Source organism: Tiliqua scincoides, chromosome 1, assembly GCF_035046505.1.
Source record: "Tiliqua scincoides isolate rTilSci1 chromosome 1, rTilSci1.hap2, whole genome shotgun sequence".
Taxonomy (NCBI): Eukaryota; Metazoa; Chordata; class Lepidosauria; order Squamata; family Scincidae; genus Tiliqua; species Tiliqua scincoides.
The window spans coordinates 111,459,204-111,588,441 of record NC_089821.1 but is presented as its reverse complement, the minus strand read 5'-3'; the positions used below and the strand labels follow the sequence as shown (position 1 = coordinate 111,588,441).

The 129,238-nt window shown below is 42.0% G+C and overlaps 2 protein-coding genes across 2 annotated transcripts; one reads left to right on the top strand and one right to left on the bottom strand.

Annotated features, from left to right (window-relative positions):
* The first annotated feature begins 7,813 nt into the window (after positions 1-7,813).
* CERKL (ceramide kinase like) lies at positions 7,814-62,755 on the top strand. The gene is made up of 13 exons (XM_066638855.1): positions 7,814-8,117; positions 25,376-25,618; positions 33,341-33,472; positions 41,212-41,275; positions 43,171-43,313; positions 47,397-47,471; positions 48,589-48,766; positions 49,554-49,622; positions 50,921-50,946; positions 51,023-51,131; positions 56,980-57,076; positions 60,049-60,212; positions 62,674-62,755. Exons 1-13 carry the CDS (start codon positions 7,814-7,816, stop codon positions 62,753-62,755), a joined length of 1,686 nt encoding a protein of 561 aa, XP_066494952.1.
* Positions 62,756-69,131: 6,376 nt separating this feature from the next.
* ITGA4 (integrin subunit alpha 4) lies at positions 69,132-124,216 on the bottom strand. The gene is made up of 28 exons (XM_066635138.1): positions 124,161-124,216; positions 123,088-123,209; positions 110,812-110,918; positions 110,600-110,726; positions 108,250-108,317; positions 106,159-106,285; positions 105,273-105,358; positions 104,065-104,136; positions 103,836-103,973; positions 101,771-101,882; positions 96,247-96,341; positions 94,550-94,640; positions 91,759-91,804; positions 91,274-91,428; positions 89,790-89,944; positions 87,521-87,670; positions 86,496-86,572; positions 83,143-83,293; positions 80,808-80,897; positions 78,816-78,895; positions 77,539-77,628; positions 76,958-77,048; positions 76,040-76,147; positions 75,054-75,173; positions 73,799-73,918; positions 72,867-72,965; positions 72,082-72,201; positions 69,132-69,555 (listed from the first exon to the last, which is right to left on the bottom strand). The coding sequence occupies exons 6-28, from the start codon at positions 106,271-106,273 to the stop codon at positions 69,451-69,453; spliced, it is 2,466 nt and encodes an 821-aa protein (XP_066491235.1). The 5' UTR covers positions 106,274-106,285; positions 108,250-108,317; positions 110,600-110,726; positions 110,812-110,918; positions 123,088-123,209; positions 124,161-124,216; the 3' UTR covers positions 69,132-69,450.
* Between the last annotated feature and the right edge of the window lie 5,022 nt (positions 124,217-129,238).

The window sequence follows — 129,238 nt, the reverse complement described above, 5'->3', positions numbered from 1 at the left end:
TTTAATTTATGAAAATTATATTGTTTATGCATGAATGCACTCCACATAATGCACAATACTTCCATTTGATGAGAGGAATACTGCAGAATCAGTGCCAGTGTGTGGAACATATTCTGCAAATTTAGTTGCTTAAATGTTTAATGAATATTTGGAAGGCATTTGCAAACCACAAGGAAGTTTTTCAATTATCTCTTTTCGCAGCTTATAATAATTTTCACCTCCTCTAGCCAATGCAATTGACTTTAGAGGTTTGACAAATGTTTGCTGCTTTAGTACTTCAAAAGAAATGATAATTAAGAGAACACTCAAGCTGAATAGAATATTGGTGAAATATTTGGGTGAACAGATTATCAATGATGTTATGCGTTTTCTGGACATCTAAAAAGAAATGTGATCAGTATTTTTCCACCATGAAGAGTAACATATTGGGAATGGCCTTTTTAGATAGCAAAAGAAATGAATAAGAATTGTTTTCAAGTAGTGCTGTCAATTACGCACAACTTCATCAATTTTTGAAAACAAGTGTGGATACAGCTGGATAAATAAGCACTCAATCCTACAGAACACTGGTTCCCAACCTGTCATCCAGAGACCACAGGTGGCCTGCGAGCCTCTGAGAAGTTGTCTGCAAAGTCTCAGGGAAAAAAAAAGATGTCCTTTGATCACTTCCAGCATGCTCCCCCATGGACCACGAGAGAGGGCGGAGAATGAACTGCCCACAGCCAGCAACAAAAGCAGCAACCCACAAATCTTCACTGTAATTAATACAACAAATAAATCTTTTAAAAATTCCTAATTATTACAAATTTAATTGTATTTTTGTGTGAAGGGGTTGGGGGTTGCATGCAAGGCCTATGAGAGTAGTACAGGGGTAATTTGTACCTGGGCCCTGGGTCAAAAAGGGGGCCCAGGATAAAAAATGGAATCCAAGAGCCAAAGGAGGACCCCCAGAAATTTCCGAGGAGCTTATATTTTCCAGTCCCACCCAGACTTGCTGCCCGTGTGGGATGCTGGTTGTACGGTGGCTGTGGCTGCCTCAAGTCCTGTGTGCTGGGCCAAGGAATGGATACATGACACTCCTGCACACTGTTAAATCTGGGAGGAAACCAGCCTGCTATAGTAGCCCTTTGGCTTGTGGATCTGCTTACCATGAAGGAGTGTATCAAGGAACTGCAGTTGCTGCATAAGTACATTTTGGTATACACAGGACACTTTCCTTTCTAGTGTGAGCCTAAATATGATGGTCTAATTTTCTGCAGTGGTTTTCTATATTTTAAAAATTTTAGAGACTTAGGAGTGTGTTTGATTTTCTGTATTACTATATCTAGCTGCTGCCAGTTCCACATGCCTACCTACCTACCACCTACCACCTACCTACCACCTAGGTAGGTACCTACCTAGGTAGGTACCTACCACATGCAGGTAGACCTAGGCTCCACATTGGGAAGCACAGTAGACCAGGGCTCCAAAGACTCTTCCTGCTGTTTCACCCCCTCCCCACCTCTGACACCCCTTTCGGAAGGGGCCCAAAAGAAACATTGTACCCACTGATAAATTCCGCTTGGAGGCCCTGGTTGCATGTGGTCCACACCAATTCCAATTTTTGTCTCAGTGGTCCATGGGCTCCTAAAGGTTGGGAACCACTGCTATAAGGCATACCACCAGTGCTGCAGCTCCACCACCAGCTCCAGGCATTGTAAAAGTGCAGTAGGGCACTCTGGCGCCGGTGGTGAGCCTGCTGTGCCAGTAGAATGGCCAGCACAAGTTGATGCTGGGCTTCAGCACCAGGAAGATGGGTCACTGGAGTGGCAGAGAGTGAGGTTTTTCGATGTGGGAGAGGAAAGGTGGGGAGGAGGTGGAACTGGGTGGATGGAGGGTGGACCAAGGGGAGTATTGGACCCAGGAGGAAGGTGAGGACAGCAGCAGAGTCTGCTGCCAAGTTCAATGCCCCTCCTGCGCCTGAAAACCCATCATAGGCCTCCTTGGTTCTGCTCCCACTTAACAGTGGGTGCAGATTTGAGGATATCCACTGCTGCCAAATGTAAGGGACATTTGTTTCCTTATCCTGAGAAGGCTCCGGCATCTGTTCCAGCCCCGCAGGATACAGTGCTGCTGTTCCATGTGACTCGGGGCAATATAGTATTCAGCTGCCTGTTCCCCAAACTAAATCTTCTGGTAGCTTTCTTCAAGCCAATATCCTCAGGTAATCTCATTTCTAAAAAAGGCAAAGTATTTTTTTCAGATTTTAAAAAATCTGCTTTAGGCCTTCTTTATTAAACTTGCTTAGTGCTTAATAATATTTAGCACTCATACAACATCTACAACAACTGGTCATTGTATGTGGATAGTAGTCGTTGAAGTGTCCTAACACTTGGTCTAAAGCTAGTTTCAACTATATATAAATAGCTGTGCCTCCCAAACTCCATGTGTCAGAGTGCCTGGATTTATGCAACTTAACATGTTCTAAGTATTCCATTTAGCTTCAAGATCACTTCTGCAGTTGGTTCCCCCCCTTCGGTATAAAAAATACAAATGCATAGTAGAGTGATTGGTTGAAAAACTGCAAATGAGCTGTTGTTTAGATGTGTACATAAGTATTTTCCCTTAAAAATATTTAAATATGCATTTAATGGGCTGTCACAAGGAAGTGAACCCCAAATTAAGTTTGATGTTGCTCTTAATGCATTTACTTATACTGTTAAATTGCCCACAGGGTATGTTAGGCACTGAATAGTTGCCTTTCATTTTCAGTTTCCAGGCTTGTGACACTCTGGAGCACAGGCTGAATGATACTGAATATGAAAAGCATAAAATTAATAGCTATGATAGTCAGTATGCAGCATGATTCTGCTGAAACATCATGTAAAGTAGAATCAAGTGACACTGGGTATAGTCTTTAGGAGAACTGCAGCTGGATTATCTCCTATCATTTCAATGAGTTACAGTCCAATCCTATGCCTGTCTATTCAGAAGTAAGTCCCATTAGAGTCAATGGGGCTTACTCCCAGGTAAGTGAGGATAGGATTGGGCTGTTAAAAGTACCAGCACTTGTTGGATTACATTAAAATGTAATTAAAAATTACATTTAGGACATAGTAAAAATGAAAAACGTTTTGTGACTGCCTGGAACAAGATTCATTGACTGCAACTGACTCATTTGATGAGCATTTTCTTTCTGTGAAACCCATGAGGTAGGCTACCTCCCTATGTTCCTTGTTGTCCCACCTTTTTATGGACTCAATTGAAATGATGCCCTAAAGGGTATTTATTAACATCTTGCCTTTCTTCAATGTAACTCCAGGTGGCATTTAGGAGTTATCAAATAGTCTCCCTTCCAAGCATTGACTAGTTCCAGATCTGCTCAGTCTCAGCAAAGTTTCTGCTACACATACCTTCAGATCATGCGATGGAATCTAAGAAGTAACTTTTGCACAAAAGGAAAAACCTAAGAAGAAAAAATTGAGTGAGTACAGTAACCTCCCTGTAGCTGTGGGTATACATTCTTATCCAGGGTGACCAGATGTCATAACAACCAAAGAGGACAAGGCACCCCAAAATGTAGGGCATCCAAGAAAAATGTAGGACATGACAAAATAAAAGCTAAAAACACTCATGTACTGATTTCATGTGGTTAATTTAAACACTATACTATTTATTATTAAACTTAAAAATATATCAGTGGTTCCCAACCTTTAGGAGCTGACGGACCACTGAGGCAAACATTGGAAGTGTCGCGGATCACGTGCAACCCCCTCCATCCCCACCACACACACACAAAATATTCAGCTTGGTAAGCCGTTTGGGAGCACTCAGCAAGTTACTGGAAATGCCAGCTACAGGGGAGGTCCATTCTCTGCCCTCTCTGATGGTCAATGAGGAAGCATCTCACTGAGCGAGTGCTCCTCCACAGACTACCAGAAAGGGTGAAGAATGGACCCTCTCACAGCTGGTACTTCGGTAAGCTTTGGACCACCAGAGAGGGCAGAGAACAGACTACCTACAACCACAGCTGACACTTCAGTGATCTGTAAGGCAGTACTCACTTGTTGAGACACTGGAAGTGATCAAAGGTGATCATCTTTCTTTCCTGAGACCTTGGGGAACACTTCTCAGGGTCTCACAAACCACCTGTGGTCCCGGACCACAGGTTGGGAACCACTGTTAAATATAATAAGAAGACTCTGTGCTGCCTGCAGGGGCCGCTCACAGGGAAAAGGAGGACATTTAAGTTCTTTTCCAGGATACAAGGCTAAACAAGAGGACATGTTCTGGAAAAGAGGACATCTGGTCACCCTGTTCTTTTCATTACTGCCAAGATTTAAAACCGTGGATAGCAGCGAACCCTATGCTTACTTTTGCACAGAAAGTAAAGAGCAAGATCTCTGTGTTGTTCTTCCCTAACTGTTGTGAGAGTTTAACAGCAAACTGTTAATGGCTGTGGCTCCAAAGCATTCCGGAGCACTAAATTGTCTGCTGGCATTCTGGAGGCTACCAGTACTTCACTGTCTGCAGAACGGCTTCAGAATGGCTGTGGATAGCTTCAGGATAGCTTCAAAATGGCCATGCAAATTCAGAATTGTTGCCGTGAATGCAGAGAATAGCTTGCTAGTTGAATGTACAACCCAGCGAGAGGAGGGCAAACAAAACAAAAAAAAATGGGTCACGAGTGTGACCTGGGGGAAGGGGGATTTGTGAACCGCAGATAACTGAAAAAATGGAAACTGAGTCCATGGATAAATGGGGGGGGGTGTTACTGTACTTAGCCAATGTCCAGGCAATGGAGAGTGGCAATGATAAATATATCCCCAAGTTGTATGTTTTTATACCCTGGTACTCTTTATATGGAGTCTGTTGTTACACAAGCTTATGTTACATTCATTATATTACTTACAGATGGAAAACTGCCAGTTAGATGTGATTCTTTTTTAAAACACTGACATAGATATTGACATGGGGTGAAACCAGGAGTCCATTAATGTCAGCTACTAATTTCCAACTGACTTTTATGGAAACAGGATTTATCCTACTGTGAAGGTAAATGTCATTTATAATCCTCCTGAAAAAAGGGAGCATATCCCTCTTCAGGTTTTTAATATGAAAGGTTTATTGTGTCTTTGAATAACATAGTAGCTTTTATCAGAATGACATTTTAAGAAAATGTACTCATCCATTGCAGTGTTCACCGGCATATTTTAACCATGAGACCAAGGAAAAAGCCACTAGAATGCTAGATTTCAGTAAAGCAGTGGTTCTCAAACTTTTGGCATCGGGGCCCACTTTTTAGAATGAGAATCTGCCAGGACCCACCGGAAGTGATGTCATGACCAGAAGTGACATCATGAAGCAGGAAAATTTCTAACAATCCTAGGCTGCAATCCTAGCCACACTTACCCAGGAGTAAGTTCCATTTACTATCATTGTTAAAAGCATATACATAGTAACCTGTTAAAAGTACAGATCTGTAATATTTCCCCAATCAAAGTCCCATAACCATGGTAGCATGGCAGCAAGTCTAATATATTAAAAATAAAATATTGAAATGAATGGGGACTCACCTGAAATTGGCTCATGACCTACCTAGTGGGTCCCGATTCACAGTTTGAGAAACACTGCATTTAACTGTAATGCCAGTCTTGGGTTGGCCTATCTTGGGTTGTGGCTAACACAGACACTGGCACAGGAGCTCAGGTGCCCAAGGTAATGACATGTTTATATAGTACAATCTTCCCTTTTTATAAGTAGTTTTGCTATTCAACTTAACCATACTGCACATATTATGACCATCTCTCCTTATCCATTCCAAGATTTTCCATATACTGTCTGGGAACGGTGAGAAAATTTTACCCAATGGGTACATCTTCCCTCTGCTTTGAGTCTGGAGACAGAGAAGGGGATAAATTTGCCTCACATGACCAAGGAGTTCCAGTATTTATACACCACTTTTCAACAGGAGTAGTTCATAAAGTGGTTTACTGTACATTGTAAAATAAATCAATAAACACACACACACACAGATACAAAAAAAAAAATAAATCCATAAAGCTGTTCAAAGGTTCAGTGTAGAAAAGTACAGCTGTCTGTGCCATGCTTTCAGCCAACAGATGCTGTGCATTTGGCTAGTGCTGTACCAGTGAGCGTAGTGTATTCTGAGTAGTATGGGGCCAATCATTTGCTACCAGGAAATGCTTCAGTAGAGGAAACAGTGGGCAAGGCAACCTACCCTAGATGCCTACTTCAAAAAGGAACTTGTAGTTCCCAAGGTAGAGCTACAATCTGGCCCATCCTCTTCCTCCTAACATCTTCCACTACCGCCAGGGAGTGATAGTCGCCATAGTCAATTTTGCAGCAAGCTCTGATCTAACACACTGGTAAATATGGTACTGTGAACACATCTACTGTACTTTAGAATGATGTTATAGTTACTTCCTATAGTGCGGTTTCAGGGCCCCATTCTATCCAACTTTTCAGCTCCGATGCAACCACAATACAGCCCTGAGATAAGGGAATAAATGTTCTCTCACCTTGTGGACGCCTCTGTGACTGCCTCCCCACCACAGGATGCAGCGCATGCCCCATTGGCACAGCTGCACCAGCACTGGGAAACTGGATAGCATGGGGCCCTTAATCAGTGGTTATCACTTTCATGTATACGTGTGTTTGCTCACAACAACTTGTGTTAGTGAGTGTGAAAAATCACAAGCTGCACCTGCTGAAATTCCCTCTTCAGAACTGTTAAGGGCCTTGGAGCCCTCAAGCTGAAAAGTTGGCCACCCCTAGAAGAAGAGGTCATGGGTTTTCCATGTGACATGCTGGAAAGGGATCCTTTGGCACTTGACCTCCTGATTTGATAGCTTGTCTCTCTCTCTCTCTCCCCCACCCCACCCCAAAGCATTTCCAGTCATTGATAGTTCTCCATGAAGGAGAATAGTTCAGCCTAGAAAAGAGACGCCTGAGGGGGGACATGATTGAGACATACAAAATTATGCAGGGGATGGACAGAGTGGATAGGGAAATGCTCTTTACCCTCTCACATAACACCAGAACCAGGGGACATCCACTAAAATTGAGTGTTGGGAGAGTTAGAACAGACAAAAGAAAATATTTCTTTACTCAGCGTGTGGTTGGTCTGTGGAACCCCTTGCCACAGGATGTGGTGATGGCATCTAGCCTGGACGCCTTTAAAAGGGGATTGGACAAGTTTCTGGAGGAAAAATCCATTACAGGGTACAAGCCATGATGTGTATGCACAACCTCCTGATTTTAGAAATGGGTTATGTCAGAATGCCAGATGCAAGGGAGGGCACCAGGATGAGGTCTCTTGTTATCTGGTGTGCTCCCTGGGGCATTTGGTGGGCTGCTGTGAGATACAGGAAGCTGGACTAGATGGGCCTATGGCCTGATCCAGTGGGGCTGTTTTTGTTCTTAAGGAACCCTTTGCAAGAACTGCTCTGGCAGTGCAACCCTATCCAGGTCTACTCAAGTAGCCAGCCTCACTGACTTCCAGGCAACCTACTCCCAGGTAAATGCGTTGAGGGTTGCAGCCCTGAGTCCAGGCTAGGGCCATTTCCCGCCTTTTTGAGGACACACAGGGAGAGGCTTTCCCTGCGGCCGCGCGCAAGTGGCATTAACAGCCCGGCTGCGAAGGCTGGAAGGGGAGGTCGCGCGCCTCAGCCCGGGCCCAGGGCCAGGTGCGCGCGCTGGCCCGCGCACCTCTCCCTCCCTCCAGAGTCTTTGGCTGCCTTGGCAGCAGCCGGGACGCGCTGCTGGGAGCGTCTCCGCCTTCTTGGTTGCGGGAAGGCGAGAAGGACCCCCAATGCTGCGCCCCGCAAGGACGGCGTGGGCTGAGCGCGCAGGGGACCCCCGGGAGGGGAGCAGAGAGGGCGAGAGGCGCCAGGGCAGCGGCGCCCCTGCTTGGTCCTCTGCCACGCAGGGGGAGCCTCCTCTGCAAAGCGGCGCCCAGGTGTGCGAGGAGGAGGAGGATGAACAGGCGGCGGAGGAAGGCAAAGACGGCCAGCCGCTCCTGAGGGGGATCTTCGAGATCGCAAAGAAGAGTTGCGACGTGGTGCTGAGCGGCCAGAGGCTCAGCTGGAGCCCCATCCAGCCCGAGAGCCCCTTAGGTGAGGGCTGTGCGTGCGCGCGCCTCCGTCCTGCCCCCCCCCGCTCCCGCAGCGTGCTTACTCGGAAGTAAGTCCCACTGGCTGCTCTCTGGGCCCTCCTTGCTGCAGAAGGCGGCCTCCCCCTTCCTCTCCCAAACTCCCTCCCAGAGGCCTTGCAAGTTTTCCAGGCTCCTCCTCCTGCAAGCCGATCCGCACTTTCCTGGGAGTAAGCGCCATCGACTATAACGGGGCTGACTTCTGAGTAGGCAGGCATAGGCTTGAGCGGACGCCCGGCTCTCCCATCCCCCCTTCGTTCCCAGATCATCTCACAGTGTGTTTGTGGGGGGAGGGGCGACGCTAACTTCTGGAAGCGTTGGGGTCGCCTGCCTGCTTGCAGCGACGGGTTGCCTAGGCTGCGATCCTCTGCACGCTTTCCTGTGAGTCAGTTCCACTGAGGACAGTGGAGCGGACTTCTGAGCAAACATGCAGAGGCTTGAGCTGCAAATGGGTGAGGAAGAAGCTGTTGCCTCTCATTTGCAAGCTGACTAATGATTGTTCTTGGCCATCCACCCCTGCCCCTTCTCCACTGCCCCCCCATGCCTAGTGCTGCACAAAAAGGGGACAACCCAAATATAATCAAATACTCTGATCAGCTCTTGTTATGTATTAACTACCATTCAGGGCCCAGGAGAGGGGGTAAAGGGGGTAATTTGTACCCAGGCCCAGGGTCAGAAAGGGGACCCAAGAGCCAAATGAGGGGGCCCAGAAAGTTCCTGGAACCTGACATTTTCCTATCTCACCTGAACTAACTGCCAGTGCATAATGCCGGGGCACAACCATGTGCATGCAGTGTTAACTGCTGCCGCCAGCCATACACACCAGGCCCAGGAAAGCATCCATGACCCTCCTTAACACAGTGTCAAATCTGGGAGGAAACTGGCCTGCCACAGTAGCTCTTTGGCTTGTGGATCCCATAACCATAAAGGAGTGTATAGAAGCTCAGGGACCCAGCTGTGGGGCTACAGCTGCTGCAGAAGTTCATTTTGATCCATTCTAGTGTGACCCTGGATACGATAATGGTAATATTCTGCAATCCATTTTCTATATTTCAAAAATTTTAGAGAGACTTGGGAGTGTGTTTGGTTTTCCATATTACTTTATCTAGCTGCCAATGCTGCAAGATCAGGTAGATGGGGGGGGGGGGGGCTCTGTATCAAGAAGCCTAGTAGACCTGAGCTCCAAAGACTGTTGTGGCTGTCAGCACCCTTCCCTACCCTAATTCCCCCCCCCCCATTCTGCCTGCCCCCATTGCCCACCTTCCTCTTTGGGAAGGGGCTCTAAAGAAGCTTTGTATCCCCTGCTAAAATTCCTCTCATAGGCCCTGCTACCATTGATGATCACAATGTCTTTTACTGGAGGAACAAGCAAGGATATACTGTTGCAGGGGTTCACAATCATTGTAAACCTAGGGGAAAAAGTCATATGACTTGGCAGTCTGAACAATGCCTTAGAGAATTCTAATAGTCACAGTGTAACAAGAATTCAATGGTTCTTGTGTTTCTGAGTCACTGTGCCCTGAGGCTGTGATATGTTGGAGTAGGGTTTTGGGTTTTTTTTGCAGCTTTCTTACAAAGCCATTGTTGTAAATGTTCTGTGACTTGGTTGCTGTAGAAACCAGTGAGAAACACAACTACAGGTAATTACCCCTTATGTGGACATCCAAAATCCAGGCATATTTGTCCAAGGCTTTTTTTTTTTTTTTTTAACTTTCTGTAGTTTAAACTAGAAGGTCTTGTGTTCATTCCCACACACAGTGCAGGTACATGCTACAAGTTTTATTCTCTGCTCTGTGGTGTGTACCTGTACAGATGAAAAATGTCAAAGAAGCCAGCAGACCTCTTTGGGAAACAGTGGAAAAAACAAGAGGAAGCATTTCTCATTATATTAATGTAATTTTCCAAAACCTAAACACCTTCCTATCCAAGCAGTCCGAATAAGAGAGCCTGTACAACCACACAGCAATATCTGCTGCTAAAGATGCAACTTTCTCTGTGTGACTCCTTGCACCTTTCTACCTGGAATGACTTACAAAAAAACTAGAGTCCAGTCTGGTACGACTGCAATCTCTTTCCTTGATGTATCTATAATCCTTTTCACATAGGTATGATTTAACAGTATCTGAAAGGTTAGTAGGATAATAGAAAAAGTTATTTTTCACTATTGGAGAAAATAGTTTATAAACTAATTGTGTGTCTGCAGTATTAAATGACAAAAGGAAAGTGTAGAATCGCATTATTGATCCATAGTACTAACAGTTTCACTTCCAGTGTCGTTTTCTCTTTCTGCTTAAGGCTTAAAGGGGCTGTGGAACTTATTTACTGCCTAACTGCAAGCAAGTGAGAAAGAGGCACATGTATACTGTTTAAAAACTTGGGGTGGTGTTTTTACCCTAATTCTTTACTTTCCTAACTTTCATGACAGTGCATTCTACTGTGGTTAGCAAAGAACAGAACTGAAGCAGAACAGGAAATATATTTGCTGTAGCCAGATTATACTGTACAGGTGGACCCTCGTTATCTGAGAGGGTTCCATTTCTGGACCCCTTGTGGATACCAAATTCCACGTGATATCAAATTACATGGATTTCAGGGTCTACTGAGATCTGTGAACGCAAGGCTCACATCTGGAGGCTCTTGAGGTGTGTGAATGCTGCATGTCGCCTCCATGGGCCTCAGAATGACCTCTGGAGGTCCTAAAAAGGCACTTCTGGTTTTTGACTAAAAACTAGAAGTGCCCTTTTAGGACTTCTGGAGGCCATTCTGAGGCCGTGGAGTCTGTGCTCAACCTCCACGGGTCTCAGAAGAATCTCTGGACGTGACCGGAGCGCATCTCTGGTCGCCTCCGGAGGCTTCAGGTTGGGCCAAATATGGCTCAACAGTGGTCCAGAGGATCTGCCTTTAGCCAAATTTGTGGATCAAAAATCTGCAGATAAGTAGGCTCAATCTTTAGTGAACATGGCCTTTTTGCTTTGGATCATGGGAAGACTACTCATTAGCATGTAGATGTATTTCTTATAGATGCTTATGAATAATCACATGATAGATCTTGATTATTAACACCACTTCATAAATTTTGGCTGGCCTTTTAGCCAGTTGAAAATTTGTGGTTGTCACAACAACAACAACAACAACAACAACAGTATTTATATACCGCTTTTCAACAAAAAGTTCACAAAGCGGTTTACAGAGAAAATCAAATATCTAATGGCTCCCTGTCCCAAAAGGGCTCACAATCTAAAAATATGCAAAAGAACACCAGCAGACAGCCACTAGAAAAGACATTGCTGGGATGAGGCGGGCCAGTTACTCTCCCCCTGCTAAATAAAAGAGGAGCACCCACTTGAAAAAGTGCCTCTTAACCAGTTAGCAGGGGTTAACAACCCTGCTTATGCTACACCTCCAAAACTTAGTACAAGGCTAGGGATAATTTCTTATTCCTGTTCCAGCTCCCTCCTTGGGAGGGGGCCTGGAACTCATTTCTGTCACATTATATTTTTGAGGCACTCCCACATTTGGAACAATTCGGTAGAGCCCCAGGCCTTCTCCCAAGCCTGGAACCAGTTTGGAAGATTATCCTCACAGCTACAGTGTGTTTGCTCTAAGTGCATCACAAGTGTAACAAGTCAAGTCCAAGTTCTCCTCCAGAGGGTGAAGGGTGGGAGTTAGTTTTGTGCTTCAGAGGGACTTACGGCCAAATCCTATCCAATTTCCCAGTATCTCTGCAGCCATGCCAATGGGGCATGTACTTCATTGTGCAGTGGAGGGGGCAAGCATGAAGGCCTCCTCCAGGTAAGGGAACATTTATTCCCTTTCCTCAAGGGTGCATTGTGGCTGCACTGACACTGGATAGATTGGCCCTTTGGGTGCCTTGCTACCAGTAAGATCCAGTCTTCTTTCAAGTTTGGGAGATGAGGAAAGGGGTGGGAAATAATTGTTTCAGTTGTGCTGTGCTTCTGAGACCTTCCAAGCACCTTCAATTTCCCATTGTCTCTCCATTCCCAATCTTGAAGAAGAGTTAGGACTTTTCCTTATTGCAGTGGCTCCCTGGGGAAACCAGGGAAGCTGTGGAATCATTATGAAAAACCTGCCACCCTAAACAATATATAGGATTCTAGCCCTAATGGGGAGCTGTGGCCACTGGCCCATTAGGCCAAGGGAGCCACCAGTTGAAAAAGTTTGGGAACCACTGCCTTATTGGGTTGCGTTTCTGAGGCACTTGGAGTGCTTTAGAAGTGCTGTCTGTATGAAGATGATACTCTGCCTTCTTCCTGGCTGAAGGGTGGGGGAAGGATAAGACTCAACATATTGCAGAGGGAGGTGCAGGGATGACAAAAGCTGATCTGATGCCACCTCCGCCATTTTGAAGGCAGGGAGCTTCTTATCCCTTTGTCTTTCTCCTTCTTTGATCATGTGAAGAAGTGATCACTTCATACAGGGAAGCTTGAACACTGTAAACAGAACAGGCAGTGCCGAACACATTGGTAATATATGTCACACATTTCCTGTTTAAATGAAGGAGAAAGGTAAAGGAGTAGGAGGGAGACTCACTATCATCCAATTCGCTTTCATAACTTCTCTTTGTTTTGTGTAGTCCTATCAAAAATACTGAAGTGTGAAAGAATTTTAGTTTATGTGTCTTGAAACATGTTAATACAATAATAAAGTTACTTTCATTATTTTTGCTTGATTCCTTGTTCATCTTACCAAGTCTTTTTTGTTTGTGTGATTTCATGAAGTTCTATTCAGGTTAATGACACATATCATCATCTCTAAAGCATTTCCAAATTCAGTTTGGATATGTGTGATTGCAAGCAATATGAATTTGCATGCTTTAACTTATTGTTAAAATGTTGATGTATATGCTTATTACAAAAAGGTATTAATTTCTGCTACTTATGCTTCCTTATCTGAACATTCTGTTCAGACATAATGTGTTGTGTATTTGATACATATATATTTCTATTCCACCATAAGGGTCTGCTTTTATTTTGGACATCAACTGATTTTAAGATAGTATTAGGTTTCTTTCACATATGCTTATGTTTTTGTCCAGATGTACCCAAAGCACATCTGTTACTTTTGTGATGGTATCTATTATTTCAATTTAGAATTTGACTTTTTAAAAATTACAGCTACAATTCTGCAAAGCGTTTTACATCTGTAGTCTTTCTTTAAAAATTAGTACAGTGGTTCCCAAACTTTTTAGCATCAGAACACACTTTTTAAAATGACACTCTTATTAGGACCCACCTAAACCCACCAGGTTTATGAGACTTTTTATTTTTTACTTACAAGTAATAACATTTTTATTTATTTACAAAAAAAACTCAATCCATTTTTCATAATGAAACAACCGCAATGAACTTCCTTTTCCACATTCCTTCCCAGAAAAAAATAAACATAAAATCTTCTGGCTTTTTTTTGGAATTCTCCCTATATTTACACATACAGTCGTACGCCACTTAACAATAGGGATTGGGACTGCGATCTCTGTCATCAAGCAGTACTTGACGCAATCCGAACCTTCTGCAGGGAGGGGGATGCTTCCCAGAGGCAGCGCGTCCACTCGCTGCCTCTGTGGAGCTCAGACTGAGGGAAATCATGTCTTTCTATCAACTTCCGGTTTCATGGAGGAAGCTGGAAATCGCGCGAGAGATGCGGTTTCCCTTAGTCTGAGCCTTGCAAGGGCAGTGCATGGACATGCGGTGCCTCTGGGAGGCTCAGAAACCATCTGGAAGGGAGGGGAGGCTCCCCTTTTGGAAGGTTGGGGTGTGCATCCCTGATGACCACATGACCACACATGGTCATTGGTTATGTGACCATAAGCTGGAATGTCTCAAAGTGGCACACACCTGTACTTGCAAACTGAAGGAACTCAGCTCCTTGCAAACCCCAGCAGTTGATCTCTGGCAGCTATCTTGCAAACTCCAGGAGCTAAGCTGTTTGCAGGGTAATTAGCAATTTTTGAACAGCCTCAGAATTTGAGGCAATTAGTTATCTGATCTTGCCATTATCTGTGTTTACATTAGAGGCACTGTCCAGCCCTTCATGGCCCACCAAAAATCAGGTCATGGCCCACCAGTGGGGTCCTGACCCACAGTTTAGGAACCACTGAATTAGTATATTTGGCAGTAACCACATGTCAGTACTTTGAGTTTGTTGTGTTCTGTCATATATTGCCATATCTAAACAGATATATACCCACCTATATAGATGATTTAGGCATACATGCACCATATAGTACAATACATGATATGGACTTTGTTTATTTACTCCAATTCAGTAAGGTTAATCCATGTACAGAAACTGTTTGCTATCCCTATAGGTGCATCCACTTATGAAAATGTCTCTGACAGTGGAAAAAAAATCACCTTTGACACTCAGAATTGCATTCTAATAGATAACTGGTCCTTGCATGCTCTCTGTATCTCTTGATTTGCACCATTAATTGGCTCATTATCTGCCTCTACTTCAAAAAATGTGGAATTTTTGTTGGGGAAGGATAGGAAAGAGAATGTTGTGAAAGAGGAAAATGAACTGAGGGAAGTGATTTTTCCTAAATTTCAGAATTCAGTGTTTTGTCAGCAATTACTCAGAAAATTCCTATGGAACTATTGTTATACAGTCCATTCCTAACTAACTTTTTGTGCTGCAGTGCAGTAACACTGAAACATTCTCCACTGTATCCAGTGCAGAAAGAGAGGCAGCTGTAAGTATCTTTCCTGTAAGTTTACATCCATTAGTGAGATATAGGAAAGTATGCTTAGCTAGCAAACCTTTCAATTTCAGAAGCAACAGATGTTACACTCTACAGAGTAGCATGTATCCTGGAAACAGAGTGATGCTTAGAAAAACAAAAATTTTGACATACCGTAATTACTGATATCAGCAATGAATTGTTGCCATTGAGTGGCACCAATGTGATTTTAAAAGTGTTTTTTGAAACACAGGATTTTGTAAGAAACCCTAAAAACAGTAGTGAAAACAAAGTGTTATAACGGTATTATAACAAATAGATGTTTCTGGTCTTTTTTTAAAAACTGTTCTAAAAAGGGTTCTTTTGTTAAAATGAACATGATCCTGTACTTTGTAAACAGATGGATAGTTGCTGCAGGAGGGTGCAATGCAAGACCCCATTACTAGTTACAGCGGTGTGGTGTGGGCAGGTCATGTTGGTTTAATAAGAATATGTGCTGTAATGGAGGGAGATGGGCAAACTGATCTGCAGTGCCAGCCCAGTGTTGTCAGTGTGGCTCGGCAAATAGCTGGGGACTGTGGCACGGCTAATACCCTACTACCCAGTGTGATTACGCTTCTGTTCCTGCTTCCCATACAATCAGCCACAGGTACCCATCCCTGTTCCCCACTTGTGTGAATTACAACCAGATAGTTGTACTAATTGTATTGCTGTTATTTTGTCCATTAAGGAGGTACATGAGAATCTTCCTATGTATTCTTAGCAGGAATAGGCTGTGCAGGTAGCCCCAACAGCTGAATATTCCAGTAGATGAAACCTTCTTTCCCTGCCAGGCCAAACTGAGAAGGGGGGGGGAGGAGTTGTTAAAAAGAGTGAGTTGGTTGTTTCTCCAACGTGTGTCACATTGAGTCTCAATTTCAGTTGGAAATTGGTATTTCTAGCCCATATCTCTTCAAGGCAGCATATCTTTCCTTCCATCTTTCCTTCCGCAATGATCTGAATGTGCATGTCTTTCATTATTTGAAAGCAGTTGGTATGAGTAAGACAGAAATAAAGAGAAGGGGAGAGTATCGTTGTGGAGGATGGTAGGATTAAGTGTGATGGTTACAATGAGTAAAGACTGCACACTCATAATGAAACCTACATACAGGATTAGCTGTACTCTATGTAACTGACACATCTGTTACAAATAAGAGCACAGGTAAATCTCTTTTCAATATAATCTAGTTTTCTGTTCTGCTATGCTAGGTTAATATTAATGCACTTTCACTTATGTAGTACCTTCTATGTCTCTACCTATTATTCGAAATAGAAGTTACTTAGGCCCAAATCCTAACCAACTTTCCAGTGCTGGCATAGCGGTGCCAGTGGGACATGTTCTGCATCTTGCAGTTGGGTGTCACTCACGGAGGCCTCCTCAAAGTAAGGGAATGTTTGTATTCTGCATTGCCCTTAAGTCAGTGCTGCATTGCCCTTAAGTCAGTGCTGGAAAGTGGGTTAGGATTGCGCCCTTACTGTATTTAATCACACTTCTGATTCATAAACTTTCTTCTTGAAACCTGATTGACAAATCTGATTCATAGGTGGATATAATGATTACAACCACCATGAGGTACAACACAGGACACAAAACAACATGTAGAAAGAGCACACAGTCATTTAACAGCCTGAGTGCTGTGAACATTTGCTTTGCATTTAGTATCTGCTACATAAGAAGCACAAACAATCTTGATAGAGCATACTATAGTATATAAAAATCCCATTCCTATCTAACTTTCCAGTGCCAATGCAACCCCAAGGTCAGGGAATAAATGTTCCCTTACCTTGAAAAGGCCTCCATCATTACTCCTCTGCTGGAGGATGCAGTGCATGCCCTGTTGGCATGGCTGCCAGTGCTGGAAAGTTGGATAGGATTGGGCTCAAACTCTCCTTAAGCTTGTTTTCATTCAGTGGAATGATTCTATATTTCTATATGTGCACTTTGGTAAAGTAGATGATCTATATAAATAATTTTTTTTATTTGCTGTCTGATAACTACTTGGTTTTGATTATCTTTAGTTGTTTAAACTAATGAAGGTCACTTTGAGTGACTACAAGGGCATGATACAAATACTGAAACAGAGAAATGTATGCTTAAAATACTCTACACACTTTGTAATTATGGTAGATCAGTGGTTCTCAAACTTTCAGGGAGCTTTACTCCCTCAGTAAGGCTTTGTGGGGGAGGGGCTAGGGCAGCGACTGATCCCCATGTTCGCATCCATATGGGGGGGGAAGGGGGTGCTTTTGACTCACGTTATGTAGGCAGGGCTGCAGCAGGCTGCAGAAGGTGTGGGAAGCCCTGCGCAGCCCTCTGCAGTGCTCCCTAAGGCTCGGAACTTTCAGAAACAGCAGGAGTAAAGCACCTCCTGCAAAACGGAAGTGCTTTGTGCCCACTTTTTCTGAACGTTCTAAGCCTCAGGGAGGGCTGCACAGGGCTCCCTGCATCTCCTGCAGCAGCCCTACCTACCTAACGTAAGTCAAAAGCACCCCCCTCGCTCCCCATATGAACGCGATCCTGGTGGTCGCTTTCCTGCCACTCCCCTTCCCCTTAAAGGGATGGGGGAACCTTTACACAAACTGGTGGGTCGCGACCCACCAGTTTGAGAACCACTGTGTTAGATTATTATATAATAATCTTACATTCTGCAAGCATAGTTACTGAAAGTGCCTGTTTGCAATTGTGATCCTGGCCCCTGTGCCACCCATGGCCAGAACCACAAGATGCCGTCCCATGCTGCCCTAGCCCCACCTCCACTGGGGATGTCTGGAGGCCTTCTGAGGGCCAGAGAGGCCACCTGTAGCTTCCCGGCTCCCAGAAGGCCTTTTGAACCTCCAGAGGGCCTAAAAACGTAACTTCTGGTTTTCACTGAAAACCGGAAGTGATGTTTTTAGGCCTTTCTGGGGGCTGGTGAGAACATGGGCAGCCTCTCTGGCCCACAGAAGGCCTTGGAAAGGCCTGTAAAAGAAAAGACGGGTGGCAGGGGGTTGCACTGCTGCCGTCCTGGTGGCGTCCCGGGGCATTTGCCCACTTCCTACCCTAGGTATGCTAGTGCCTTTTTGCTACTATCAATCTTCTTCCTATGAGGATTACTAGTGAACTTTCTTGAGGTGCTAAAGCAGTTATTCATATCTCCCAACAACCCAACTTACACTCTACATGTATCCTGATTTTGTAAAATCAACATTTTTTCTTTACTTGGCCTGCACGGACCTTTCTGCAAACTGAACACAAATTTTTCTTTGCTTCAGCCTGCTACATTTTAGCAAGATAGAATTCAAGCTAACTAAACACAAAGCTAACTGATTTAACGCCAATTAAGGTTGAATCCTTAGTGCTTCTAAGGGAGCTCAAAATGTAACAGCAGATTCATTATCCTATTTTATATATAGCACATCTAAAATTACTAACAGTTTAATACAGTGGTTTTCAACCCATTTCATCTCATGGCACACTGACAAGGCACTAAAATTGTTAAGGCACATCATCAGGTTTTTGACAACTGACAAGGCACACCATGCTGCCAGTGGGGGGCTCACATCCCCCTTTGGCCCTTGTAATAAGTGACCTTCCCCCAAATTCTTGTGGCACACCTGTGGACCACTCATGGCACACCAATGTGCCACAGCACAGTGGTTGAAAAAGCCTGGTTTAATAAAATGAATACACCTTTAAAAAAACTCTTACCTATAAATCCAGAACCTAAAATTGACTAAGATAACAGAAAGGGCAGTGGAATGCAGGGGAAGCAAAGGAAATGTGAGAGAATGGGCTTTGTCCTAGAAGTGAAATAGCCATGTAATGCAGTAGAACAAATAGGTATTTAAAAACTTTGAAAAAGAAGAAAGATTAAAGGAAAAATGGATGTGGAGAGTTGCATGCTTAGCAGAAAAACAGAGCAAATGACCAAGGCTTAGGGGCCAGTGTGGAGGAAACTTGGACATCTCACCAGTATGTTAGGCAGAGAAGAGCAGAGCATAAAGAATGAGAGGGCACAGAGTGTGAAAGGAGCAAGACAATAGAAATCCTTAAAAATAAGAAGCAGCAATTCATAACAAATATGGACTGGAAAAAGGAGCCAGTGAAGACACATTATAAGTTATAAGAATGAAATACCATACAACGAGCAACTGAAGATTGAAATAAAGAGAACCGTAATGTCAGAAGACCAGAAAGACAAATCTTAGCATAATGGATATGACTTGTACTAGAACCTTGTTAATATCAAAATAAAGAGCTTCATACAAGCAAGTTGCAGTAATAACTGAAAGTTGGATCCTTTGTATATTATTTCATTTTTTCCACAGGATTTGAATGTGTTATCACAGCCACTATGTTTAGACACTCATTATAAAGGGAATCCATGATGTGGTGAGCTAGCTCTGACTAAATGTAAATAGACAGAAAATTCGAAGTAATAATTACCATATGAAAAAATAACCCTGTTGTGGATGCAAACTCAGTTATTTTTTTTTTTTTTGAAAAAAATGTTCTTTCTAAAAATAGAATGCAATAAAATATAACTTTACAAATGTGTGGATAAGTCAACAACATAGTCTAATAAACAAATAGAGCATAACTTTACAATGCATAGCCTGAGAAGAGAAATCTACATCAGTTCTTTCATTAGCTTTTTTTCACCACCTCTGTTAACACTTCAGTATCTGAATGCAGCAGAGATGAGTACCTGAAATGCATTGAATGGCTATTAGCAGAGCAGCCATCACAGCTTAAATGCCATAGGAAAAAACCCATATCTTCCCATGTTGTCACAAAGAAAATGTGAGCAGTTCAGACATGCAGTTTTGTGTCACCCAGTGAGAACTCACCTCTTTGTGATTTATCAAGGAATGAGCATGCATAAGCCCTGAAGCCAGCCTTAGCTATGCTGCTATTAGTGCCATTTGCCACTGAAGTTGTTGAGTCTGAGATAATCTGATCCTTTGACTATATCCACAGGATATACAGCAGCGCCACCAATACAGGTTGTATTCAGTGATGCTTCACAATATATAGAAAATACTTCTGAAAGGAATCATGCATTCATCTGGAAGCAAAAGACTTTTCTAAGAGATTGCATAGTATTTTTTAATACTGTGACTTTTTTTGCTGTGAGTGAATTGGACATTTACTTTAGATGTGCCGCATCTTGCAATTGATTTACTGACATTGTCCCATATTGCATTCCTCCTTGTTTTGTACATTAAGCATGCTTCCCTGTCCTGCCAAGTTGTGCAAATAAGCACAACTCTGACTATACACTTACAGCCCACTCCAATGCAAGTTCCTGTGTGGCAATGTAGCTGCGCCAATGTGGCACTTGCTGCATCTCACAGTTTTGGCCTTTGGAGGCCTTTTCAGGGCAAGGGAGGACTTGTTCCATTATGTCAGGGTAAGGACATGCAGGGTCTACTTGGGACTACTTGGACCTGTACCAGCTATATTGCTGGTGTCAAGCCACATGGACCCAGCTTGAGGGATCGAGGCCTGAAAGGGGGTTAGGATATTGGTGTACGCTGTGCTGCAGATGTTGCCCAGTTCCTGGTGCCAATCTGCCCTCCTCCCTGCCCCATGGCTTCCCCATTCCATCCCCCACCTCTATCCCTGTACTACTTACTGGCACTGATGGGTGTCTTCCGCCCACTGGTGTGCAGAGTTGGTCATTTCCCTCTTTCGGCAGTAACTAGGCCACACATTCTGGTGTGTTGCATTTTGTGACAACCAGAAAGCGTCTTATGCCTCCATAATGCTTGTTCCAGTGGTGTAAAGCCCAAATAGGATCAAGGCACTAGTGTGCATATATTATTGGTCTAGAATTTAGAAGTAGAAATTCAAGCCATATGACTGTTAAATGGATTGTGCAAATTGTGTTTTATTTTGGCTTATGTTTGTAAGACCCGCACTAGGCCACATTGCTACTCAAACCCTTTTTGGGCACAATCCTAACCAACTTTCCAGCACTGGCATAGCTGTGGCAATGGGCATGTGCTGCATCCTGCAGTTGGGGGGGGGCAGTCATGGAGGCCTCCTCAAAGTGGAGCAATATTTGTTCCCTTACCTCAAAGTTGCATTGCCCTTATGTCAGTGCTGGAAAGTTGGTTAGGATTGCAGCCTTTATGCCACAAGTCTGCAGTATAAAAATGTTTAGCACATATGTAAATGTATAAAAACCTCCAGTATTAATGCAATTAATATGAACGTACGTCAGTACCATTATGTGAAAAGTTCTCTTTCTGAACAGAGCACTTTAAGTTCTGACAAAGATTATCACCTGTGGGGAAAGTGGTTGGTTGCGATGGTTCATCCTTTGCAAACAAATTGGCATTGTCAGACTTAACTTCGAACAGTTTTGTCCAGTGCTATACGTGGGCTAGTGAAGCATCTCACGTAAACACATCCAGCATACAAAAATATTTATTGTTCTTCTGTGCAGAGCTTGGTTCGGAAGAAGGTTAAGCTATGCAGTGAAGCTTGTCTTTCTTCATTGTCAGATTGTCCTCATAGGATCCAATCACACAACAAGCATCCTTTTTCTGCAAATATAATTCACACGCATAAATTTTTCTGATCAGGTCATTGTTATAACCTGATAAGTTTATAAAAGGGTTACAACAGGTGATTGGAGTTGGACCCATGTTTCCTGCTAAGCTGTTCTGCTTGCAGCTTGGCAATCCAGAAGCAACAGAGAACGTAGTTTGGACCAAAAAGTTGTTGACTTTTTGGGAGGCATAATTCTTCCGGGCATAATTCTAAGTGCCGTGTACGATCTGTAAAGCCCTCGGTTTGGGACCCATATGCTTTTCTGATGTCTCTATGAATTGAAGGGAGCAGCTGTGCCCTTGAAGCTCAGGTCACAGCTGCCACCTGGCAAAGACTTCCTAGAACCATTAAGCAAGAAGGTCTAGCGGTGCCATGCTGGTCGAGACTTAGCAGTCTAAAGTCCCAGTCCTGAACTGTCTGGCACCTGGGGCTGCCATGGCACCAAAATTGCTCTCACGGCATCCTGAGCATGCCGGACAGCTACTGGTGGCTCCTCAGGAGAAGGGGACATTTGTCCCCTTCGCCCAAGTAAGGGAAGTAGTCCTGCAATGGGGCTACTCGATTCTGTGGCGAATCCTGACATGGATTAGCCAGCCTGACATGGGGCTCTGGATCTGGTGGCGCTGAGCTCCATCAGTCCCGCCCTGCTCCCTCCGCTGCCCTGTCTTATCTCTCTGCTGCCCGGCGCTTCGCATGGAGTGCCAGGAAGCAGACAGTGTCTTAGCTGGGCCACCACGGGCTTGCGCTGGGCCCACAGTAAGGCCCGCAAACATGCCTTATGGCATGTTTGCAACAGTGCACAGTGGCAGTGAGTCAGCATATGAAGATCTGGATCAGGCCCTGAGGCCCCAATCCTATCTCTCACCACCAGCGCTGATGTATGCATGCCAAATGCTGCATCCTATGATGGGGGAACTCATGCAACCTGCAAGAGATAAGTAGCTGTACACACCTCCTGATAGACTGCACAGGTGGTAATGGGTTTCCTTGGACATAAACCACTTCTTTTAGTGGCATATGTCTGAGGAGAGGAAAGGGAGGGGAGATTTGGAAAAGGAGGGGATAGGATCCAACTTGCACCATTGTTACTGGATCTGTCTCCTCCACATCTCCAGTCACTCTTCCCTCCCCACCCAGAAATACCCCACGTCCTTCCATTCCCCCCTCCCCACACCAACTCACCTGTCCTTGGCAGGTAGAGGCCTTGTTGCTCTTGCTGGTAGCACTTTCTCTTGGATCCTGCCAGCTGCGCTGGTGAAACATATGTTCCACCAGTGGAGCCCAATGGATAGGATTGGACTGAACATCTGATATGAAGCTCCTCTTCACTTTACAATGCAAATGAACACTGGGCTTTGCAGTTTAAAAGGTCCAGTGTGGAGGGGAATTGGGATCAGATGACCTGGTTCTAATGGTCCATGTCTTTGAGCCAACACTTTTTCTCCCACTTTGCACTATTGGTTGAAGAGGTGCAAAGCACAAGGAATTCCCTCTGCCCTTTTGAGTCCCAGATGGAAAAGATGTTTCAGCAGAATGTGAGGAATTTTCAAAGATAATTTCACATACTAATTAAGATAAATTCTGATTTGAAACAGTTTGAGCAGGGCTTCAATACCACCACTGCAGTCCTATGAACACTTACTTTGGAGTAAGTATCCTTTAACATAGTACAGCTTACTTCTGAGTAAACATGCATAGGATTGCGTTGTTAAGAATATAGTACACCCTAAGTAGATTCATAACAAATTCTGGTCGAGATTAATATCTCTGGCATACTTATTTTTTTATGAAAAAGTGGACATGTGCAGCAACTGTGGGTACAATTAGCGTCAAGGAGATTAAGTCCACCTCTAATCCTGTTTATGCTCTGCATCAGGCAGATGTGCCAAAATTGATTTAGACAAGCTCCTGGCTTATAATGATATTTTTAAAGTGCCATGTAGTATTGTTTTTGTTAAGACCTTTCTTAATGTTAAGTGTTGTTAAAAAGAGAAGCAAACCTAAGAAGTGTAACCTATTTTATGAAGATGCCTGCTCTGCTCTTATGATGATGAAACAACCTGGTAGGAAAGATTATCTTTATTCCTTGTAATTAAATTGACTTTAAAAAATACAATGGGAAGTGGGTGCTGAATTAAATAAATAGCATGATATCTCATGTATACTTAAATCCCTTGTAGGAACAGATGGTACCCTGTATCCTTCTAGGTAATATGAGAGGATAGTTAATGTTTTGAAACAGCTAGCAAGAATCATTATGATCCTAATGAACCAATAGTTCTTAAATGGAAAAAAAATTCACCAACAATGTAAATGTTTAACAAGTTTAGCTAATTTAGAATGTTTTGAATATGGAAAACAAACAGAATTAGTGTTGACATTTCATTGACCTAGAGTCAAATGAAGGATGTGTTGTGGTGCATTTCCCCCCAAAAATTTCTAGTTAAAGACTTGGAAGTCAAACACTTTGAATGTTAATGATGTATAGTTGTTGTACATTACCTTGAGCAACATTCAGGTGGAAATATGGTCTAATCACAGAAAAAAAAAAATCACACCTTGATTTTCCTACTGTGAAGGAGAGACACTGCAGTACCATTCCAGTTAGTTTTCTCCATGCATCTTATTTGAGCTTGAAACAAGATCTGTGAATTTAGAGGTGAAAGGTATGTTTATAACATGCTAATCAATGGCCTTCTAAGACCAGCATTAAAACCATATACTAGCCTATTTTATAGTGAGATGTTAGGAAAGGAAAAGATGCAGAAATTTTTTTCCCCGCTTCACTCATTTTTGTCTTGTAATATATATAAAGTGGCATATGACTGGGAGGATTTGTCAAAAGGTTCCTTTCCTGTCTTGATTTTGTTGGCCCTTGGTTGTGGACCTCACCAGTTGCACGACCAGCTGACAGCTGAAAAGATGCATGGAAACTGTCTTACTTGAGATCTGATGGCTTCCCTGCTTTATGGGTATCGTGTAGCCTCTTCTGCAATGTAGGTTGTAACTTAAGATATAAGTGAAAATAAAAAGTGTATGGAATAGCTTTCTTTCCATCAAAACTTCACAAAGAGATGCATGACCATCTTGGTAGCCTGTTGCAACAGTGATAGTACAGTGCTGTATATATTTTTCCCCCAGGTATATATTTCATGACCTGCAGTGTGATGCTGACAGATAAGGATGGTGAGAGGCTCTCTCACTCTTCTCTTTTGCTCAATAACTTCATCCTGAAGGAGGACAACTGAAAAAATGGCTTCCTATTGTTGGAACTATTCATGTTGTAGGCTAGCATTTCCCAAACTGTGGATCATGACCTAATGTGGGGTGGGTTGTGATCCAATGCTCAAATCTGCCCTCAAAGCCTTATTTGGAGTCTGCTTTGGGGTTGTGCGAGCCCATGACCCATTAAATTGGCCACTGTGTGCCTCAGAATGTCAGACATGACTGGAAGCTACTTCCAGTTCACTTCCATAACTTCCTACCACATCCAGGAGGCATTGTGAAGCCTCCTGCATCCAGGAGTAACTTCCTATTGCATCCAGGAGGCATTGTGAAGCCTGCAGAGGGCAATGGAGTGGGTTGCAGAATTCGTAGAGGTCCCCCCTCTTTTTATTTAAGTATAACCTTTTAAAGGATAGTGGGCAGTGCTGGCATGTCAGGTAGATCACCTGTGTGATCAGGCTCCTTCAAACATTAGCCAATGTGGGGAGAACCTGTACCGTCACAATTGCTTGTGTGAGGTACTATCCTGTCTTCACAAGTTGTCAACAACTCTTGTATGTCGCTAAAACTACTTTAAAAGAAAAAAAGGATGCATTAAAAAAAACACAATATTAGTAGGTAATAGGTTTTAGTTTTAGATGGAGCCATAATTGTTTAAATTGTGACTTATTATGAGGCTTAATTCTCTCTCTCTCTCTCTCTCTCTCTCTCTCTGCAGGTGGTTCTAGTGCGGGCTTGCAGTTTAAAGAGGAATACGTTGAAATGAAAGATGTATTTTCTGTGAAACTGAAACGCCGTCGTTTTCTTGGACAGCAAAAAGGTGGCTTATTATTGGGTATCACAATATTTGTGTGCCTAAAAGAAGATAGAAATAAACTTAAAGATTCCATCATTAATCTAAGTAACTTAAGTGAAGACCATTGCCATCTATGGTTTAGCTATCTAAAGGAAATTTTGAATGGTAAGTACTTTTTAGGAGTACTTTATTTTCATATTTCCTAAAGGTTATTATGTTAAAGAATTGCAGCATATGTCTAATCATGTAACTGAGAAATGTTCCATTGATTTCAATAAAGCTTATTTGAAATAAAACATACAATTCAATCTAATTCTGTTAGCTGCATGGCACATTTTAAATTAAACTGATGGTGCCATCTTGTGCTGAAATTGCGCTGATGTTGCTGCTATATCAGTGCAACATCTGTCATAACTTAACCCCATCCAGCACAAAGAGGGAGGGAAAAACAAAAACTCAGGCAACTCCATGTTGGTGCAACACATCCAGCATCCATGGAAACCCCAGCATGGCCCACCAGTGATGGAGTGGCGGTCCAATATCTGATTCATGTTGGCCAGATGGCCTGATGTTGGTCTGTTGTGCAAGGAGCTAATCACTTGCACCTATCCAGTCCCAAAGCCAGTGACCAGAGAAAAGGGGTGGGGTGGGGTGAGAAAAGGTAGATGCATGTCCTAAGAATGGCTACTGCTGGGTTGATGCCCCCTCCACCAGCCCCATACCACCATGGAGAAAAGCACCAATGACACCCCCCTCCCCCCCACATATGACACAAGGATGCCACAGTGCAATCATCACCTCAGGAGTTCTTGTGGCACAGGGAGTGAGGAGGCAAAAGCAGAAAATTGCTAGGAATTTCAGCACATAGAGCCAAAGTTCCCTTATGCTACTCATGCAGACCCTCAATTGTAAGAAATACCTTTTTGACTATTGCAGATCAAGGGAATTAGCTCCCTTGGGAGAGGGCAGCCATGTGAAATATATGCAGGTCTCTCTTCAGCAAGGGCTCAAGTCTGTATGGTTGGGGTGAGCAGCTGGAAAGAACCTTTTTGCCAGGGGAGGGACTGGGACAAGTCACAGTACTATATGCTATATCTTCATCATTCTTGCACTTTCTTGAGGTCCTATTTCCATTTTAGTAATACAGCTAATCTGTCAGGAATATTTGCATGCAAATCATTCTGTATTGTTGCAGAGGGCTGAACTTCACATACTGAGCTTACTTTTATGTTGGATACGTCTTGTACCTTTTGTTTTCAGTAATCAGTGAGAACAAGAGTCTTAAGAAGGTCTTGCTTCCTGCTAGTCTCTCTGTAGTGTGCAGGCTTGTTGCCTGCACATTTGTTTCTTCAGTTAAGCAAGAAGAACCCATGCTGCAAGTGCTACTACAGTAAAACAAACATACCTATATAGTGTTACCCCTTACTGGGGGGGCACAGAACAGAACCTCCACAGATCCAGGGGCAGGGTAGGGACTGGAAGGAGGGATGTGCCTCAGCAGCACCACAGCGATTGCAGCTCCACGGGCACTCAGAGGCTTGTTGCTTTACCGGGGGGGGGGGGTGTCAGCAAGCCTCAGAGAGGGTCCAGGAGGCCCACAGCCCAATCTGCGGGTCTCCCCCAATTTTCGTTTTGCTCCGATCTGCAGGTTGGAGTGACTTCTGGTGTACCAGGAGACACTTGGAGTAAACCGGAAGTCACTCTGACCTGCAGATCAGAGCAAAACAAAGCTTAGGGGAGACCTGCAGAGGCAGCTGCGGGGCTCCTGGACCCTCTCTGAGGCTTGCTGATCCCCCCAGATAGGGCGACAAGTCTCTGGGTGCCCACTGAGTTGCAATCGTTACAGCCCCTCTGAGACACCTATTCCTGGGTCACTCCCTTTAACGGGAAATGACCCGTTTTTTGCTCCTATGGTGGGTCGTGATCCACCACTTTGAGCACCAGTGGTTTAGAGGGAATAAATTCCACATTTGTAGAGGCTCACACACATATTACTTCTTTGCTGACATTTTTATGAGGAAGAACATTAAAGTACCAGAGATGAACTTGATTTCTGGTATTGTACATATTTGATGTAATGCTCATTATTAAATCTAGGTTTACTATAATGCTTATTAATAAATCTTAAATTTTAGGGGTTAAAACATTTCAAAAAAGGAAAAATTAGTATTATTCAAAAGAGTGCCATTTTTAGGATTTCACAGAGTTGGTTTTGTGAAATATTAACATACAACATTGAAAAACAGAATATTGATATCAACACAGCCATATTTTCCTTTCTTACTTGCAGTACTTTTAATTTTACTTTAAGCTAGAACTCTTGACTTTTACCCACCTGTTTACCTACCATACTTGCATTTTTGAATTTGAAATTTTATTTGATTTTAACAGTGGGTAATATAAAGTCATGGCTGGTCTAGCCATGAGGTGACCTGATGTGGCTTGTATCAGCAGCAAATGGTGTTGGGGGAGGGCATTGGCTTGCAGATTTGGGGTGTGCTTCACCCTAAGTCTTCCACTGCCTCCCTTCAGTCCACTGTGGATACAGGCTACAGTGATCCTGCTCACTTGAGCAGGAAGTGAATAATCTACCTCCTTACAATGCATGGTTTTTCAAACCCATTTGCCGTCTGTGTTAATAAAACCAGAAGTCCTGCCAGGTTTGTAAAAACCACACAAGGAGGACGGTAAGTGGCTTTTTTCAGGGTCAGGCAGCATTCCAGATTGTGACAGCCCTGAAATAAAACCATGTTTTCAGAATAAAAACCAGAATGGCTATTTATAAAAGAGATATTATAGATTCTACTTTACAACATGCCTCCCACACCAAATTTTAATGTGAATGTCTAAAGCTTCATGCGTGAAGGTTTAATTATCCCATTAACGCTATATATACGTTATCACGGTAGCACCAACAGTGGTATATCTCTAGTTAGCATGAAATATGTTTATTCACATCATTACTTCTGTCTCTACATAGCAATTTTCTTATAGCTTCTTGTATAAAATATTAATGTATATGACAGTGACATCATTTCAAGCTTTTAACTTTTGTAAGCATAAGCCTGCTGCCATAAAACTCAACACTGAAAACAGCACAGATGTGTGTCTGAGGGTAGCGTCTCTGCTGCCCTATCAGCCTTTGTTTTTGGAACACCCTGATTAACCTCTCTCTTTCATGGTTCATTGATTCACTGATCAAGTTTAAACTAGTGCATATTAGCACATTTGTTACTACTGGAAGAACAGTTGGCTATTCTGTTTTAGACTGCTGTTTCGGTCTAAGGAAGGAAGCAACAATAGATCATTCCAAAGGCTCTAGCTTGTATATGTTGATCTGTATAAGTTGTTGTTGTTGAGGGGGGACGACCCACTGAATAATATTATATATTTTGTAGAAAGTATGATGTCAAATAATACTTGGCCACAGACAGGCGTTAAAGCAAATTCTGTAACCATTGGTATAGATTTGGAAATGTTTAGGTTTCTTTATATATCAGCAAACCATTTTGCTGGCATGAAATCTTTCATCTGGTTTTTAGACTGCATTGGATTTGAATTACTTAAAAGTATTCTCAGTATTGTTTATTTGTAGGTTGTTGTTATTGTTAGAGCGATTGAGTTATTTGACTTTGTAAACCACATTGTGGACTTTGTTGAAAAGTACTATAAATACTGTTAATATTAAAAAAAACAGGTTGTGATCAACTTCTTCACATGTGTACATGTGTGCACAGAACAGGATCTATATAAGGGTCTGTGAAGCCCTTTTGACTGTTGGCCAGTGACTGTGCACTTATAGGGTTGAGCACATTGCAATGCACTTGGCCTTAATTTGGAATGGGATTATCACAGCCACCTCTCATACTGAGCTTTGTGTATGCCAGCTAGTTGTGTTTGGAGTAAGACTACTCTCCATCTACACTCAGAACATCAACAATTGGATTGCTATTTGAGGTACACATAGGTCTTCTTTCTAGGTGACTGAGCGTATTGTGGAGTGTTCAGTATTATAGTACAGTATTATAGTATATGCAGTGCATCAAGATGTTAGGAAGAATTAATGGGCAGCATTGAGACCTATGAAGAGTTCTTCTTGCAAGGAAGAGTGCATGGTTTCTCCCAGTTATTTTCCAAATCTGTTACATAAACGATATAATCTGATGTATGGAGAAAGCTCTGTATAACATCTGGGATATAATTCCTTATTGTGTTTTAAACAATTGTATAATTTTTAAATTACAGGATATTAGACTTTTGCAATGTCTTATAGCACCATAAGAGCTATAGGAACAAATTAACATTACATATGATGAACTTCATGTGGTTTAGGTACTTTGAAGTCCTATTGATGTTGTTTGGAAAAAGTGAAAGTTCAACACATGCTTATATTTTCCCATTAAATAAGTGCAGTTTATTATTTGACATATCCTTACTTATAACAACGTTCCACTTAACAACAGATCTAATATACGACAGTGGTCAAAATACAACAAAGAGGCTCTTAATTAGGCAGTCATGTCTGCTGCATAACCTGCAGCAGAGTGTCTGTTTACACAACAAAGAGGCTTTTAATGCAAAGAAGAGGAAATCTATCTCTAGTAGCCTGTGCAGCCAGCAAGTGTCTGGCAGGGAGTGTCTGTTCACACCACAGAGCCACTAGATTAGGCTGAATGTTCTCTTAGGGTGCAATCCTAACCCCTTTTGTCGGTGCTTTTCAGTGCTTACATAAGGGCAACACAGCTCTGAGGTAACGGAATAAACATTCCCTTACTTTGAGGAGGCCTCCGTGAGTGACACCCAACTGCAGGATGCAGCACACTTCCCATTGGCACCGCTATGCCAGTGCTGGAAAGTACTAACATAAGGGGTTAGGATTGCACCCTATATGACGTGATCGCAATACAGCAGGAATTGGAGAATATTTCCCAGTCGTTAAGTGAGGCACACCTGTATTTGACATCTATATAACTTTTTAATAGATTGAAGATAAACCAAAATATTGTTTTTCCAAATAGGTCAGAACAATGGCTTGGGACAACAAATTGTATGAAACTTTGACTACTTAAAATGTTGTTAGTATCACCATAAAAATATAGAATTGTGCCCCAAATAGCATGAGTATGGTGTTACTTGCACAAATGACCTTCCCCTCCATTCTAGAGCATCTTTCTGAAAAGCCAATCCTGGAGGTCAACGAATCCTTGGGAATGATGTGAGATGCCGCACAGGGGGCTACAGGGATGTCTGAACCAATGCTGTTGTCTAATGTGCCTGATGCTAGCACCCCAACCAAGAAAACAAAGCAGCTACTTAACTGCAGTTCCCTCCCACACAATCCTCTTGATCAGGGGTGCCCAAACCCCGGCCCTGGGGCCACTTGTGGCCCTCGAGGACTCCCAATGCGGCCCTCAGGAAGCCCCCAGTCTCCAATGAGCCTCTGGCCCTCCGGAGACTTGCTAGAGCCCGCACTGGCCCGATGCAACTGTTTGACCTCTTGTGAGAGCTGTGGGATGAGGGTTCCCTCCACTGCTTACTGTTTCACGTCTGTGATGTAGTAGCAGCAGCGAAGGTAAGGCCAGCCTTGCTTTGTGCAAGGCCTTTTATAGGCCTTGAGCTATTGCAAGACCTTCATTCATTCATATAAGTCCATCTTTAATATATTCATTTATGTAAACTTATGTACATTTATTCAAATTTTAAATGTAAATTTATTCTTTTTTTCCCCGGCCCCCAGAACAGTGTCAGAGAGATGATGTGGCCCTCCTGCCAAGAACTTTGGACACCCTTGCTCTTGAGGAACAGGAAGTGCAGGTCATGCTGAAGACTTCCACCATGCACTGTGCTTCCTGTTTTACTTAACGGAAGGAGTCATGTAAGTGCCTGATTCCCTTCACTTCTTCCAGGGCGGTGATGGGGACTGAGAGGAAGGCAAATCAGGCACAGGCAGCAGGTGCGATTGGTGGTAGCACATATTTGATCCTGACCCCCTTCCTAGGCCAGATCTGCCTTCCCAAGCCAGTGTGGGCTTGCACCAGTGATTGAACTGGCACAGGTATGAGTTGACCCATAGCAGCTGCTGGGGCTTACCCCAGAGCAAATGAATACCTGTCCCCTTACTCTGAAGTGACCTCTAGCAGCCAAAAATATCCTGGAGGACACAGCAGAAGCTGCACCAGTGACACTGCATTCCTGCGCTGGAATTTAGTTAGAATTTGGTTGTAAGTTATGCTTCCCAGATGTATCTTGGTTTTAGAGAGGCAGACATTGAAGAATGTAATTGTCTAAGGCTTTACCTGTATGAAGAAGAGTTTTCTTCTGAAACTGTATATCAGATGCCTTTCAAGCTTGTAGTATACTTTCCAGTCTTCTGACAAGTCTTGCGCTTTTGGCATTTATAATGTGCTTAAGGCTTTTGTCTGTTTAGCAGATCTGTATGAAAGTATAAATTTGATATAAAATATCTTACACAAAATATGTTTTAATGGTTTGTAATTTGCAGTTGTCTGCTTGAACAATCTTTCTTATTTTATAACTGTTCACAACTGTTGCTCTTTGCACATGTTATACTTGTCTTTTCTGCCAACTTCTTTCTCCCAACAGCCCAACTGACAAAAAGGTCTTTTTTCTTCTTCTTTTTAAATACTACTAATTGGCACAGTGGAACAACACAATTTTTCATTCAGTTTTGACTGATAGCAGAGAGCCAATAAGATAACCATGTAATTATTTGCATTTAGCACTGAAGCTTTTGAGAGGATAATTCAGTGTTTGTGTGTGTGTGTGTGTGGGGGGGGGGGGATCTGTATTTTCATTTAATGAAAGAAATTGTGCAAGTTCTTTGCCGCTATGAAAACCTAGTTCTATGAAAACAATAGTTTGTGTATCACTATAACATAAAATAATATAAAGAATACGGAATTTTGGCAAGCAGTTTTTTTGTGGTGCCTGCTGCCAAAGCTTCAGATAAGTGATGCATGTATTGTACACAAGCACAAAAGCAACAAAAGAAAGAAATCGGGACATCTTGGAGGGATTTTTTCCCCAGGATCATTGTTGTCCTGGCCAAATTGTGACAGTTTCTGACAGGATAAGTTAGTAAGAATGAGTGTACTACTAAAGAAATGTTGTTTTTTCTCTCTGAAGTCTCATCTGATATAAGCATTTTGAGCATCAGTGATGTATAAGGGTGTTTGAAAGATTATTACTAATTCATCTTGTAAAATGTAAACATTATATCGTATGTGCTTTTATTTACTACAACATGTAAAATAAGTTACGTTTTTGAGTTTATTTTTTCTTCTCATATCCCTGCTTTTGATCCTTTAATCAGGAATAGATCTCTTTTGCACCTGCTCCTTCTGTGTGGCATGATACATAATCTGTAAGTCCTGAAAATTGTAGTATCAAATCTCGGCACCAACTGTGAAGGAGTACTATTATCAGATCCTGGCTGAGAGGCATTTCCTTTTGAATTCTCAGGAGAATATTCTCTTCCCTCTCCTCTTTATCTCTCTGTTTCTCCCTCCCTAATTCAGTTGAACCATGACCTAAAACCTCTTTCGTTGTAGCTGTCACATATGCTCCCAATGATCCTGACTGACTTATTTTGGACTGGTTATTCTTAGCTGTAGACTCACAAACACGTCAGTGCTTCAGTTCTTCCAGGATTACGTAGGTGTCAGATATTAGCAACAAGTACCTTCATTCAAAAGGGAGGCCACCTAGGTTTGTATACTTATTGTCATATTTTATACAAACCAGATGTGTTCAACTTAAAATTGTGTTTCTTACTGTTTTCAGGTGGACTGTCAAAGTTGTTTGATTTAGACTGTGCTGTGTAAATTGATTCAATCAGAAAATGCTGATGCTCTGTTTGTTTTCTAGGCTTTTCCAGTCGGCCAAAGTCATTAAAACTGTTTGTTAATCCAAGTAGTCATAGAAGAGAGGCCACTCACATTTATTATGAACAAGTTGCACCCCTCTTCAAGCTTGCTGATATCAAAACTGACGTTATAGGTAAGATGCTTTGGAGAACGGGATTTAATCCATTTTTTAAAAGATATGTGAGCAATCAAGCCAAGTATGTATGATATATTTCAGCATTTCCCAAACTGTGGGTTGTGATCCACTGGTAGGTCATGACCTGATCCTTGGTGGATTGTGGGCCCAATGTGACCAGAAGCCATTTCTGGGTCGTGCCAGCCTGTGACCTGCATCACTGGCTGCATTGTGCCATGTTATACTCCAGAATGCCTTGCTGCTTGTGAGGCATTCTGGGGCATGATGCGATGTGACATGGCCAATAATGTGAGTTATGGGCTGGCACGACTCAGAAGCAGCTTCCGGTTTGCACTCCTTATTGCCTTGCAGCTTCCTGGTTGCAGCAGACTCAGGACATACTGTAGATGCTGAAGTGGGTTGCAAAGGTAAGAAGTTTGGCAACTGCTGATATATTCTATATATTGGTACTATTTTATTGTTATTGTTTTGAACAAATGTACATGTTTAAATATTTTCTTGTTAGAGAAGTTATTGTACGTATATTAAACATACATTACCCATATATATATTTTTTTAAATAATGAAATATTTTGGCATTTTTGAAATATCTTTTATAGATTGTTAAAAAAATCATGCATTGCATGATTCATTTTGACCAAAATCTTATAACACTTTCCTGGAAGTATGTCTCATTGAACACAATGAGGCTTACTTCTAAGTAGACATGCATAGGCTTGTACTGTTAGTAGAAGAATAAAAATAGGCTGGTTAATCCAGAGAGCCTCTTTTTCCAACTCTTTTCATCTGTTTACTTACCAAACTGATTTTTGGAGTCAGAGGAGAGGTTGGTGCTCTGGGTCTGTACCATTCTGAGGTGAGTGGTAGTTTCAGAGTGGTATAATCTGCTCATTTGTGCATGCATGGTATGTGATCATTGGACATGCACTCCTGGGAAGTATATATAGACACAGTGCATCCTTCTACATGCAGAGAAATCTATAACATTATTCCATGCATTGGTCATTCTTGCTGAAGAATCAATGGTTAGAATCCAATGAAGTGTAAGAATAACTTAGCCCACTGTGTCCCAGGAGGCTTTCCCCTGGGGGCTGGGGATAAGAATAGGCCCTCAATTTGGCTATACTTGTTGTAAGAGGTGACTAAACAGCCACCGGGTAAATGGGACTCGTTAGCCTGGGAAGGCAGCTCATCTGAGAGAAGGAAAACTCTTATCCCAAACCTCCACTACCTTGTGGCTACATCCAGTTATGGAAGAGGCTTTAGGAGTCAACCTCGAGGCAAAATCCAGAGCCGGAGTGTTACCAATGTTACCAAAAGGGCTGTTTTGTATAGAGGAATTATTACACTACCCTTATTAGAACCTCAGGATCGCAGGCTGGATAACAAGACAGTGTAATGCAGAAAAATTCCCTCTAGCTTAAAGAGGAGACTGGGAGAAGGATAACTTTTAATAAAAGATTATAGCTTTATTACAAAGCACAAAGGTAAACATAATGCACATGGAAAAATGATGTATATTGTTTCTTGGTCCTAGTACTTGAATCCAGTGTACCTAGCTTTCATGGTGCTTGCATGTGGAGAGTATTTGGTGCATTAAAACAATACAATGAATACAGTAATGTAGGAGACTGGGTTAAAACAATACAATGAATAGGAGACACTTAAACAATGATTTACTATGCCAGACTTCTTCCTATAATATGTGAATCATAGGGAGGTGGATTTTGTAACCATGAGCTTGTGACTTGACCAGAGTTTTGGGAAAAATGTGCTGGGAGAAGTGTGGCCTGCATGATGTTTTAGTAACATAACCAGATATAGAGAAAAAAGTACAACTAAAAGGAAAAAGGGGATTTTCACGTAACAGGAGTCCCTAAGGCAGTTCATGGCTGAACACAGTCACGTTCTGCAACTCCTGCGACACCACTGGAACCAACCGTACTGGCTTCTGCCTTTCCATTGGACCATTTCAGAGACGTGGAGAGGGGGGATTTGCTGCATGGGTAATAGTCTATCCTCCATATCTACCTTTCCCAGGCTTCGCGCATTGGAGAGGACACTGTTCCGGAACCACTACTCAGAGTGCGATACCATAGTCTTCCGAGACTGAAGGATGCCAACTGACTGACTGTGTCCCAGGAAAAGTCAGGGGGCTCTCTGGATTGGCATGTGATTTTATGCAAGACATTTGCACTATGAGGGGAGAAGCACCCTAAGAAACTGGGCAAGCTACAAGTGAAAATGACTTTTTGCTTATTGGGTCCAAGCAACCTTTGTTTTTAAATCCCAACTGTTATTGAATAAATAAAGAAATACTGAATGCAAAATATAAGGAGAAGGCAAACACTGAACTAATAATTCAACATATTCCAGTAAGACTAATTCTGTCTCATGGCTGTTTTGTAACTTAGTTTTCAGTGACCAAAATACAAGATATATCTCTTTATGAAGCTGTGTTTCAGCTGCAAAAATAAACAGGCCTACAAACACTGCTGTCTTAAAAGTTAGACCTATTCTTGGGTATATTTGGGATGCTGAATTCAAAGATGGCATCGGTTTTGCCCAATTGACTCTAGTTTTAGGGGTACGGCATAGCCACCTTGTATGCTGATTCAAGCCACTTCCTCGTGAGGAAGGCATGGTGTTGGTTTTCTCACGAAGAAGCAGCTTGAATCAGCATATATGGTTGCTGTGCCACACCCCCAAAACTAAAGCAAATTGGGCAAAACCAATGCAATTTTTGTATTCAGCACCCCAAAAATACCCTATGTTTGTTCAGATATCCTTGGCAACTAAAAAAGTGTGTGTGTGTGTGTGTGTGTGTGTGTGTGTGTGTGTGTGTGTTTGTTTGTTTGTTTTTGGTAGGTCAGTGTTATTATTAGATAAAATAATTTTAGCAGCTCGGTATCTGGTTAAACACTTAAAAGTTCGTGAAACTCTCCTTTTGCCTTGCTTTCAGTCCAGGATCAAAAGGGTCATGTAAGGCATTATGCATAGAGAGCACCAGGGTTTTTCAGTCTCCCATGCACACCCTCCACCCCAAAAGCTAGCTCCTGAGAACAGCATTTGAAGAAATGGAAAGAGCTACAGCCTACAAAACTATGTATGTACGTATGCATGCATACATGCAAGTGTTTAGGGTTTGTACTTGGGGTTCTTTAGGTTTTGGCCCTGGTTTTCTTTGTCTTCATGAGATGGTGGCCTTTAAGGAAGCTTGGAAACCTGGTATCGATTTTCACTAATTATTTCATTCAATTCAGTTAAACTTCAGGGCACTGAATTATTTTACAAACTAATAATAATAATTATTAATTTGTCAATTAAAAGGAAACTACCAAGGACTATAGTTATATTAGTTATAAAACAAATCTGTTATGGCAGGCAACACCGACACGACTCCTAGTTTAAATAAAGCTAAATGATTTACCTTTAAAAGTTTGTTTTTGGGTGGTTTTGAATAAAATTAAAGATGTGTTAGATATAAAAATATACAGCGTTTTATAATGTACAGTATGCTGCTATGTTTATTAGCTAACACTCCTCCTACAGGTTAATTTGGCAAATTACATGCAGTGTAATTTCAGTTCAGGCGAGCATATTTTTATTAACTCAAGTTCTTTTCTGTGACAACAGAATCATGATAACAAGTGAATCGCTAAAAATGTTTTCCAGTTTTTATTAAAAAATATATGGCAATATGTACACTAGAAATGTTGTTGAGTCTGGACACTTGCTTCCTCCTTGCTCTTGATCCACCCACCTGAAAAATGGTTGGCAATGGTAGGATTAATATCACTTAGACTGAGTGAGTATGTAAGCAGTTTAAGAACCTAGACGTGTGTCTATTTCCACCGTCCGTAATTGTGATTTAAGGGCTAAGTATACTCTTGCCTGATTCATATTTTTAAATGTATGCCACACTATATAGCTGCAGGAGATGTTCTGACTGGCTTACAAGATTAAATTTGAACAACTTAAAAATATATCTTAAAAGTGACAATTCACTCAATTTACTGCATACTAAAACTTCAGACCAAAACAGAGTAGCAAGCCAATAAAAATGTTTAGTTTAAAATAGCAGTGCTCCTCACCCTCTGGATGTGTGGTTGAATATGTTAAATGCGTTAAAATTCTTTACGTATGGTAGTGTTGTATCACTTATGCAAAATTAATAGAAGTTACATTGCTCAGCCAGTAGGAGCAATGTAACAGGTTTTTGTTTTTTTTCCCCTGAAAGCTGACCTATGGTCTCTACACCATCTTACAGAAACCCAGATGTTCTCCAGCAGAGCCGGGAGGCTTTAATTAGTGGATTGCTAGAAGTTCCTTTTCTGTGATAAACTTTCATTATGCCTTTGTAACAAGAATCTATCCCCTACAAATTAGAGATGTTGGGGCTGTGTAAATGCTTCACTAAAATTAAAATTCTGTACTATAACTTGAGTTTTGTGAGCTATATGAATGATGCAAATTAAGTATTTGCATATACAAGTTGAGCCTCGTGGGTTCCGTTCCAAACACTCAGGTAGATAGCAAAAAATGCACTATAGCAAATCAATTTAAAAAACAAAGTTTCTTTGCTCTGGTGATTTAAAAACAGCCTTGCTGACCTTTGTGATAAGAGTCCTTAAGAAGACAATCCATCAATCAGTTGTCCTCCAAGAGCTTAGAAAGGCGCTCCACTCAGCCCCTCCCTTTACCAATGCAAAGTGATCACCTTTCACGTGCTCAGGGGGAAGGGAGGGGTCACCTGGAGATAGAAGGATTGATGGATTGTCAGCCAGCTGCCCTCTCTCTCTCTCTCTCTCTCATTAAGGAAGCTATTGTTAAAGGACTGTTGAGTTTTTTAAACTGATTTTAAAGGGATGTATTTTTCCCCTTCTCCAGGAATCAGCACATTCCTTCTCATTTGCAGGGGCCATTCATGTTGAGTCAAATTCCTGTATAAAAAAATCTGTGTATAAATAGGCTGGACCTGTAGTCTTATTTTGAGATGGGTTTGCTGAGGCATTTCAGGGATGTTTTTTTTTTTTCCATTCTGAGCAGAATAGTGCTCTTTGTTCCTCATCACCTCTGTGTCTTTACTCAACATCCAGTTCAGTTTCATGTTAACCTATCATGCTGCCAGGAATGGGAGTCAATGAAGCAAAAGGATGCATATAGGACAATATCATGTTGTTAACCAGTGAGAGCATACCTCTGAGCATGTGTGGTTTGCGTAATTCTTTATTTTTTCTAAAAAGGCAGCCCTGAAGCTGGGATGGCTAGGACTAGATGAGAGCTTCCCAAACCTGCGTCCCAAAAGTTTCAAAAATATTGCACACTGGGATATTAAGATTGTTCTGCAGGTGTGTTTTATAAGATTGTCCTTCCTTCTACACATCTCTGGGAGGCTAGTTTTACATTAGCGAAATTGGCACAATGCTGCTTCTGGGTAACACACACTGGGGCTCAATCCTATCCTCCCCTCCACTGATGCAGCTGTGCCAAAAAGGCTTGTGCTGCATCCTGCAGGGGAGGGGCAGTTTGGGAGGCTTGGGAGAGGTAAGGGAAACTATTTTTCCCTTATATTCCTGTAAGCATCTTGCTTTCCAGTGGATTTCCTCAGAGCTCCACTTTAGCTGATGCAAATCCAAGGAGAGAGGGGGTGTGCTGGGAGGTGAGGAAGGGGATAGTATCCATCACAAGTTGCCCATACCCAGTACTACTTCTTCCCAATGTGCCTTTTGCCCTGCCCCGCCCCATTCTGCCCCGTTCCTCCCTTACCACCAACTCATTGTCGGTGAGTGCTGCTCTGTCCTCCCATGCATGGTGGGCCTTTCTGTCCTTTCTGCTGGCACTCTGGCAGTATGCAGCCTTGTGTGCTGCCAGAGCAGCTTTTATGATTGTTGTTAGGCAGTATCTGCTGCTGGAATGCTGGTTCCAGCAGTGGACAAGCACTGTAGGTTTTTTTGGCCCTTGAAGTTTAAGGATGGGGTACTGCATAAAGGATAATGGCACTGTTTTGTGGCTGGAGTTCCTTACTTGCCATAGAATCAGTGCTACGGTGTTCTGCACATTACTTTACTACTGGCTTATTCACCTAAAGAACACCTAAAGAACACCTAAAAGTATTCTAATGAATCAAGTGAATGACTAATTGTAAGGGTGCTTAATTATTACGTAGAAATAATGTTCTGTGTGTTTTTAGATAACCACCCAATGAATTTTAACTGTATTGAAAACCACTTGAAAGAGAGCGTGTACTACTACCAAAGACAGACAAGCATGAAACATTAATGTAATCTTGCATATAATAATGCACATTCTTACACTAAAAATCCATCTGGTAGTGTCATGTCAGTCAGCAGAAATCTTTGATGAGTGGATGCAGCTGGGCTGTCTCTTCTGGCAAAGATGCCCTAGAAAATGCTCAATGTGGTTACGATGATTTATACCATCTGCAACATGCCAGTTTATTCTTTCTTTGCTGGCATTTACTATACTGCATAGGGTATCAACAAACAGAGAAAGCAATGTAGAGTGACAGATCTATTTTCTCCAGAGGCTACATACTCTGGTGTATACTTGTACTGCCACCCTCCCTCTGTTATGTTCTTTTGTTACTGGTATCTGGCTTTATTTCTTCTTTTCATGTCCAAGGTAGAAATGTGCATATAATGCTGATGAAAAGCATTCTTATAAAACCTTTTTATACACAGATTTGACTCAACACAAATGGCCACTGCAAATGAGAAGGAATGTGCTGATCCTGGAGATGGGATCCCTTTAAAATCACAGTTTTTTTTTTTTTTTAAAAAACTGCTTTTCTTACTGTTGTAGAGAGACAGTCATACAAGTGATCATTCCATTCTTCAGCTGAGCCAGGCAAAGGCAGGGGGTCCTTTGCAATTCTAATTGCTGTTAACCTCTCTACAACAGTAAGAAAAGCTGTTTCTAAACCACAATTGTAAAGGGATGTATTTTTTAAACTATTTTTAAAATTTATTTATTTTATTTTAAACTGTTTTTATGGTATCAACAGGGAGTCCCAAAATCAAATCCCTGAGGATGTTGAGGCACATCCTTATTCCATTAGGAGCAACAAAGGGGCAAGAAACCTGGAAGTGGGTCACTAAATCTATTTTTCCATTTTTTTTTTATCCACTGATTTTTTTTTTTTATCCACAACGGGTTCTGGAACAGAACCCCAGTGGATAATGAGGGATGACCTGCATTTGTATTTTCAGGTATTTTAGTTCTGTTTGCTAATATTGTACCTAGTAGAAGACATTGTGGTTGCATAGACATAACCAAAGTCTCAGTAAGTATTCTAGAAATGAAATATATACATGGTCCTACTCAGAAAGCAACAAATAATTTGGTTAACTAGGTATACTTCTCCTTGTTTGCAAATTTTTAAATGAGTCATTGTATATAATATACCCTTTTTCTCATGCTCAAAATATAATGGAGAAATAATTACCATAATGACAATCCAAGAACCGCCTAATTAGTTCTGTTTGCCCACATGTTTCTGGAAGTGCAACTTCCCACATTTCATGGCAATGTGCTTTTGAAAGTCAAGAGAACTTGCTATTGGGCAAGGAGTGTCTCCTCCAAAGGGACAGGCCAAAAGTCCTACAGAACACACCTCTAAGGTAAACTCCTTGGATCATGAAATCATAATTTGGATTTTGTTTGAACATTCCATACTTGTTTATGTGTTATAACAAATGATGTATCTTTTGTAGTTACTGAATATGAAGGACACGCTCTTACATTGCTTAAGGATTGTGACCTCAACTCATTTCATGGGTATGAATACCTTTTACTATTTTCTTTCTTATTATGTTGTTAACTTAAGGGAAAGATCATAAGTGACATGACAGCACAGGCCCCTTAAATGATGAGTGTTATTTTCTCTTTCATCACAAGAGTTTCTCAAATTTTTGCCCTAATTCAGCCACCTGATATAGGAGCTCCAGGGTGCACTAATAATTCTCTCACCAGTAAGAGCTTCCCATTGAATATGTTCTATGCCACCAAAATCTCTGAGCATTAGAGATCACAAGGCTTTACCAAGTTGTAACATTTCATATCTGCATAAAACAAACAAGTAAACATACATTATTTAGAACACTAATAGTGCTCTTAGCACAGGCCACCTGTACTGGTACCCGAGTCTTGCAAACATGCCGTGAAGCATGTTTATGCCAACTAGGTAATCAACACAGAGGTCTGCAGCAGCCCGGGGCGGGGCAGATCTGGACCCTGCACTAGTCCAACAAGGTAATATGCACTGAGTAGTGCAGGAGGTAGGAGGTGGTGGTTGGAGGGCATTCCGGAGGTAGGGAGGGGACATTTTGGGGTGGGGGAGAGTGGAACAGTGGGAGGATCTGTTCTGGGAGGCGGTGGGATTGGCAGTGGCAACACAAGCTGAATCCTAATCCCCACGCCCGGCCTGAGTAGCTTTACATGGGCTGCTTGAATTTGTGCCAGCTAAATAGCTGGCGAAGATCCTAGAAGCCCCATATTGCAGACTGGGGCTCAACACAGGGTATGGGGAAACGTACCCCCTTACCTCAAGGTGACCTCCAGCCTGCACCTAACCTTGAGCCATAGCTAGGTAGGAAGGGGGAGGAACTGGGGGACAGGTTGAGGGCATGAATGTCTAGATCCACAGTAACAACTTTTCCAGGTTCTTTTCCTCAGTTTGCAACCTGACACACGCCCTGGCTCTCTTAAGACTTGTGCAAGCAAAATGGCTGGCACAAGTCCAAAGAGCTCATAGACAAGTAGCCAGCCTACCTGGAGGTAAGTAAAAAATGCCTCATGCAGGCTATCTGATCCTCCCCCACCAACCATAGCATGCCATATGCACTTCATTGGCACAGCTGCATGCTGTAGTATGGCGGGGGATAGGACTGGGTTGTTGGATCATGCTGTAATGTTAATTTTGTTTTAAAAATATTTTAACTGAGTATTTTGTAACCTTAATGAATGTTTCCATTTTCACACATCTATTCATATGACATATATTTCACACATCTATTCATATATAAGTTGGACAGATGCCTCTTTACTATTGCAAGCATATTGAAATTAACCATGTATAATTTAATGATTTAAGGCCATCTGCTCCAGTTGATTTTTGACGAGACACACAGGCAGCCCAATCCTAATCTGTGCTGGCACAGCCAGGCCACATGCCAGTGCTGTATCCAGCACAGGTTAGGAGAAGGCTGAAGGTCTACTCAGAGTAAGGGATTTCCCCCCCCCTCCTTACACAGGGTAAAGTCCTAGCCTGCCCTATGGGGCTCCTCAAATCTGTGTCAGCGGCTTAGCACTAAATAGTGCTAACAGATAAGCTACCACCTACTTGGTGGAAGTCTTACCTTCATAAAATATTTGACCACAGCAGTAAGCAGTCAATTTACCAGAATGCCAATCCTTATATGCCTGCATGGTAACCTTTAGTATGTTTAAATTTCTGTTCTCATTCAACTTAACTGATTCAGCAATACCAATCTGAAAATTACCCCGTTTTAAAGATTAAAGAAGTCAAAACTAAGTGGATAATTGTGTTGGAAAAAAATTCATTCAGGAAGCTGGCAGAAAAAGATTAGAGCAATCAGTTTGGTCTTGTGCATATATAATGATGCTATGTTGCTTTCTTGCAATGAAGGGACCTATCATTTGTTTTATTTTAGGGTGGTTTGCATAGGTGGAGATGGGACTGCCCAAGAGGTGGCTCATGGTCTTTTGCTTAGAGCCCAAATGGATGCTGGAAGGGACAGCAATGATATACTCGCACCAGTCAGAGCACAAGTTTCTCTTGGAATAATACCAGCAGGTAATAAAGGTGACTCTTCTGCATGCTACTAATAGTCTGTGTTGCTGTAACATAGAACCCCTTCCACATTTTACATTGTGTAACAGTCTAACAGCCTAATCCTCTTGGGTACTTTCATCGCTGGATCAGCTGCCGTAAGTGCTACTGTGGCACTGCAAATGGCTGGAAACTCTGTATGCCCACCAGAGGTGAATCCAGCCCATACTAGAGTAGGTAAGGTGCTGGCAGAGGCAGGTTGTGGGCAATTCAGGTGAATATCAGAGCAGAGGTGGTTTGGGGGCGGGGATGGGTGGATCTCAGTTGTAGTAGTGCATGCCATATCTTATCCCCTATTTTCCTGGACTAACATATCCCCTGGTTCTTGGACTTAATCTGGCAGAATAGCTGGCATAGGTCTGAGGATACCCATTGATGGCGAGGCAGCCTAGAGAGAGATAAGTAAAAAATATTTTTACTTAGCTCTCTATCTCCTTCCAAACCCAACATAGCATGCAGTGCATGCTCAGTGCAATTGCATAGTGCCAAATGGTATGGGAAAGGATTGGACTGTCAAATTCTATAATTAAAATTAAATTATTGCATTATTGTCTACTGGCACTCTGGGTTGTTTTTTTCCCCCCACAAAATCCTAATGCAGCTGTTTTCAGCCAGTGTGTTGTGACATGCTGGTATACCATGAATGGTCCATAGGTTTACCATGTGAGTTTGGGGCAGGGTAATTTATTAATAGTGCCATTGGGGATGTGAGCCCCCTGCCAGCTGCATGGTGCACCTTGTCAATTATCAAAAATTGGATGGTGTGCTCTGAAAATTTTAGTGTCTTATCAGTGTGCCATGAGATGAAAAAGATTGAAAATCACTGAAAATTTTAGGCTAACAGTATGACCTTAACTTGCTATGGAAGTATTGTAGGCAATATGAGATGGAATCTCTCTAGCAACTGGTGGTCGCCATGCCGCTGGGGGTGGGGGGAACAATTGCCGCCCCTCACCCAGAAGTGATTGTTGTGATGTCATCGACTCACCACGATTGCTTCCCAAACTGTGCCAAGAGTTGCTGTGAACTTGCAGCCATTCTCAGCACGGTTCCACGCCGCTCTGGACCACCCCCACTTTTTCAAAGGGCGATGAAGTGGGAGTCTGGAGCATTGTAGAAAGGCTCCAAGAATGACTGCGAGATTGCATCCACCCTTGGAACCTTTTTGCACCGCTCCAAGGGCTGCCCCCACCTCCACCATTTTTTTAAAGTGGAAGAGGGCAAACAGTAGCACTGGCAATGGGGGCGTGCAACTGGGCAAGGAGAGAGATTTTGCTGCCCTTCCAACGTGGCGCATTGGGGCTTCACCTCCACCCCCTAGGAACGCCATTCTCTGCAGTATCTTTTTCTGCATAGTTCAGAAGTGATTAGTTCTCTTTAATAGTAAGAACTTGTGTGTCTCAAGTGAGAGAGAACATTATGTCAAACTGCAGGGTAATGAAACTAATTTAAATTTAACAAACATCTCAGATTCACTTCTTTAATTTTTTGTAAGCATGTTTTAATAAGGCTTTACTAGCAGACTTTTTAAATTCTGTCATGAATTAAGTAAACATTTTGTGTCCCTAAAGAGTGTGTACAGAATGACCCAGCACAATCCCATGCCTATTTACTCAGAAGCAAGTTCACTGTGCCCAGCGAGACTTCTAGTAAGTGTGTTTAGGATTTCATCCCAACAGCTGAATTCTCCCCTTTCTCCTACCATAGCAGGCATTCATGCCAAAACAGGCTGTGTTGCATTCTATGTTGGGGGCAGGTTACCAATCGGGAGGCTAAGGAGAAAAAAGGGAAAATATTTTCCGATACCCCTTCGTAAATCCCTTGACCTCCAAAAGATCTCCTTGGACCCATGTCAGCTCTTTAGGTGGCACAAGTCCAAGGAGATAGGGGCTGCCAGTTCACTCCGGAGGTACAGGATCCAGCGCAAGTTGATCACATTGCGTGTCACCCCTTCCACCTCCAACATGTCCCTGGCAATTCCCCTGCCTCTATCCACCCACCCTGCCAAGGTACTGGTGTTGGCAGGGCTCCAATTTGCACCTGAGCGTGTGAGGCCTTCCCATCTTCTGTGGTGGTGACCTGGAAGCATGCGGCTCATTGTGCTTCTACAAGGCATTTTGGGACACCATAGTTAACCGCTGCCAGAATGTTGATTCCAGTGGCTGTACAGCCACATAAAATTGGACCATTAATTTTTAAAGCAGGAGATTTTGCAAAAACATGACTTTGAGCATTGTTGACTAACTGTATAAAATTCAGTGTCAAACACCAACACATAGTCAGTCTGTGTGTGCTAAGCTGTAGTTAAGTTTTAATATACTTGGGAATATCTGTTTTTGGAAGTGTCTGTGATCTAGCAAAAACTCCCTTCCTGTCTGCCAGCACACCAAGCTGTTATGTTGTGACTAAAATCAAATTGATCAGATGGAGGAAGCCTATGGTGGTAGTGCTGGCCATTTCGGAATAGTGCTTGTTGCTATGGGAACTACTGCTGAAGAACAGTACAGAGAGATTTGGATAAAGAGAAGAAAAACTGGAAATTCTGGGGGGAAAGCAGTTTAATTGCTATAAAACAAAGGCAAATGTATATACTGACTATAAATCTTACTGTCCTAAATAATTCATTTCTATTGGTTCCTGCTTCCAATTAATTTGTGTTATTGTTGTGAGACTTTTAATTTCCAAGATATTTTGGGCAAAGAACCATAGTGTTGGTGCAATGTTCATGAGACTCTTAGATATGCTTGACTAGGAAGTCATTACATCACATTTATTTGTTTGGATGTGGGAGACATTAACAGACTTATGAATATTCATGTTGCCTGGTTAATTAAGTTAATTGTTCTGCAGGAGTGCTAGCACTTCCAAGGACATTTCCCCACACCAATTTCTGTCTGGTGCTTTCATCAGTCATGCTTTACTTGAGCTGCTGATACTTTTGTCCTTACTCCTGTTCTTTGGCATCTTTTGGAAGGTGGATTGCTTAATAGTTATGTTAGCAAAAGTCAACATTTGAAGAAAATCTTAATTTTATAGATAGTGTAGTTTATGAAAAAAATATTTTTGCAATAAGATAACAAATGCCATGACTTGAACAGCCTTAAGATACCCATTGATAAGCAGCTTTGGAATTATGGCCATATTATGCAGTCACTGGAAAAACATGTAATTCACTGTCAGCAATTTTATTTGTTGTTTGTTAGTGCCAAATAAAAGTTTTGTATCAGAATATTACTATTGTGATGGAAGTGCAGGGATAAACAAAAGAATGAGTTACCCAGGATCTTTCTTTTGAGGAAGTGAAATGTATAATATCAATGATTCGTTTAGAATCTTCAGTACAAACCCTGTTTAGATTTGAACATTTTAATTTCTGGTCTTTATGTAGCAAATCTTCCTGAGACAAGACACAAATAGTTGCAGCCTCTCCAGATGCAGTAATGCTGCAGATCCTAAGCATGCTTACTGGGATATAAATCTCATGCAATTTAGTGGATTAGCTGCTAAGGAAACATGTTTAGGACCTATCTGCAGGTTGTTTAGCTGTGAGAGCTCACTCTCGTTCTTGTGGCCTGGCTGAAAAATGGAGAAGAGTTGAATCATGGCTTGTTTTAAAGATTCCAAGGGGGAAAAGTCCCCTACAGAATAGGGGCAACAGTTGGAAGGGCGCACTATTAAACAACTATTACAGTAGTGGAGGAAAAAGGCTTTGCTCCTTCCCAAACCAAGATAGATATAAAGAATGAAATATGTAACCAAGTTGAATTGAATATTGGCCACTGATAGAAAGTATGTTCAATGGACAATATTTGATTGTTCTTTTGATCACCAAGTTTTCCTAGCACCTGATCTTTTCACAGGGAGGGACATCGAAATGTGAAATTGTTTTCAAATTCTTTTATTAAAGGAGTTCCACTACAACCAAGTTAGAGAACTTTGTTTGTTTGCTTGTTTGTTTTGTTTGTTTAAACAAACAAACCCAGATGAATTAGTCATTTTTAGCCATTTTGGTCTCATGGTTTGCCATTCTCTGTTTAACATTTACAGGTTCAACAAATATTTTGGCACATAGTGTGAATGGAGTCCAACACACACTAACTGCAACATTGCATATAATAATGGGCAAGTACTCTGTATCATACAATCTGAAAATTGTAGAACATGAACTGAACTCTTATTAACAGTGCAATCCTATGTATGTCTTCTCAGAAGTAAATCCCATTAAGTTCATTGGGACTTGTACCCAAGCGTGTACAGGATCGCGGCCCAAATATGTTACGTTATGCCACAACAGAGTGGAGCACATGTTATTGTAGTGTTATACACAATGATAAAAAAGACTGCAGTTCACGTTTTTTAGTGAAATTGTAAGATAAATAGAAAGCAACTTAGATACTTGTGAGAAGTATATGATTCAGGCTGCAATCCTAACCTCACTTTCCTGGGAGTAAGTCCCATTGAACACAATAGGACTTACTTCTGAGTAGACCTGCTTAGGCTTGTGCCCTCAAATTAATACTAATCAGTGTAACATAAAGAACTATAAGTGAGGTATACTGTTCTTTAGACTCTACATTTGCTTCTGTGCTTGTACGTGATTAAACCTGAACTAATGAGAGCCATAGTACAATATCCAGTTGGGAATTTCAGCATCTCATCTACTCCTCCTGTCTTCTATTGCAAGACAAGGGGATAGATTAAAGGAAGCCAATTGCTGAACTGAACAAACTTTTTCGCTATAACCTTTGATAGAACACAAATAATTAAACACTTTATTTCATTACATTCTGCATTAAATTACCTATCAAATGATATATAAATTGATAGTATTATTCATATATATCAAGGTTTCCACAGTTTTGGCCACTAGTGGTGTCACCACCCTGAGGTTGTCATGCTGTGCAATCTGCTCCCCTTCAGCTACTTCACTGGGTACTGGATTAAACCCATTTTTGCCCAGCCCATAGGTGTACACATTTGATCCCTGTTGCATATGTGCAACATTGGGCAGAAATGGTTTGAAAAGGGGTCACTTTCAGTAAAAGTCCCTTTCACTTCTAGTAGTCAAACTTTTTTACTCTGATATGGGCCTGTAATATTAAGATATAACTATATAGGGGCATTGTTGCTGGTTTTAAAAAAGTGACTGCTGTTTTATTATTAATGCCATTATAAGCCACATTGAGCCCTATGAGGAAAATGAATAATGAATATATTTCTGTTAATGTTACCATTTCAGGACATCTACAAGCAGTGGATGTGTGTACTTTCAGGAGTCCAACAAAACTACTTCGCTTTGGGTTCTCTTCTATGTTTGGCTTTTGGTCAAGGACACTAGCTTTGGCTGAAAAGCATCGTTGGATGCCATCAAATCAGCGGAAAGACTTTGCTGTGATCAAGACACTGGCAACGCTGAAGTATGACTCTTTTCTGTTTTCTTTTATTTCTAGGATAAAAAATTGTATCACTTATGCCAGAAACATAGACTGACAAAGTCTGGTTCTGGTCAAATATTATCCACATAATCTAAATAATAATCTAAATCCACATAATCTAAATAATAATGATAACTAGCAACTAATGTTACAGCACAATCCTAAACTTACTGGTACAGTAGCCACTGCATTGGCCCAGGATATTGCAAACATGCTATAAAGCACTTTTGTGGCACATGGTGAGTGAGTTGCGCCTGCCGGAAGGCCTGAGCCTTCTAGCAAGTACCAGATCCAGATCAATGCCCAATGGAGCGGGTAGGTGCTGTGGTACATGGGTGGCGGAGGGCAGGGAGGAGATGTAATGGATGGGGAGGGTAGAGAAGGGGGGTGGATCAAAGCCAGAAGGAAGTTGGGATCAGTAGTGATGGCTAACTCCATATCCTATTCTCCCTTCTGACCCTTCCCCCCAGCACGGGGCTTCTCAGACTTTCTGAGATTTAGCTAGCACCAATTCAAGTAGCCTCACTGGGTGGGTTGGGGCTTTACCCAGGGTAAGGGAACACATGTTCCCTTACTCCAAGGAAACCTCCAGCCTGCTCCTTACTAGCATAAGCTGCTCAGCCCTGCTGCTCCAATGCTAGTTAGGATTGGGCTACCTGTCTTGTAACATATCAGGATGAGGATAATACTGAAAGCTTTTCAAGCTAGATGTATGAACACTTAATATTCGGAGTGCTAGCTATAGTAACTAATCTTGTTCTGCTCTTAGGCCAGAAAATTGTGAAGTATCATTTCTGCTGTTGAAGCCCTCACACAAATGTGCCCAGGAGACTGTGAGGTAAATAAGAATCCACTACAAGATAAGTCTGTGTCTTCCAAACCTAATTTATCCCATAATCTTCTCAGTCCAGCAAGAGCCAATCCTGACTAATTTAGGTTGCAGTTCTGTACAGATTCACCTGGAAGTAAGTCTTAATTTAATTTAAGGAGCATGTACATGAGTAGACATGCATAGGATTGTGCTGAGAGGCTACAGTCATATGAACACTTTCCTGGAAGTATACCTTATAGTGGTATTGTCTGAATAAACATGCATGGGGTGCATTGCTAAGCCACATTAATTTCAGTAGGATTTAAGTGTGACCATATTAATTGGATCAGGGCCATTGTACTAAATACACTCAGTGGGTTTACAAACACTCAGTGGGTTTGTAAATGTGATATTAACTGTGTCTAAAGGACATACAGGCAGAGCCTGTGTATCTGCAGATTTTATATCTGCAAATCTGGCTCAATGCAGGTCCCCTGGATTCACGATGAGCCAGACTTGGCTCCATCTGAACCTTCTGAAGGGTACTGGTCACCTCTGAAGGGTTTTCTGAAGCCCGCAGAGCCTGCACATGTCTGCCTGTGGCCTCTGCGGGCTTCGGAATGGCCAAAAAGGCCAAAAAATGCTATTTCTGGTTCCCAAAGGGAAACGGGAAGTGATTATTTTAACGGCATTAGGTGACACAGGAAGCCCTCTGGGGCTTTCCAGGCCTCCCAATGCTTTATAAGGCATTAAAAAGTCACTTGTGGTTTCCCTCCAGAAACTGGAAGTAGTGTTTTTTTTTTTTTTTGCCTCTTCGGCCATTCTGAAACCTGCAGACACTGCAGGCAGACACGTGTGGCTTCTGAGCATTTCAGAAAACCCTCCAGTGTGACCATAGCAGAGCTCCAGTTCCCTTCTGAGGGTTTAAGGCCCTTGAAAACCACAGATTTGCTTATCCTTGATTTTCAGTATCCGCTGAGCGTCTGAGAATGAATCCCTCACGGTTTTCAAGGCCCTACCTGTATTTACATGTTTTTTTTGTTTTGGATTTTGATAAGCAGTTTTAAGTTGTCACTAGTATGCTTCTAAATTTCCTAAACGGAACTGATTCCTAATGATTTCAAATCAATGTTTGTTTTCAAATATTTAATCAAATAATTAAAAAAACCTGTCTGTCTTTCATATTAGACTTGTTTATATTCTTTTACTTTGTGTTAAATCTTTATTTTGTTTCCATTAATCAGAAACATGTTGCATTTTCTTACTGGTTTGTGCTTTTGCATGCTTTTCCTTTTAATTATTTTATCCAACACATTTACTTTTAGAAAGAAGCAAGAGAGTTTTGAATCTGGTAAGTTTTCATGTTTAATCACTTACAAAGGAGAAATAGGTTTACTTGAAGTAATACAGTATGATGTTATATTTAGACAGCAAGGATCAGTGGCACAAGATCCAGGGTCACTTCCTGAATGTGAGCATTATGGCAATCCCTTGTCTCTGTTCAATGGCACCAAGAGGCTTGGCACCTAATACCAGGTCAGTAAGGATTTAGAGAATTAGAGCAATGTCTTTAAATTCCAACATCTTACTCTAAAACCATGGCTTCTCCCAGAATACTTGCCTCTGTCATAAACAGTCTAGACTCTAGGCCCCCTGAGGTGGGGGGGGATGGGATGAAGAGTGTTGACTTGGACTACAATTGACTCTCTAATCTCAGGAATTGTAATCAGTTTTTAGATCAGGCAGATAAGGTGAAGTCATCTAACTAGAATAATCATTGGCTAATTACTGTGGTTAAATTAGTTTAGAAGTCTGACTTAAGACATAGTCATCAAGTAATAATCTCCTGTGGGACTTTGTTAATAGGAAATCTAGTTCTTTGGATGTAATTGATTGATTTCAGTTTATTATTAAGACCTAGTAGTATTTTGACTAATAATAATAAAAATTAGAAATAGAAAAATGCTTGAACTGCATTCAAAACATCTGAACATTGACAAAATCACTAGCAGTCAGATTCAAAAAGCTACCCTGCTTGGTTCAGTACACATTATCCATAAATACATTATGATGTCCTAGGCCCCTGGGTGGGAACCGACTAGTAATTAACACTAAGTTCAGCTAAAGAACTGTTAGCTGTGATATGCAAAATAACAACAACAACAAAAATTATAAAGGTTACTTCTAAAAACTGCACAAAAAGAAAAGGAACTGCAGCACAGTGCAGGACCATATATTCACCTTAAAATGATCAGCTATAATGCAAGATTTACTTGTTTGATTGCAGCATTTCAAAACCAGGATTTGGTTAAACTTGTAGTACCCTGAATCCAATTCAAGATTTTCTACAGTAGATAGTTCATCTTCACTGAACGCATTTCACATCCTTTCCTACTCTCCTTTACCAATTGGGATTATTAATTCTATACAAAATCCTCACATGTATAGTAAAGTATATACATTTTTACTCTGATTATTTGACACAAATGTGCCAAGTATGTTTTTTTAAAGACTATGATTATGAATTCCAGGGAAAGTTTATGGTGCAGAAAACATGTGATTTTCAGCTGTAGGACACTAAATATAGATATTTGTAATTATAATGCCATATTTTAAACCAGAATTGTAAAACAGAAGACTTGAGGCCCTTTATGGGGGGGGGGGGTCCCTTGTAGAGCTGATTGTGCTCCTTCCACAAAATTCCTGAATCTTATTTATTTTTCACACCGATCTTCCTCCAGAGAGCTCAGGGAGGTGCACACAGCTTCTCCCCTCCTTTTGCCCTCACAACAACCCTGTGAGGTAGGTGAGGCTGAGAGACTGGGCCAAGGTCACCCAGGAAGCTTCATGGCTGAGGAGGTATTTGAACCTGGATCTTCCAGGTCTAAGTCCACCTCCCAAACCACAATACCACCCTGGCTTTCTTCTTAAGTGCTAGTTAGTTGAAACCCTTAAGTCAGTCTCTGTGCTCTTCAGTGGCTACTACTTATCATAAGTATCTCATTCCTCATGTGAATATCCAGGAATGAAGTGAATAAAGGAGAGTAATGCAGAGTACATGTGCAGAGAAACTGTCATTTCAGTAAAAGTTTATGGGTGTTGCCCTTTGTCATCTACTGAGTAGGGAATTTGGCCCTTCAACTTTTTTTTGAGTTTAATATCACGTTTTCACTGAATCCTTTGGAGAGGAAATAACATCTCAAAGAGCCCAGCCCTATCCAACTTTCCAGTGCCGATGCAGCTACAATGCCACCCTTAGGTAAGGGAACAAATGTTCACTTATTTTGAGGAGACCTCCATGACTGCCCCACCACCATAGGATACAGTGTGTGCCCTGTTAGCACAGGTGAATTAGTGCTAGAAGAACTGGATAGGATTAGGCTATCATACATAGTTCAGTCTCTTCTGCCTGAACAGGTTATTCTTAATATATATATTCAAACATTTCGAATGATTGGCTGACTGTTTTCCAGTTGCAACACAGCATTTAAATACCAGTGGCTAGTATCCAAAGAGGTGCTTGATTTGTGTACAAGGGTACTTGTACTGACGCAGTAGAATTATTTTTTCCTTTGGATGCTGAAGGAAACATCTAAATCCCGTAATATATCACAAATAGCTTAATGCAATCCCCTGAGTTGCAAAAGTTGTATAGTACTAGGAGTTGCTATGAAAGAAAGAACTACTGATGTAGTTTGTTAGATCCTCGGAGTGGAAGTAGCAGCATATTATGTCATAATTTGATGAACTTTACCAGTAATAGCCTTTGCTGTTCCCTGCATAACTGAAACTCCTTTTGTTTGCTACCTATACTGGGAGATTTTCTTCATAACTAATCATCTTTATTTGTCATCAAATTATATTAGAAATCACTTACAGCAAATAATGGAAGTAGCATATAGTTTGTAGCTAGATTCTCTTTCTTTATGAAATATAATTAAAGGCCTAGGGCCCAATCCTATCCAGTTTTCCAGTGCCGGTGCTGCTGTACCAATGGGGTATGCACTGCTTCCTGTGTTGGGGAGGCAGTCACAAAGGCCTCCTCAAAGTATGGGAACATTTGTTCCCTTATATTGGGGCTGTGACCTTAGCCACGGTGCATTGTGGCTGCACCAGTGCTGGAAAGTTGGATAGGATTGGGCCCCTAGCCCTATCACCACCACAGCTGGCATTGTGCTAGCACAGGCTGCTTTACAGCAGTCACAAAGCAAACTCTTGTAACATGCACAGCAGGCCCACTAGTGGGGAGAGGCCCCAGAGCTGCCTCCTGCGCACTGGAGATCCATGGAGAGTGGCTGGAGCAGGTAAGCCCACACAGAGAGTTGGAGGCAGGTAGGGATGTGATTGAATAAGATGAGGGGTGGGTGGGCTGAACGGGATGATGACTGGGGCGGGGAGGAGGGTGAATCAGGCCCAGGAGGGGGGGCAAGATTGGTGGTGGTGCTGAATCCCTTCGTGAGCCTGATCCGCCTTCCCCAGTCAATGTAGACTTGCGCTTGAGACTCCTTTTAGGAGTGTAAAGGGCTTCAGAGAATGAAAAGTTTGTGATCCACTGCCCTAGCATTACTGGAACATAAATCCATAGCATTGCCAGATCTTTAAATATCACCTACCAGGTGCAGCATCGTATGGCTGAATAAATAGAATATTCAGGCCAAACTATACATTATGTAGAAAGTACGTTGGCATGACTGTACTTTATTTTATTTTTCCTTAAACAGTGTGTAGGTGCAGGTGGCTGAACAGTTCATAACTGGGTGGGAGCTTTATCACTTTATCCCTTCCATGTACCCATGTGCTTTTTATACAAAAAACATGCTGCCTGTTATCCCTATATAAACTTTACCATATTCATAGGGGATCCTATAGACCCCTGACATGGATGCCTCAGATGTTTTTGGCATCAAGGCCCTATTTATCACATTTTTGGTGTAACCTTTTCACTTTAAAAGCTTGTATGATATGATCCCCTTCATCTGCAGATGTTGAGGTTCAGAAGCATGTTCTGCTGTTTTCATTAATGTGTTAATTAAGCCCAGTTGCTGATTAGAAGAGAAGTGTAAATACCTGTCAATGTAGGTTGGTTTATGGTATACCCGGGAGCCTAAGGTACTGTTCCTTTCATGAAGGAACATGAAAGATACTGTCGCCTGAGTCAAATGGAGAAGTTGACGGTTCTGACCAGTGTTTCTGTCATTGAGAACAGGAGGAGTATTCCTTCTAGAGCTGTTGTGTGAACAGAATGCTTCTTTTGTTCAAAGGCTGGTCATCTGGTTCCCATCAGAAATGTTACTCGGGATGCTACTCAATGTTTTCTTATTTTAGACCTTGGCTTATCAGTGCTAGCAGCCTAATTTTACCCATGTGGTGATGCAGCGGTGTGAATGTGATGTCCACTTATCCCGCAGGGGAGTTTTGACATGTTTGAAGTCTCTTTGGGGAAGAGAACAAATGTTCCCTTCCCCTGGGGTAAGCCCTTGCTGCCACCATGGGTCAACTCAGATATCGTTGGCACAAGTGCATGTTGACCCATGAAGGCAGATCAGGTCCAGGAAGTGGGTTAGGATTTGGTGGCCACTGCTGGAGCCATACCCATTCCCTTCCCTTCCCAGGCCTGATCTGCCCTCCTCCCTGCAGCTGTCACTCTTTATTCTGCCTAACTTCCTCTGGCCCCATGCAAGCTTACCTTCAGCTGAGGTGTCCACTGTCCATCACCAGGCAGGCCAGGCTGCACTCACTGGTGCTGTTGCATTTGCATCCATAAGATTGGGCTGTAAGAAACTGAGATATGAAATTGGAAGTCCCCGATTCACATTTTGTATTGTGAGGAGCAAACTGAGGGTTAAAGTAGGCATGTGCCTAACGGCACAATGTGGCATGATGTGGGGCATATAAGCTTACTATATAATTAGTACACAGAGAGGAGTGAAACCATGGTGTGAGGATAAGGGGGCTTTAGTACTTTGCCCTACTGTGGTTCTGATCTTGATTGTAGCTACTCCTGCGTGATATTTTTAAGTTAAAAAAAAAAAGCCTCTGTTGAAACCAATAGGAGATTAAGAAAGAAAGAGAGAAAGCGTAAAGATAATGTCACATTTAGAATCAAAACTGTGACTGGGGCAAAGTAATAAAGCTCTCCTACCCCCTCCTCATTTTCCTAGATTCTGCTGTCCCTATGTGGTATTTGAAAGAACTCTTACCTTCACCCCTGTTTGGTCACATTGTGCATTTAGGCAAATGTCTAGTTTTGCCTTAAGTTACATTAGTCAAGAAACTGTCTTGTAGCCTCAGTTCTCATCTGCAATATGAGGATAAAAATCTGTTTTTACAGGGTTGTTTTACATCAGGGGTGTCAGAGCTAAGGCCTGAGAGCTGGATACAACCTTCCAAAACTCTTTATCCAGCCTCTGTGAGAGTTGGACTGTCCCAGCATCACCATCAGTTGCTTTCTGCTGCTGAAGTTTGAAGTGAGCCATCAGGAGACGTGAGACTGCTGAAAGGTGCTGGGTGAGCTCAGTTACCATGCAGGACTACCCTTTCAGCAGTGCTGCTTCTGCTGTCACTGCTGAAAAGGTGACCTGCATGATAATTGCACCCTCCCAGCACTGCTCTTTCAGCAGCTCCATTTCTGCCAAGGCATTGGGAGGGAGAGAGATGAAAGTAGGCCTCAGAAGGCGAGGGATGGTATGGGGGAAGAGGCAGACCAAGGGAGGTGGTGCCAGGCTGTTGGAAGAACCCCATTATCATGCAAGCCAATCTTTCAAGCAGCTCCTGATTCTGCTGAGGTGTCTCTTTGCAGAGCTTTTCAGTTTCTGTGCTGGAAAATGATGCCTTGGCAGAAGCAGTACCTGTGGCCTGTGTGATAATTGGGTTCTCATATATCTTGAAAATGTGATCCAGATTTGCATATTTTCTCTTTTGTCATTTGCAGCTAATGAATTCCTAAGTGAGAAAAAGGTGCTTTTTTCTGATCATCACTTGCTTAATGATGCCAGCTCCTGCTTAATGACATCACTTTCACCCCTCTGCAGGTGTCATGAATGCTGTTCGGCCTGCTGTTTGAAACGGGTTTGACACCCCTGATTTACATTATCTCAGTACCACTTACATGAAGTAGTTTTGAATATTTTAAAGCACTATATAGTGTTGTTTACATTTGTTGAATAATTATTTTGTTTTAATGGAATATTGACATAGATGAAGTTTCTAGGGAATGAAGTTCATTTAGGTAGGCTCCTAAATTTATCTGTTTTGATTAATGTTGAAAATAAAGACAATTTAGAATGACACTAATGATAAAAAAAAAATGGTGGTTGTAAATTAGTTAATAAGGTGAAAATTATATGTATATTGCCCTGCTTTAACTGAACTATGTACTTTTCAGATTGAATGATGGAAGTATATCTCTTACTGTTGTGAGAAATACTTCTCGTCCAGAGTTTGTTAAACACCTGAAAAGATATGCCACTGTAAAAAACCAGGTAAAGGCTTACCCTTGTACTTTGTAACTAAATATTATTTAGATTATATTTTAACAATTACATGATCCAAAGCCATAACAGAAAGGGAGAATACATAAGATTTAACAAAACACTGTATCTAAAACTTGGCATGACAAAAACCGACAAAACAAAAGGTAAAGTAGAAGTCAATGCACTGCAAGAGATATTAGCGCCTTTGGGAGGAGACTTAGTTTCCTGTCAGGATTCATTAGCCCACTTTTATCTGATTTTTGAAAATCACCAATCAGACTAATACCGATTAGCCTATTTCCGTCCATCTGTTGTGGTTTAGTTGTATGTTTCTTCTGTATAGGAGTTACAAGAATGTAAAGCTTCTAAACTGATTTTAAAGACCAGAAATGCTGTCAGTGTAGACTGCAGTTAGATGAAGGACAAATCAAATGCATGACATTTTATGGACATAATTTTTTAAATTTTTTACCTGTATATAGTCTCAACACACTGGCAAATATGCAGCAGACTCACCTTTGCTCTAATCCAGTGCTTCTCACACTTTTTGTGCCGGGACCCACTTTTTAGAAACAGTATCTGTCAGAACCCACCAGAAGTGATGTCATGAAAGGAAGTGACATCATCGAGCAAGAAAATTTTTAACAATCCTAGGCTGCAATCCTACCCACACATTCCCAGGAGTAAGCCCCATTGATTATCATGGTTAAAAGCATATACAGAGTAGCCTATTAAAAGTATAGATCTGTAACATTTCCCCAAATGCAGTCACATACCATGGGAGCATTAAGTCTAATAAATTAAAAATAAAATACTGAAATGAATGGGGACCCACCTGAAATTGGTTTGCGACCCACCAAGTGGGTCCTGACCCACAGTTTGAGAACCACTGCTCTAATCACTTCTGTACACACAGAACACTCATCTCATGCAACAGAACTCTTACCTGGGTGTGTGTGTGTGTGTCTGTGTGGGAGGGGGAACTATCCACTCATATGCCATGGATTTTTCTCTAGCAAGTGTCTTCTCACAAAGAATACTGAAGCAAGTCCGCCTTAAAGGTGCATTCCCTTGGGTGTCTAGCAAGCAGTCTTTGCTGTTTCTCATTCTTCAAGGCTAACAGCTATAGGAAGCAGAGTATTTTTTTTCTGATTTCTTACTTTTGGTTATATCTTAACTGGCCTTTCCAAAAATGGAGGGCACCTCTTGTTTTACATGGGGGGAGGGGGATTTTTGTCAATTGCCTTTATATCTTGGCGCTGACTTACAGTCCACACAGTCCTATTCTGGAGTGTCCACTGACCCCTCCAGGGCAAATTTGCAGGAAGAGAGGGAGGGACATGCCATTGCTACACCGAGGAATTGGCTTGTATGCATCTTGTGTTTCTTTATATTTCTTTAATTTATAGTGGGGCAAAGCCTTTGATTTCCCTTTTCCAGCTTTGAGGTGAGAATAAACAGAGCTGTCAGGCCAAGGTTGCACTTAAGAAGATACCCTCTGGAGGTTACTGTTGGCAGGCAGGAACCTTGCTTGCTAATTTTAAACACTGGGGGGGCTTGATGTGCTGACTCAGGCAGGCTATATGCATCCTGACATGAATCCAGAAGAAATGAGGCTTTCCTGTAGATTATTGAAGAGCTGAGGGAGGTGCCTTCAGGAGTTGGTGGTCGATTGCAAACACAAGAGTATTGAGATCAGGCTTGCTCTATTCTTCTACCCATAAAGTTAACTTTTAAGTGTTCCTGTTTAATATTTGAGTTGAAGCCCCCACCTGCCCTTTCCTAGTATAGAGAATGCCCTAAACCTTTTTGAGAGAAACAGGAGGATACCACTCAAAATGGTATTCCTGTGATACAGTCTCCTTCTTGCTCTCCTTAACATATAGCAAAAGTTATCCTGACAGCATCATGTTCTGCTTTCCCTGCCCTTCCTAACAGCAGCACCAGTGATGTGGTGGGAGTGGGAAACACAGCATGATGACATCAGGGCTTGAAGAGTCCACCATTCCGACTGCTTCTCTACATTGTACTTTTATTCTTACATATATGAATAACGTTGATAAAATGTTGACTGCAGTTATAAAGTAAAGATGGGGAAATGCAAAAAAAAAAAAAAAATGCCAACATGGAAAGGGTAATTCATTTTTCACATTACAGGTGAGAACTGGAGTTTGGGATCCCATGTTATATTACACTTTCTAGATACCATTTATTTCAAGGGATTTGAATAATGAGTGAATTATTTGATTCACTCATAGAAAACCGTAACTTAGTTATGGGAGTTAGTAGTAGTCCCATAACTTAGGGCTCAATCTGAACCCACTTTCCATCACTGACAGAAGGGCAATGCATCTCTGAGGTAAGGGAGCAAGCATTCCCTTACTTTGAGGAGGACTCTGTGAGTGCCACCCAACTGCAGGATGCTGCACACGTCCCATTGGTACCGCTATGCCAGTGCTGGAAAGTGAGTTAGGATTTGGGCCTGAATTTCTTGGATTCTTGAAATTATGCTTGACCAACCATAATATTTTCATCTTACTTTGAATGTCTTAAGGCAAACAAAGATCTTGTGCTGCTGTTAAAAAGAGATGCTGGTCATTGGGTCTTTCTGTAGTTGTTTGTTCTTATGCTGACAAGAGAGTTAGGGAAGAAATTTACAGATAAATAAAAAAGGTAATAGCATTTTTAATTCCCAGTCAGATTTTTTAGTACCATGTAGATTTCCTTTTAGGCATTCATAGTGTCATCAGAAAAAAGACAGCTCCTGCTGCTGAGCCAATTGTCACTTGTCTAAGTAGCTAATTTTTTAAGATCCCTTGAGATGGTTAATGTATGTTTTCTTATATAAATTAGAAAAAAAACAAACAAGCTAATATTTATTCTATGGCTGCAGAAGTGAAATAGCAAGCCTTTAGCAAATGTTGGAATTGTCTTTTAACTGTTAACTTTTTGTAAAATGTACTTTCTTTCTTGTGTCTTAGTTTGACTTTCCCTTTGTTGAGACCTACATTGTAAAGGAAGTAAAAATCCTACCAAAAACTAGAAAGGAATGCATTGCTGAAGACAACTTGAATTCTGCAGAACTGAGATACCCTTGGAATATAGATGGAGATTTAATGGAATGGGCATCAGAAATCCATGTCCGGTAGGGCAAAATAATAATAATAATAATAATAATAATAATAATAATAATAATAATAATAATAAAACTTTATTTTTATCCCGCCCTTCTCCCCAAAGGGACCCAGGGCGGCTATATAGTATAGTAGCGTGAGATGTTTAATAGTCACTGACAGGTCTGCTAATTTGCAGGGATGGGAACTTGGCACAGTGGCAAGACCCAAGTCAAGTCCTGAGTCTCTGGCCCCCCTTAACTTGGGTATGAGTCCTGGTGGGTGCCCTTTGCTGACCCCCCCCCCCCAAATTCCCAAGTCATTTTGACTCAAGTCAGTGTCTTTTGGGTCAGGCACACCAGGGTCAGGCATGCCACGGCATGAACCAAAAGGGACTGGGAAGTTTCCAAGCTTGGCAGGGCAGACAGTGGGAGGGGACAGAAACAGCAAGTGGGAGAAGGGTCACGCAGAAGCTGCTGGAAGACTTATGTTAAGAGTGCGACCTAATTCTTTCAGCTCTACTCAGAAGTAGCCCCATTGCCTATCATTCAATGAGGCAGCTTCTTCCCAGCTAATGGCCAGAGCCATGAGGATCTGCTTCCTGGCTTCCCCATCTCCCTTTCCCCCCTCCAGCCAATCCTAAGGCAAGAACGGCTTTAGGCTTAACATTAGGCTTAACATTAACCCTACCTTGCCTCCTAGCTGGAATTTTCCTGCCTCTGCTTGCCTGGCCTGAGTTATGGCTCCATGAGGTGTTTGATGCACTGAAAAGAAATAAGTAAGCACACCCAGACGCAGACAGACTTGAGTTTGCACATGTGAGGACTCATTTCTGAGTCAGTGGCTCGAGTTGGTGCCCAAGTCAGTGACACACCTGACTTGAGTGTACACAAGTCAGCAAAACACACGTTTTTGCAACTCAGACTCTAGTCATGTGACTTGCGTTCCCATCCCTGCTAATTTGTGTTAGTGGTTTCTTTTGATTTTTATGTAAATATTTCACATATCTGAACTCTGCATCTGAGAACCAGCAAGCTTAAGTAAAACCTTGCTCAGGTTTACCTAAACCCTGCACTTCTGCTCCAAGTTCTATACAGACCTGAGAATCTTGGAAAGTGCATGCAGAATGTCACAGCATAATTCCCTGCTGGGCTCCTACACAATTCTTTCTTCAGCTAGTACGTATTATGATGAATAGCAAATAGCAGAAGAGAACACACCAGATAGCAACCTGCCCAGCAGACTCCACCAAGGAAACAACTCTGGAATTCTTCCTCATTTCTCTGTAATGGAACAATGACAGTACTAGAGTGCTTGAGGAGGTTCTCTGTTTCTAAACCCATAATGATACAAGTAGCTGGATACTTCTGCATGGCTATACGCTACCTTTTCTGCTTTATTTCTGCCTTTCAGTCACATTTGTATATAGGCCAACACATTTTCTTTAATCAGAAGATATAAATCATGTAGGGTAGGGGTGCCAAACTCATTTCATACAGCAGGCCAAATAGCATTCATGATGCCTGCTGAGAGCCAGAAGTGATGCCATTAAGCAGGAACTGGTGTCATTAACCTGGTCATGACCATACACAAGTTCTTTTTTCAATTAGGAACTTATTGGCTGCAAATGACAGAAGAGAAAATATGCACCTTGATAATATGGGAAAGCCCAATTATCAGGTGGGCCACTCTTTTCGCAGTGACACTTCAGTACAGCTCAGCAGCAGAGAGCAGCTGATGGTGGTGCTGGGAGAGTCTTCCACACCCCTCTGAGACCCACCTCCATTCCTCTTCACCCCATTCTATTCATGTTCTGCCCACATTGCTGGCTTACTAGCTGCAGTGGGAGCAGTGAGCATTTGGCTACAGAACCGCCTCCTCTTGCAATGGTGCTCACAAAATGCTGTCATCGACAGTATTTTACACATGCCATCAACAACCATTTTATGACAGCAAAACCCTGTTCTACTGTTGTAAACCACTGGACTAGTCATAGTTAGGATTGGGCTCTTAAGTTTCTTTCTAGTTGTACTGTGATTGCCAACCCTTTAAGCTTAATTTAAGGAACCCAACAAATCCAAAATGAGATTGATTCCAAATTGTCAGGGAAATGTTAAGGAAACCAGACCAATTCTAACTAATCCATGTTCATTAATACCTTATGAAGAACAAACACCATTGTTCTCAAATTCTCAACAGTTGCCTTTTCACATTCAGAATTTAGTATCTGTGTTACAGCTCAGCTCATTTGACTCACCTTGCTTTTCGCAGGATCAAAACATTCATTTTACATTGCTTCACATGTATTTACCACAAGAAATTTAAAGACATGCCATCTAGGAAGGTTATAAGATAACTATTATAATATAGTTCAGAAACTTTCTGTTAAGAATTTGTTTAATTGATCTTTCCTGACTAGCTGTGTTCAGAAAAAATGTCACAGTAATACTACAAAAGTGGTAATTCTTCTCCCCCCCCCCCTCTCAATTTCAGGGTACATTCTCAATTGATCAATTTATATGGAGTGAGTGTTGATATAGTGGATAATCCGAAAGGATCATGCAGCTGTCGTTAGAAGCAATTTATGAAGAAAAGTTCTGTATTTTGCAACAAAATCATGTTTGTATCTTTTTATTCAGTTGCATACCGTAAAATTTTGTAGGGTGAAAATTGAGCATGGATTAGATAAATCCCTGTCAGTGTCAGCCTCTCCAGTGTGTCAACCCTGCACAATGGTTTAATATTTTGGACTCTTTCTTTTGATAAACAGTCTTCATTAATATTGAGGAATGGCTAAGTAGATATTTTACATTCAAAAAATCTAGGAATCCAATGTGTATTCCCTGTTAAATTGATAAAGAAGCTGTTCTAAGAGATTAAAGAAAAGCTAAACAAAAATCTACTTTAAGTTTAAACCTACTAGATTTTGGTTAAACTTAAATCTACTTCAGGTGCTAAAAAAAAAGGCTTGTAGCAAACCAAACTAGGATATTTTTAATATTGGATTTAAAAGGTGTTATCAAATTCCATTGTTAATCAAGACTCATTTTATAATTTATCTTGTGTATATTTCCAATAAAGATGTAATAGACATTGTGTGGTGTTATGCAATAACTTTTTCAACAGGAAGTGTTTCAACAACATAGTTAGAAAATTACAGGAACCAATTCCATCTCTTTTTGCTGTTTTATTTCACTTGACTAACATACTTACATTTTTAGAATTATTCAGCCTTAATGTACAAAAAATATACAAAAAGCTCTAATGTTGCATTAAGAACTTCCATTTACATTCATTGTAGAATCATAATCAAATAGCTTAAAAAATATAAACAATATTGTGAATAAGTTGTTCACAAGTGCAACATAGTTTAAAAAAAAAAACAGTATTAACAAGAGTGGCTGGGAAGAGACTAAAACCAGCCTATCACTCCTCTTTCAAAACAGCTGATGGGCTCCATTCTTACAAAATGCTGGATTGGAAAGAGGAACTGCAAATGTAGCACCCATTTGCTTATATAGATCCCTATACAGCTAAGGCTACTTGCTCAGATGCCTGCAGTTGCATATGCATATGCAGTTGCATATGCATATGCATATGCATATGCATATGCATATATATATATATATATATATATATATATATATATATATATATATATATATATATATATATGGCTAGATGGATCAAAGCAAAATGTTAAATTATACCATATTGCTTTGCCACCACCACACCTGAGATTATTATCATGGCACACTTTGGGCTGGAGCTTGGAGACTCCTGCCATATTATAAGAAAAGCATATGTCCTTGCCTTAAATATGTTTAATATTGCATCATCAAGAAATGATGATCCATTTACAGGAAAACATTCTTATAGTTTCTGCAACTGCAAAGGAACTGCAGATGCGATTATTGTGCTCTGACTCTCTCCTTCACTGAACTGGGGGCAGCTATGTACAAAGCTCTCAGTGGAAGAAGTGAGTAGTGGAGAATAGCTGTGCTGACATGCCCTTTCCCCTTCCAACAAGGCCAATGGGAGGTGGCATATTTAAGCTGGAATACCCTCCTTCTGGGCACACATAGGTGGAGCAGGTCCTGGTCAAGAATTGCAAGACAGGTCCAGCTGGTCACATTTTTGATAGATAACTGGGACATTTTTCTCCCTTTCAGTCTTGGAAACAAAAGTCTCTTTTGCCCACTCTGATTTACAGTGCAGAATGTTACTGTTTTATGTGCTGGGTCAGATTTACATGCAAAGATGGTGTAGTTTAAGGGGGGAAGAGTAGAATTTGAAACATCGGCTAGCATACTGATGCAGCTGTTGGGAGGGTGAGGGGAATTACTCAGATTAATCTCCAAAGTAATGGGTCTAGGAGAAACTGGAACCTGCATGTTGTGGCATGGTGACCTGAAAGGTGATGGGGGCACTACTTAACAAGTGACATGGCTAAGATGTTGCCTGGTGGAACCATTAACATTTATTAATAAAAATATTTATGTTTTTTCAACCAAAAAATTTACAAAGCTGTTTACTTATCAAACTAAATGAAAGATGTTTCCATGTCTCAAAAGGACTCACAAATCATAAAAAAAACACACCAGCCTAGCAACTGTTCACTGGAAAAAATGCTATGTTGAGACAAATTACACGTGGGGGCTTGGTATCCATGAGGGATCTGCTCTCGGACCCCTCTCTGATACCAAAAATTGTGGATAATCAAATCTGCGATTTCCCACCTTTCTCCCTCCAAGGGGACCGGAACTGTGCTTTGGAGGGCTCTCCAGGCCTCAGAATGCCTTATATGGTGAAAAACATCACTTCCTGTCTTGTTTGTTAATCCGGAAGTGGTGTTTTTGTGCCTCTCTGAGACAGGTACGGCCTCTGCAGGCTTCAGAAAGCCCTCGGGAGGGAATCAGAGCACAGTGCCTGGCCCCTTCAGAGGGCTCAGGTGGAGCCCAGTCAGGCTCAGTGTGGGTCCAGGGGACCTGTGTTGAGACAGATCCGTGAATGAAAATCCAGAGAAACAGGCTCCACCTGTAGAACTGCCACTTTCAGCTTGCCTCTTTACCTAGTTGCCATCAGCATGGATGATGTTCAGAGGCTCACAGCCAAGGTGGAATTGTGCCATGCAGCGATAGAAGCAGGCTGGTTTAACTCCACCTCATTCCCAATAGTGACCTTTCTGTACTGTAATGGATTTTAGAAATTTACAGAGTTCTCATCCCTTTTAATCTGTTGTGGTCTGGTTTATCCAGTGTTTTGTGTACATCTTCATTCCATGGAAACTTCGTTCAGCACCCAGCATTATATGAGCTAAGCTACACTCACACCATCTCATTCAGTGTTTCTTAAACTGAAAAAAACCTGGGCCCCTTCCAAAACTTACTATACCTGCTGCCTCCCTTCCCATAGTTCAAACTTGTCTTTTCCATGGATGATCATGCATGCAGACTGCTCCTGCAGAGAATAATCTGTGCACTGGGACACAGTTCCAACAATGCCATTAGAAGAGGGATAGAACAAGATCTTTGTCTTCCTAAAATTCTGCTCAGTTCAGCCACTCCTTCATTCCTGCCAAAAGGTAACAAGTCCTGCTGGAATGCTGACCACTCCTAGCATAAGGCTCTGTGAGTGCTGCAACAGGTACACAGCCTTCTGCTGCAACTGTGATCACATCAATTGTTTACTCTCATAGAAACAAAGGAAGGCCAAGTAAATGCCAAATACTAGGTTGAAATACTACCTGAAATGTTTGCAGTGGGACAGCATGATGGGCACAGAACCATTTCCGAAGACATCATCCCTTTCTTAAGGTGATTAAGGGCCCAATCCTATGCACTGCATGCCAGCTCACCACTGGTGTGCACTGTCACAAATGTGCCATAAGGCATGTTTGCGGGGGTTAGCATCAGCCCAGTGCGATCTCCACTGGCACAGCGCTGGTTGGAGGCCAGCAATCTGCTGCCAGGCACTCCATGGGAAGCGCCTGGTGGTGGAGAGGTAAGTCGGAGTGTGGGGGTAGGAGCAGGCAGAGGGTGGGGGGAAGGTGTGGCAGGGGAAGGGATTGGGGTGGGAGGGGGGTGGGATCTGGAGCCCTATGTTGGGCTGAGGCTGCTTGACCCTCCACTGGCTAAATAGCCAATGCAGAGTTAAGGAGCCTCATTGTGGGGCTGCTTCCCTTACTAAGGGGACAAGTATCCCCTTCCTCTGAGGAGCTGCTGCCTGGTTACACTCAGGATGCCATGGTAGCTATTTTGGTGCCGCGGCAGCCCCGTGCAGCTCAGGATTGGGCTGTAACTCACTGAACAATACTTTCACAGTGATTTCTCAAGTTGACAAATTGCAAGATTAATTAATGTGAGGGGTATAGGACAAAATGCAACAAGAGCAGTCAACCAATGTTTAGTAGATTAAACATCAGTCTTTTAGGGCACAATCCTAACCCTTTATGTCGGTGCTTTCCAGCACTGGCATAGCGGTGCCAATGGGACATGTGCTGCATCCTGCAGTTGGGTGGCACTCATGGAGGCCTCCTCAAAGTAAGGGAATGTTTGTTCCCTTACCTCAGAGATGCACTGTCATGACAGTGCTGGAAAGCACTGACATAAGGGGTTAGGATTGTGCCCTTAGTGAAACAAGTGTGCACTATTACCAAAACCTCAAAATGTGTATTTAGATAAGTGTTTCTCGAAGTGTGCTCCTAGGAACCCCGATACCTCTTCAGGGGCTCAATGAGAATACCACAAGTAGCTGCCACTGCTCAGTGATACACCACTTCACCCATGCACTGGCCCTCAGGCATCCCCGAGATGCTGCTCATGGGCTGGTGGGGGTCCCTAAGACTTCCATTTAGAAATGCAAAGGACTCCAAAGACCGAAAGGTTTGAGAACTGCTGATTTAAACATTTAAGAACATACTTATTTAAACCCTTTACACTCTTCCCATTTGAATCAAGGACTGAGAAGTGCTAACCTTTCTACCTGTTTGGATTGTGCCCCAATGAGACCAAATGAAATTTACAACTAAAATTTGCATCATAATTGAAGTTATATACATTTAACTTAAAAAAATTTCAATATAATTGTCATTGGTAATATAATATTGTGCCAATATTTCAAAAAACAAAATGAAATGATTTGTGTTTTATTCAACTGGTCCCTGGACAATCACCATTAATAGTATGTGAAAATTTTGTAACTACTAGTAGTTAGTAATAGAACTCAATCACCACAGCTTCTGCTGCATTCCACAGGGGAGTTTTGGCCACTGGAGATCTCTGGGGTAAGGGGATGTTTGTTTATGTAGTAAGGGTGGAACTTGCAGTTTACCAGATACTTATTCATGCATTGATTTGCATGGTAAACATAGATGAGGCTTGTATCCTAAGCAATGCACAAGGGGAAAAAGTGGCATTTTGCACTATATTGCATGCAATCATACTAGCACACGTTGATAAAATGCAGACGCACCAACAATTTTGTGTGACACCTTGTGCAACACGTTACAAAGACAAGTCAGGATTCTATTTGAATTTCTGTGCACAAGAACCTTGTGTAATTTTTTCTCTCTGCACAAAGCTTCCTTATGAAAGCAGAAGGCTAACTTAAGATGCAACGATTTCTACCAGGTATCACAGTCTTCAATGCTTTGAAGTATTGTCTATGACAACATAAACAATTTCTGCTCAAATATGGACTGGGGTTAAAGTGCAATAATTCACCATCTCCTTGAACCCTACTCCTAAAAATATGTCTTTTAAACTGTATGTGTAAAACAAAATGTTTTGTTCTAAAAACATGTTCATTTTTCTTCCTATACACGTGTTCTTAATTCCCTTTGGACATTGTTTATTTTGAACCATTTTGACTACAGTGTATCCCTGGTCACAAAAGGTAATATTGAAGTGTCTCTATAACACATCTAAAGGGGTTTTTTGCATGGGAATGAAATAGATGCAGTTTCATTGTGGTGCATAGATTAACTTTATATGGAGGTGTGTAGGAGGAAAGGGGTATGGTGTGTGCAAGTAAGCTGTGGTTCCAAGGCACTTTGGTTGTACCTCGTGCACACATAGCCTTCTTAATTGCCACCACAAGCCCCAATCCAGAGGAATAAAAGGGGAGGAGAAGACTGAACATTCATTGCAAGAAATGACCACATTTGTTTAGTCTAGAGCAGGGGTGTCTAAACTTTTTGGCAGAAGGGCCACATCATCTCTCTGGCACTGTGCTGGGGGCCAGGAAAAAAAAATTAATTTACATTTCAAATTTGAATAAATTTACATAAATGAATATATTCAAGATGGAACTTATGAATGAACAAAGGTCTTGCAATAGCTCAAGGTCTATGAAAAGCCTTTCCTTTGCTGCCGCTGCCGCATCACAGATGTGAAACAGCAAGCAGTGGAGGGAGCCCTCATCCCACAGCTCACGCGAGAGGTCAAATAGTTGGCTGTCACACTGAGAGAAGCTGCATCAAGCCAGCACGGGCTCCAGCAACTCTCCAGAAGGCCAGAGGCTCATTGGAGACTGGGGGTTCTCTGAGGGCCAGATTGGGAGTCCTTGAGGGCCGCAAGTGGCCCCAGGGCTGGGGTTTGGGCACCCCTGGTCTAGAGGTAAAGGTATATATGAAATATATAAGGACATGCCAATTCTCTTGAATGTAGAATGTGGCAAATATTGAAAAATAAGATCTTATTGTATTTTTGAAGGGAAAAAAATAACGGAAGGTACTATTTATTATTGTGTCCCAAAACTCTTGTGTATAAGGGCTTTACTTTTTTGCATTTGTAACTTGATTAGCTAATTCTCTGCACAGTGACGCTCAACAGAATGTGAATAAGGAGCATGGAATGGTTGCTTCATGGCTACGTACTCCAATTCAAGTATGTTTAGTACTATACTGCTTGTAAAAATTCTTTTGAACAAGTAGTAGTTCTTCCCTAGTGTTGTGTTTTCTAGTTTTATTTATTTGTTTTTGCCTTTGAGGCCAGAGACTAGTGGCCTTGATGATTCTTATAGTTTTTCTTCAAAGATTCTATCATTTGTATTTTAGGAAGCAGATCAAGGTGTAATCTTTCTTCCACTCACATCTCCGTTACAAGGATTTGCATTTTGTTGATTCTTGCAATCAGTGCTGTTGATCAGTCTGATCCTTGTGGTGCCAGGCAGAAAAACTCTTAGAGCCCAATCCATGTCTATTCAGAAGTAAGTCCCATTATAGTCAATTGGGCTTACTCCCACATAAGTGTGGCTGGGATTGTCGCCTTAATCATCCATGGTACCATTTTGGTGGCTGCTGATAAAGCTCCAGCTTTCTCTTCCATCCTGCGCTTGAGGGATATGTTTATATTTTCTTTTAAAGAAGCCAACCTGGAATACATAATTTCAGAAACTTGTTAAAATGTCGGCAAATTTTTGATATTTTGGTGGACAGGTCGATGAAATTTTGGTGGACAGGTCGATGAAAGTGTCGACCCAATGTGCGGCAGCAGTGAAGAAGGCCAATTCTATGCTTGGGATCATTAGGAAGGGTATTGAGAACAAAACGGCTAATATTATAATGCCGTTGTACAAATCTATGGTAAGGCCACACCTGGAGTATTGTGTCCAGTTCTGGTCGCCGCATCTCAAAAAAGACATAGTGGAAATGGAAAAGGTGCAAAAGAGAGCGACTAAGATGATTACGGGGCTGGGGCACCTTCCTTATGAGGAAAGGCTACGGCGTTTGGGCCTCTTCAGCCTAGAAAAGAGATGCCTGAGGGGGGACATGATTGAGACATACAAAATTATGCAGGTGATGGACAGAGTGGATAGGGAGATGCTCTTTACACTCTCACATAATACCAGAACCAGGGGACATCCACTAAAATTGAGCGTTGGGCGGGTTAGGACAGACAAAAAAAAATATTTCTTTACTCAGCATGTGGTCGGTCTGTGGAACTCCTTGCCACAGGATGTGGTGCTGGCGTCTAGCCTAGACGCCTTTAAAAGGGGATTGGACAAGTTTCTGGAGGAAAAATCCATTACGGGGTACAAGCCATGATGTGTATGCGCAACCTCCTGATTTTAGAAATGGGTTATGTCAGAATGCCAGATGCAAGGGAGGGCACCAGGATGAGGTCTCTTGTTATCTGGTGTGCTCCCTAGGGCATTTGGTGGGCCGCTGTGAGATACAGGAAGCTGGACTAGATGGGCCTATGGCCTGATCCAGTGGGGCTGTTCTTATGTTCTTATGATACTAAATTGTAATATTTCTCAAATGAATTATCATGAACCATCCAGAGGAAGAACTTCTAAAGTTCCATTTTTTTCCGTAAGATATTTAAGCAGGAGCTTAGATCAATTTGATGCAAATTTGCTAGATTAGCTGCAGTAATTTTTAAGAATAAGTATATACCTCAGTGTGGTGTTTTTCTTCCCAAGCTTATATTGAACATCTTTGAAAAAAATATTTATAGAAATCAGATGGCATTGTTTAAAGAGAAAGTTCAACTAGATGCAAAAGGGCAGACATACAAACAGCTGTCCTGGCCTTGGTGTAGGCCCAAAGCTCTCTTCAAAAAGCAATACACTGAGCATCAGTTCAGACTGACTGAATTTAGTACTCCTTCCCTTTACAACTTTTTGACAAGGGTGCCAACATGCACAGCTCTAGCAACAGGATCAAGGCTTCTCATGTCTTCTTCCATATCTGGATTACCCCTACTTCAACGGAGACACTTGGATTTAGTTCTTTGTTGTTGAAGAAGGACTTTTAGGTTTGTTGCTGACCTTAATCTTTCATGCTGAATCTTAAGTCTTGCTTATCCCAAGTCTGCTATCATGGGAAGACCTAAAAAATGCAGACTAAGTGCCTAATCTATGGGGCTTGAGCTCTGGTGCTGAGCTCTAGTGCCAGCACTAGGAGTCATAAATGTGTCATAAAGCACGTTTATGGCACCATGGGAGGAGGGAGCACCAGGCCAGCACCAGTTGGTGCTGCCCGGAGCAAGTGCTCTAAGCGGAGGTGCGGGCATTTGGGGTGGAGGTGGAAGCATTCCAGGGCAGGGGAGGAAGAGGCCTGGGAGGGGTGTAGGACCAGTGGAGTCCTTCTCCACTGGATCCTATCCTTCATGTCAGTCTGAAAAGTCCAACATGGAGGTTCTCTCGTCTGCACTGGCAAAATATCTGGTATAGACGTGTAAAGCTCCATTGTGGGGCTTAGGGCTTTCCTTTGGTTGCTTCTCAGTGCATACATCTCAGTGCAACGGAATACAGCAGTTACCATTTTGGCTCTGCTGTTCTACTGGGCACTGGGAAACTCAGGACTGGGCTGCCCACCGTATTATATTGAATAAAATGAAGATTTGTGCAGAGGGATAATTAACGGCCCAACTCTATCCAGGCTGACAGAACTATCAATAGAAGGCCCAGGCTGCTGGTGTTGCAGCCACAGCGACAATGCCCAGAATGGGGTCACCAACATGAATAGCTGGCAACCACATACTGCTGGAGCACCCAGTAACCACCAGTGCCAGTAAGTTGATGGTAGGGGTGGGCTGTGGGCAGGGAGGAGGAGGATCAAAGCCAGCTGGGGATGTGTCAGGAGGGTGGATATCGGTGGCTGTAGCACTTTTTTTTTTTTTTTTTTAAGAAAAAAGCCAGTTCTCTCCATTTTCCATGATGCCAAACTGCATACAGATTAACCCCACCCCCAACACACTCACTACTTAAAGACAAAGGATTATGAACAGGGTTACTGTTAAGTTAAATTGCTTTATGTAAAGTAGACATGTTTTAGAATCAATTTATCATGAGTCATGGCTTGTTTGCCTTTGAAAAAAGAACTTTTTCATTTGTATGAGGGATGGAAAAGGCACAAAGCATATGAATGTGAAGTAAAATTGAAGTACCTACCTTCCATAAAATAAAACTAAGAATTAGAAGAACTACAATTCCAGCTACTGAACCGGTTCCAAATAATAACATTAAAACACTAGATTGTGTCTTTTGGTTATGCAGTCCGTGTAGATGTATCTGCACAAAACAAGTATACAGTAAGTATACAGTAAATATCCATGAATTTAAAACTACTCTTACAATGGTTGTGCCCTTTTTCTCTCACACCTATACATATGACTTGCATCTTTGTAGGCAACCATACCATATGACACACATCAATGGATGGTAATTCTCATTGCTTTCAGTGAAACTTTTTTCCAGGTAAAGACTGTATACTGGAGGAAGGGAGAAATACCAGGATACTTACGTTATCAATGTAAATGTATATTAAATAACAATCACACAATAAAGAACTTTAGTTTACGACATGTCAAATTGGATTTCATTACAACACTCATGATGTCTTCACATACTTGGAAGTAAGTTCTGCTGAAATCCATGGAACTCACTTTCTTGTAATGTCAAGAATCCAGAGATATTCTACTACAACAGAAGGATGCTCACTTGGTTGATGTCAAGCACTTCACTACAAACTCTAATGATTCAAATGTTGCCTGATCGCTAAGTCTAGTGGTAATTGCCAAACTAAAGCATAACTTGGATAATTTGTCATGCGTATGGCATGACAAACATAAAAGAAACTAGAAATAAAATTTTTGGTTTTGCTCTGAAACTCAGATCTTCAACTTGCAGTTCCAAACAATATCCTTTGCTAAACAATGTAGTCTAACACTACTTACATGTACAGCTTGCTTGTCCTTGTGTAGTTCAATGACTTTTGGATTTTTATCTGCTGAAACTTTCCCTGTTATCTGAAGTACAAGTCCTGAAGCTACATCCTGTTTTTAAATAGATATGTCACACTTTAAACAACAAATATTGCACAAGGGATCAAATGAAAGAACGTATAGTATTAAATTGGGGTTAAAAATGCATGTGAGTGAGAGTTGGAAATCTCACTTCAGGCATGACACAACCACTGCTAAGCACTTTTAGGTCCCCATTGATTTGTGAGAAAAGATAACTGTGTGATGAACAGCCCAATCCTACTGAAATGCCCCCCCCCCACACCGATGCAGTTGCACCAACAGAGCATGCTGCATCCATGGAAGGGGAGGCAGTTAGAAAAGTCTCCTTGGGTAAGCCAATTTTTGTTTACTTACTCTGGGCAAAGCACTCACAACCAATCAGGGGACTCCTCGGACTTACACCTGCTGTTTAGCAGGCATAAATCCAAAGTGTGTAACAGCAGCGGTGAGGGAGATGAACAGGAATAGGATATTGGAGCACACAAGTGCAGCTGATACTGCACCCGATTATTCTCCCTCCCCACCCTCTGCCCTGCCTGTAACCTCCTTTGTTCCTTCCCCTCCCCACTCCACTCTCCTCCATCATACCTACCTTTGCTGGGCCAATGGCAGGCGTTCTGCAATACTATTGGTTGAGGCAGTACAAGCAAAATAGCATGCAAAACTATTCTGCCATTATAAACTTTTTTTCCTGTGTGTGCAAGCCCAATCCTCGATAGTACTGGGCCGTAAATCTCCACCACTTAAATCAGCGGGACTTACAAGCACTTAACTAGTTGGAGTATGCTACAAATTAGGTCACCAAGTCTGATGCATGTAGTTATAACCTTAATAGGATTGTTCAAAGATTAAATATTATTTACCGCCTTTAATAGCACAGGGGTTGCTTCTAGATGGATGTGAACAGCAGCTTCTTTTCCACTTTCTATATCTCCAAAGTTGCAGAGTATTCGCAAACACAGTGGATCATCTTTCATACAGTACTTCAGGAGACAGAGCAAATATACATAATGCAGAACTATTAATTTTCATTCAGATACAGTATTTGAAAAAATTGATCCTCTTTATGCAGGATGTATCAGATTTCCATAACCAATCACTACAATTTCAGAGTCTTAAAGGTCAGGCATTATTAGGGAAGTTCCATGAACTCGATATATTGTTCTTTCTATTTTGGTTATTAGCATTTAAAGGCGGACAATGTTAGAAATCAAACACACAATTGTGCTACTGTATACCATGAGTGCAGGGCAGCATTAGAATATGTCTGACCTGCTTTTAAAGTCTTCCTTCTTATTTTTACAACAGATTTTGAAAAGAACTCTGTGGTTCTCAATTTTTAGTCCCTCTGTAGCTCATTTTCCAGACTTGAAAGGAAAACATGACATAATTTTACTACTTTCTCTTATCTGCTCAAACTCATGCATCCAAATCTTGCCTTACATGTAAAATTCTTTATCATGCAGTTGTTTGGGACTGAAAAATCTGCTTATCTAATGATCAAGTGAACTTTCATTTACAATATTACTGCAGCAAGATTTGGAACAGCATAACTGATTGTATGAGAGATTGAAGGCAGAAAGATGGGAGGAAGATTTGAAGCAGAGAGCAAGTTCAAGAGTGATAAGAAGGTAAGGCCGCCTGCTAAGTACTGGATTCTGCAACACACTTCCTATAACAGTAATTATACAGTACTTATATATCACCTTTCTCACCGACACCCAACTAAGTACTGTTTACTCTGAAGTAAGCCCCACTGTGTCCAAAAGGACTTAACATCCAGGAACATGTGCATATTGCAGCATTTTGTAGCAACACCCCACTTCTGAAAATCTAGTTTGGAAGTGTGAAATCAAGGATAACAGGAGGTGACATCCCAGCTAGCACTTCTGCCCCAGGAACGCCCTCTGCAGAGTGGACGTTTTTCCTGTGATCAGAAGGAACAATCTGTTCATGCAAGGACCCATTCTACAAGTAAAGACACTCCTTTGGTTCACAGAAGTAGTTTGTGGAGGGAGCATCTAACAGCAGAAGCACTATTTAGGATGCCACACTAGGTCTTTAGTAGAAATCATTTAAATAACATTTGCAAACAAAGTAATTGAATAGAGAAATTACCAATAGTCTCTTGTCAATCCTAGTAAGGAATGAAAATAAATCCTGCAGTATATTTTCATCTTTTTCTGGCAGAGTACAGTCTCTTGTATAATTCTTGTAGATACATTCTCCATCATTTGTCTGAAATATGTAAAAGCAAAATTATACTTGATTTTCAGTTACTAAAGAAAGCTGGAGTTTCTAATGCTTGATGATCATAATTATAGACATATTTAGTTACACTATTTCATTATTTTAATAACACTTAACAGAACTAATGTTAAATAGAATTCTCCGGACTGGAGTATTATATCCTTAAAGTTTAGCCAACATTAATTAATATGGATCGATTTGAAAAAAGAGGGAACAGATCTAGCATTTAAGATTTATCTATGGCTAAACTTAGCTGATTACTTTGTCTTTCACTTCCAACAATGCCTAGAATGAGCCAGGTTTGAAAAGCACAATGGGTTTGATTTAGCTTTTATGAGTAGGTGTCTTGTGCCAGAAAATAAAAAAGGGGAAATCCCAGAGTACAGAGAGGTTGTTACTTGGTAGTTTGGAAGAAGAGGCTGGAAGTAGTGAGGCACATTGGCCACTTGTATTCTTGCAACCACAACAGAACCTAAAATGTCCACTAAAGGGTGGTTGTCATGCCACACCTGACAAGTGAAAGATTATGCATGGCATAACTGCTCTATCCTGAACAGCTGGACAGCCTTGCTGTCCATCAGGTTCTGTGATATCCAGTTTATTGCTTGTCTCTTTGCCCATAGGCACTATTCTTTCCGGTCTTTTGATTGCCATAGATATCAAATGCTTGCTCCCACCTATCTCTGCCAACAGAACCTTCTACCACTGATGGAGCCTGCCTTTGAAAAATCACACAAATATAACATGTAGATTAGAAGAGACTGCAGCTTTAGGTCTGTAATATATTTGGGGAAGCTGAAGCACAGTGTTAAGTGCTGAACTCTGCATGAATACAGAAACAAGAATAGGCATACCTTGATATCAAGAACATTGAACAACTTGAAGTCTCTTGGTGCGAAAGAATTGGGTATCCTTATCTCCAGTTCAACATCAGGAGCCAGACTTAGTCCAGGATTACTAACCTTCAGGAGCAAAGTAATCAACAGTTCATTCTAAATTTTGATTCAAATTCAGTATATATGAAATCTTCAACATTATCCCTTCAAAATGCTGAACTCTAAAAAGTACAGAATTTTGATATTTTATTATTATGGAACTCAAAAATCTGGTACAGTGGGCCCTCAGTGTCCACGGGGATCAATTCCTGGACCCCCCACAGATACTGATTTCCACGAGTAACAGAATCCACAGGGCCCAAAAAAACCTTTTGAGTGCCTTTCAGAAGGCTCCAGGAGGCTTTCAGAGGCATCCTCTTGCCTCAGACCACCTCCCAGACATGACTATTTCTAAATTCTAATTCTAAATTGCCTGTTATGCTAATTCATGGAAGTTTCATTATAAGTTTAGACATTTTTGTTCCTTATTTTGAAATACCTCTTTTCTCAAAATGATTCACTGATTGCAAGTATAGCTTCCACTGCTATGGAAGAGGTGCATAAAAAAACTTTACGTGGCCGTTCTGTTTCACCTAACCTTACAAAGCAACTGTGCCAAAGCAAGTAACTTTACATGTAGGAAAATATTCAGGAAATTGTGTGCCATGAATCTTTTAAAGCACTTCATCTGCAATAATCACAGCGGGTAAAGCCTCACTGGTACAGAATGCATGTATCATTTCTTGAAATCACATTAACTTCCTAGGAGGGAAAAATATTTCCTATGAAGTAATAAAGTGAGGAGTAATGATTGCTAATTTCAAATAATTTTCATTTAATTAAGTTTCAAAAAAGCAGTGGGAATAGAAGATGGTGTCTGTAACAAATGACTCTTACATAGAAAGTGAAGTTGATTGTCTCCTTCATACAAGTATCTGGTGGACTTTCCTCATCAGGTCCATAAACAAATGACACTGGTGATACAGACCTATAGATAGTGTTGTCCAAAGGGAAAGATGTAAAATGCAGCTTGATTAAAATCATTAGCATCAATGTATCTGCTGCCACTGAGCTTCCTTATTTGTCTGTGGTGCTATTTGCTACAGTTCTCAGGACTGGATATTTAGCACAGCACTTCAACATAAAGGAAGGTGGAACTAAGTTTAGTAGGCAACCTACTCCTATAACAACCATTTATTGATTTATTTTACTAAGTAAACAGTTGTGTGAACTACTCCTGTTGAAAAGTGGTATATAAATATTCATCATCATCAGTCAGGACAAGGCAAGTGCAAACAAAATTCTCCTGCTCTCTCTCTCCTGCCTTTGAAGAGTCCTCTAATAGCTCCTTACTTTATAACTATTTGCTGGTTCAACTATACAAAAGCATCAATCTTTGTTTCCTAAGTAGCGCCACCTGCATGTCACTTTGCTGTTCATAAACACCTTTGTGTACATTTAAAGAAGAATTTGCTTACCCATGAGTAATCAGCTCAACCTCATGCTTTTGAGGCAGAGTTAAAATTAAGCTGTTATCTAGTAGCATGTCCGTGTCCTGTTCATTTTCACTGCCGAAAGAAACAAAGCATCACAAGCATTAAGCTATATACATAGGTGAACAGATAAAACATTTCTGAACTGCACATCTGGTACTAAAGTATGGTATGAGCAGGCCAATGTTTAAATCTCTTTAGCATGTACATGCAGCACCTTTCAATAAATCATCAAGATGGCTAAGAATGCACATCTAAATTTTAATCTGGCACCTAAATTCCACCATACTTGGCAGCTAGCAAACTGATAAGAAAGTTCCAGAGTGAAAGTGCTGCTACTGAAAAAGTCTAATCTCTAATACAGGTTGAGTCTGTATTAAATCGAAGTAAAACAAATCAATTTAAAAAACAATGTCCTTTTGCTAGGTGATATGAAAACAGCTTTGCTGACCTTTGTGATGTAAGATAGAGTTATCAAGAAGACAATCCATCCATCAGTCTCTCTCCAGGGGCTTAGAAAGAAAAGCTTCACTACGCCTCTGTTCACCAATGCAAAGTGAACCTCTTTCTTTCATGTGCTCAGGGGGAAGGGAGGGGTCTTAGAGTGAAGCTGAAGCTGCCTGAAGAGAGAATAAATGATGGATTGTCAAGCCTGCTGTCCTCTCTTGCTATTGTTAAACAACTGTTTTCCTTTAATTTAAAGGGCCCTTGTCCATGGGTGACAAAATCCATGGATAATTAGGTTATACCTATAATTGCTTGCATGACTGTCTCTCTACAACAGTAAGAAAAGCAGTTTTTTAAAAACTGATTTTAAAGGGATGTACTTTTCCCCTTCTTCAGGGATCAGGACATTCCTTCTCATTTGCAGTGACCATTCGTGTTGAGCCAAATCCGTGTATAAAAAACTCAGTGTATAACAAAGATTGGACCTGTAGTCACCAATCTCATCTAGGAAGGTAGGGAACTCAGAGCTGGATCTTTTAACAGTGATCTTAATAGCCAAGCAGGTTCAAGTGGGAGTGCCAGTCCATTGGTTTTGGCACAATAATTAAACACATCTGGACCTAGTGTTTGTTTTGTTTGCAAAAACAGACTCCCTTAAAAGCACCTTTTATTTGATCTATGCTAGACTTCACAAAGTATATCATATGCTTTCCTGCAACTGCACTAGTAACTCCTAATACACTTTGCTGTTCTGTTTTTCAGATGCAAAAGACAACATTAGTCCAAGACAGCAATCTGTAGTAAACATTATTTACCAAGTTGCATTAATGCTGATGCTGATATCATCTCCTGCCCTGATAAATGAGCTTGCATCCAAGAGAAAATTAAAATCCATCTGCAGAATAATGAAATATTTTTGGGTTAAATGAATGCATCTCTGCTCTGTCAACAAGAATATGATATACATTGCTAGTTTCTCTTGAAATTAGTATGTGTGTTTGAACCGTGTACTGCTTCTGTAGCTTCTTAATTATCGGTCTAATCCTCATCATACCAATTCAAAGCAGGTAACACTGAGTTCCACTTCCTAATAACTTCCCGGGTTCCATTAGGGCAGCCATTTTCAACCTTTTTCAGCTCACAGCACATTGACGAGGCACTAAAATTGTCAAGGCACACTACCAGTTTTTTACTTACATTAAATTACTACATTACAATTAATCTTGAATTAATAAAATTAATACAATTAATCATTACATGACAAAAAAATTGACAAGAAGCATGGAGAGGGAAGTATATGTGGTTTCTGAAAAGGAAGAAAAATCCTATGTTCAAATTCTTATTGAAAGTGCCAGAAAGTGTTGGCAAAGACAGGGCAGGTTGATCACACAGTGGAGAAATGCAGGTGAGGGGCAGTGAGGAGACATGATTGAAACAAGAGCAGGATTAAACTGGGGGTGGGGGGGAAAGAGAATGTGAGGCAGTGATTCTGTATCTGGAAGGTGCGGACAAGTGAGGGGAGGGACAGTAAGAGAGTTGCTAACTGTGATTGTGAGATCGGGGGGGGGGAATATGCCTGGGGAAGGGGGTGGGGGAGGAGAGGAGAGAGAAGTGCCAATTGCCTCCTTGTGTATTTGAGAAAAAAGAGTGCAACCAAAAGCCCAGTCCTGGGATTGCAGCCCCAGAGCCCAAGCCTATGCATGCCTACTCAGAAGTAAGCCCCATAATAGCCAATGGTGCTTACTCCCAGGAAAGTGAGGATCAGGTTGCAGCCTGAGTCATGCTCAGTAGCAGGAGCAAGCTCTTAGCGGACTCTTCCGCTGCTGTGTGGGATGCAAAGCAGCCGAGACCAGCCCCTTCTCTGGCTGCTCGCTTGCTTGTGCTGCTTGCCGCTTCTCCTGCACGTGGGCGCGCGGCTGCTGCCTGCCTCCTCTGATCCTGCACCACACCTGAGGCAGCCTCATGGCACACCAGTGTGCCATGGCACAGCGGTTGAAAACCGCTGCCTTAGGGGGAGAAAGTTGGAATAAATACGGTAAATAAATATAAGGAAATAATAAACATGCTTAGAATTGCCACCTATCTTCTCTCCTACAAGTTGTCTAGGCATTTTTGTGCTTGCAGCTATTCCAAATACAGTTTGGACATCCCTTATCTGAAGTGCTAGGGACCAGATGCATTTTGATTTTTCTGTATTTCATAAAACTTGCATATATAGAATGAAACATCTTGGGATGTGGCCCAAGTCTAAACACTAAATTCATGTATGTTTCATATACCCCTTGTATACATAGCCTGAAGTTAATTTCATACAATATTTTAAACAATTTTGTGCATGAAGCAAGGTTTGTGCATGAAACAGTTTGTGATTTTATTTCTTTAGGCAAAAAAAGTGAAAACGTTCATGTTGGCATTCAAGAAAGTTCTGTATTTTGGAATTATTTCAGAATTACAAATAAGGAATGCCCAACCCATACTCATTTGACAACATACACAGCATTTTGTAAATAACCCCAACAAGGATGACATATTCCGTCACCCTCATCACCAGCATGTGACACCATTACATGTTGTTCTGCTTTTATTTCTCCTACAAGTTCTACAAGTACAAGTATTTTGTGTGCTGAGTGAACACAACTGGATCTGCAATGCTTTTTGTGAATCGTAAGATGCAGAAAGGTAGCTCTTTCAGGAAAAGCACATATTTAAGGCTATTCAACACATGGTGTATCATGGTATAAATGATGCAGATAGCAGAAAAGGGAAAACACTGTTTTTAAAAAATAACTTTTTGATTTTTTTTTTACCTTTGACAGGTGATCCACATATAAATCCCCAACACTGCAGTCAAGTCTCACAGCTTTTTCTGAAACTTCACAATGTATCTGGTTTTCTTCCTGTGATGACAACAAACCATGTATAAAAGTAGCTGATTTGAAGGACATTTGGTAGAAGTGTGAGCCCAATACTATGCATGTCTACTCAGAAGTAAGTCTCATTATAGTCAATGGGGCTTACTCCCAGGTAAGTTTGGCTAGAACTGCAGCCTGTGTGTGCATACACACACTTCTAGCTGACTCCCCAGTGTACTTCAGTGCTGTGATTTCAGTGCACCTTTTGCATTAGTACATTTACTCCTGAAATTCTGCTTAATGGTGGTTTATTTAAAATTATTTACATACCAAAGTATGCATTTTCTCCTTGCTAAGGGAATAATAGGCTTTGAGCTACAAGTTCACTTTCAATCTGCTTGAGTCATATAAATGTTTTTGTGGTCTCAGATATACAAGTGCTTTTTTGTCCAAGCGAAGGGAAGGCTGTCCCTCAGACTGGAGTGTTCAGATACTATGCCATTTCAGCATAATTTTAAAGGTGGCTATGGCTTTGCAGGGACTGGGGAGCTAGCGACAGAAGGAAAGAGGTGGCAGCTACTCATCCAAGAGGCATGTGACAGACAATTCTCCTGATAAAGATGGCAATTAGTAGACCGAGAATGAACATATTTAAGGCTACATCTGTTCACAGGAACAAAAAAAGGCATCACCCTAATAACTAGGATTTTACAACAGTAATTCTAGACATCGCAATTCAATTTTAAAAGGTGTTTTCTGTGTTTACATTCCACATTTTTAATAGCCACAAGACCCAAAAATACAACATGAAGTGCACAAACATCTATACATTACTTGTAAAGCAGCCTGAGAACCTGAGATGAAAAGATGTTGCTAGTATTTACATATACTAAAGTCAGACCCTGATAGAAAAGAACCACCAGCCTGCTACTTGCCTGTTTATACAGAGATTGGCCTACCAGGGAACATCAGGACCCATGCTCATTATGTGCAAGCATACTCTTTACAGAACTGATTAATACCCAGGATGACACTGTTGCCACTAGAAAACCAAATTATGGAGGTTTCTAGATGTCCAACTAGCTACTTGTACAAAGAATTGACTACATGGTTCAGGTTATGAGAAAATGCATAGCTTCCCCGACATGGCTACTGTGTTGGCCCAAACCATGTGAGTAGCCCCTTATACAAAGAACTAATAGTTGGGTACCTCCATGTGATTAATTTCCCAGCTTCAACCACATTCCCAAGATACATACACACTCTCAATATTCTATCTCTGTTTACTTTTCGAAATGCTTCACCTTACAAGAATATCTGAATAAAGAGGGGGGAAGAAAGTCCACTGGACTAGACAAGAAGATAAATTCTATGAAAAACCCAAGCTATTTTTTATTAGTTTACTTGTGGTTGGTACCACTAGGTCTAGCAAAAGTTGTTTACTAGTGTGTTGACCATAGAATTGCAGCCCCAAATAATTAAGCATGAAATCCAATCAAAGTTAAGCACTTAAAAGTCCCATTAACTCCAACTGGAGTTAAAACATGCATTTAGTTTCCTTCATGTTGAAACAAAACTGTATTAAAACAGTTGCAATATGATTAATACAAACTGTATTAATACAAGCCCCTCCAAATAAGCAAGATTCAGAGAAAATTAATAGTGTCCCAGCTAGTTAACATGAGGAAGTGATGCACATGTTTAACTCTTCCACAAGACTTCACTTCTCATTCCCCTGTTTTGTGAAGTATAGTACTTCATAGTTAGCATATTGTAGGCCAGGGTGTCCAAACTTTTTGGCAGGAGGGCCACACGATCTTTCTGACACTGTGTTGGGGGCCAGGGAAAAAAAGAATTAATTTACATTTCAAATTTGAATAAATTTACATAAATGAATATATTAAAGATGGAACTTATGTGAATGAATGAAGGTCATTCATGCTGAGAGCAGTTGTGTCGGGCCAGCATGGGCTCCAGCAAGTCTCTGGAGGGCCAGAGGCACATTGGAGACTGGGGGCTTCCCACGGGCCAGATTAGGCGTCCCCAAGGGCCGCAAGTGGCCGGGGTTTGGGCACCCCTGTTGTAGGCAAATGGTTCACTGAGATTTTTTCCAGGGACAGTTCAATACTGTCATTGTTCTCTTAAAAAAGCGTAACTCAGCAGTTCTTGGGAAAATACTGCACAACTTCAGAATTGCATTTGTTCACCATATTTGTGAATTTATTGATAGCTCAATGAAAAATATGTCTGACTAAAGAATATTTAAAAAAATATAAACTCAGGTTCTTACCTGCTGTAGAATTTTGGTGAAATAAAGACCTTTAGGGAGCTGAATATGGAGAGCAGCTTGATAGGCATCATCACCAACATTGTACAGGATGACATTTAACACTAATGTTTTCACATTCCCAACTGCAAGGTAAGACTTCTCTTCATATGGCCTATATGAAAAGAACAAATTATTTCATTTAATTTTTGTATCTGTAAAAATACAATTAGCTCAATACTAAGCACAAAGTCAAATGATCTGTTTTTCTAAAGTTCATAGTTGAAAGCACATGGGAAACTTTTGATGGGAGAAATGTAGCTTGCTCCTAACCATGAGCCCAGTTCTGAGCTCGTGTAACTGCTTAGCGCCAGCCCAGCACCAGAGCTAGACCAGCGTGAGGTCGTGCTGGGTTAGTGCTGATGGAAAGCCAGTGCTCCGCTGCTCGGTGGTTGCCCGTACCGCGGAATGGTGGAGAGGAGGGCAGGACTGGTAGAGTTCAGCTCCACCAGATCCTGAGCTCTATGTCAGGTCCCGTGGCCCATCACGGAACTCTTTGATTCTGCAGTGCTAGGAGATATTTACCCAGTCGTAACAGAGCCTCATGCGACGCTCTGCAGCACTCGAAAAAGCCTTCTGAGGCTTCTGGCACAATCTTAAAGAGTTATTCCGGTTTCCCGATGAAACCGGTGGGTGGCACAGCGAGCGGAAGTGGCAGCAGCGCCTGGGACTTTTGTCCTGCCTTCCTCCCAGCCCGGCACAAGAGAACAAAACAATCCGAAACACAGAACTATCTTTGGTTTGTAAAATGTGTCAGGTTAAGAAAACACTGTGCTCCTGTAAGGAAGTGTGTGCATGTGGGTGAGGTGGTGCTCCTACTACGTGGTCTACCTTGAACTCTGGGTGACTACGGACAACCAGTTGCACTAACTTATCACTGTGTGTATGTAACCACCTGGTAAACTGGCTGTCTGAGCGTAAACATCTGTGAGATGACATGCTCACTTGCTGATATTCCCTCTTCTATACAATTGTTAAAGGTCCAGGATCCCTAAAATTGAAAGTTTGCCCACCCCTGTTCTAAACCATATTAAGTGAACACTTAGCAAATTCACTTGTTGAGGAGTGGACCTCAACAAGTGGGAAACCCTGGCCTCTGAGCGGCCAGCTTGGAGGCAGGCTGTGCAGCATGGCCTCTCCCAGTTTGAAGAGACACTTGGCCAACAGACTGAGGCTAAGAGGCAAAGAAGGAAGGCCCATAGCCAGGGAGACAGACCAGGGAAAGACTGCACTTGCTCCCAGTGTGGAAGGGATTGTCACTCCCGAATTGGCCTTTTCAACCACACTAGACGCTGTTCCAGAACCACCATTCAGAGCACGATACCATAGTCTTTCGAGACTGAAGGTTGCCAACAGGACAGCAAATTCAACACCAAGAGTGAGTAGAGACAATCCACCCGTTTAATCCTTCTTTCAAACATACCTGTTGTAGTAGTATTTGTGCCCGGCTGAGATAATTTGGTCTCATATAGTCAGCAGTGAATACCTCTTCTTCCTGCTATTTCAATTTCCATTATCTCAACACATGCTAAGTGTGTCTGCATTTAGCACAATTTTTATATCACCTTGGGCTGCGCTAGAGCTTTTGCCTTTAACTTTCAGTCAAGGTTAATATAAAAGAAGACTTGTGCACCTGAGTGAGCATGTCTATCTTATATTTCACCTAGTGTTCCTTAATCATGTTAACAAGCAAAGGTACCTAAGAGGATTCAAAAGTAAACTTCAATTTGACATTAAAGTTTAATTAAGACTTGCAGAAGAGCTGCCTCAAAATAGACATTTATCAAATATTTTGGCTCAGAACCAACACATTAGTCACTGAACACCTTGGGGAGAGAAGCTGGCACTAAAGACAGGCAACAGAAGGTAAAAGCACTACATAGGCAGCTAAGTTCCAAATTAGAGAGAGAAGTGCAAATGTTAACATTTCAGTGGCTGAATCTTGTGCTTGCTGTACGCTCTCAAGTTCTTCCTTCACATTTAAATAATTGGGGGTTGTACATTTTGCTGGATTTTACTTTGTTAACAGGGTGCCATAAGAAGGGCTCAGGTTGACATGTACACATGCATCTAATAAATCACCAGGTGCACATCTGGGAATGTGAGAAAGCCGAACTAAAGCTTTTCACTGGCAATCATAGTCATTATAATTATTACTCAGATATATAATATCCATTTGAAACATATGCAGCTAATGGCAACTTAAGCTATTTAACCAAAACAAGGTAGGTAAGAATCTGACTCAATATAATGAGGAAGATTCATAACCACCACTATCTAATTACACTAATTAAAGATAAACTTATTGTCCTTCTTTGCTTAAAAATAAAAATTGGCTGTGCTGATTCTGAATCAGAATATATATTGTTGAAAGAAATTAGCGTTTCATCAAGAACACTGGGCTTTTATCTTCCATGAATGGAAGGCAATTCCATTTGTGCAAGGCAGAATTTCCCCAGCGCACGAGTAGAAGAACAGCTCAGAATATAACCTTCTGGCCTCCACTGGATCAATAATGGCTCCCTGGTTAACCAATGCAAGGGACTGGATCCACAGAATCATGAGCAGTGTTCTGCTCTTGAACCCCAACTTTCCCATCCCCTCCTCCATGCTGTAACCCCACTCATCCCCCAAGACAGTTGGATGACCCTTGGGAACAGTGCAAGAGAGGCTGCAGATGGAAGGGATTCAGCAGAAATTGCATTCCCCCCTCCCCCACCTTGTGCAAGCAGACTATACAGTTGCATTCAGCTCTCTTCACCTGCATACATCTTTCCTGTATAAACAATGGATTCCCACTGCTTTATCCCCTCACTCCCTCCCCCCCATGTTTCAGAGCATACTATATGTACCACTGTTATTGAGTTTTCAGGGGCGGTCTCAGTCAGATGTGCCCTCTGATGTATGTGGGCTATAGACTAGGGCCCAGCCAAGCTGACCCAAATGCCACCCGTGTGCCACCTAGATCCTCATTGCCTGCAAAGCTTAGGTAAGAACAAGAAACTTATTCAAAGAAGTGTTTTGTTAGGGATTGGTTTTAGTTTCATGGTGACTATTTTTAATGACATTTGCTTTGAAACACTTTTGTATCTGCACTGAGTTATTTTAACTCTTTTATATTTAGAAAGCTTCTTAAAAAAAACTGTAAGCATTCTATTCAATTGTTTATCTGGCTCAAGTAGTTGGTCACCAAGCTTATGGGGACTTTTACAAAGGCACAGTTTGTAGGATTCAGGACTACAAACTACAGGACTAATGCACCTAAAATCAATCCCACACTGCTCAGTTTGAATACATTCTAATCATACGCTACTTACTTTGGAAATGCAAGTTTTCCTGAAAGTTGCAAGTTAGCAGAACAATTTTCTTGAGTGCAAAATCTGGCAAACAAAAACTGTGAAAGAACAAACAAAGATTAGTGGTAAAACAGTATCTCATATTCATGCAAGTGATTCTGTACGCCACAAGCTCAAAACTCTTAATTCAAATTTCATTTTGCTTCTGGACCCTTGCTTAGCTCTCTCGTTTTGTCTCCTGCTTTCTCTGTGCAAGAGTCTAGTATCTACAACTGTCAGTGACACCAAATCATGAGATCTGAAGCATAAAGCAATTCCTATGCAATCACTTTTGCACACACCCCAAGAAGATCCTTATCGAGACAAAAGGAAAATCTGAACTAGCTGCAACATTACAAGACACCAAGCAGGGCTTATTTTATTTATTCACATTTTTATACCGCCCTTCCTCCAAAGAGCTCAGAGCGGTTTACACAGCTGCTCCTTCCCTCCTTCTTGTCCTCACAACAACCCTGTGAGGTAGGTGAGGCTGAGAGAAAGTGACTGGCCCAAGGTCACCCAGGGCTTAGAAGACACATAGGTCTGCATCTAAAGTCCTAGAGCAGCCATTTTCAACCACTGTGCCGTGGCACACTGGTGTGCCACAAATGGTCCTCAGGTGTGTTGCAGGAATTTGGGAGAGGGTCATTTATCAATAGGACCATTGGGGGATGTGAGCCCCCATTAATAACACAGTGTGCCTTGTCAATTGTCAAAAAGCTGATGGTGTGCCTTGACCATTTTAGTGTGCCACGAGATGAAAAAAGTTGAAAATCACTGTCCTAGAGCCATCAGTCACCCAGGAAAGTTTCTTTAACTTAGCAATGACTGCCACTGGCAGCCACACTTCATATTGTTGCAAACTTTTTAAACAGAATGTATATAACTTTTGGCAAAGTTTGTCAGTTATATAGCTATATGATCAGCCTTGGATAAACATGCAAATGCATCATGTAATGTAAATATTTTATGTAGTTTGACAAATACAAAGAAGTCCAGTGCCTTACCGAGCTGCGTACAATATTGTCCTTTTCACTCTGTTGAAGTACTGGTTGGAGTGGTGGGAGTTCTTCTGTGCTATTTTCCCGTAAAACATGATGTCCAAGATGATAGGTGGCTTCAACATATATAGGAGTCAGGATATCCCTTACATCTTTCTATGAAAATTGGAAACCTAGTGAGTTAATTATATAAAAAAACAGATGTGTGTAAAGAAAATCCTGCCTTATAACACTTCAAGTCACAACATGAAGGTAAGTAGCAAATGACTGTCCATTTCAGGGGTACAGGTTAACTCCAGGATATATGAACAACACTGAACTTTCAATGTACAACTCAAGTGCTATTTTTAATTTCCCTATGTGTAGACATGCTAATGATGATGCTGGATTCATCTGTAGTAAAATCTAATTTTCTCTCTTTTTTACGTTACTGGAGTTGTGTGGTATTCAATCATATTTTGTACTGATCTGCTTTTATGTTGGCTATGTTTTCATATTCCTTGCTAAATCGTAATAAATTTTGTAAGATAAACCAACAGCACAATCCTATACATGCTTACTGGGGAGTAAGCTCCATTGAATAAAACTGGACTTACTTCTCAATAAACATGCTAAGGATTGCACTGTAACAACAGTTTCCAATATTATATTCTTTTCCTTACAAATATTGGAAAAGCAACCAGAAATTAGCTCCAAATTAGATCTTAGTAAAAATGCAGAAGGAATTTTGGGGCTATTTTTGTTCACACTAAAACACATCACACTTCTTCACCAACATTTTTTCATTTCTCCTGAATGTATTTGTTGATTATTTTTTATTCATTGTTTGAGTTTCATAGTTCTTACATTTGTACTTAGCAACATCATTGTTCTTAGTGACCATTCATAAATCTTAGTGGTTATGCTAACCCCTTCAATTTTACAGATTTTGGGTTCAGTGGTATCACTGTATGTATCACAGCATGCTATCATCTTATCTGCTACATGGTATTCAATAAGCTATAGAGCCTCATGAGATCTTATTTGCAGAAATCATTGCTGAGGTTGAAGCAGTAGCAACTTTTCACTGCAGTTTTTTTTTAAAGGATGCACAAATAAATCAATACAGCCCCAGTAAAGGTATACATCTTTGTACTATCTGATTGTTCAAAGTTAGCATAAGAGTACTAAACCAGAGGAGCTTTGCTAATTTTCTTTAAGAACTTTTTAAAAACTTGTTTTTAAGTCTCATAAAGCTAGCTGGGTCCTGACAGAGTGCAGTTTTAAAAAGTTGGTCTCAGTGCTTAAAAGTTTGGGAACCACTGAATTAAACCGTTGTTTAATCTTGCCCACTGTTATTCACACAGACTGGAAGCATCTCTCCAACATCCCAGGCAGAGATCTTTCACAGACATGTTGTGAAAGATGTGCAGTTGCCAGGGATTGAATTTAGGCTCTTCCGTTTGTTAAGGCTGTGTCAACTACTGAGCTATGGAAACATCAAAGACAGCCAATGTAAGAACTTTACTTTTAGCAAGCAGCTCTCAAAGAAGACCACTGGCTTGAGTTCTGAGGAACCTGTTAATCCAGTGGTTCGCACACATTTAGCACAGGGACCCACTTTTTAGAATGAGAATCTGTCAGGACCAACTGGAAGTGATCTCATGACCAGAAGTGACATCATCAAGCAGGAAAATTTATAACAATCCTGGGCTGTAATCCTACCCACACTTCCCCAGGAGTAAGTCCCATTGACTATCATTGTTAAAAGGATAAACATAGGAGCCTGTTAAAAGTACAGATCTGTCACAATTCCCCAAAATGCCATGGTAAGCATCAAGTCTATTAAATAAAATATTGAAATGAATGGGGACCCAACTGAAATTGGCTCACGAGTCACCTAGTGGGTCCCGACCCACAGTTTGAGAAACACTCAATGACGAACACTATGTTCATCTATTTGAACGAAACTGCTTAATTCCTAATAAGCAACTCTAAATGGATAAAAAGATTAATCATCCATTTAAGATTGACAATCTTTGCACAGCCCCATGTTCCTGTGCCAAGCAACAGAATGATCCAGGGACATTAGCAGCTGATAATGATTACAACCAAACCATTAAAAGCTTCATCTACTGATTTCTGCATATCGTGTTGTTTTGTTGAAGGCACAGTAGCAAGCTAGGCGATTATTTTTTCCCCAACTAGTAGGCAACGCTTCTTCTATCTCTGCTGGCATGTTGGAACCTCCATTCCATCACTCCAACTACCCTATTTAAGATAGAGAACACATTACCCTCATGAATGCTTCGTGTGTCCTGCAAGTAACATTGGTGTTATAAATTTCAATGCTTCCAGAGGTCACTTCAGATGTTCCATTTGAGGAAAAATGAAACCTTGCAGCAGTATCTGCCCTCCTGCCAACATCCAGGTTTAGATTATAAAGCAACACTAAAGATTGGAAAAAAATTAAAAAGAGTAATGTCAGAGGAAGAATTTAGAAGGTAACTTCAAAGTTGTTTTAATACTGCCTACCATTATGGCACACTTTACTGAATAATTTCTTAAAATGTCATTCAAATTCCATGACGTCACTTTTGACACATTTTAACTATTACACGACTGTCTTTCAGAGCTTTGGAATGGCAGCAGTGTTTTTTTTCCCTACAGCACATCATTTCTCATCATTCTAAACATGATGAAAAGCAAAAGAGAACCTTAAAAATATTTATCATTTTTGAAATGGTATTTTGATCCCACTAACAGAACTGGGAAAATTACAGTATCTTCCTTAGCATCACACAGTGCTCTTAAGCTCTTATATGAGCCTCACCCTACACTGGATTGTTTTCCTTGTAGTGAAAATCTGGAAGTTTGAATTAAAATATTTTTCTGTATGATTCTTTTCAGTCCTGTTGTACCTCCCATATACATCCCATCAGTTTGCAAATGCGTTCTTTGGGCACCATTGTCTTCCAGTAACAAAGTAAATATTGAGTCAGCCACCCATTTATTTAGATTCAGTTGCACAGCAAGAGGGAAGCAAAACAGTAAGTACTACAGGAGCCGCAACATGCCATGTATGCAGCCCCTCTCACTCACCATCAGTGCCATTCTGGGCAGTGACAGCAACATGCAGGAGACGGGGTTTGGTTCAATGAGTGCCTGAACATTGCTGTAGCTGCCTGGAACGGCTCCGTCAGTCAGTGGGAGGAGCTTTTGTGACAGCCACAGCCGGGGAAGTGGTAGGCCACCAGTGCTACCCAGCATTAGGATTGGGATGTCCCGTGCCATTTAACTACCAGCATCTAAACCAGGGGTGCTCACACTTTTTTGGTTCGAGAGCTACTTTGAAACCCAGCAAGGCCCGGAGATCTACCAGAGTTTTTTTTTTTTTTACAATGTTCGCGCCATCATAACATATAACATTTATGTGTACAATGTATGTTGGTGTACCTTGAGCCCCACTGAGTATAACAGGACTTACTCCTGAGTAGACATGCCTAGGATTAGGCTGTGAGACTGCAATCCTAGCCACACTTACCTGGGAGTAAGCCCCATTGAGTACAATGGGCCTTACTCCCAGCGTTTCCTCCCACTGTCACCTGAAAGGGGGGGGATCGGCACTCCGCGATCTACTCATTTTGCCTCGCGATCTGGTAGATCGCGATCCACCTATTGAGCACCCCTGATCTAAACACTAGTTTTTAAATTGAATTGATGGACCATTTTCTTTATCAACGGAGCGCTGGAAGATGCAGCACACAGCAAGCAGCTTACCAATAGAACCTGGGACCGTTTGGCCACTATAGGTAAAACAAAGCATCAGATTCACACACACAGCTGGTTGTTTGTTTTCCACACACTCCAATTTAGTTCGATTTACTGAGTCAGGGTGTTTTAAGGATGCTTCAACAATCACTACTGCCCTGGTCCTGAAAAATAAGAAAGTTCATGGTCACAAGGTTCCTCTCTACCTCTCCCAATAATGTGCATTAATTAGCATTTGGGCACACTGTCAGGATAAACACATAACACCATGCACATACAGTTTGACACACTAATTCTGAGGCATGCTTTGCTTGGGGAATCGATTACTGACATTTTCTATACACTGCAAAGTATTTGCTAAAATATATCACTGAAGTACAGAACTTCAGGTAAGCAGCCTCATGAGATCAGTGGCATATACGTATTTCTTCAGTTACTATTATGTAAATTACATATCCAGTTGTCTCTAAGCATCAAAATGTGTTGGAACTCACCTCAACAGCACTGCAGAATCTGACAGAAAAGCACCAACAGCTAAATCTGTAGGAAAAAGTCCCAGATTGATGATCATCATCAGTCACCAGAAATCATTTCTGAGGCAAAATCTCCTCATTGCTCATTCACCTCTGGACTGTATTAAATCACTGTTTGCACATTATTAATTAAAGGCCTATGCTGACACATTAAGCCACATACATCACTAGAATTTCCTAAAGAAAAATCATCAAGGTGTATCTATATATATTTTTTATTCCTTATGTTAAATAAAACCATCACAATTATTATACCATAGTTAAGCTGCAGCTCAATCTCCACAGGAATTTTGAAGCTGAAGATTAATTTAGAACCATTCAACCACAGATGAATAAGGAAAAATAAATCTCTCCAACGTGTAAGGGAATACACAGAAACATAACAGGAAGCAAATTAGCAAAAAAAGAGCTATCATTCTATGCTCAGCAATTCCAAGCACCTACATTCAGGAACTGAAATTGAATCAAACAGCCCAATTCTAAGGACTAAACATTATGTTGGGAGTTTCAATGTCTGCCACATCTGATATTTTTTCCTTCAAAAAGCAGTCACAGGAGAGAACCAATTTGGACTGGAACCATGGTATTTGGAGAGGGAGAAAGAGCGGCTTTCCCTCCATTTCAGTAACCTGATCCAAACTATGCCCCCTGGAGCTATTACCTGTGAAGAGGGAATGTAATTAACCCCCTAATTGTTCCCAAATAGAAGTTCCATGGGTGGAGAGCTAATTAGATTAGGTCCTTGGTAGGAACCCGTCATAGCCCCAATACAAATTGGGGGCCCAACACCTACACATCTATCCCACAAACTTCAACTGGCTAAGCTGTAATAGTTAAACTGAAGGGAAATCAATATAAAAAATTTGCACTGTAAATGTGTCTAAACGTTTATGACTTTATTCTCATTTCTCTCCTCTTCCCAGGAATGAAGAAGAAACTATTCATTTGAACTGTCATAGGGCTTTTTGTGCTTGCAAACGCATGCCTTCATGGCCCTGCTAGTACCCGTGTAGCAGTGCCATCTGCAGTTATAAGAACATAAGAACATAAGAACATAAGAACAGACCCACTGGATCAGGCCATAGGCCCATCTAGTCCAGCTTCCTGTATTTCACAACTGCCCACCAAATGCCCCAGGGAGCACACCAGATAACAAGAGACCTCATCCTGGTGCCCTCCCCTGCATCTGGCATTCTGACATAATCCATTTCTAAAATCAGGAGGTTGCACATACACATCATGGCTTGTACCCCGTAATGGATTTTTCCTCCAGAAATTTGTCCAATCCCCTTTTAAAGGCATCTAGGCTAGACGCCAGCACCACATCCTGTGGCAAGGAGTTCCACAGACCGACCACACGCTGAGTAAAGAAATATTTTCTTTTGTCTGTCCTAACCCGCCCAACACTCAATTTTAGTGAATGTCCCCTGGTTCTGGTGTTATGTGAGAGTGTAAAGAGCATCTCCCTATCCACTCTGTCCATCCCCTGCATAATTTTGTATGTCTCAATCATGTCCCCCCTCAGGCGTCTCTTTTCTAGGCTGAAGAGGCCCAAACGCGGTAGCCTTTCCTCATCAGGAAGGTGCCCCAGCCCCGTAATCATCTTAGTCGCTCTCTTTTGCACCTTTTCCATTTCCACTATGTCTTTTTTGAGATGCGGCAACCAGAACTGGACACAATACTCCAGGTGTGGCCTTACCATAGATTTGTACAATGGCATTATAATACTAGCCGTTTTGTTCTCAATACCCTTCCTAATGATCCCAAGCATAGAATTGGCCTTCTTGACTGCTGCCGCACATTGGGTCGATACTTTCATCGACCTGTCCACCACCACCCCAAGATCTCTCTCCTGATCTTTCACAGACAGCTCAGAACCCATCAGCCTATATCTAAATGCGTCATTATACTGCGTCATTTTACTGCGTCATTATACTGACGCAAAATGAGATTCAATTTATAGACTGGATGCAAATTCAAATCTGTTCCTTAAATCTTTTTGAAGACAAGCTGGGATAGAAATGTGACAACTCAAAGATAATATTCCTTGAATTCCTTTTCATTATTTAGCCTTATTGGTCCTTTGTGTTTGCTCTTTACAATATTTGTCAAAACTAATTTAATTTCCATATTGCTGTGACATGCAGTCTTATTCTATGCATGTTTACCTAGAAGTACATACTGCAGAGGGCAAGATAACTTGTTTGCATGCAAGGATTTATAAGATCACAGCTTTAATAATACATGTGACGAATCACTCCTATTTTTAAACAAAATGAAAACTGTCAGCACCACACATTCAAAGAGGAACAATTTATAGGCACCATTAGTGCTAACTTGGCATGTAGGCATTGTATAACACTAATACCATAAGGATAATATAAAAACTTTGAACTTTGGATTTTTCCCCCCTTACAGAGTTAAATTTTTTATGTTTTCCATTTTATTTTTTCCAAATTGCCTTTATATGCAATTGTATATAATTTACGTTATATGTAAAGGATAGTGGGGCTGCTGGAAAATGAAATTAATTTATATCTTCATTAACGTACACATAACCTGATCATTTCAGAACTGAAGTTTTAAAACTAAATATTTTGTGACTATTCTTGTCTTGTTAATACTGGTTTTGTTTTATTAATGTGTATCCTACCTTGGATCTATGATTTAGAGAAGAGTAAATAGGAAATCTTAACAGCAACATCATTATTTCTATTGTTTTAAACAAAAGAGAAACAAATACTTAACTCACCTGAATGTCCATTATTATCTACATCAATCTTTCCAGATATGGATTGACCAAACATGCGTAAAGTGTTGCTGATTTGGTGTCCTTGTATTCTCTAAAAATTAAAAGACGGACCTATCTTAAGAGATAAGCTCCCCATTTCAAAAGAAACTAACCCTCATATCCAGCAATGTCAGGCAATTTGGCCCTAAACTATTTCTGTCTATTCTCACTGTCAGAGGACAAATAAGATGTCTTGTCTCACCAGCTGCCATTTCTGGGCTGGTGGTGGGGACTGAATCTGGATTGTCTACATGCAAAGTCTACAGTCTGTCACTGATCTATGGCCTAACTCCTATTTTTTAAATGTAGTGTATTTACACTCAATATTGCATTTAACTGATGTTTCTTTTAGCTCCTCAGGAAAATTTTGCTCCACTCTCCTCATGTTCTGTTCACTCTTGCCAGGGTTGGCCAAGAAATTTAGCTGCCCCCCTCCCAGTGGCTCATCATGTGGTCCTTTGCAATGTTTCAGCATATAGAAGGTGGCTGGGTTGAATTCAGAATCAAGGAACACTTGGAACAAATCTGACACGGCCTTTGTCTGGAATGGTGGTTGTTCCTCCTGTAGTTTAAACCCAGCATCTTCTGCAATGTCATAAGATACCATGACTGAGGTAATGTTCTGTTCATTGCTGCTGTTAAAATACTGATATCCCAAGCAACAGCTTTTGAGTTGACCTTGACTCCTGAAACTTCAAGACTAGTATCATGCTACCTCTTTTCCATTCATTGCGGTTCCCTTCTGTACTTTTACTAAAGCATCTACTGAATATTTATGGAGAAAGATCAAAAAGACAGTCTCCCTTTTCCTAATAAGGAAACTTCTTCCATTTAATTTCTCCTTATCGCCTCCTGGTCCTTTGGTTTCCCCTTCCTACTTCTGATTTGGTTCTCCAATAGTTGCTCTGTGGGCTGCTCCATTTGGGGAAAATGTTTGGAAGCATCCCAAAATAGTCATCCTTCTGGATATGTACAGCGTCATTTTTAATGACCCACTCCTATGAACCATTTATGCCATGGGAATGAGCATTCCAGCAGTGTAAGCAGCTTTATAGCTGTCTCACAAGGGACAGTGCCAGAGAACATGGGCTGGCTGTCGCCACAAGTAGCAAATGGCCATAGCCGCTTGATGACAGACAGCAGATGGCCGCTAGTAGTAGTAAGATCGCTCCAGGGTTGGAAGGGGTGCAGGGAGTGGCTAAGGCAGGGAGAGGGTGGGGGTTGGGGCATGGAGGGGGTAAAACAGGACAAGGGGTGGGCGAAATGAAAAGACAATGGGCAGGGGAGGAGATCGGATTGGGCCCAAGAAGGGGACAGGTCTGGCGGCGGCACTAGTTGAATCCTAACTCCCTTCCTGGGCTCAATCCACCTTCACAAGTCAACGCAGATTTACGCCAGTGATAACGCTGGCACAGGCCCAAGTTGACCTATTGTGACAGCTGGTGCTTACCGTGGTGGAAGGGAACAAATGTTCCCTTCTCCCGAGGCGGCATCAACATGCTAAAACTCCCCCATGGGGCACAGTGGACACCACATTGGCGCCACTGCATTGCCACACAAGGAGTTAGGTAGGACTGGGCTGGCCATTATGTTAACTGTTCACTGTTTTATTCAATATTTATTAAACAACAGTTTCAGTGACAGTTAAAGAGATTTACCTGTGAGAAAGTTGGTGATATCCCATCTTTCCTGCCATTGTATATGTAAACTGCCCCTTCTAAATCATTTTCATGTGGAGCCCCAATGGCTATATCTATAAAAATATACAAACAGATGGTTAAAGTAATCACTGTAATACATATTCAGTTAATAACAAGTGTTCCATTCGATTTTTTTTTAACATAGAAGAATAAGAAGATTCTCTCATCCACACCCAGTTGCAAAGTTGGAAAAATAGTTCTCCATCTCTATTAATAGCCCCAATTCCCTGAAATAAACTCAGGGACACCAGATAAGGGTTGCACTATAGGCCACACCTTTTGTTTAATAATAAATCAACAGATGACAACTTAACTCTTTCAGTACAGGCATGCTATCTACAAAAGTGAAGGCTGGAGAACCTCCATTGCCCATGCAATCCCACTCTGACTCAAAGAACCAGTTCAGCCTTACACTGGTTCCTGATCCTCACTCCCAACACACCTTGAAACATGTGTCAAGGAGATCCTTATAGGCCATCAACAAGGCCATCAAGACCGGATCCTTTCTTCCTTCCATCCATCCTTCCTTTTTTTTCCTGTTGTGCAAGGGCCAACCACATAGGTCACCAGAATACTGTGGCTAGTTCTGTTCCAGCACTAGGACCCCAACTGAAAAAGGAACTATGCAGTCCATGTATGAAGCCCATTGCAATTACTGGCCATCATCTTTAAAGGTTGCAATCCATTACACACCTTCCTGAGAGTAAACTCCACTGAACAAAATGAGACCGACTTCTGAGTAGACACATGTTGTGCTATAAGTGAAGGACGATCCATGGACTTGGGTAAAAGGGTGAGGGGGGGACTTTATGCTGTGCAGACAGTGTTCTCTAGCAGCCTGTTTAGCCCAACAAAGTAATCACTTTGCACCAGGACAGACCAGTGTAGGCACAAAAGTCCAGCATTTCAATGCATGCATCACACAAACAGGGGAACATAGGAAGCTGCTTTGCATAGTGACAAACCATCTGTCTGTCTAACTCAGTACTGTCAACAGCTCTCTGGGGTTCAAGCCGGCTCTTCCTTCCTGTACCTACAGGGACTGAACCTGGGACCTTCTGCTTGTAAAGCACATGCTCAGTCACTATCAGTGAGATCCGGGCTTTCAGGGGAACAAGGTCTTTCCCTCTCTCCTTAGTCACAGCTTGATCAGTAAGTCTAGAGTACTTCCTTAGTTGCTGTTCAGTTGCGGTAGCCAGGCAAAACAATGCACATGGCTGCAATGGTTGCCAGAGATTACATTTCACTTCTCTTCATTCCCTTTATCGTTTCTCTTTTCATACCAAGTCATTTGCTACTGCCCTCTTTGCTCCCTTTCATAAATCAAACCATAGAAATACATACATCCTCATCTGCCTGTGGTGATTTATTTTTATTTCTTCCCAATACACATTACAGTAAACTCAGGAACTCTGTGGATTTTCTCACATTTCCCACTGGCCTCCTACAATGTAAAGAATTACTGGTACGTGTAAACATTCACTGAGTTCTTGGCATTTTTCATAACAGGCTTATTATAGCTGATTTATTTTGATTCCATTACTTCAAAGCTATCTAGAGAAAAATCTCAAAGCAAGGATTTAACATGTTAATAGTTATACAAACTTATAGTACACAGTCCCTCTTTAGAAATCTTACAACAGGTGACAGGAGAGCTTTTCAAAGAAATATATGATTCTGTATATACCAGTGGGAGAGCTGGGGGGGGGGGAGAATCATTCCAAAGAAGCGGCTCTAGTTTAAATATATATAAATATATTTAAAATTCACTGCACAGTTTTACCTACAAAATGAACGTTAATTAAGTGTGTTCAGAGGAAAGTGTGAAATGTAAATGTTGCCTAAGCTGCCTAGCAAATAAATTTAGCCATTCAGTCATCTGATGCACACAGAAGCAAATCTGGAGATGACAGAAACATTCTAGGCTGTACTGAAAATTATTATGCAAGTGATACCCAAGCCTAAGGGATAAGATTAAATTGAAATGCAAAGTACTAAAGATGAAAGCAAATTAAAACAACGTCAAAGAAAAACAAATTTGTTTAGCAGAAGCTGAAACACTACAATAAGATGAAGCAGTTGTAATAGGAACTATTTTATCTTTCTTGCTTTCTCTAAAACTTAGAATCCAGGGACATCCAATGAAATTATAGAGAATTCACTAGTGCATTGTGTAGCGAAGCCCAATAGCTTTGATAGCTATAAAAGAATTAGATAAACACATGGATGGTATCAAGAACTATTAGCTAAGAACCTACTCTGGGGATAAAGGGGGAGACAAAAAACTTCACAGAGCAAGATACCCAGATTACCTTGGTTTTCAAGTTGAACTTCTGACTTTTTAGGCTTTAACTAAGAGGCTTGAGAAAAGGAAACATGAAGTATATAGCATTTCCCAGAGCTTCCAGGACCATGGTTCTGCTGCAAGTCTGTTTTTCACTTGGAAAGTTGGGAGTCAAGAAGCTTATGGTTGGGGTGACTTCTAGGAGCCAGCACTAATCTCATCTCCTTTTCAGAAAAATAGTCTAGCATCCTAGATTACAGCAAAGCATTTGACAAAGTCTCTCATAACAGCCGTCTGGACAGAATGGTAAAATGGGGACTAGATTCTACTGTGAAAGTCTGCACATGTTCATGCAGCATGTTTGTAACAGTGCATGCACTTGTTCCACCAGCACCAACAAAGATAGGATTTCTCTGAAAAATACTTCTAGCAACTGATTAGCGCACTGGTGTGGGCAGGGCACTTTAAAGGCAAATGAAAGCAACCAGATTTAAGCAAACTAAATGGATTGTGTATGCCTGGATAGTTTTGTTCCTGAAAAGAGTTCAGAGATAAAAGAATAACAATCTTCACAAATACCTGAAGTACAAGGATGACTGTTTGAATAGCTACAGCAAATAATCCAAGGAAAAAGAACCAGAATTTGTTTCTTCAAATTAGCTTTTATAAGAACATAGGGTTTTTACTCACAAACAAAATTTCAGTCTCTAAGAACACAATCCTGAGCGCTCTCTGGACCAGCGCACGTCCCCTGCGCTTGCCTAATACAGTTGCAAATATGCCATAAGGCACATCTGCAACAACTTTTAAGTCAGTTGGGCTGGCGCAAGGATGTGCACTGGCCTGTGGAGGCCACATCTAACCTCTGCACTGACAGAAAGAGGTAAGTTTGTGTCAACTGCTCCAGACCAGTACAGGGGTTTGGGGAGGGCAGGGGAAGGGCAGAACGGGGACGTCCCAGGGTGGTTAGCAGGAGGTCTAGTGGTGGACCAACCCTGGGAAAGGGCGGTATCAGGTATTAGGCTGGATTCGAATCCCCCTACCCTAGCAGCCTGGCCTTACACTGGGCTGCTGAGATCTGTGCCACTGATCTCAGTGGCACAGATCTGAGTAGCCCAACTGGGGCAGTTGCCATGCAACACAGGGTAAGGAGAATTAATTCCCTTTATTTCAAGTTGCACGGCAGCCAGCTCACCACAGCTCCGAGCTGGATATGGGGCAGGCCAGCTGTCCTGCCTGTTCTAGCACGGGTTAGGCTGTGTATAGTGTACCACAGAAAATGAATGCATCTGTCAGTTAGTGAAACTGATATTTTATCAAATCTGGCAAAAACATTTTACAGTGTAACTCATAACCAGGTTAATCTAATTGGAACTGTCATCCTAACTATATTAATTCAAAGTAAAATCACACTTGGAACTTTTCCAAGTGAAGAATTTTCTGGAATTTTTCTGAGTGAGGGTTTTCTTTGCCAATTTAGGCTCTGTGTCTTATTCAGTACTTGCCTTCCATGCCTATGAACTTATGGTTTTCTATGCCTATGAGTTTATGGTTTAAGAAATGCATTCAGATGGTCATTTACTTTTTGCTTATGAAAGGTTTCCGCCTGTGATGTATGCAAATTAGATTGGTCAACAATTTAAAAGTATCTTTTTTAATCACCTGCATTTTAGCTGACACACTGATCAGCTGAATTCCCATATCAAAGAGACACTATAAATGCATATTTGAAATAACTGAAGTGTGAGATGACTCTGGGTTTAATAAACAAGCTCCCATTTATTGGGCATGGTCCAAACTAGCACTAAGAACTGTTCTGCCTGTCCACATATACTTTAAGTTTCCCACTTCAAATGACAAAAGCATTTCACACAGTGCAACCACAACCCACCCACCCCCATAAACCTTCATCCAGAGCAGCATCCCCAAAAACACAAGTGACTGCCATTACAAAGAGCTGTTTTCTCTCCCCTTCGTATAACTGGAAGCACATTGCACACACAAGCAAGGGAGTTCAGCTCTCATCCACTGCCCAAAATTCCTTTTGCATGTTGTTTTGTTTCCTATTTATAGCAGCAAACTAGAAGCAAAGCAAGCTCAACAAGACTTTATTTTCAAATATTACCTAACATTTAAAATTTAGACTATTTTAAGGGTGCAATCCTAACCCCTTATGTCAGTGCTTTCCAGCACTGACATAAGGGCAATGCAGCTCTGAGGTAAGGGAACAAACATTCCCTTACTTTGAGGAGGCCTCCGTGAGTGCAACTGCAGAATGCAGCACATGTCCCATTGGCACCGCTATGCCAGTGATGGAAAGCACTGACATAAGGGGTTAGCATTGCACCCAAAATCAATTAACAGTTGCATACAGAAAATGTATTCATGTTACATACTTTCAAGTCCCACTAACTTCAATGGGAGAGATTTAAGTTCTTGCTTAAATCTCCATGAAGAACAAAAGGTTAAAAAGTGCTTCATATGCGCTGGATTTGTGTCCAGTTAGAAATACACCAGCACCACAGATGGGCAACCCAATCCTGAATCTGGTGGCTCCACCAAGTGAAGCAGCGCCAAAAGCGGCTGTATTCAGCAGTGCCACCAAGGCTGCTGAAGGTCGGTCTCCTTGGCGGAAGAAAACTTTTGTTCCCTTCCCCAAGGGAAAGCCCCAAGCCCTGCAATGGGGCTTAAGTCTGTGCTGGCTATTTTGCCAGCACAGAGTTGAGAGAGTCCAAGTCAGACCTTCTAGCTCAAAAAGGAGTACAGGATCCAGTGGAGCAGATCTCTACTGGTCCCATTCCCTTCCACCTTGGTTCATTCCACTAACCTCCCCCCCCTCCCAGAATGCCTCCCTGTCACCCCCTGAGGTTTCTGTGACATGATTCAGGAGGGGTTCTTTATTTAGAAAATGCAAAGCAGGTAGCAGGTTTTATTTTTACACAACCCTAACAGAACTAATACCTGCTGGCCTGAAAGCAAATCATTAAACCTCTTCTCCTATATCTTCTGCTTTCCACCTTTCCATTCCATTTAGGGTCCAACTACTTGCTCTTAACTGAGGCAGTGGCATAGGAGGGGGAGATTACCCTCCTACTTCTGCTGCTGATTCCTCAACAATAACTACCCTGCTTCCAAGCTGCTATCAGCTCCATTAGGAAACACTTGTAGGTTTATATTGTTATATGTACTTATTCATACCTTCAAAGCCATCATTATCAATGTCTCCTAAACTGGCAATTGATTCTCCAAACCGTGCTGCATATAAATCACTCCCAGCCAGTGCGGTCTCCAACTCAATCATTTTTGCTCCCTAAGAGAAAACAAACAGTAATACTATACTACAGTGCGTTGAGAGGACTATAAATGGCAAGCATGTTTCTAATTTTTCTTTCAAAAAAGTATATCAGAATTTTCATTGCACAAGGAATTGACATACGACAGGAAAACACAAAAGCACAATGCAAGATCCAGAAGAAGAAAACGACAAGTGATTATGTAAAACTGAGCACTTTGAGGTCAATGAAACTTCAACAGGAAAGAGCTAAAGATGCGCTCAACTTTCCACTGAGATCAATGAGATTTCAAAGTGCTCAACCACAGAGAGAGAGAGAGAGAGAGAGAGAGAGAGAGAGAGAGTTTTCAATATGGCAGTTACCAAGGCTGACACCCAACTGAACGAATAATAGGTAATTAATCATAAGCTTTTGATGGATGCTTGCATAAATTTGCATATTAACAATCCATTGATTTGACCAAAAAGACTAACTTTATTTATACAGAGGATACACGCATCATAACGTGTTTCTAACATACTCGTAAGCAGAAGATTGACATTTTCTTGCCCTGTTTCCTCACCCACCTACCCAGCTGCTACTGCCTCCTCTCCTGGATGGGTCCCTGAGATGGGAGAAACTCTCAGGTATCCAACAGTGAGGACCTTTGTTTCCTAGCTGGAGGAGGGAAAGGCAGCAGTACAGACTGGGAAAACAATCAAAGGGGGAGAGGCAAGACTGATATCAGTACTTGATTCACTAATGTGCCAGATATGGATTAAAAAAACAAAAACCTGAACTCACAGTGCACTGAATATAACAAATAATTCTAGATATTAGGTGAGTCTTCATTCTTTACTACTTGTCCCATAGACTCTAAACAGTTTGTGCCAACACTGGATAACAGTGCAAAAATGTCTGTGGATTGTACCACTTCACACTGTAGGTGGGGTACTGCAAAATTTGACTACTACCTGAGAAACAATGTTTCAACACATGGAAACAAAGTATCAGGGAGAGTGGTTCCAGTCTAAGCGTTTGCCTTGCTGCACCAATTTATATGTAGGATTAAAAAAAAAAAAAACAAATTCAGGGAAACATTCACAACATGGTTTCTGCCTGCAGTTTGACATGATACCCTCGAGAACAGTGTTTCTCAAACCGTTGGATGGGATCCACTAGGTGGGTTGTGAGCCAAATTGAGGTGGGTCCCCATTTATTCCAATATTTTATTTTTAGTAAATTATACTTGATGCTACCATGCTATGTGACTGCATCTGGGGAAATGTTACACATCTGTACTTTTAACAGGTTACTATGTGTATGCTTTTAACAGTGATAGTAAATGGGACTTACTCCTGGGTAAGTGTGGGTAAGATTGCTAAAAAATTTTCCTTCTTGATGATGTCACTTCTGGTGGGACCTGACAGATTCTCATTCTTAAAAGTGGGTCCTGATGCTAAAAGTTTGAGAACCACTGCCCTAGAAACAGTTTTACAACATGTGATTTCCTTCAGTGTAGCCCATGCTGGATTTCTGTGTTCCATACTTGCTCTTCAATGAAACAAGAATTAATGATCTTATGATGGGCCAAATTTTGGGGGTTACCAACTTTTTTACTGGCAGGATTCTTGTATCTTTAACAGCTACTTAAGAACATAAGAACAGCCCCACTGGATCAGGCCATAGGCCCATCTAGTCCAGCTTCCTGTATCTCACAGTGGTCCACCAAATGCCCCAGGGAGCAGAACTTCATCAAGCGATTTTTTTTTCCAGTCACCTCATCTCAGGAAAAGAATACTTTTACTACTTCCACTTCTGCCTATGGGAACCATCAAAAGCACAAATATCCTGTGGGAAAACTTGAATGAAGGAGTATCACTCAGTCATTTGTATTTACTCAGTTCCTTGTGTTAAAGGAATAAATTCTCCTATCTCGAGTGTGATATTAGTGCAAAAAAAGGCATCTTTAAAAACAAATAAATACTCACAGAGCCTGAGTTGATGTAAACATAAACCCTTCCTTCTTCTCTGACTTTACTGTACATTGGAGATCCAACCAGTAAATCTGAGAGACCATCACCATTCAGATCCACTGCACAGAGAGTAGCTCCAAAGTATGAACCAAGCTGTCCACGCACAAGAAAGAAATTGAGTTAAACAGTAATCAAGGCAAACACAGCATATATGAAGTCTCAACCTTTACAAATATTGCATTACCTTTTTACCCTTTAATTCAGTCAAAATCAGTAGTTGTGGAGATGGTGTTGTTATGATTTTTAAAATGTATGCCTAAAATAAAGATAACAGAAATAAATGCAGATACAGTATATTATGTATGTTATGTGTGAGCATGTGCATATTTTTACACACACACACACACACACACACACACACACACACACACACACACACACACACACACACTAATGTTGTAAACTGCCTTGGGTACCAAGTTTTGCAAATAAAATAAATATACTGCACCATGTACCAAAACAGCCAAGTACTAAATAAGTCTTGAATAGAGGTTGGATTTGGATCCCAAAAGAAGCACACTGCCCTAAAAAAAACTACACTCCCAGCACCACTTCACACGTTACAGCAAATGATGGATCCCCAGCTTTCTACCAGAGGTTGACCGTCTCTATCTTCATTCACTGGAGCAATGTAGGATGTGAACTTCCACAACTTCTGTTATCAGCCGTCACTGGTTGCCTCTTAGCTCAAATCCACATTATTCCCTTATGAATACAGATTCCTAATACAGGGTCAGCCTATTTATACATGGATTTTTTATACACGGATTTGACTCAACACAAATGGCCTCTGCAAATGAGAAGGAATGTGCTGATGCCCGGAGAAGGGGAAAAAGTATCCCTTTAAAATCAGTTTAAAAAACTGAACAGTCCTTTAACAATAGCCTCCTTAATGAGAGAGAGAGAGAGAGGGTAGCTGGCTGACAATCCAATCCTTCTCTCTCCAGGTGACCCTCCCTTCCCCCTGAGCATGAAAGAAAGGTGATCACTTTGCATTGGTGAAGGGAGGGGCTGAGACCTTTCTTTCTAAGTACTTGGAGGAAGAGCTGATTGATGGATTGACTCTTATCTTACATCACAAAGGTCAAAAAGGCTGTTTTTAAATCACTGGAGCAAAGAAACTTTGTTTTTTAAATTGATTTGCTATAGTGCAAATCATAGTTTTTTGCCATCCACTTGAATGCTTGGAACACAGGAATAATGAGGCTCAACCTGTAGTGCAGATGAAAACCACACATACATGCCATAGCAAAATCCCTGTGAAAAATTTAGCTATACTCAACTGTAATGAAACCTGACAGTCATCTTTTCTGCATTACAACAGACTGTAAATTTGTTTGACACACAAATATTGTGACCCACACACCACAAGGAATAAAAAATTACTCTTACTTTACCAATCTGCTCCTGTTGAGGAGCACCTCCAATTATTTCTATACTTGTAGGAGATAGGAAGTGACCAGCGCCAACAGCATATCCTGTGCACAAGAGAGCAATGAATGAACACAGTGGGCTTCAGGTTCTATTAAGCGTACACTGATATTCTGCACGATCACCAACATGAAACGATTCTACTTCTGATTCACGCAAACACCTGGAAACATGAGAACTGCTTGAAAATGCCTAGGAATGCCTGAGTATGTTTCCTAATGAGGTAGCTGTGTGCACTCAATATCACCCACAAGATTTTGTTTTTGGCAAGCCACTAACAAAGGGCATCTTCAAGCAACTCTCAGTACACACTGAAGGTTGAATCCTATGACCAGCAGTGGAGGCATATCATTGGTTTGCCATGGGCAAGGAGCCAACAGGCACTTTAAGCACTTGCCGACCAACACAGAAATGTCTGCTTCAGTCACTAATAATATGCAGCACAAGAACCCCTTGTGGAATTACCTGCAAGGGAAAGGAGATAAGAACTGCATGTATTGACCTCCATGCAGTTGGTGAAAGAATGAAAACTGCCTGTGTATACACAGCTGTATGCATGGAGGGCTTTCCCCAAATGATAAGGAACCTGCTTTGGAAAAATGTCCAAAAGGACTAATATCTCAATAGTTATGACAAAGCCCTATTAAAATTAATGGGACTTGTTAGCCAGGGCTTACTTATCTCATTGATTTTAGTCACAACCAACTTTCTTATATTCAATTAAGTTCTTTCCTGCCACTTTTATCCTGGACAGCAAGGCCAGTCTTAGCTAGTCAGAGGAAGAAGGTTTCCAGCAACTGTATTAAACTGAATAACTGCATAAATATATGAATAACATCTCAGTTACCTAAATAACTCCCAAATTTTACTTGATCCCCATCTACATATGGAAGAAAGGTATTTGCTGTTTTATTGTATACAAAGATGGAACCAGTCCAATAATCTGATCCTGGAGCTCCCATAATAATTAAATCCTGAAAGAAAACAAAATATTTACATCTTAAGTTCTGAAAGATGTCAGACAAGGTCACAGACATTTTTGCTCTGTGTTAAAGTCTGTGGCATTACTTAGCCATAGCAAAATGTGGTATGTTGTTCAGCAAATGCAATGAAGTCAAACATTTTGTTTTTGAAATTGTACCAGCACTTTCACTGCTGAAAATTAAGCCTGCGAATAATTCCAATAGGGCCACAAGAAAAATGAAACACTGCTCATCCCGGCAGAATATTTTAGAACCCATAGTTCTTGCACAGAACATAAAGGTGCATGGGAAAGTACACTGATCTTTACAGCCACAAAGGAGATGATATTATCTTGTTCTAGCTTAGAATGGGTTATTCAGATAATGAAACCTTATGTCCTATTATATATTTTTAAAAGATAGAACATAATTCTGAATTTAAAAATAAAGTACTTAACATGTATCAAAAATTTTGCTGTGCTGAGTTCTCTTTATATATCCTTTCCCCTTACACACCCCAAGAAAGACGCGAGACAAGTGACACTGCACCACATTGATCGATAAGCCAATCATGCATCTCAACAAATCAACAGCAGGTCCTGTCTGAAGCTCCTCCACTTTTAGTGCTGGCTTCTAACTAGATGAGGCCATACAATTTGCCTCTTACCTTATTGGGCAGTCCCAATAAGTCCTGACTCCAAGCTGTGGGCCATCAATTACCAGTCCAAACTAATTAAAGCCAACCCCAAGGAAGCTGAACTGCACTGCTAACCACAAGCTAGAAAGCATTTGAAGTTGGCTTTGCAATCCAAGTCTGAGGGATGACCAGTCAGCATGCCTGAGCCAGGCAACATTTAGGGATTTGTACTAGTCCCCCCCCCCCCCCCCACCGACCCTGCTTACATCAGTGTGCACACCAAAATTCCTACTATTTAAACTCCAGCCCACAGGAATATTTTTTCTTGGGTGCGGTGCAGCTGTGGCCTTACCGTTCTGGCGTGCAGCAGCTAGTGCTTGCGCCATATGATCTTAGAGCCTCACACCAGGGAGCCACTTCTGCTGGTAACAGGCCCAAACGGCTCTGTGCCCCAGTTTTCTGGGGAAGTAACTCCCCGATGCAAGGCTCTGCAATTGCACAGCATGAAAACTGGTTGCTAGATGCCGGAACAGTAAGGCTTCACCCCCGCTGCTCCCAGAATGAATATTGTGGTGGGCTTGAGTTTGCAGGCCCCTGGTTTAAGTAGTAGGGATTGCCGTTAGCTACCCTGAGACTTTTATGGCCCAGTCCTATGCAGTCTCCGTGCTGAGAGAGCAGGGTCGTCAACATGAAGGCCACCAAATCCAATCTGCCACCCTAGTGGAAAGGCTGGTTGAGATGAGTAAGAGGGATGAGACACTGTGTACCAGTTGCTACATAGCCCCCTGTTGGGCTCCTGAGAACTATGTCAGCTCTGTTGCTGATGTAGTGCTGCAGAGCTATTGGAGGTATCCTGCTCAGGATGGAGGTTCGGGATCTAGTAGCCAATGACTCTGCCTTGTTCTGTCCCTGCTCTAAACTGCCCTGCCTCCTTCAGTCCGTTCTTCACTGCCCTGCTCTCTGCCCTTTTCCTGCCTCTCTGCTGGAAGGGCTGTGCCAGCAGCCAGTCCATGCCCCACTGGTGGTTGATGCCCCCCACTGGAGGTTGATGCCCCACTTTCTGGCTGATGCACTGGCACCTGTACAGCAACTGGTGACAGAGGGGCTTCTGCAATGGCAGGGTCATCCTTGTGCTGGTGTAGTTGGCAGTATATCAGTGTTCACCAGGGATAAGATTGGGCCACTAGTGAAAGGCAGGATAAAAATGGAAAACAGAAACATACATACATATAGAAGGTATAAAATATAAGCAAGGACATTGTAAAAATCAGTACAATTTCAGTTCCTAAAACAGTTTTAACTGAAGAACAGTATTCATAACACACACATTCACACACACCTCTATGTAAAATGTAGCTATTCCAGCCTGGCACGATCCATATTTTTCTCCATATTTTTTCCAGTAATCTGAATATTCACAAGAATATAAGAGAAAGAATGTTACGTATTTAAGAAAAAATACCCAAGCAATTAAAATGATAGACATCCACGAATAATGTCACAAATTTTTTTCACAACTGTTTGTCAAAGGAGTTGGGGCTAACTAGAACTACTAGTATCCAACAGCTGTTCCACTGAAAAATATCAGAACAAAGGATTTGAGAAATGTCCTGTTGAAAACTCCTCAATCTTGTTTTTGATTCAAAAAAATTCCAGGCAAATAAAATGATTCACTTTGGAAGTTGTCATTCTAGCCAGGACCTTCCATTAGAGAATAATAATAATAATACAGGTATTTATATACCGCCTTTCTTGGTCTTTATTCAAGACTTTATTCAAGGCGGTTTACATAGGCAGGCTTATTTAAATCCCCATAGGGATTTTTACAATTTCAAAGAAGGTTCTTTCTTTCAAGAACCACTACATTCAGGTATTTCATTCCGATCTGGCTTCACATTCTGGCCTCCATCCTCCCACGCTCAGAGCAGATGGAATAGCTCAGCTTCAGCTTGTCAGCTGCTTCGAGGTTGTACAGTGCCGGTGGCCTCGAACTGGCGACCTTGTGGTTGTTATCTTCAGGCAAATGGAGGCTCTACCCTCTAGACCAGACCTCCTGCCCTGGAGGAGATGTATTTATTGGTGTTTTTTTTTCTGATCCCATTCCCAAGTTCCAGCAAAATATGTTGGAAACAACTATAGTACTTTCCAGGAGATCTCAAGGTACTGTGAAAAAGTGGGGGCAAATGGGGACAGAGAGAGGCTTGGCTCTGCCAGGGCTCAGAAAGGCCTAGGGGAAACAGCCCTCTTATTCCACTGAGGAACTGACAGAAACACCTCTGCTCAGGCTAAAAATTAGAAGGAGATGGGAACTATATTACCTGAAGAACATAGGGACAGAGAGGCAGGATGCAGTCTTGAAAAACAACTCAAAAATACTTACCATGCTCCCATGAACCTGCACTTCCAGGTTTCATGGCAGCACATGAGGAGCACAGTAAGGAGGCAAATGATTTGCTCAAGCAAGCACGAAGCAGATAATTGTGATTTGCATTGCCAGCAGCTGGAGGGAGGTGGCAGTGGCAGACTGAGGGTGGAAGGCACCCTAAATGCATCAACCCATAAGTACCCCCACAATCTACCACTAATGCAACCCACAATAGATAGCTGCACGGATGGGCCAGGAGTGTAGAGAAGATCTTTCCTCACTTCCTTGCCCCTCGTCAGCCAAGGAACTGGGTTAGCAATAGTTCCAGGTACAAACTCAGAATGGGGTGACAAGAGAAGGCAACAGTACCCAGGCACATCATTATGCAGTCCAGTTAAGCAGGAGTTACTCATCCCTGATCACAGTTGGCCAAAAGGGCCATTCTGGCCCAAGTGTGGGAAGAAGACCAAGGCTGGGAAGCAATCTGGTAGTTAGACCATTAACTTTTTCCTGGTCAAGGCTCTTCTTGGAGCAAGGTGGTCTGGAGCAAGGTGGTCTGGAACCAGCTCACCTCCATTTCAGGCCAGGTTCAGAAATGAACCTCTTTAGATAGTACCAGGATCTTTATTCACCAGCTACCTGGGGTTGCCTGTTGTCCTGTCCACCAAACAGGAAGCCAGCAGAAGAGATGGCAGCATGAATTCTCCTTCCCTGAACAGGAAAGGAGAATTCATGCTTCCATCTCCAACCATCTCCTCCAAGATATAGTGGTCCAGGTTTCTTCATTATAGCCAGGGTGAGAGCCAGGGTGGTATAGTGGTTTCGGAGGTGGACTTAGACCTGGAAGATTCAGGTTCAAATCCCCCCTCAGCCATGAAGCTTTCTGAGTGACCTTGGGCCAGTCACTTTCTCTCAGCCTCACCTACCTCACAGGGTTGTTGTGAGCACAAAAGGAGGGGAGATGCTGCATACACCACCTTGAGCTCTTTGGAGAAAGGGCGGTAAAAAAAAAGGTGAAAAAATAAATAAAATAAATTATAGATCTCTTTAAAAATAATGTTTAAACTCCATGTTTGTGATCAGACAGAGAGTTTTATAATACTGTACCATTCATTGTACTTAAGGGATGTATGTCTCATAAAATTTCCTGTTTTTGTATAATCTTTTAGCAATCGTGATTACCACAAAAAGCTTTACAAGATGAAGGCAGATCAACTTGCTGGCAACTTTCCTGGTTGTAGAACACTGAACATCAGCTTAGTTGAAGCCAATGCTTTCCATAATATGTAATTTGCTTCTGTCAAACACCAGTAATCATACCTACCTTTATAGCAAGGACATATTCTTTGACTTAACAATGTCTGAAAATTGGGAGGTATCTCATAACAAACGCCATAAGGAAATTTGTATTCAGTGCGATAAAATTCATTTTTCCACCGATGTCCACAAGCCTATGTCAAAACAAAGATGTGAAAAATAAATCTGATATTCTTGAAGGTAGTCTGAAAACAAAATGGTATTTAAAACAATACTTACAATGATAGATCCATTTTCTCCTGGATGCCTTGACAAGCTCACCCCTAGCCACTGATTGTCTCTTCCTTCCACACAGGTCTTTCCACAGCGTTCCCCTTTTGGGTTTCCTTTAAACAGAAAAAGACATTTCTAACATTACAATCTTTGAGAATACATACACTTACACTGCAGTCCTGTCTTACAGTTAAGCTGACTTGTCACTGTATAAGTGTGACAGTGTGATAGTATACTAGAGGAACTTTAATGCCCCAGTCTTGTCCTGGGCCTACGGCAGCGGATCTCACAACCCACTGCTGAAAGTCCGGTTATAGTGTTGTGAAAGGTACACTGCCATCAGGCACTCCAGAACTGCCAGTACAAATGGCAAGAGGTTCTGCATGCCCCACTAATGGCCCACCCAGGCTGCACTAGGGCAGGTAAGGTGATGGCAAGAGCAGGTTGTGAGAAGAATTGGTAGTGGCTTGGGGGTGTGAGGGAGGTGGAACTTGGCAGCAGCAGCATGCACGGGATCCTGTCCCTCTTTCCTGACCCAGGTCCACCCCTGACTCTCCTCAGACTTATGCCAGCAAAAGAACTGGCATGGGTCCAAGGGGACCTATTGTTAGCCACGTGGCCTACAGGAAGCTAAGTATAAAATATTTGTACTTACCTCTCCCAGGCTTAGTAGGACCCCCCCCCCCCCCAGATACACACACCAAAGTGTGCAGTGCCATGTGTGTCAGCAGCTCTGCCTGCTATGGACTGGCAGAGGATAGGATTGGTCTGCAAGTCAACACCAGTGCTTCATCAACATAATGAAGCTAATAGAAGTGGAGGGGCAATTGAGCTGGTACATGGTGAGCGAAGAACATAGGACTATTTAGTTGAAAGTATATGCCTGGTCACAGTTCTTCCACCAGCTCAGATTACATCTAGACATTAGTAAAAATGCTCAGAGTGGAGGGAACAGAGAAATTGGGCATCCAGGTTAAATGGAGGAGGCAGCATATTAAATAAATACATTTGAGGATAGGATCCATTCTATACATATGCTACAGCAAAAAGGCACAAAGGGCAGGAGGTCTGGTCTAGAGGGTTGAGCCTCCATTTGCCTGAAGATAACATCCGAAGGTCGCCAGTTCGAGACCACCGGCACTGTGCGACCTTGAAGCAGCTGACAAGCTGAGCCGAGCTATTCCATCTGCTCTGAGCGTGGGAGGATGGAGGCCAGAATGTGCGACCAGATCAAGAAAGAAACATCTGAATATTGTGGTTTCTTGAAAGATAGAAACCTTTCAAATTGTAAAAATCCCTACAGGGATTTAATTTGCTTGCCTATGTAAACCGCCTTGAATAAAGTCCGAGGAGAAATCTGAGGACCAAGAAAGGCGGTATAGAAATACCTGTATTATTTATTTATTTATTTTTATTAACTCACATTTATTTATTACATTTATATCCCACCTTCTTCCATCATGGAACTCAAGGTGGTGTACATGGAGTTGCCAGATAGTCACCCATCCAAGCACTAGACTTGAAGCCATTTAGCTTCAGCAGGGTAAATATTATCAATCACCTTCAGATCACGTTGTAGAAAATGTCGAGATGTAACGCACGGGGCTATATTACTCTATTCCAATGTCTACAGTGTACATGGGAGCTTAGTAATGGGGAACTTTGATGAAAGGGCACTCAGCATAAAGAAAGCACTTTTTAGAAATAAAGTAATGGTCAGCAAAGGGGAACAAATAATTAGCACTTGTTTTCTCAGAATCCTTGTTCTTATAGCAAAGTGAATGCAAGTGTTCTTTTATCACTTTGGAAATGAATTATTGTAAGTGAAAATGCTCATAAAATCATAACTTGCATGCCAAAAACACTTTCGAAAGTATCTAACCTAGTAAGAAATAAGAATTCGTTTCGGAGAAAAGTACAGACCAACTGTTGGTGGCACCTTGTAACCACATGGGGCCGCATAGGTATCTTCAACTAATCTGAGCCACATCAATGTGGTTACCACCTATTACACATGCACTTCTTTTATATTATCTGAAAAATCTTACTTCGCAAGCACTTCTTTTGGTATCAATTGGCATATCAAAAATATCTCTCAAACAATTTATAAACCTACCAGTAAATGAGAACTAATATTTTCAGAGAATATTTCAGATAATTTTTCCCTTTAACTTATTTCACTCATGGTTTCCCAGTGTAATAATCACCCTTGTGAGAGAGAGAGAGAGAAGAAAATTTTGGGGCAACAATTTGTAATCCCATAGGACTTCACCAACGTCCTTATGATAATCCAAGACAAATCTATGAGGTACTCAATTTCAGTTACATGTACATTATTATCCTATTTTCTTATGTGAAAACTCATTCTGTGAGCCTCATCTTCATTCCCCCCACATCAGCACACATTAAATTTAAATAGATTTTTGTTAGACAATTTTTTTTTGTAACTAACGTGCAGTAATAATATATAATTATCCTAATCTATTCTTTGAATGAGATATTGTTTCAATCAGCCTAGGAACTATGGTTTCCTTCGAACAAAATGTGGCAGGAGCTGAAAAGGGATGTTCACTTATAAAGAGAAATATAATCTGAAAATTTTGGTGTCCCAGTAACAGAATATTTTCCCACAGAACTAAGGTAGCCCTGTTTTTGGCTTAGTTTTAGATATTTCATTGATTTTATTATGGCTATTACCATTGTAATTGGGCCACAGCACTTTAGGCTACACTTTGCATTAAGGCAGGGGTGTCCAAACTTTTGACCAGAGGGCCATATCAAATATCTGGCATGGTGTTGAGGGCCGGAAAAAAATGTAAATATAAAATGTATATAAATAAATCAGAGATGGAATTTAGATGAGTGAATAAATGAATGAATGGACTCATTCATTCAACTTCTCTGGCCCTTCAGACCAGACACAATCAGAGCACAGTTCCAGTCATATTCAGCCAAGTGGGCCTGAGGCTTTCATGGGACAAGAAACTGGTTGCGGGATGGATAGACTCACTGCGGGCCGCATCTGGACACCAGGCCGGGGTTTGAAGACCCCTGCGTTAAGGAATGCAATATTTTAGATATCTAAAAATAGCTTTATAGGAAGCAGGATTCCTACTTACAAAATATAGTTTTCAATAAACATTATTATTTATTATTTCACATTTTTATACCGCCCTTCCTCCAAAGAGCTCAGGGTGGTTTGCACAGCTGCCCTTCCCCTCCTTCTTGTCCTCACAACAACCCTGTGAGGTAGGTGAGGCTGAGAGAAAGTGACTGGCCCAAGGTCACCCAGGAAGCTTTGTGGTTGAGGGGAGATTTGAACCTGGATCATCCAGGTCTAAGTCCACCTCCCAAATCACTACATCACCCTGGCTCTCATTATCTAAAAGAGAATGGAAGACTCCACACCTAAACCCAGCAAGGTGAGCCCTTCCAAAATTTTAAAATGATGCTTGCTAAGTGAATGAAGTGACTATGCACAGTTCTGATATGTACGGCAAAACCAGTATGATATGTACAGTTCTGTACAGTGCAGTACAGCTATGATGGTATGTACTGCAAAACCAGTAGCAGTTAACATGCATCCCACACAACTTTCTAATCTTTGACCTTAATCTAGCTCATGTCTCTGCCCTTTCTGGTAGTCTGTGGTGGAGTGCTCACTTGGGAGATGCTTCTCCACAGACCACTAGAGAGGGTGGAGACCATCCACAGCTGCAGCCTTCAGTGTCTCCACCCTCTCTGGTGATCCATGAGAGTCCTCACCTGGGAATACTTCCTCATGAACCACCCATGGTTCATGAGGACAGCCCAGAGCTGTCCACAGACAGCCCACAGCTGGTATTGCATGTGGTCCATGATGAACCCAACTTTTGCCTCAGTGGTCTGCAGGCTCCTAAAGGTTGGGAAAACTGCTCTAGTTGAGAGGTATCAGAGTGAGTGACTGGCAGCAACAACCAGTAATGAGGTCATTTGCCAAAAGGTTCCGCAGGTCTGGATCTCTGGGACAAGAGCTAACTTTAAGGTATTAAAAAAACTCTGCTGCTGGGAGGGAGTAAACTGTTCCCTTGCCATTCCATCATGGATAGCTGGCCATAGCAGCCATGGTACAACAGGTAGAAAAGCGGCTCAGGTTTAAGGATCCAGGTGAGCATTAGGAACAAGTATGCTTAGTTTTATTGTTTTAGCATTGTATTTATTCTCTCAAATACTTAAGTGCCTTGAAGTAACGTACAACCATATTTCTATTCTTTAAATAAACCATTTATTATTTCATGCTTGTGTCAGTGTGAACTGATCCATCTAAGTCTGGCCTAGGCCCCTCAGTCTACTACTGTGAAGTGAACCAGAACCAGAACTTTGAGGCCTGAGGTCCTAGAGTTTGGGGGAGCTCGGATCTTGTAAGGGAGGGGGAGTTAGCCTGTAGGACTTCAGCTTTTCCTTGGCTGGAGGACTGGCTGTTAAAAAAGGTGGTGGCCCTGAGGACTTGCATATTCATCTGCTTGGAACATTTGATTACTCGGTAGGAGGTGCACGCAAGAACCTGTACTCAACATAAGGCTCTTTTGCCTAGGAACTGTGTCTTGCTTTCTCACAGAGTGCCAAGACCTTTGAGTTAGTAGGATACACAAGAACAATGTCAGAACATGCAGTTCTGACTCGATGGGAGTATTGGGCCAGTAAACCAGGATTGTGTAGAATTGACCATGATACCCCCTCTGCCCTTAATCTTCCGACATACAATGCAGACCTTGCACCCATGATGTCCTATGAACATAAAGTTGTTAAAAGGTATACTGAAAAGCATACAGTCCCTGTATTACTTGAGAAGAAAACACTGTTCTGTAGGACACCACTGTTTTTCAGTGACATTTTCTCCAGCTAATAGAGCTCCGCACTTAGTTAGCTTCAGTCACATTCTTTTCAGAGATCATCTTGGTTCAAACTAATCAATCTCCCCTTCAACAAATTTCTGTTGCTCTGACCCTTGTAAGAGACCTGCTGATTCACACCAAATGCCTATCAAGTACAGGATCCTGTTTCCCACAGTGAAGAGGAAACCCACAAGCAGGGAAGAAAGGCAATAACTCTTCTGTGTTTTTGTTCAGAGGAACTCTGTTCCAGGCAAGCCTTTCATTATGACATCCCATAACGTAATACTAGCGGTTTTGTCAGTGCTGTTAGCACATAGATCTGGAAACTAGACTGAAACCCTACTCATTGATTCATTGCTGCTCTGCCTCTCAAAAGGTTCCGGCTGCATTTCTTTTGCAGACCATTCCAATGCTAAGTAAAGAGTTGGTTGAACTTATTACTAATAACAGTCAATGTCTGAAAATGTACACATAGCTGAAGGGTAAAACCATGAGATAAAATCCCTAGTAATGCTGACTCTCATCTTCAACTGCAGTGATTTTTATCCCATTTCACAAACGCATAACAATTTCAGATTTAGGACACCAAATCTGAACAGAATCTCTCAGATCTGTTTCAGGACAGCATCATCACAGGGTGCCCAGAGGGAAACAAGTATTTATTTAAAGACTATATGCTGCTTTTCAACAACAAAAAGTTCTCAAAGCAGTTTATATTGCAAAAGGAATTAAAAGATGGTTCCCTGTCCCAAGGGAACACACACAAAAGTATCAGTAAACTACTACCTGGAAGCTATGCAGGGCTTGAGTTGAGAAAGTTATTCTCCCTCTCCTAAATATAAGAGAACCAACCATTCAAAGGTATATCTTTATTACAGGTGACTATATTTGTTTATCATTAAGGAAGCTTGTGGTTGCTTATCTAACCTGTTGTACTTGCAACAGAATAGTTTCCAGGAGCAAAACACTTGAATCATATGCCCTTTCAAAGTTACTGGTGTTGTAACAGTGTGCTGAAACTACTAGATCAGTGGTTCTCGCACATTTAGCCCTGAGACCCACTTTTTAGAACGCGAATCTTGTCAGGACCCACCAGAAGTGATGTCATGTCCAGAAGTGACATCATCAAGCAGGAACATTTTTAACAATCCTAGACTGCAATCCTACCCAAACTTACCCAGGAGTAAGTTCTATTTACTACCATAGTTAAAGGAATATACATAGTAGCTTGTTAAAAGTACAAGTCAGTAACATTTTCCCAAATACAGTCACACAGCATGGTAGCATCAAGTCTAATATATTAAAAATAAAATATTGAAATGAATGGGGACCCACCTGAAATTGGCTCCTAGTGGGTCCTGACTCACAGTTTGAGAAACACTGTACTAGATGCTCTATGCCCATCACTATCAGCCCTAGAATCAGGTTTCCTTGCTTCTCAAAGAATTAATTTCTTAAGCTTTCACCACCACCCAAAGAATGATTACTTTTAGCAAGTGGAACTGCATTTGCATGCATTTCATTTTACGTCTGCGTGATTCTTCACATTTTATGCTTAAAACTTCAGACACTCTTAGAAACATCTATAGAGTTATTTATAGAGGATTTCTATCACATCTAGTGATATCACATCTATCTAGTCTTCCGAGACTGAAGGATGCCAACAACAACTCTATCACATTCACACCTATCAGATGGAAATAACATCTCTTTCGCTCTTTCCTACTTTTCGTTAAAAAATAAAATGTGAATTAATTCAGTGGAAGTTCGAGCTGCAAGGCAGTAGTCGGATAGATGGAAAAAAGAGAGTGAAATGTATGGAGGGACAGTGACCAACATCTGTACTACAATTAGAGCAATCTTGTGTTGCATAGGAATAGGTTATATAGTTGAAGTATCACTTAAGTTATTTGGCAATGCCCAGCCTTTATAAGAACATAAGAAGAGCCCTGCTGGATCAGGCCAAAGGCCCATCTAGTCCAGCTTCCTCTATCTCACAGTGGCTCACCAAATGCCCCAGGGAGCACACAAGACAACAGACACAAACTGCATCCCGGTTCCGTCCCCCGCATCTGGCAATCAGAGGCAGCCTGCCTCTAAAACCAAGAGCTTGCACATACCTACTATGACTTGTAACCCGTAACGAACTTTTCCTCCAGAAATTTGTCCAATCCCCTCTTAAAGGCATCCAGGCAAGATGCTATCACTACTTCCTGTGGCAAAGAGTTCCACAAACTAATTCAGTGTTGGCAACCTTCAGTCTCGGAAGACTATGGTGTCACGCTCTGAATAGTGGTTCTGGAACAGAGTGTCCTCTCCAGTGCGTGAAGCCTGGGTAAAGTAGGTATGGAGGATAGGCTGTTACCCATGCAGCAAATCCCCCCTCTCCATATCCCTGTAATGGTCCAATGGAAAGGCAGAAGCCAATAGGTTGGTTCCAGCGGCATCGCAGGAGTTGTCAGAACGTGACTGTGTTCAGCCACAAACTGCCTCAGGGACTCCAGCTCCGGATTTTGCCTCGAGGTTGACTCCTGAAGCCTTTTCCATAATTGGATGTAGCCACAAGGCAGCGGAGGTTTGGGATCAGAGTTTTCCTTCTCTCAGATGAGCTGCCTTCCCAGGCTGACGAGTCCCATCTACCCGGTGGCTGTTTAGTCGCCTCTTAAGACAAGTACAGCCAAACTGAAGGCCTATTCTTATCCCCAGCCCCCAGGCTCCCAGCTCCCACAAACTAATTACATGCTGGGTAAAAAAATGTTTTCTCCTGTCTGTTCTAACTCTCCCAACACTCAACTTTTGTGGATTTCCCCTGGTTCTGGTGTTATGTGAAAGGGAAAAAGAGTGTCTCTCTATCCACTCTGTCCATACCCTGCATGATTTTGTATGTCTCAATCATGCCCCCCTTCAGGCACCTCTTTTCTAGACTGAAGAGGCCCAAATGCTATAGCTTTTCCTCATACGGAAGGTGCCCCAGCCCAGTAATCATTATGGTTGCACTCTTTTGCACCTTTTCCATCTCCACTATATCCTTTTTGAAATGTGGCGACCAGAACTGGACGCAATAATCGTAAGGTGTGGCCTTACCATCGATTTGTACAATGGCATTACAGTATTAGCTGTCTTATTCTCAATGCCTTTCCTAATGATCCCAAGCATGGAATTAGCCCTCTTCACTGCCACCGCACATTGGGTTGACACTTTCATCGAGCTGTCCACAAGGACCCCAAGATCCCTCTCCTGATCTGTCTCACAACTCAGAACCCATTAGCCTATATGTATTGATTTTTTTGCCCCAATGTGCATGACTTTACACTTACTTACATTGAAATGCATCTGCCATTTTGCTGCCCATTCTCCCAGTTTGGAGAGATCCTTCTGGAGCTCTTCACAGTCTCTTCTGCCCTTCACCACTCAGAAAAGTTTGGTGTCATCTGCAAACTTGGCCACCTCGCTGCATAGCCCTGCCTCCAGGTCATTTATGAAGAGGTTGAAAAGTACAGGCCCAGGACAGATGCTTGGGGCATTCCACTTCCCACCTCTCTTCATTGTGAAAATTGCCCACTGACACCCTCTTTCTGCTTCCTGGACCTCAACCAGGAGAGGATATATAGACACCCATGGAAATAAAGAAATCCTTGCTTTAGTCATAGGATCAAATTTGCTGTGCAAGTACGTAAAGTACAGGAACCTTTATTAGCATAATCTGTCCAAGTGGTTGGCCATGGAAAGTTGCCTGGAGCAAGTAAGGCTCCATTTAAGTCAGCCTGATTGAATGGTGGTAGGGGGTCTGAATGCTCTGATTAAAACTGAGGTCTTCCTCTTAGCCTGTAGATCTGAGGCCTCCTGCCATCAGATCATATCAGTCAATTGTGCCATCACTAATCATATTATTGGCGTGGGTCTTTCCCTTCTGGGAGACACTCAGCACCATTTGCATGTGGATGTTCCCTGAAAACATAAATATAAAAATAGACTGATCACACAATAACAACCATAAGATATGATGATGGCTACTGGCTTAGATAGCTTTAGAAAGGGGACTAGACAAATTCATGGAGAACAACTGTTATTGGCCACTAATTACACAGCTGTAATCTATCCAGGATCAGAGGGAGTTTGCCTCTGAAAAGCAGTTGTAGGGAAACAAGAGTGAGTGAGTGAGTGAGTGAGTCCTCTCTCTCCTGCTTGTGGGCTTTCCAGGGGCAACTGGTATGCCACGGTCAACTAGATGGACCTTTGGCTCCATCCAGCAAGACTTAAGCCACTGACAGTCGTGTTACTGTAGTGCAGTTACACATACCCATGCAACTGGCACCAAAGATAGATGGGGCTGCTGGCACAATCACTGTACAGTAATCTGTGTTGTCCTGCCTATTTCAATCACTCTCTGCCCTGAAATGTTTAATTTTTTTTTTTAAAGAAGTTAATCTGTTGGGAGGTAGTTCATCACGCAACAGCAGAGAGAAAGAGAGATGCAAACGTAGCAGAAGATTTCCTCACCAGCGGCTTTTCCTAGGACATTGCAAGAAAAGTTGATGAAATCTCTGGTGGTGATGAGCAATGAGCATTTCCAGGTGTTATACCACATGAACCTTCAACAAAGAGGCACTAACTTCCTCACAACAGAGATAACGAAGAGCAGTGTCACTGAAAGCCTGCTGCTTGAAACAGGAGAGGTGCTCATGGATGGGGCTGCAGTTCAGTGGTACTGAGCATGAAGGTCTCTCCCATGTTCAATGCCTGGCATCTCCAGGTAGGGCTGGGGACGTCTCCTGCCTGAATTTCTGGAGAGTGGCTCCCCGTAAGCATGTACAACACTGAGCCAGAAAGACTAAAGGTCTAAGGGCACAATCCTGTGCATGTCTACAGAAGTAAGGCCTATTGCATTCAGTAAGGCTTATTTCCAGGACAGTGTGGACAAGACTGCAGTCTAACTCGGTACAAAACAGTTCCCTTTATGAATCTAATCCAATTCCCACACTGTATATAGTCAGCCAGCAAGAACCACTCATGGATCCACACACTCAGGCAACCATACGAAATGGTAAGTTAGCACAAGTTGATCTGTTTAAAAATAAACCCCTTAGGCTACAATCCTATGCCCACTTCCCTAGGAGTAAGCAGAGCTGGACATCCACAAGACCAAATACAGCAGCTTTGAGATGTGGTGAACTGACAAGGGTCTCTTCCATCCCATCTCCCCTGGCCTACTGCCTGTCCAGCTGCTTCACCATGCCCTTTATTCCTCTTACTGCTTGGTAAAAGTGGCAAACCACCTCTTCCTCTAGTGCTGATGCCACAACCAAGCAACTGCATTGATGGGGACACAGTAGAAAGAAGGGGGTGGTGGTTTCAGTCTTCCTCTAATCACTTGAGGTGATCAGAATAGGTGGTGGCAGAGCTGACCCACTTCCTCACCCAATCACTTCTTCAGAACAGATGAGACAGAGCATTCTAGAAGCAGAAGACTACCTGTTTCTTCTACTGCAAGCATGTTCTCTGTTCTGTTTTGGCCAGGTAAGGAATGTCAGGAAGAAGAGGGCCTCCAGGATTGCTCCACCATCTTCCTTGTCTCCCCACCCTCTTCACAGCAGGGTGAGTGGAGTGGGTTCTGCTGGGCCTGTTCTGACTGGACAAGATGGCAGCAGTGAGGTGCACTGGATATACTTTGAACACAACTTCATCTAGAAATTGAACTGAGAGTAAGGCCCACAATGGGACTTACTTTTGAGTAAGCATGCATAAAATTACTGATGAACTTATCCACAAGAAAGAGTTCCAGCCTGCTGCTTGACAGAGCAGAGTCCTTCCCCATCAACATGTATACTCATGTGTAAATGTCCCAACCCAGTGTTTGACTTGTTCTCAGTAATGAACTCTATCATGTAAATCTCAGCTGACTGCATGATGTGACAGGAAATGATATGAAAGTTGTATCTGTGCTAGTTCCTTCACATCTACATGTTACCCTTTGATGACGCTCTCATGAAGCAACACATATGCATCCTCAGCAATAGAAGGATTGAGCCTTAAATAAACCAGCATAGATATTGTCATTTGGACACTGTACTCAGTCAAAAGCCTACAGGGGATACCACTATTTTAATGGCTTTATTTAGTATAAAACTGCAAATTATGGCAGTCATTACATGCTGCTGACAGCATTCCTCAGCTAGCTCTTATCTGTGAGACCTTCTTTTCCCAGCATTTATGACTCAAGAACTGGAATGCATTCGTGCAAGAGAGATCTTCTCCAATGTAAACTCTTATTTTAAAAATACATGGGGTGCCCCTTCCCACTCCTTGCTGTTTGCAGTTATGATTGACCTTGGCTCCAAAACTCTTGAACTCTTGCTTCTCTAATACCTTAAATGGTTTATCTTAAGCTTCCACAAGCTTATGAAATAAGCATTCTGAAAACATTAAGAGTAAACAGCAGGAAATAAGACAGCACACAAGGTACTGCTAATATCTTCTTTAGTTTCAAAAACAACTAACTTTCCATCTGCAAATGGATTTATTTAATCATTTCTATACCACTTTTTTCCAACATTCAATTTTTATATTATAGTATAAGAATGAATTTGAAATGGCTACAATCCATCACATAGTTGAGAATATACATACCCAATGATTTCAGTGAACTTAATTCCATGCTGGCTTGTGAGCCATCATTTTTGTCTGAAAAGACTTTAACATCCAAATGTTTTACACAGACTCAAAATATACAGTACTCAGTGTTGTTGCAGTTTGCTGACCTTTTTTGTAGTTTTAGGATTTCAAGGATACAATCTTAAGCACAGTTATTAGGAAGCAAGTCCCACTGAATTGAGACTCATTGCCATTGCTCAAACCTACACTTTCTGCAAAGACATGCAAATCCCACTGAGTCCACTGGGACTTACTTCCAAGTAAGTATGCATAGGATTTCAGGTGTTTCAGTAAACATCTTTAGTATGACACTGCGTGTTTTCTTTTCTTACTGGCTCTCTGTTTTTAAGTGACATGAAAAATTTTGGCTGCCTTCTAACAGAGAAGGCAACTCAAACATTAATAAATTCTATACCAGAGGAATTTGAATTATGTTATCAGGTGGACAAACCACCCTTTGCATGCCTGTAGACTGAGGAAAATCATATCCTATAAAACTGACAGTCCATAAAGATGTATTGTGCAGCTTCTGCAATTACCATTTCCTCATGACCTGCTACTAGGTATCCTGCTGGGGGAGGGGGGAGTCTATAAATCTAAATATAGGTACATGGGAGACATTACTAAGAACAAAGGTAAAGAAACATCAGTGTCATAGAAAAGTGGTACATAATAAACTCATTACACTTGGCTAATGCCTATGCTTAATTGATCTTGATCAATGACTTCTGGCACAGGGACTTCTCATTCCACTCACCCAATTGGAGCAGGTCACAATTTCTGGTGGGGTTCCTCCCAATTTGACACTTGAAAATTGCTCCCGGATTCACTACTGAGCTATTTGAAGGCCAGTTGGCTTTTGGGGCTCCCACAACAAGCCTAGGGAAGAAAGAAAAAGAAAAGATAAATGGCAAGCAAGGTATCAACCCTGCTGCAGGCCAAACATGTGTTCATGACAACCCTCCAGGGAACCTAGAAAGACACTTAGGTGAACTTGAAATGAATGCTTCTAGTTTAGCAGCTCCCAAAGGTTTCTAGCAGGACCCACCTAGGTTTATTAGACTTTTTAAAAAAGGATGTTTAGAAAGAAATAAAATTTCTTTATTTATAAGTAATAACAACCAGAAAAAGATCCTCAAACATTTATCTCCCTGTATTTACACTTGCTTGCAAACTGCAGGAGCTCAGCTCAGGGCAGTTAGGAGCTATCCTGCACACTGTAGGAACTGAGCTCTTTGCTGTAGCGGCTACGGTCTTTGATGTTTAGTTATCTGATCTTTCCATCACCCTTGAGTGGCCCACCAAAAATCAGGTCACGACCAACAGACTGGGAACCACTGTTCCAATTCACACGATCACAGCCAGAAGCAGTTTGTATCCATGGACAGCAAGGAGTCAAGGCAGGAAGAAGAGACTGGAAGAATGACTTGATCCTCTGGGAGCCAAGGCAATGAAATCTTGCTGTGGTTCCTAACCAGAAATAAAACATTGTCTTGCAAGTGTGATTTGCTTCGACCCTCAGCAGGTTTACTTGGAAGGGAGCTTCTTTTGGACCAGGGGCACTTACTCCCAAGTAAGCGTGCCTGGCACTGCAGCCTCCCCAAAGGTTCCGTTGCAGACACACTTTCCCAAGAGCAAGCCCCACTGAACGCACTGGGACCTCCTTCTGAGTAGACCTGCTTAGGATTGGGCTGCAAATCTTTTTTTGGTCCTGGTGATGAACAGCCAGAGTCAGGACCACTGAAGCCAGGGTGGCTGGCAGGAGCTGGGAGCACCTTCTTGTGCCCAAGCGAGGCCCCCCAGCAGCAGCAGAGCAGCCCCTTCACTTACCACCTGCTGGAGCCGAAGCTGTGCAGCAGCACCGAGTAGCCGAACAAGGTCCCGTTGAGCCCTGCGAAGACAAGGGGGCTGCGCGTGTCCAAGTTGTAGGGGCTGCCGGGCGTCGCGCAACAGCTGAGGAGCAGAAGCAGCCGGGCAGCGCCCGCGAAGCCGCAGCCCTCCTTCAGGGTCTTCCAAGCAGCCCTCATTCCTTTGGGCGTCGCGGGGGCTCCCTCCGAGGAGCCTCAGTGGGGGCTGCCTGCAGGGCGAGGAGCAACAGGGAACTTCCTCGGCGCACAGCTTGGGGCTGAGAAGAAGTTGGCCCGCCTGGGGACACTGCTCGCTCCTGGGGCGGCGGTGCCTTCCTGGGACAGGCAGGAGTCCGCTTTGGGAGAGGGGGTCGGCTTTGGGAGAAGGGGGTCGGCCTTTCCTTCGAGGGGCTGCCCGTCCCTAGGGGGCGCGGGGGGGCGCTGCTTCCAACGAGCTGCTGCGAGGACGCTCGCGCTGAGCCAGGAAAGTTTGCGCGTCCCGGCAGCTGCAGCGCGCGCGCTCAAAGTTGTGAGTTGCGGGGAGGAGGACGGCGATAGGCTCCCAGGGGAGGAGGGGGCGTGGCAAGTCTGGAAGGGATGCTGTGAGGACCCAAGGGGGGCGCAACTCAGTCTAAAAGAGCAGCCCGGAGACTGTGGGAGTGATGGAGCGAGGCAGGGAAGGTGCGCATGCTCCGAGTTGCCCCAGCACACTGCTGAATCTGTGGCAGCCTAAGGCCACGCTTTCCTGGGAGTGAGCCCCATTGACCACTGTGGGGTTTACTTCTGAGCAGACAGGCGTTGTGCTGGAAGGTAGAACTCTCACCCTAAGCTTCCAGTGCCCAGCTGTTTCATTCAGGGTGCAATCCTCACCCACTGAGCTAAGAGTGATGCAGCTCTGCGGTAAGGGAACAAACATTGCCTTACCTTGAGGAGGCCTCTGTGACTACCCCCCCTACTGCAGGATGCAGCACATGCCCCACTGGCACAGTTGTGGGGGGAAAGTTGGTACAGGTTTGGGCCTTAGTTGAGAGGGCCAATTAGTTGGGTGAGGGCCTTAGTTGCTGAGATCCCCCTTTTCACATTGCACAATGCCATGCCCAAGGTTTGCAAAGTGCAACAGCTTTATCAGAGTGCCCTGTTTCGGCTCTGGCCAATGTGGCATGTGCACCACACCTTTCCGTCAGCTGTTGTTGTGGCGGGTGTGTGTTTCTGCAGATATAAATGTCAGGGAGTGTGTGCTGGTGCAATGCGAGCTCCGAGCAATGCGAGCTCCTTGCATCCTTTCTTGGATGGAAATCAAAGGGGAGGATCTTTAGATAGACTTATACAGGAATAAATGCAAGATGAAGTCAAAAGAACAAGCAAGTCTAGCGCTTTGATGGGGGAGAGTTCATCCAAACAAGAAAGAAAAGTGTATGCTTTTAAGAATACTTGATTGCAGCTTTTTCTTTCTTTGTTTCTTTTACTGTTCCCACAATTGGGTTTATTACAGGATAAATAGAGGAAGGCAGATTAGATAGTTACCATACATTCTCTGGGGGGCACTGCGATAGGATTAAATATCAGAAACTGTGCATCAGCCCTAGCAGTGATAAAAAATGTGGTCAGTTCTGCCCACATATAATCCATCAGAATTGCTTCAGTTTATTTCAAGAATAGTTTACTGCACCATGGCAACAGAAAGCATAACTTCTTTTGGAGACCACACACTGGTTGGCAACCTTCAGTCTCAAAAGACTATGGTATAAGCCTGCAGCACCCAATATACCCATACGGTCTCCCATCCAAGTACTAACCAGGCCTGACCCTGCTTAGCTTCCAAGATCAGATGAGATCTGATGCCCCACCCCAGTGGGACATGTGCAAAGATTTGTATCTGTGTTGGGCTAATTCCAGAGGCAGTTAGGACCTGCTGTCTTCCCTCAGAAGCGGGCAGTCCAATCCTGAGCTGCCCAGCCTGCGGGACTGCAGTGGTGTCGAAAATGTTCCCTTCCCCTTGGTAAGGCGAGTAGCCCTGTAATGGGGCTGCTTGATTCTATGGCAACCCAAAGGTTGATGTAGAATTAAGAGCCTCTGTGTCAGGGAGGTGGCTCAACATGGAGGCTCAGAAGCCAGTGGAACAAAGCTTCACTGGTCCTGCCTCCCGCCCCTCTCCCTCCCCTCAGCTCGCTCCTCCCTGCCCTCTCTCCACCTCCCCCACCCCAGAATATCTCCTCCCCGCCTCCCCCATGCCCCCACCTACCTCTCCGCTGCCTGTAGGTCCACGCAACTGCCAAGCAGGTGGAGCTCCAGTATTCCACCAGCGCTAGCCCAGCGCTGGGTAGCACTGGCACTCCAGTGGTATGCACTGCCTAGGATTGGGCCCTGAGTCCTGTACCCCAAGGCTGGGACATCTAGGAATTGTTATGTGGCAGTAGGGAATGAGAGCCCAATCCTAAGCATTGTATTATAATCAGTAGAACATATTCCCAGGTAAGTGGGGATAGCTTCCAAGAATACAATCTGCTACTGCCGCTTGCCCCCTATTCTCAGCTCCTGCCTGCCTTACTAGGAGGCAATGGGCCCGCAGCACCACTTTACAAATCCTGCTGCTGCTTCCCTTCATCACTTGGTAAGCCAGTTGGGGCCATGGAACCCCATGTGGAGGCTTACCATGAGACAATGAGGAGCAGGTGGTAGCAGTTTCCACCACCACCCATTACTGTAGTGGTGCTGATGAAGGATGTTACCCAACTATTGTTCCTGAATGTCATGTGGGTAAGGGTCGCTGATGGGCATGCATGCTTTCCAAAGCATGATGGGAATAGACCACTGAGGGTTCCTCACATGGCTTTTATCTCAAGCCTCTCCCCCTAAAAGCCTGGAGTCAACACTGCTCCCATCATACTGAAATTTGTAACACAATCCTATGTGAAATCAGGCGTGTTTCAACACTTCAGGGTCAAACCACACATTATATTAAACATATGCTAGATGAAATGTGGGGTTTCTCCTATAAAAATGGACCGTTTTGAGATGTTCAGGATTAATAGCTCCCATGAGGCTACTATCACCAAATGGTGGCTTCTGACCATCCAGGGAACAAGCTGGTCCTCTGAAGTGTACCAGCAGTGGTGAGAAGTATTTGAGTTTCCTGCTTTCCCAGATTTCTGATAGGTTACAGATGTGTGGCTAACTTGTCCTCACTATATCAGTTTACTGAGTGCTGGTTACTTCGTAAGGGCCAGATCCAGAGCCTTACACACCGACTTACCACCAGTGCGCACTGTCACAAACGTGCTGTGAGGCACATCTGCGACCATTACTGCAGGCCCAGCACTGGAGTTAGTCCAGCGCAAGCCTATGCTGGGCCAGCTCCAGCACTGGGCCCGTGGTCTGCCGCCTGGCAGCTCACCCAAACTGCCAGGTGGTGGAGAGATGAGTGGGAGTAGGGGGGATGGTGGGCAGAGGGAGGGTGGGGAGGAAATGTGGTGGGAAGAGGGGGTGGGTTGGGAGGGGGCAGGACTGGTGGAGCTCAGCTGCACCCAATCCTGAGCCCCTTGTCAGGCCTTGCAGTCCAACATGGGACTCCTTGATTCTGCGTCGGCTCAGCAACCCCGCAGAATTGAAGAGCTGCTGTGGGCTGTCCAGAGCGCATTGGATAAAGCGGTAGCCATTTTGGCACCGTGGCAGCCTCGTGTGCCGGGCAGCTCAGGATTGGGCTTCCCCAATCTATATACTGTCTTCTTAGTGGGGGTTTTTCCAGTAAATTCTGTGTTCCTAACTTTGTCACAAAGTAACAGCAAGGCCAGCTCATTTGTGTGATATTTGCATTAACAGCACAATCCCAAACACATTTATTGAGAAGCCCTTGGTCCAATTCAGATTAGCATTTGAAGTCCAATGCGTGCAAGCTCAGAGGCTTCAGGTGTCTCCCCTGGTACAATGGAGAAGTTGAATGATGCTCACATATTTATGATTTATGTACCCTCAGTTTATATTGTTATAAATGTCCTGTTAATGGGCAATAAGTATGTGCCTGCAATGTTCATATAGCTTTTTGTCAGGGATTTAAATTTACAGCTGAGTCCTTAGTTAAGCAATAATGGGGGGGGGAGAAATCTGTAGTATCTCATGAGAGATATTGATGAGACTGCCTCTGAAAATGCATGATGATGCTTCACTTCCTCTTTCATTTCTGCATTTTCAGACACACCCTGAAAACTTAATTCTAAAAAAAAATTGTCCTTGTGTTGTGAAAGAGGAAAGTCTCCTGCTGAGACTGAGAACAACACTGTTTGCTCACAGCTGAATAACATATGCTTACCATTTACAGAGAGTGGGATGGGAGGGGCAGGGAGAATAAGGAAAGCTTAATAAAATTAGAATGTTTCATCTAATTTTTGTCATGTTGTGGTGTCTTCTTGCAAATAATTTATTTAGTCATGAAAAATGTGGTTTTTGCAGAGATATACTTCATGCATACCTTTCTTAATATGTGGTAAATTAAGTAAACTCTGTTTGTAATAATTGTTTGGATACACTATATTTTTAATATGCTAGTTGTGTATGCCAAGTCAAATTGTCCATAGTCATATTTTATGTTCCTAAAGTAACAGAATGACTTTCAATCTGGAAAAGGAAAAAAAAGTGCTAATGTAGCATTTTTTTCCAATTTTTCTGAAAATTTCAGTTTTTTCAACAAAAACAAAAAAACAAAAAAAAACAGAAAAAACTGGGGTTTTTTCCTAGGCTTCCCTGATGCATCCTGGAGTCGCACGAGGCTCGGTGCACTCCAGGTAAATTTGCTCGCGGGGGCCGCAGCATCCCGCAGGAGGCACCATCATGGACCTTTGCCCTGGGGTGTGGGGCTGGGGAGGTCCTCTACTGCTGTGTGTAGATATACTCTGGTACCCCTTGATGGTTCAGGTAGGTTTCAACAGGTACCCAATTCTGACAGGGTTGGTGAGGTAGAGGCTGTGTGTTCTGGTTCCCCATCAGGTGGTGGTGGTGTTGAGCCTCTACCTGCTTCTGGAGGTAGAGCTGCTTGATTTTGCAGATAGACTAGGTGCTTGCTGGGGA

Excerpts from the sequence above, each read along its gene's own strand:
- CERKL (XM_066638855.1), top strand. The coding sequence starts at position 7,814 with ATGCTGCGCCCCGCAAGGACGGCGTGGGCTGAGCGCGCAGGGGACCCC. Across the intron at positions 43,314-47,396 it reads TCTTGGAATAATACCAGCAG|GTTCAACAAATATTTTGGCA; the intron begins GTAATAAAGGTG and ends TAACATTTACAG. Across the intron at positions 50,947-51,022 it reads GCAAGAGAGTTTTGAATCTG|ACAGCAAGGATCAGTGGCAC; the intron begins GTAAGTTTTCAT and ends TGTTATATTTAG.
- ITGA4 (XM_066635138.1), bottom strand. The coding sequence starts at position 106,273 with ATGGGAGCTCCAGGATCAGATTATTGGACTGGTTCCATCTTTGTATAC. Across the intron at positions 91,429-91,758 it reads GATTCTGCAGTGCTGTTGAG|GACCAGGGCAGTAGTGATTG; the intron begins GTGAGTTCCAAC and ends CTTATTTTTCAG. Across the intron at positions 78,896-80,807 it reads ATGTGGATCACCTGTCAAAG|ATGGATTTTAATTTTCTCTT; the intron begins GTAAAAAAAAAA and ends ATTATTCTGCAG.